The 125599-nt window shown below is 35.7% G+C and overlaps 18 protein-coding genes and 1 pseudogene across 26 annotated transcripts in view; 6 read left to right on the top strand and 13 right to left on the bottom strand.

Annotated features, from left to right (window-relative positions):
• The first annotated feature begins 4130 nt into the window (after positions 1-4130).
• On the top strand, positions 4131-7740 carry LOC145204569 (adhesion G protein-coupled receptor E3-like). The gene is made up of 5 exons (XM_080077166.1): positions 4131-4629; positions 5078-5316; positions 5648-5879; positions 6031-6507; positions 6646-7740. Exons 1-5 carry the CDS (start codon positions 4203-4205, stop codon positions 6870-6872), a joined length of 1602 nt encoding a protein of 533 aa, XP_079933292.1. The 5' UTR covers positions 4131-4202; the 3' UTR covers positions 6873-7740.
• A 7024-nt stretch (positions 7741-14764) lies between these two features.
• On the top strand, positions 14765-16287 carry LOC145204578 (G-protein coupled receptor GRL101-like). The gene has a single exon (XM_080077174.1). It carries the CDS (start codon positions 14804-14806, stop codon positions 16166-16168), a length of 1365 nt encoding a protein of 454 aa, XP_079933300.1. The 5' UTR covers positions 14765-14803; the 3' UTR covers positions 16169-16287.
• Positions 16288-16869: 582 nt separating this feature from the next.
• LOC145204599 (uncharacterized) lies at positions 16870-19778 on the bottom strand. The gene is made up of 4 exons (XM_080077192.1): positions 19570-19778; positions 18594-19318; positions 17772-18526; positions 16870-17675 (listed from the first exon to the last, which is right to left on the bottom strand). Exons 2-3 carry the CDS (start codon positions 19170-19172, stop codon positions 18293-18295), a joined length of 813 nt encoding a protein of 270 aa, XP_079933318.1. The 5' UTR covers positions 19173-19318; positions 19570-19778; the 3' UTR covers positions 16870-17675; positions 17772-18292.
• A 187-nt stretch (positions 19779-19965) lies between these two features.
• Positions 19966-27968, bottom strand: LOC145204511 (kelch-like protein 12). Its single transcript, XM_080077104.1, has 14 exons — positions 27658-27968; positions 27198-27318; positions 26986-27139; positions 25296-25513; positions 24988-25134; positions 24227-24326; positions 24086-24165; positions 23228-23426; positions 22920-23060; positions 22775-22864; positions 22594-22716; positions 22100-22271; positions 21429-21493; positions 19966-21125 (listed from the first exon to the last, which is right to left on the bottom strand). Exons 1-14 carry the CDS (start codon positions 27720-27722, stop codon positions 21055-21057), a joined length of 1746 nt encoding a protein of 581 aa, XP_079933230.1. The 5' UTR covers positions 27723-27968; the 3' UTR covers positions 19966-21054.
• Positions 27969-29776: 1808 nt separating this feature from the next.
• On the bottom strand, positions 29777-34371 carry LOC145204609 (kelch-like protein 12; annotated as a pseudogene). The gene is made up of 13 exons (XR_013853513.1): positions 34040-34371; positions 33825-33945; positions 33615-33768; positions 32837-33054; positions 32417-32566; positions 32130-32241; positions 31932-32002; positions 31653-31845; positions 31191-31331; positions 31088-31135; positions 30901-31020; positions 30291-30355; positions 29777-30162 (listed from the first exon to the last, which is right to left on the bottom strand). The product of XR_013853513.1 is annotated as a kelch-like protein 12 (transcript).
• Positions 34372-36048: 1677 nt separating this feature from the next.
• Positions 36049-42516, bottom strand: LOC145204521 (kelch-like protein 12). Its single transcript, XM_080077115.1, has 14 exons — positions 42287-42516; positions 42086-42206; positions 41875-42028; positions 41233-41450; positions 40932-41078; positions 40708-40807; positions 40555-40634; positions 40160-40355; positions 39333-39473; positions 39200-39277; positions 39018-39137; positions 38182-38344; positions 38042-38106; positions 36049-37941 (listed from the first exon to the last, which is right to left on the bottom strand). The coding sequence occupies exons 1-14, from the start codon at positions 42349-42351 to the stop codon at positions 37865-37867; spliced, it is 1725 nt and encodes a 574-aa protein (XP_079933241.1). The 5' UTR covers positions 42352-42516; the 3' UTR covers positions 36049-37864.
• Positions 42517-42812: 296 nt separating this feature from the next.
• On the bottom strand, positions 42813-44029 carry LOC145204587 (adhesion G-protein coupled receptor D1-like). Its single transcript, XM_080077184.1, has one exon. The coding sequence runs from the start codon at positions 43855-43857 to the stop codon at positions 42832-42834; it is 1026 nt and encodes a 341-aa protein (XP_079933310.1). The 5' UTR covers positions 43858-44029; the 3' UTR covers positions 42813-42831.
• Positions 44030-44105: 76 nt separating this feature from the next.
• Positions 44106-51922, bottom strand: LOC145204496 (kelch-like protein 12). 3 transcript variants are annotated; one of them, XM_080077078.1, is made up of 15 exons: positions 51827-51919; positions 51329-51444; positions 50963-51083; positions 50752-50905; positions 50320-50537; positions 50035-50181; positions 49384-49483; positions 49161-49246; positions 48877-49072; positions 48406-48552; positions 48315-48350; positions 48121-48240; positions 45341-45518; positions 45189-45253; positions 44106-44996 (listed from the first exon to the last, which is right to left on the bottom strand). In XM_080077078.1, exons 1-15 carry the CDS (start codon positions 51869-51871, stop codon positions 44920-44922), a joined length of 1806 nt encoding a protein of 601 aa, XP_079933204.1. In that variant the 5' UTR covers positions 51872-51919; the 3' UTR covers positions 44106-44919. The 3 variants fall into 3 exon arrangements, with proteins under 3 accessions (XP_079933204.1, XP_079933212.1, XP_079933221.1); XM_080077086.1 differs by lacking the exons at positions 51329-51444; positions 51827-51919 and adding an exon at positions 51187-51265; XM_080077095.1 differs by lacking the exons at positions 44106-44996; positions 45189-45253 and having other exon boundaries at positions 45451-45518; positions 48168-48240; positions 51827-51922.
• A 242-nt stretch (positions 51923-52164) lies between these two features.
• Positions 52165-57643, bottom strand: LOC145204552 (kelch-like protein 12). Of its 2 annotated transcripts, none has more exons than XM_080077147.1 (14): positions 57505-57643; positions 57295-57415; positions 57084-57237; positions 55676-55893; positions 55360-55506; positions 55133-55232; positions 54979-55058; positions 54568-54763; positions 54129-54257; positions 54028-54072; positions 53850-53969; positions 53472-53637; positions 53338-53402; positions 52165-53152 (listed from the first exon to the last, which is right to left on the bottom strand). In XM_080077147.1, exons 1-14 carry the CDS (start codon positions 57567-57569, stop codon positions 53088-53090), a joined length of 1671 nt encoding a protein of 556 aa, XP_079933273.1. In that variant the 5' UTR covers positions 57570-57643; the 3' UTR covers positions 52165-53087. The 2 variants fall into 2 exon arrangements, with proteins under 2 accessions (XP_079933273.1, XP_079933280.1); XM_080077154.1 differs by having other exon boundaries at positions 52253-53152; positions 54034-54072; positions 57505-57642.
• Positions 57644-59076: 1433 nt separating this feature from the next.
• Positions 59077-66739, bottom strand: LOC145204532 (kelch-like protein 12). 3 transcript variants are annotated; one of them, XM_080077125.1, is made up of 15 exons: positions 66301-66739; positions 65923-66027; positions 65714-65834; positions 65505-65658; positions 64854-65071; positions 64458-64604; positions 64177-64276; positions 63955-64040; positions 63673-63868; positions 63216-63356; positions 63111-63158; positions 62930-63052; positions 60667-60814; positions 60528-60592; positions 59077-60325 (listed from the first exon to the last, which is right to left on the bottom strand). In XM_080077125.1, exons 2-15 carry the CDS (start codon positions 65985-65987, stop codon positions 60261-60263), a joined length of 1677 nt encoding a protein of 558 aa, XP_079933251.1. In that variant the 5' UTR covers positions 65988-66027; positions 66301-66739; the 3' UTR covers positions 59077-60260. The 3 variants fall into 3 exon arrangements, with proteins under 3 accessions (XP_079933251.1, XP_079933259.1, XP_079933266.1); XM_080077133.1 differs by having other exon boundaries at positions 63117-63158; XM_080077140.1 differs by lacking the exons at positions 59077-60325; positions 60528-60592 and having other exon boundaries at positions 62900-63052.
• Positions 66740-66829: 90 nt separating this feature from the next.
• Positions 66830-69368, bottom strand: LOC145231081 (adhesion G-protein coupled receptor D1-like). Its single transcript, XM_080096320.1, has 3 exons — positions 69223-69368; positions 68193-68400; positions 66830-67991 (listed from the first exon to the last, which is right to left on the bottom strand). The coding sequence occupies exons 1-3, from the start codon at positions 69345-69347 to the stop codon at positions 67056-67058; spliced, it is 1269 nt and encodes a 422-aa protein (XP_079952446.1). The 5' UTR covers positions 69348-69368; the 3' UTR covers positions 66830-67055.
• Positions 69369-72121: 2753 nt separating this feature from the next.
• Positions 72122-75078, bottom strand: LOC145230491 (sentrin-specific protease 5-like). Its single transcript, XM_080095925.1, has 5 exons — positions 74319-75078; positions 74074-74182; positions 73602-73992; positions 72994-73071; positions 72122-72511 (listed from the first exon to the last, which is right to left on the bottom strand). Exons 1-5 carry the CDS (start codon positions 74950-74952, stop codon positions 72350-72352), a joined length of 1374 nt encoding a protein of 457 aa, XP_079952051.1. The 5' UTR covers positions 74953-75078; the 3' UTR covers positions 72122-72349.
• Positions 75079-77045: 1967 nt separating this feature from the next.
• LOC145230499 (speedy protein 1-A-like) lies at positions 77046-81130 on the bottom strand. 2 transcript variants are annotated; one of them, XM_080095946.1, is made up of 8 exons: positions 80907-81130; positions 80705-80847; positions 80387-80531; positions 79727-79898; positions 79056-79228; positions 78582-78675; positions 78185-78308; positions 77046-77673 (listed from the first exon to the last, which is right to left on the bottom strand). In XM_080095946.1, the coding sequence occupies exons 1-8, from the start codon at positions 80984-80986 to the stop codon at positions 77651-77653; spliced, it is 954 nt and encodes a 317-aa protein (XP_079952072.1). In that variant the 5' UTR covers positions 80987-81130; the 3' UTR covers positions 77046-77650. The 2 variants fall into 2 exon arrangements, with proteins under 2 accessions (XP_079952072.1, XP_079952063.1); XM_080095937.1 differs by lacking the exon at positions 77046-77673 and having other exon boundaries at positions 77701-78308.
• Positions 81131-81489: 359 nt separating this feature from the next.
• Positions 81490-84615, top strand: LOC145206817 (radial spoke head protein 9 homolog). Its single transcript, XM_080078550.1, has 5 exons — positions 81490-81836; positions 81938-82103; positions 82839-82968; positions 83777-83923; positions 84344-84615. Exons 1-5 carry the CDS (start codon positions 81610-81612, stop codon positions 84502-84504), a joined length of 831 nt encoding a protein of 276 aa, XP_079934676.1. The 5' UTR covers positions 81490-81609; the 3' UTR covers positions 84505-84615.
• Positions 83235-87183, bottom strand: LOC145206833 (serine/threonine/tyrosine-interacting protein B-like). The gene is made up of 8 exons (XM_080078551.1): positions 86897-87183; positions 86530-86616; positions 86255-86352; positions 85740-85877; positions 85544-85594; positions 85036-85108; positions 84616-84762; positions 83235-84541 (listed from the first exon to the last, which is right to left on the bottom strand). Exons 1-7 carry the CDS (start codon positions 87038-87040, stop codon positions 84646-84648), a joined length of 708 nt encoding a protein of 235 aa, XP_079934677.1. The 5' UTR covers positions 87041-87183; the 3' UTR covers positions 83235-84541; positions 84616-84645.
• Positions 87184-87553: 370 nt separating this feature from the next.
• Positions 87554-98471, bottom strand: LOC145236314 (sushi domain-containing protein 4-like). Its single transcript, XM_080099648.1, has 9 exons — positions 98262-98471; positions 97469-97681; positions 96619-96807; positions 95276-95353; positions 94324-94488; positions 93708-93892; positions 90591-91134; positions 90077-90208; positions 87554-89524 (listed from the first exon to the last, which is right to left on the bottom strand). Exons 1-8 carry the CDS (start codon positions 98341-98343, stop codon positions 90108-90110), a joined length of 1557 nt encoding a protein of 518 aa, XP_079955774.1. The 5' UTR covers positions 98344-98471; the 3' UTR covers positions 87554-89524; positions 90077-90107.
• Positions 98472-102791: 4320 nt separating this feature from the next.
• LOC145209092 (uncharacterized) lies at positions 102792-112739 on the top strand. Its single transcript, XM_080079336.1, has 11 exons — positions 102792-103135; positions 105686-105804; positions 106205-106392; positions 107300-107514; positions 107834-108296; positions 108440-109160; positions 109679-109944; positions 110312-110477; positions 110841-111034; positions 111450-111653; positions 111936-112739. The coding sequence occupies exons 1-11, from the start codon at positions 103014-103016 to the stop codon at positions 112176-112178; spliced, it is 2901 nt and encodes a 966-aa protein (XP_079935462.1). The 5' UTR covers positions 102792-103013; the 3' UTR covers positions 112179-112739.
• Positions 112740-115104: 2365 nt separating this feature from the next.
• On the top strand, positions 115105-123697 carry LOC145209251 (uncharacterized). The gene is made up of 11 exons (XM_080079518.1): positions 115105-115492; positions 115888-116006; positions 116340-116524; positions 117150-117367; positions 117688-118126; positions 118293-119010; positions 119534-119799; positions 120295-120460; positions 121205-121398; positions 121835-122038; positions 122917-123697. The coding sequence occupies exons 1-11, from the start codon at positions 115371-115373 to the stop codon at positions 123157-123159; spliced, it is 2874 nt and encodes a 957-aa protein (XP_079935644.1). The 5' UTR covers positions 115105-115370; the 3' UTR covers positions 123160-123697.
• Positions 123698-123912: 215 nt separating this feature from the next.
• The window catches only part of LOC145207411 (glucoside xylosyltransferase 1-like), a 4346-nt gene continuing 2659 nt past the window's right edge, over positions 123913-125599 (top strand). The window contains exons 1-5 of one of the 2 annotated variants that reach the window (XM_080078679.1): positions 123913-124057; positions 124196-124298; positions 124688-124778; positions 125061-125183; positions 125387-125530. In XM_080078679.1, coding sequence (XP_079934805.1) covers positions 124207-124298; positions 124688-124778; positions 125061-125183; positions 125387-125530 — 450 coding nt within the window. In that variant the 5' untranslated portion in view covers positions 123913-124057; positions 124196-124206. The remainder of the gene's footprint in view (positions 124058-124195; positions 124299-124687; positions 124779-125060; positions 125184-125386; positions 125531-125599) is intronic. The other variant, XM_080078680.1, reaches the window with a different exon arrangement.

The following is a 125599-nucleotide window of genomic DNA, read 5'->3' as shown; positions in this document are numbered from 1 at the left end:
TGGCGTGTAGAATGCTATGTTGCGCGTTATGTTTTCTAGTTGAACGCTATTTTCTAGAAGAACCAGTTATGCATACAACTTGTAAGAATGCGTGTTTATTAAACTCTTACTTTCGATGCGTAACCACAACACCCACATTGCAGTAGCTGCTTCATTGGCAAAATAAAAGCAATTTTGAAAACAAAGATGGCCACTGCTGCATTGTCACGATATAAGGTGCGGAAAAATTGGACGTTAAACAGAGTTGAAATTTTCCGCATATAAATAATAAGGTTTTAATTGTTTTTTCCATCATTTAATTATGCGAGAAGCTACTTTATTTGTGTCAATTTGTGTCTGACTAGGCTATATACTGACACGGTTACCAGTTGTTGTTGAATGGCATCAACTCTCAATATGTGAGACTTGATTTGAAGTCCAAAATGATGTTTAGTACGCTCACATGCATGAAAAGCAAGCACACTTCCTGTAGTAATTTGTCATTAGGACATCTACACTGACCCATCGATCTATATAGGCTTTACAATTGTTATTTCAATGTGTCGAAAGTTCTGGCCGCAATCTGACCAACGGCAGTTTAATTAAGATACATTAATTTAGGGCAATTGTTGTCGTAAAATAATAGGGAGAAAACATTACAAGCGACAATATTGTTTCAATTGACAGGAATATCCTATTTGTGTTAGCTGTAGGAGGTCGCTAAAGCATTGTTTTCCAGGTGTTTTTTGCTGTCAACAACGGGAAGTTGACCGTCAAGCGACATTGGAATAAGTTTACAGGTGAACCTATAACAAGATGCACTCTGTACCCTGACGATAACTGTGATCCGTAGGTACAAAATACCCGTAGTAAAAGAGAAATTTGAGTTAAGGTTGTAATGTATATCGCGCCACACGACATGTCGCATGGCCACATTAAAGCGGGAGTTTAACCTTTACGGGAATTCGAAGTGTCTTGTAGCTGTGGGCTTGTTGTGTCGCAGTTTCATTCAATACAAAGGTCAGCCAACATTTGTGCTTGACCAAATAACACAAAAACGTGTGAGCATTTTTCGTCCTCTCTTGACAGTTGTCATTTTGTAAACCACACAAAGCAGAAAAAACAAGGACAGATTAATGGCACAGATCGTTTTAAACCAAATTTGAATTTTGCTCTGTGAAAAAATGTTTCCATTTTTACCAACCTTTGCCTGCATCAACAATTAGGTTTTAAAAAGTGACTATGCTACCACATACATATGCTAATACGTATCTTACAAGGAATGGTCAGTTAGTGTTAATTCAAAACGCTACTTGTTGTTCGATACATCATATTTGCTCGTATGTCGTTGCGCAACTATATACCGACATGACGCCATTCAGTATGCAACTGAGATTCCGTGGATCAAACAGAAACCAATGTACGCGTACAGTATAAACATGGCTCACCTTTCAACGTGCACTGCATCCTGCCATAATGCACGAAATACGGAGCTTGTTCCGTTCAAATTGCTCCATGCTAGCGCAAGAATAGATTGAGCTGGATGAAATGACATTTGTCTTTGTGTTAATCTGTTTTAGGCAACGTTATTTGCTCTTTGCGCACTGAATATTTGCGTCATAGCTTGTTATGTGGCGCAACGTGATTGGTGGATTAAGATTTAGGACCACGCCTCTGTTATCTGGTTCTTAAAAAAATATTTTAGTGATTGTCTAGAGTTTGGAAGAGTGTAACCTTAGTATTGTTACTTGTATATGTCCAGTAGGAGTATTACAGGTCAAACGGTTGAAATAATTTACACATGTTTAATTGTTCTAGATGATTATTGGTTAGTCGTGATTTGTCTCAGCCCTAAAAATACCCTTTAGATTAATTGCTCTAAAATTGTACGCTACTGGTTTGTATTAGTTTTTGTTCTTCGAAAACACAACGATTAGTTTGGGTTCGAATTAAACAGGTTTTCTAACAAGGATGAATCGATGCCTTTGGGTTTTAGGACTTGTCTTGTGGCTCTCAGTCGTCCATGTTGCCCAGGGTTTGTAGTTTGTCTATTTGGTAATATTATTTAGTTTTCCAACTTTACAGCCCAGTGTTGTTGTTCAGTTTTAATAAGGATATACGCTATACTAAAATAAAGCAAATTTGTTTCGTATAATGCTTATCAAAACAAACCAACGCGTTCAGATACTTCAAAACTTCAAACTCTGAATTTTTTTAAAAATATTTTAGACAGATTTAGAGACTCCACAATAGTATGTTGCAGTCGCTTAAGCGAGTTCCAACCTCTTATCATTAGTTGTAACGTTTTTGAGGTCAAACAAACAATGTGTTTGAGTATTTGTACATTTACAGGAAAACGCAGATGCCTGAGGAAAAATCGAGCGTCCATTGAAGAACCTAGCGCAAACTCGTCCGGAAATTTAAATCTGCTTGGTATGTAGTCAGTAAAGTAATACTTGAAAACACGTTTCATATTATCAATATATGTGTATCCTATTTTATTACATAGAGTATTTAAGCTGATTAGCTCAATTTGTTTGATAATAATAATCTTCTGCTTTAGCTTCAAGAAATTCAAAAAACGCCATCAAAATAGAGAAAGGTAAGCATAAAGGTTACAAAAATTAGTTATACCAGACGCGTAGGACAATTGTATAATTTGCAAAATTAAGACAAATTTCTCTCAAGAAACTGTCATACTGCCACCGTATACAAAACAATGTATTTCTTTGAATTTAAGGTAATTTTCGCCCGTGTTGCTACTCGTACGATGAAGGAAAATGCTACAACTCAACGATATATGGCCTAGGTAAATTACGAACTTGCTATGGTTGCTATAATTTGTGTTTTGCGTTTGGTTTTTGCGTAAGTCCTGACATTTTTTTAGCAGCCTAACACTTTAAAGTCCTAAACCCTGTTTGAATGGATAGGCCAAAATATTTAGGTCTTTTTTAACTTGCCTAGCATGTTTAGCAATTGACTGTCCAAAACACGAGTTTCGCTCAAAACCAGGTCTGACCAGATGGGTCAGTTGAGCTGCAATTTTAGATCGGACTTAAATCACGTATCACAGGAAACATCTCTTGCACCACCTGAAAACTTTCGGCGTACCACTAGTGGTAGAGTACCACACTTTAAGAACCACAAAGTTAAATGCTTACCTCAAACAAAAATTAAATTACAATTAGCAATGCTGTTATGCAGATGACAAATAAATATTAATAAAACTTTATCTCCCTGAACTAATAATTAATTTAAAATCAGGAAACGCGATTCCAATCTAATAGAGGTTTTTGTTTTAAAACGATTTGTGCAACAAGAATGACATTTTGTTAATGCGCCATTCGTTTTGCTATATTTTAATTGATAAAAGAGCAGCTTTCTACTTGTCACCTATTTTCATGTTTTCAGTCAACAACTTAGATGATTGTAATATAAAAGACATCGATGAATGGGAAAGTGTTAGCAGCGACTATCAATTCTTTCAAGTGATTAGCAAGATAAATTGGATAAAACGGTTGTCTTTTGGTATGTAATGTGAATAAGTCCTTTTCCATGTTGTATATAATTACTTACACCCAACAAATGTTATATGTTATTGAACGCTATTTCTAAACCTGTGCTAATAGCAACTACAGAACAGAAAACCAGTTTGACTTTGTTTCAGAAATCAAGTTTACAATCCATCCCTGCGGCGGTTTATGTAAGTTATTCTTAATTGCAAACGTTTTGTTGCATTTATCCACGCCTCCAGGCAAAAATCATGTATTAGCAAGACCATAACGTGCATTTGCTGAAAATCATTCAGTTGAATACCAAATTGTTTTTTCAATTAGTTAAATAAGAGTAAACGCTGAAAACTTTTCTCAAAATTCCAACTATAGCATCTAAATCAATCCCTTTTTGCAGTGGCTCCTTTAAACAGTTCAACCGTCAATAACCCAGAAGACAACATTCGTGGTGCAGGTATTTCTGATTAGGGTTTACTCGTTTTGTAAAGCACAAGCTTTTTTGAGAATTTGAGAATCTGGTGAAGGTTATAGTTCCTTATGCAAGTGTTGGCAAAACTAATTTTAAAGTTTACATATTAAATGTACAGTATATAAGTTACTACACAAAATCGATTATCATTGATGTTTAAAAGTTGACCAACGAATGTTGCAGAGGAACTACTGCAAAGCGAGTTTGTCCAACACAACTTCACCCAATCTAAATCCGAAGTGATGGAAAGAGTCAATAGATTTAGAAACATCACCTCCCAACTAGCCCTACAGTTTGCAAGCAGCGACACAACCAAACTGTCGGTTCCTGAAATCGCCAATGTTGACTTTGGACAAATCCCCGACGTCAATCACATCTTCACCTCTGAAGCTGATGGATCAACTCAGCTACTGGAATTCGGCAGAAGCGAGGGTCGGAAAAAGAGATCTACTTCAATTATCGTATTCGTTTTCACGCAGCTCATATTGGAGCTTAGCGAAATGCGTCCGTTTTACCTTTTTCGCGACACAACCAGCTCTTTCTGGCAAATTGCAAACCACACATCGATTCATCCCAGCACCGTGGCCCCATACCTTGACATTCAAGCGTATGACACCCTTAATGGATCACAAATCAGTGTGAACCTGACGTTTGCCGTAAACATGACAGGTAAGTTTTAAAGTTTTTGCTACAAATCACGTGAAGATCATCGATTAGCTTCGTAGCACAATTAACTGCTGTGGTCGTTAACGTCATGTGGAGTCATGTTACAAAATATCAGGACGCCCAGAACGGAAGTATTTGTCACAGCCAGTCAGTGTTGGGTACCTGCTATGTAAGAGAACATTCCCAGTAAAAACCTGACTTCATATTTATCAGTCTAAACGCAAACACAAATCACAAGCATAAACGAAACATCTCAGCTTTAACATTTTCACGATTTTGCATATGTGCATTTAAAGTGTTTAAATAAATATAATAATATGTTTGAAAAAAGGATATGCAAACCACATCCTAGAAAACAAAAAAACATATATGAACGGCAAGTTTCGCGTAACTAAACTTGGTCAATGTATGGTATTTGCTAGTACACCGACATTTTTGCTTTGCATTGCAGCTGACATGACATTGGTGGAAGAAGCACCAGAGAAGCTTTTCGACGTTTACAGATCGTGGTACAAGATCTCGTCGCTTCAGTTCATCTGTCTGCGTCTGAATTTTACAGGCGGCCGTTTCACACGCGATGGTTGCATGGGAAAGTCAGTTAACGGAGTGGTGTCGTGTTCGTGTGATCAACCTGGTTTCTTCACTGTGGCTCCACAAATCACTGCACAAGTCAGGCCTGATGGAATTAATGTAAGTTGTTTTGGTACATTTACCTTATTGCTGCATGTGCAATGTAAATTAATTACTCATGATTTAGTCTGTGAATGTTTCCTTAGTGCACAGATTGTTATACAGGCTGTTGATTGATCGGCGTTTATCGTAGCAAAGGTCATCAGTTTTTCATGGTGTCCCCAAACGGACATGGCCTTAGCTCCACTTTACAGTTCCTTTACATGCTCCACTTACATAATACAAAACCCATTTTTCAGAATACAAAACCCATTGCCAATAAAATGGGCAGAAATACCTGGCAAGAAGCTATACATCTAAACATATTGTAACCAGCTGCCACACTTTGCAGGCAATCTTCTATGGCGGATTGGTAGTAGGTCTCATTCTACTATTCGTCACATCGATGGCGCTTCTCAAATTCAGCGATAATGTGGAGTGTGACCGAATCGCAGTGCAAATAAGTGTGGTCTGTTCTCTTTTCCTTCTTCACTTCGTTCTCTTGTTCGAGGGACTGGCAATCAAGGGGAAACCGCAGTGTGAAGCGGTCACATTTATCTGTCATTACTTTATGATGACAACTGGTGAGTTGTAAATATTAGTTTGTGGATGATTCGTGGGGTATGAATTGCCTCCCTTATAGCTTGTCTCAACATGTTTGTCGCTTCTGGTATAGTCTACAACACAAGTCTGCAGAACAACAGTATGAAATATTTTTGTGGCTTTTTGTGTCAGGACTTCTTGCTTTCGCCGATGGAGCGACGATCCTCGCCAACTTGTTCCCTCGATCTCTTCGATTCAAACGTCAAAACCCGGGTCACCTCCTTCAAATTCAGCTCGCTATATGTTTGGGAATTCCCCTCATTATTGCTGGCATCACAATTGGCGTCGCGCTTCCACAGGTCGATTACATCTCGATGAGCGAGTACGGTTACGAGCGTTGCTGGATCAATCACAATTCCTTTGCCCTAGTTGCCGGAGTAACCGTTCCCATAGCAATCATCTTCATCGCTTGTTTCTTGCTGGCGATTCTCATCTTCGCCTTTGCCTCCAGTGCAAAGCAAATGTCATTGGATGCAGCTCGACAGGCAAACGTCTATGACGTCATGACAACTGATGACGTGGATATCGATCACGTCTTCCGGATGTTGGTGGAATACGTGATGACGTGCATTGCTCTGCTGGTGCCGTGGATCAAGTACTTCATACCAGGTTTGTGTGCCATAGTTGTACTTGTATGATATTATTCGTACTACTAATGATAGAAGAATAGTTTCTTGCTATTCTGCCTGTTTCTTGCACCAGTTTGGTTTAATTAAATTGTTTGACAAAGTTGTTGTTTTTTATCAGGAATTCACAACTTTGACGTCACATTTGCTGATATGTACGTCACAATGACGTTGATCGGTTTACAAGGAATCTTTGTCTTCATTATCTACGTCATCGTGAGTCCAGATGTGAGACGCGCGTTCTGCGGAAGTGGCACAAATTATTCTGAGCGATACCAGCTCTACTGGTACGGACCAGAGAGAGCCCCAGATCCTATACCTCTTGACACTTTAAGCGAGAACATTTAAAAGCCCATTTAATGATCATGATCTATTATAGCTCTGCTGTGAGTTTCAAAAACATCATTTTTGCAATCTAAATTTCTGAGCAAATCGGTTTGACAAAGACGTGATTACGCGTGTGATGACGACATGACAGATATTTGTGTGAAATACAAATCACTCACTGTCAGAGGAACAATAATTGCTTTTGTGTGATTTTGTTGTTTATGATATAAATTGGATATATTGTATGATTGTCGTTTGCACCCAGCTGATAACTTTTACATGTACATCGAAACTTGACGTGTCTTTTCTTTAAAGTAAATACAGTTAAAAATTAACTAAGACACCAAAATATGATTTTGTCTCACAAACCGCAATTATGTGAATTGTTGTGATTAAATGCACTTTGGTCTGTAGTTCTACGTTCCAACTATAAACTCCCATGCATGTTTTCCATGTCATGCAACAGCAATTGTAAAAATTTAAACTGATATTCTTCAGTGATGTTTTATGCTCGTGTTTTTTAGGCAATTCCATGCTCGCTTTGTTTCAGAAATATTCCTCCAGTAGAGTGGTCTTTGACATGCTTAGCGCTCGTAATCTTATAAGCTTACGCGAAAGTTCTTTGTACCCCGTATCAACAATGAACAACACGAGTAAATCAAACTATGGCAATGGGAGGAAATTCATAACAAATCAAAAAAACACCATTTTTGATACATTCCGAAGAAAAAAGTTGCTCGATAAATAGTTCAAAGCATAGATGCCTTTTTTATAAAATATTTCTACACAACAACTAAACTTGACACCCTCGTGCCTCTCTGCTTTGGTGTTTCGAGCTTTTAAGGAGGTACACGTACCATTTCTGAACATTAGTTAATAGTCATTCCTTTCGTCTCACTTTTTCCTTCTTACGTTCCAAATGTATTTTAGTCATTCATGTAATTTGCAATGTTTTGTTTGGTCTAAGTCTGGAAAGTTATATCAGTTTTGTTTTCTGTTTGGTTTCGAGCAACGACTTTTCAAACGTGTCTCAAGCAACCAAACATGGCTCTCGGAATTTTTTGGTTTCGGTAAACTTCTATGACACATACTAGCCAAGTTTGGGTAATCATTGAAAGCCAGTGCATTTAAGACAAGTTTTATTAAATCGCTTTGCATCTCTTTAAAATTTCTTGTGTCTTTTATTGTTGTTTTTGTTTTGTACGAAATATGTAAATAAACATGCATGTACTCAAGAGATTGGACGACTGATTTTAGGCGAAAAACCCCATTTAGAACCCTAAACTTTGAAAAACCTTATTGTGCCTACATACCTACTAATACTATGCGCTCTACGCCTATATCACTGCAAACCATCAAGATTTTGTAAAACACAAACAAATACAAGCGTAACAAAACATCGACGTTAGTCAGTTTCCGTATTGTTTTCGTCCAGTGTCGTGCAATGAGTAAAATAGCAGCCTGAAATTGCAACAAGATGTTCCAATTTAACGTCAGCTGGTCGTGACTTGACTGTAGACACGCCACAGATAAATTAAAACTATAAATTGAAACTCTAAAATAAAGTTTGAAGAAAAGGCCAAACAGTGTAATATTTAGCTTGTTTGTTGGTGACAACCATAATAGACAAGAAATAGTATATTCAGTAAAGTGTAATAGGTATTCATAGAAAGATGAGACCACCTTAGGCGGGGGTAATACAGTAAATTATTTTACAACTTTGACAATCTATTACTAAACAGGCCTTTTGCGCCGGTCTACTCTTTGCTGCATTTAGTTTGGTATGTCAAGGTTTAGGCTGTTTTTAACTTTTATTTTAAAGTGACTAACTATTTATCGAAATGTTGTGTTGTTTCAGATTGTCCTATAGCTTATCTGCCTTTCGTTGTTTGAGTTTTAACCATCAAAACAAATGCAAAGATTTTGTCGGTAGCAGTATATTGTACTGCTTATTTAGTCTTTACTTTGTTTTTATTTAGGAGGTGATTTGTGTTATTTCTAAAGGCTGGTATTGAGCTTATGTTTTTTTTTAACGTGCAGTTGATTTAGGCAACTAATCTGATATCTTTTTGGTCAGATTAAGTAACTTGAAAATGGAATATGTTTCTGTTTTTTTACTGGTTTTGGTGACATTATCCGCACCAACAGGTATATGCATGTTACAGAAAAGACAAACTATTTTTTTCTCCATGACGTATACAGTGTAGCTGCAGCGCGTTTAGGCATGATCTACAAATTGTGCCCAGCTGCCCTTCACGTTTTGCGCTCCATAACGTTTCAACGTTGCGCAGCTATTTCCGACTTAATGTTTATTTTAGTGCAATTGTATCGCTATGTGCTCCTTCATAAATATAAAAGCGAAATAAACTTAAAACAATTGGCCCCTGACCAATGCTAAAATCCTATCTGTGACCCAAGTTTGTAACACTAGCCGTATATGATTTTATTTCAGCTGTTGAGAGCAAGTCGTGGAGGTTACTTGCTTCCGATGGTTGTAGAGCAGAAGATGGCTTCTTTAAATGCAAAACGCTCAAACAATGCATAAAAAGAGAAAGAGTAAGACAATCGATCTCAGATTGTACAGATGGAAGTGACGAAAAAATTGGTGAGCCAATTAGTTGAAATATTAACCGTTTAAAAAGAAATAATTTTGAAATTAGCAAAGACCCAATCTTTTGATTCTTAAAAGCCAGGATGTTCCTTGCTTTAATGTGATCAAAATTATTCAAGCAACATAGCAAAACAGGAAATTATTAGGTTTTGGGGGAAAATATTGCTTCCGAAATTAACTGACTTTAAAGGGAGAGAATAGGTCACTAGGTCATGGTGAGTGGTTTTATTTTTGACCTAACCCTCTTTTCCAAAAGCAAGAAAACTTTATACGGCCTTGCTCCAACTTAGTGGTACCTAAATGACTTACACAGTGAAAGTATTTATTCGATGTGTATCCTACACATTAATTGACCTTCCATATATACAGCTGGATTTATTTCAGAGCATTATGCTCTGTGCTGTTCACGTAAAATTACAAACCAGCTACCAAAACTTCTAAAGTGAAGCATCATATTTTTTTCCTTAAACTTAAGTCCGTCATTTACGGTAAAGTCCTTAAGTCCTTCATTTACGGTAAACTGTGCCTCAGAACCGCTCGCGTGCTCTGATGATGAAGTTCGATGTCGAGTGACAAAGCGTTGTGTGTTGAGGCAAGACATGAATACAATACTTGGCTGTGTGCTCCACGACACAATCACGCTTCCTTGTCGGTTCAATGGTAAGCTTAATTTACTTGGTTTGATAAGATGTTTTTTTTTTCTTTCCAGCCGATTTTAATACACGCATGTGCACAATTTGCTCGAAACACAAGTAGACGGGCAAGTATCTTTGCAAAAACGTTTTAGTTTTAATGATTTAAGGATTGTCAAAATGTTATAGTACTTACTTAAAATACAATATCCCTGTTTTCGTCAGGACGGAACCATCTTACTTACTAAAAGATTTACTGCTCTTTTTACTGGGCAATATCTTGAGAAGCGCACAAAAGAGTTGTTGTTTTTTATCAAATATCTAATTGACATTTATTGTTGAAAAGAGTTTTTCAAAATAAGAAAATCTGCTACACAATTTTACATTTTTTTGCTCTTTTTAGCATGTTAGAGAACGACTAGAGAACATTCTAGAAACGTTGTCCAATTTGCGAAATTTCGGCACTGTTTGAAGCACAATTAAGCTGTGGGAATCAGCTCAGAATTTGAGCAAAGTATTTTTAACCTACATCATCCGTCCACGTGGTTTGTTTTGCAACTCATGTTCTATACATGACATGAAAAATTTTCCAAAGCAAAGACTCTTGGGGCGTGTTTCGAAACACGTTTAATGTTCCAGCGAAACTGGGAGAGGTCGGGAAACTGCAAAACGTGACGTTCGTAAACTAAAAGCGCTGTTTAACATACACAGTGACGCAAAATGGTTGCAAAATAATTAAGTAATGTGTATGCAAATTGTTAATATTTGGACTCATCTAAAATTATGCATAGTATACGTATTTAGAGTTTATATCATGATGTGTGTAGCTTCATTTCTCGTTGTCACTATTAAATATACTTACAGCGCAGAGTTGTAAAGGTTGGAGTTTCAGTTTGAACAAAACGGGCTTGAAACGGGCCTGGCCACAGTTGTTTTGCACTTTTATTTGAGAAACATATCTTTCGGATCTGTTTCGGGATTTATAACACTTTCGGTTCTGTTTTGTCCTTTCGGTTTCGGGTCCTGCTTTGAGGTCCGCTTACAGCTCTGTTACTGTGAGTGGACATCCATTTGTCAAATTATTGTTGCCTATAGGTCAACCACTTGATTAATTCACAAACAGAAATATGTTTGAATACATAGGCTCACGTATTTTAATGTGCAGTAGGGCATTATGTCAACATCAAATTTACATCGTTACACAGAAACTAAAAGAATTTAAGCGAGATGTCTAACTTATTCGAAACAAGTTGCATTTATTCAAGTGTGACTTCTAAACTTTAAAGGTCCAATTTATATTTCCAGAATACGAATGCGTTAAAAGCAAGAAGTGCATTCCACGTTGGATGGTGTTGGACGGGAATGAAGACTGTGGCACGATGTTGATACCTGATAAGAGTGACGAGACAATAGGACTTTCTAACTGCTTGAGATCAGAGTTCACTTGCGGCCTGACAACCAATCACAGGGCGAGATGCATACCACGTGACTGGGTGATGGATGGACATCGAGATTGCAAGGACGGGAGTGACGAAGGACGAACTCTCGTGAGTTGTCACAATGACACTGAGTTTCGATGCGAGTCAAATGGGAGATGCTTGCCAAGATATCGAGTATTAGATGGATATAACGATTGCCCCAATGCTTCTGATGAAAAGCAAGCTCTTAAATGCATTCCAGGTAAAGAGTTCCAATGCCTCGACAATGGTCGTTGTATTCCTCGCTCGTGGCGAGGCAACACAATGGTAAACTGCAAAGACGGAAGTGACGAAGTTCCGTTGACAAAGAACGACACTTGTACGGAGGGAGAGTTCCGTTGCAACAACAGCAAGCGATGCATTCCCGACCCCTTGTTGTGCGACGGCATGGATCACTGCGGTGACTGTAGCGACGAGATTGAGAGCTGCAGAGAACCCAGGATGTTCCGTTGTCCCAGTCAACCAGAAAAATGTATCCATCGATCCCGTTCATGCGACACCTTCACAGATTGCATCAACAACACCGATGACATCAACAGTTTGACGGGTTTTAAATGCGCGCGAAATCACGTGACCGCGAAGCGTTATTGCGTCATACCGCAATGGATGCTGCGCGACAACTACGCGAATTGCGACGACGATTCAGATTTGTGTTTCATTGTTAACGGCACATCGACGTGCTCGACGTGCCTCGACGGGAAAACGGTAATCGCGAGTCGGCAGTTGTGCGACGGGGTTCTCGATTGCCCGAACTTTTCGGACGAATGTCTGTGCCTAGGTGGAAGGGCATCTAAGGCTATTAGTGAGTTCTGCAGTAACGTGTGCTACGCATACAACGAAGCTTGCAATCGCTGCAAACGCAAACAAGTGTGGTGTCCAATGGACAACAAGTGCATAAACTCTAGTCAAGTTTGCGATGGAAAATCGGATTGTCCTTTGTCAAACTTAGACGAGAAACTTTGCACGTTACCAACTGCAGTACAAGAAACCGCCAAGATACTGGATTTTAAGTGCGAACCATTGCATCCTTTACTCAAATCCTTTGTTCCTCTGTCAAGAATTGATTCGTTTGCTGGACATTTTGCGCCAGATAAAGCAAAGAGGTAATCCCAGTTTTCTGTTGTTTTTGTCCATATGACGCACACTACAACCATTTACACCTGCGCTTAGTAATATACAAATAGAAGGGTACTGATTAATCAATTTGAGTAATGACACATTGTTAAAGGGATCCCTACTATTTAAAGATGTAACCTACAGCGAATCTGTAGTATCAAGACCGTAGATGAGACCGTAACTCTACAAGCGATCAATACAGGTCTTGACGAAACAGCCCATCATATCTATAAACCAAACGTTATTTGAGACATAGAAACTGTCATGTGCAGTTAAAACACATTTTTCAGCTGCGATGGAATTACGGAATGTTTGAATATGGAGGACGAATGCAGCCCTCAAGCTGGATGTGAACATCGACCTTCTGTTTGTGACCGCATTCCTCTGAGAAATGTAGGTTGACGATCCTAGTCCTAACTTTTCAACGAAATTTTACTAGCAACCATTTTTGATTTGTTTGCTGTCTTTGTAACCAGTTTTTTTGATAAACCTGATTTGAGCCTCTGTTTCTAGAGTGAGTTGCAACCCAAAAGACCGAAATTGGGCCCCAAAACGAATAAAAAATATCCCTAAAAATTAGATTCACTACTAAAGTGAAATTACGACACAAATGTGACTGAACCGTTTCACTTAAACCGACGTGAAAACCCTGCTTTGAACCAAGCTGTTCTGCAAGCAAACTTGAAGGGCACTTGCTCGTGTTTTTATGAGCAGTTCAAGTCTACTGCGCGATCATCATACTCCAAAGTGCAAAACTAATGAGGATCATAAATAACTACGAGATGATTCATACAGATTGTTGTTTAACGAAAGTGGCTAAAAATATGTTCATAACTGTGGGTTAATTTGACATAATTTCGGGGGCAATAAAAGTCAGCGAAATGAGGGTACAGGTAATAACTTTAATTGAGGAAATCTTCAAAGTAATGAACTCGAGAGAAAAATTGAGTACATGAGCTGTAACGAATTCCTATATTGTGGTCACAGCCTTTGTAACACTGTGCGATATTCGAACTTTGTAGCATGACTTTCCCTCTGAGTTTTTCGGGAGGTCGGGGTCATTCAAGGTGAAAGCTCGGCGGTGCAAAGGTGTCATCAACTTTGCCTTCGGAAAGTCGATCTGCAACGGTGTTAAAGAATGTGATGACGGCGCCGATGAGCTCGATTGCGGAGACCGAAGGTTCGAATGCGATGCTGGAACGACAAATTGGCCAACGGGTACGTTCTATCCTAGTATTAGATTACCGTTTCTGAACTGAGATCGAAGGGGGTGCATTGCATGGGCCAAGACTTAAGAACCTAAACAGTGGCAGCCACCAATCGACAATAGCAAAAAAACATACAAACTTCAACACTTTAAGTAGTAAAAACGGCAACGTTGTTAATGTTAATTGGTAAGTGTTGTTGTTAAGTGTAGTTTTTGTAACTGCACTTTGTGATCCAATTCTTTTTTGTCCCTGTGTAATGCATAGAATTCTACATTTTATTGGTGAACATGGCTATGGATTTTGAAGGGTACTTTAAATCAGGGGTCGGCAACCTTTTTTGCACTGCTGACCGTTTTTGAAAGTGAAATTTTATCGCAGACCGGTCTTAAAAAGAACTACAAATATTTAGCAATAAAAACGCTCAAATTAGTTTATCATCCCCGGGATACATAGGCAAAATGCTTTATAGCCTTTAACCTGAAAAATTATACGGACCGGTAACGATCTCCTCGCGGACCATTACCGGGCCGAGGACTGGCGGTTGCCAACCACTGCAAGGTTTGAATCCACTGGGTTAGATGAGGCCATACAATATTTTATTAATAGTTCAGACATTTGTCAGCATGTTTCAATTTATTTTTCGTCTTTTCACAACCCTAATAGCTAATTACAGCAATCTCTTTAATGGTGGTAAGGCTATTTCCTAAACCAATTACCTTTGACCCGAGTCCATATACGGAACATTTTTCTTGTTGCCAAATTTGACTTCAGCAGTTCAAGGTAGCAATTTCATAGCGATAAAACGTCTTTCGAGTTATTGAAATTTAATGAATAAAAACTTTTAAATATTTTTCTAGGTATGAAACGAGTGGTAAACATCGCATTGACAAAACGTTGCGATGGCAACATGCCAACCGACTGCGTCGATCAATCAGATGAGAAGAACTGCAACGAATCGACGCATTTCTATTGCGAAAACGGTGATCCGCTGTTTGTAAACGCCAGTCAAGTTCTGGACGGAAAACAAGATTGTTCAGATTTCTCCGACGAATGTCCAAAGAATGTAACTTTTGAAGGCGGAATCTCGTCCCGCGAGGATTTGATCAAATCCCAGTTTCTTCAGGTTTTAATTTGGTTCATGATGCACTTTGCCATAATTGGAAACATCTCAGTTGCCGGTTTAACCCTTGCCAAGATCTTTAAGCGGCGAAATCCTACGAAACGTCGTTCAAAGGTGGCTGTGGTCAATGATCTTCTAATTCTTAACCTTTCTGCTGCCGATTTTCTCATGGGCATTGTGCTCTTAACGATAGCCTACAAGTCTGTCGAGTTCAAGGGCAAATACTGTTTGGTGGACAAGCCATGGCGTACTAGTGTCACCTGTGCAGCTGTTGGAGTGATGACCGTTCTTTCCAGTCAAGCATCAGTTCTTACTCTAGTAGTCATCACATCATATCGCCTCTTTGGTGTTCTGCGCCCCATCGACAGCCAGTACATTAGGTTGAGAGTGTTGGGTGCATGGATAGCAGCAGTTTGGACGGTTTCTTTAATAATAGCGTTGATTCCCTTGGCGCCAGCCCTCGCCAACTCTATGGTAAACAAGGCTTGGATTTCGGCAAGTGCATTCGTGCCAACTGACATCATTCACCTCTCCGATCTTCAGCAATACACTCCTCGTGTGGCGGGCTTAAGCAATGCAGCGAATGCGGTAAACTTGCCTGGCAACTGGTACAACATTGAGAATTACTTAAAATCGAATTTTCCTAATGTGAGTCTGGATGTAAAAGGATATTTTGGTTACTACTCAGAAAGCGGCGTCTGTATTCCGCGTTTATATCGGATCAGCGTAATGCACAACGACTTAAATTGGATGACCTCATTAGTAATCACGTTCAACTTTGTAGCGCTGCTTTACATCATAGCGGCCTACGTCACGATCTACAGACGTTCTACAGCGAACAAAGTTTCGGGGACGTCATCACAAGATCATCGAAAAGCACAAGCCATGTACAGGAAGATCACATTTCTTATTACATCCGACATGATATGTTGGTTTCCAATCTGCGTCATGACCTTCCTTAGCATGGCCAAGGTTATCTTGCCCCCAGAAGCCTACGCGGTGTCCGCAATCGTCCTTCTTCCGATCAACAGTTCACTCAATCCAATTATCTACACCAATCCATTCCCACTTTTGTGGCGAGCTATCAATAAAGGTTACCAGCGAATTAGAAAAACGTGGCAATCTACATCAAGCCCAGGTCCACCCTCCTAGTCTTCAAACGGAGCACATCAAACAACCAAGAAATGAAGCCTATAATCCGTACAAGAATACCACTATCGTTAAAGCCATCATGGTTCATCACTGAGCTTGAAAGCTTCTTATTCACAAAATAAAATCCAAAACAGTTTGGTTTAAGCAGTTTCGTTTTTGGACAGATGCAAAACAAAAAACTTGAGCCCCAATATGTTATTTTCAATAATACTTACGCGTGATCGGTAAACCAAAGAGTTTAGATTCAAATAACTCATAACCAACTTAATAAGTTATAACGCTATTAGATAAGTTTTCAGTATTTTGTTCTTCCTGTTTCTGTAGTGATTTGAGTATTGTTTATGAAGTCGTTACCCAATCAACTCTGCCTTGTGATTCGTACATTACGTAATATTACTTTACGAGGGTAGAAGTAGTAATGTTGGTAACATGATGTCATTCAGATCATATAAAAGTTGCAGTAACACATTTATTATTAACTGCCATACCTATTTTTAAAATGCTGTACCCACATTTTGATTTTGTTGTAAGTTTTTTCGGCATAGTTCACAAAGATTTCACGTTCATAGGAGGACATGGCAGTAAGCAAAACTTTGTTTGCAGAATGCAAGATAAATATAACAACCTTTAAGATAACTTATATATTACAATTTGAACGATGACACTTTGTCATAAATTTGTAACTAAAGTTTATTGTACGCGTGTCTGAAACCAAAAAAGTGAATTGTTTATCTAGGGGGAATACCCTCTTTCACGCCAGCAAGAACAAAAATATATTTCAGACAACAATGCAATAAGTTATATCAGGTGAAACGCATTCGTAAAGTCCGTATTTATTTTGTTCCTGTATTGTCATTTTGTGTACAAAAGTATGTATTTTGAACATAACTCGCCAGTATAGGCCCCTTTGTGATTGTAATTAAAGTTGTGTCTGTTTGAAATAAACAATCAAATCCGACAGGATCATATACGTAAACCGACCCGTTTTACTTGCGTATATATAATATATCGGTACAGTGGTTCTTGAAACAAATTGTCAAAAAACGTAAGATTTTAAAAATGTAATGTGGTAACATGAGAGGTGAAAAGGTTGATTACCTTTCTACCGTCGATTAAAGGAAGATCGGAAAGAGGAACTACCCATGTTTCGGAGTGACATGGGAAAATATTAAAGTAGAAATTATACATCAAAATACAGGTAACAGCTAATGACATTAGGTGAAGGCGGCTATAAGAGACAGATGCAATACCGCGCACAACTGATAATGAATGTAGATGACAACAGTAAGGAAATACAACAGCTTTAATAAATACAGTCTTTAAACCCATTTCAACCTTTTTTCCTGCGACTCAGTCTAGATATCAGCATAACATTTACACGGCAGAATTTCCTGTCTGATGTCGTCATCCATGACGCAGTACAACAGGAATAAGACGATTCCCTGCGATCCGTGTACCAAACTGTGGATGTACATGAGCACCTAGTTCGAAACCTCGTTCCCAAATCCTGAAAGAGAAATTTTGGTTGTTTAAATCTAACCTGAATTGCATGTATCGCGACGCAAGCAGTTTTGGTTATAAAGTTTACAAACAAGAATATCACCTGTTAAGAAAGCCAAAACCCAAGTTCCGCCGAGCATTAGAAAGAGTAAGATGAAAGACTTTGCTGCTGTAAACGCGTCTCTTGTCCCTGGATATTTTCTTCTGTTCCGCAACCTCTTCGAATTCAGCATCACATCTGTCGTTTTAAGGATGATCAAGAAGTTTGCTAAGAGGACGAGAGCAAGAGGAGAGACGACCGTGGAGTAGAAGATCCAGGCGCCAAACCAGCATCTGTTGTATTTTGGAACCTCTATAAATTCGTTACATTGTTCGTACAATGGTTGGGGCTTCATGTAGATACCGAGAGAAAACCCCACAGTCATGGATATTCCCACTATAGCAGCGGGAATCGTCCAACCAATAATCATGAAGATTCTAAGACGTTTTGACGGCCACTGGGCTCAGAACTCAACTGGAAACGAAGTTCCCATGAACAGGCGAATTCCATCCATTAGGAACCACATTCCTGAGACAAACAAAATTATGTCTCAACGTATTCATTATTTGCAAAACTCATGTAACTTATCTACCTGAACACAGCAAAACATATTGGTTGGCTGCAGTGTGAATCACGCATGGAATCTCATGCATCACGGCAAGGTCATGTGATATGTTGACAGCGTGGAAAAGCAGAAGAGCCATTGACAAGCTGATTTGAACCGGAACCCGATCTCCGCTGTGTTTTGACTTGTAGAGGATTATTATGGTGGCGACCAGAAATATGATAGACATTGATTCAGTGGTGTAAGATGTGACCTAAAACAATATAGGCCTATCGGTTAAGCGTATTAGGCGATTATAACTTTGTAATTAAACGCTCTACCTTGGCGCCCCTTGGTATTTTGGTGGATCGGACAGCAAGTAGAACGGTGAAAAGAGTGAGATGGTTGCACTTGCAAGTGACGTTGCCTGTTACGTCATCAGTTATTGTGACGCAACCGCCATCGGAGTACTTTCGTTCAACTCTATCGCAGTAGAGACAGATTGGCTCGAGTTGGTTAATAATCAAGTTTGCATTTTGTAATGTATCCGCTTTGATTAACATGCATACTTTTTCGGGTGATGTTGGTGGTATAAAGAAGCTTGCGTTTCCTGATAGCTGATCACCCTTTTTGTCGGCAGTTGATCGTTTGCGCGGTGCGCGCAGGAGGCTCTCTGAGTCCCAACCAGCAATGACGATATAAGTTGTGTTCAATGTAGCTACGTATTGAGTTTTGGCCAAAGACCAGGCTTCAACCGGTTGAGTCTGGGCGGTTACTGTTGTGTTTATCTTAAAGACAAAAAGTCCAATCACGAGTCGTCTAACCCCTTTTGTTTGTAGCGTGAAATCCATGTGAGTTGATCCAAGTTGTAGGTTTGAATTGTATTCACTTTTATGATGGTTGACCATTTCGACGTACATTTGAGCGGTCCCGTGATCTTCTTACACAATTTGCGGCCCTGCAATTTTCTTTGACACTTTCTCGAACAATCTTTCCACATTTTCTAAACTCGTTCCATTCGCAGGGTCCATTTGTGATGCTGCCATAACAGAAGAAGTCGCATGCCCTAAAACAACAAAAGCTTTCTGAGATTCTAACAAACAGATGTTTGCATTTGTAATATAGACATAATTATCACATGCATGCGAAATTTTTCATCGTTACTTCACATGTGATTATGATGAACAGCCAATGCGTTAGCCTAAACAGAGTGATTTTTATCGGTCGGAGAGGTAAACAAATCGTTTCGGTACATTAGTGTTAACATTATATTTTAATCACTTGTCTGGTAATTTAAACAGCAACAACGTTACTTACTGGTTTCGTTCTTGAGCGTTGCATTGATTTTAAAGTTACGATCGAATTTGTAACCGTGAACGAGTTTGACGATAAAGAAACACCAGATAGGTCGGAAACCCATCTTCCTCGGTTCATCGTCATTACAGCAATCACTTTTAAAAACAAGTCTCGCAACTATTTTCTGACACCAAAAAACCGGCATCATTTTAATAGCTTTAAATGATGCCTGTTTTCTGGTGTCAGAAAATAGTTGCGTTTTTAAACGCCTATTGTGCTTTTAATAACAAAATGCACAAAAGGCGTTGACAAACATATCACTGCTGCGTCTTTCTACAAGCTGTCCGACTTGAAGAACAATATCTGCATAAAAAAAACTTATGGCAAACTAAGTGCTGTTAAAAAGCACATAACCAGCAAAGGCGTGGTCAGTCTATTTGCAACCGACAAATAAAAATGAGTCACATATAGCACCTTATAAAACAACTAAACTGCGTGGAAACGGCAAGAAACGCTTTGTTGGTGCTAGCGAAAACCTCTATTTGTCATACCAGGAGGAAGAAATTAGTAACCATATTTCTTGCACTGTGACAGGATGCAGACGGCACTAAGAGTTTACACACGTAAATGCATCGTTAAAACCTTCTTATTCATCAGGTTTCGATTATTATAAAGTGCGACTATGTATATTACTTTAGGTCAGAAAACCGGTCATCGTTTAGTTATGGAATTCGCGGTTGGAAAAGAAACAAGAATTAGCACCAACAACAAAGCCAAAGTCAACCTTGTCTGCTACATAGTATTCTATTCAACCAAGTTCTGTAGAAGGCTGAAATCGTATAGATTAATATATTAATATCTTCTTGTTATATTAAAGATCAGGGTGCAATTGTATCTAAGTTAGATATTCACCATGTTTGACAATTCAACATATTATTTTACAAACAATATGGTTTTTGTCTTCTTCTTAGACACACCAACAGTTTTGGATTGTGATAATAACGCATTCAACCGTTTCCCGCCCATTAAGCAAACACATAAACAAATAATACACTTCCAGCTCTGGCTAAACGTAATCCAGAAGCTACAGACTAAGATTATTTTTGGGGATTGAGAAGAAAACTCATCTTTAGGTAAAATTTCGCTAAAGGATTTTATGTCTGTGCATGAAGTGCCGGGCCATTTCTGGCCCTGAAAAGTCGTTGTGGGTAAGCATAAATAGCAATGTAGCAGAGTGTAAGAATACGTTTTTTGACGGTGCAGGTAATAAGATTGCGATATAAAATAAAATCAGTAAAATCGTTGGCGACAGTGTGAAATTATAAAACAGCTGCAAACATAGCAAATTGGGCCAAAAAGCTGCAAAAATATGCAATGCACAAAGCGGTGGAAAAACAAGATTATGAACAACAAAAACCTGGAAATTATTCCAGTAAAACATTGCACCACTACGAATACATGACTTCGTTTTTTTACATTTAAGTGACTTTGAAAACTTCTTATGGCTTAAAACAACTTCAACAACTTTGACCCTCTGGTAGCTGTTTGAAGGTTGCAAGTGTGCTTTCTACGGTTTCCTGTTTGTGAAAAAAACATGTGAAAAGTTGTGAAAACAAATTAATAATTTATACAAAAAGCATCGTAAAAACTTTTATCATCTCACAAATATTCTAGACATTACACAAATGCACTTTAGATATTACAAAAGTTATCAGCTATCCAATCCTGAACCTAACCATAGCTGTGCAACATCAAACTTTTTTCTCTTCAAAATGCATGAATACCCAAGAGTGAATTGGTTAAAAAAGTTGGGCTTATATCTCAAAGTAGGACCAATAAGTTTTCAAAATATCTTTTGTAATAAACTTTACAGTTGTCACCTATTGTAATTTCCCTTTTCCATTTTGATGCAGTGCAATCAAAACAATGAAGATCATCAGTGCTTCTGTTAAAAGTAAAACTTGTAGTGTTTGATTTCAGAATAAAAACAAAACTGGATTTCCAGTTTTCAATACCACACATAGAATAAATTTTTAAATAATGTCAGAATTTTTAAAACAAATTAAACAGATTGTAGACGGTACCATTTTGGGGTGTCAATTAGTCCAAAAGCCCCACCAGTTACTAGTTAATATTCCTTAAAAAATAGGTCAATTTTTAAATACTGCCTAAATGGGATGAACTATTGTAGATATGGTAGAATATTGGTAGATTATACCATTGTCGAAAGTAAATTTTTATACCATTGTAGAAAGACAAACATGATGGGCTATTTGAAAAAAACATTTTGCAATAGCATGTTTTACAAATCACACTCGAATTAAACCAATTGTATGCAATTTACTTGCTGTCTCTACTTTAAGCGTTTATGCAAAAAAAACTTTTTTGTCGTATCCAGCATGATAAAGTGTTGAGAAACATTTTAGTTTTGGGGACTAGTTGGAAAAGCACAGGAACAAAAGCCAGACATGATCATGAAACATTTTACCTTACAGATCTACGTAGCCCAAACCAATCAAACATTAATCCCTTATATTAACATTGTACTTACCCTCCAAGAACAAGCATTTGATCAGCTCCAATCAACACACAGGATGTTTTTCCTAGATGTAATGGAATTTGTTGTTGTACAATTGTCCACGGAATATTGTTGTTGTTGATAATGTTTGTCGTGTCAAGAACCTCAATTGAGTTTATAGGCTGGTTGGTTTGGTTAATACCAGCTTAAAGCAAAATTAAATTCTTGGTTTGGTCAAAAATTCACAGAACCTTAAAGATCAATAACAGCAAATAACTTTGCAATTTGCATTTAACACAAAAACAGGATATCTGATCTACACACAGAATAAACTATGTTTGTAGGAGACAAGATCTGTGTTTTACCAGTAGCAGCGCAGGGTACACATGCAACCCATTTTTTTATTATGAAGGCTTATTTATTATGAATGTTTACTTCCAGTTGTCTTTGTTTTATAATATACATCTATCGTTTTTTTCGTTTTAGGACAATAAACAGCAGAAGACCAACAACAACTCACAACTGACCACAAACAAATATTTTGCTTCCAAGCACACAAGTTCCAAATGAGTGTCTTCCATGATTTAAATTGTTACCATCGAACCTTTGCCCATTTTTTATGTTTATTCGTGTTGTAATAACTTGAACAACTGTTAATAAAAAACAAGTAGAGGAAAGAGACACATAGGAATTTAGCTAGTGCACAACCTGCATTTTGGTTTACACCATGGCGTTGTTGATTGTAGTGTGAAACTTGAGTTGGCTGTGTAAATACTCCTCCAATTGTATAAATATTGTCTGACAAAATAAGGATTTTTGAGTTTTTGTAAAAAAGGTAAACAGTTATATTTACCTCCAACTGCAACTGAGGCAGCATGTGTCCGTTGATAATTTGAATGTTTTTGTTGATCTCCTACACATCTTCCACTATTAAACTTCTCAGTTTGATTCACATAAGCTCCATTTGACTCACCACAAAACACATAAATATCATCTGCAAAATTTTGTTCAAAAAAAAGTTTTCTAATTGCAACAAAACGCTAAAAACATCTCATAAACCAGAGCCACTACAAAACAACAGATTGAGTGAACTACAAACAGAAGAAAAAAAGAAATTAATCTGTTTTATTCAAATAAATAAATATGTATATCAAAGGTCACCTTGTATTGACACAGCACTTGCATTTGCTCTAGCAAAGTTCATGTTTCCCTCATTTTTCCAATTTTTACCATCAAATGAAATTATTGAAGTTGTAGCAACAATATTGTTTGGATTGGGATATCCACCAAAGAAAAACAGTTTGTCACCATGAAGCACCACAGCACTTGCATGACTGACATGCATTGATGGCTGAGTTATCTATGAAAGAACTAGAAGGGTGGCTTAGCACATTCTGTCGTTGTGTTTACACTATAACCTATTTTAAAACATTATTATATTTCCTATGCCTATTTTCTATTGGGTCCCATATTAGCCCTCATCTCTTATAACCTTAGTTGTTTCTGCAGGCAGAAACTCATGGGTCCCCACACATGCAAAGTTTAAAATAATGCATTTCAAGAGATAACCATGAGAAAGTCAGGTGTTGTAAGGTAAAACACAGTGATCAGCACTGGTCATAAATAATAACACATAGAGTACAAACTGTATAAATCGGATTAACCCTAGATATTGTTTGAAGTATATCCTATTTACCAGTCTTTTTTGATAGAGTAAGTAGTGGCATAATGGGATAAAAGACTTAAAATAGTATGTTCAATAAACTTTGCCAATTTCATATCATTAAGACTTTTTTTAATTCACTTATTTTAGAGGACTAGTAGGGTGAAATTGGGCTACAAGGTTAAACACAACAAGCAGCTCCTATGAATGGTCCAAATTGTCCAAACGTCTTCAGGGAAGGGGACCCATAAAAACAATGACTTAGTTAACCATCTTGCATTAATGTTTAGTAAAATTCATTTTTCTTAAATGCTAACATTTTTGAGCTACAAAACATTTCATGTGGTTTTGCTTACATTTTCCTTCGTTGTTGATTCTCCCATGGATATACTTTCAACTGAATTTCTTGGTGTCAACAAAAATGTAGTCTGTTTACCTTTATGCAAACAAAAACTTTAAAGTAAAAAAGGAATTTGTGTCAGAAACACATCTGTTACCTTGACGTTTGGGTTGTTTTTTAATTTCTTCTGGTTTTATGTGAAAATGCATCACATCATCAATAAGATCACGACAATCTTGGTTTCTCTTTACAAGGGGCTAAGCAAATGAAATTGTTTTTAATTTTGAGAAACTTGTGAGATGGATATTAGAATGTTAAGAATACTTTTGATAATTTTTTGTATAACACACTTTTTATCATCGGTTATTACTAGTGACGTACCGAATTGGCTAAATTTTGGTTTGGCCAAAACCTAATATTATGCAGGTTTTGCCAAATAAATTCAACCGATTTATTTATGATGTCATGCAAAGTTGTATGCTATGTATTTGACATGAAAATATAAGTTTATTTACCAGAGAATCAGTGCAGAATAGTTGTGTTTCTTCCATATTTTAGTTCCGTAGGGCTTAACATTGTCTTAAGCATGATTGTTAACCTGACAATGAATTACTGACTTTTTTGTCCACAGTGGTAAAAAAGATAATATATAATTGACGCTATTTTAGTCAAAGTGTAGTTTGAAAGATTGTGTGCTACCTTACTAAGAAGAAAACACGTTAATTTGTGTTCAGAAAAGATTCGGTTTCAGTAAAATCGCAGTAAATATTGGCCGAAACCTAATCTTTACAAAAATGGCTGATTCGCCCATATCATTTCGGCAAACCAAATATTCGGCACATCTCTAGCTATTACCCTACAAAGCATACTAATAAAACAGAAAACTAAACAAGCAAAAAGTTTTCAAAAGACACCCACATCATTTCTCAAAGTATTAAGCAGATATTCCACAGAAACATATTGAAGTCGAATCAACTTAAAAAGTGACCCAAACTTTTCTTGTCTACTTGACAAATCTGCTTTAATCCAATTTAACAAACAAGAAGCAAGTTCATCCTCGGATGCCTGAAACATGACCAGTATTTTTAGGTTATTTTACTGCTAACTACATTGGAGAAACAATTTATGTTTTTATGTATACATTAATATGAGCATTCATTTGTTGATAAACATTATGTAAAGTGGCACTTTCAGTACACAAAATATTTACATTAAAAAATATTTACATTAATTTCATCCATCAATAAATAGTTCCACAAATCTTTTAACGAAATCTCAACAAATTTTTCCTGAGATGAAACAACTCCAAAATTTTCCACAATACATTCCTCAACTTTTTCCTCAAATTCATGTAGCGAAAACAATTGACTTGTCTCTCTCAAGGGAAGAGCATTTATTGGATCCAATGTCTCAGCCAGAAAATCATTGATAATCTTAAGCAAACCTAAATATAAAATTGGAAAGTTCACATGTTTACACAATACAGGTGGGCTTATAGTTTTGAGTCAAAATGTTTTATTTTTATTTAATGTTTGCCATTACCATCCCGGAAACTATATATTTCTAATTATATATACTGCCTCCTATTAAGGTTGTCCATATTCAGCATTTCTCATCTTTAAAATAATTGTACAATTGTCACCAAATTATATAATGCAAGCCATTAAATTCGGTACTATTAGTTGACCATTATCATTTTTATGTTTTGGAATATGTCCCGTCACTACAAGTAACGCATTTTACAAAATTCAACCCAAACTGTGAAACTTCTTGTTTAGGTTTAAGTATTAAATATATATATATATAATGTAACATTACACAGGTGCATCAATGATTCTCAACTGTAATTTTTGTAGAAGATGACCTTGTGGCAATGTAGACAATATCAGGAAAACCCACATTTTACTTCATGCAACAAAGCATTTAGCATTACATACAAAAAGTAGATTTTTGCAAGTTTATTTTATTTATTTCTATAAGTTCGAAATTCTAATATATGTAACCTTAACTGAAAACTAAAAATGCTGGCTTAACATTGTTAACATACAACTGCACAGCATTGTAATACTACATACACTATCCAGTATTATGGTAACAATGTGAAAAGACAACCATTTAAAGCAGTGATCTTTTCTGTGATGGCATACCACTTTAAGTTTACAAAATGTCATTGTGAACCACCTGTTCTTGAGAAAGATTTTTTTTTAATTTTTTAATTTTACACTAATACGCAATCTGTAAGTGCGTGTTTTAAATGCGTATTTTGCACTTGCAGTACATTTTGCATCCTCTATACCAGGGTTCACCAAACTTTTTTCACTGCGGGCCAGATAAGTTTAATACTGATTCGTGCGGGCTGCATTATTTACATGCCCTAGCGCCGTCTTTCCAAACTTAGCACGCAATTTTTTAGGTGCGCCAAGATATGGTCTTTCTATAATCTCATTCAAAAACTGGTCATGTGAACATTGAACTGTATAATTAGTCTTATCTTACGAGCAATGCTTGTATATTACGGCACAAGTGACTATAGAGGGCAATTGTTTGCGCACAATTAACACTTGTAGTCTTACCTGTGACGTAACAAACTGGCTTTGGATAAATCCTGGACGTTATAATCCTATGAAACTTGGTAATATCAATTCTAAATATCCCCACAGAAAAACTTTTGTAAGGAGTAGATTAACTTTTAATGTTACAAAGTTATTGATACAACTTGGCAACCTAAAAAATGTGGTCGCGGGCCAGATGAAATGACCTCGTGGGCCGGATCCGGCCCGCGGGCCGTAGTTTGGTGACCCCTGCTCTATACGAAAGAGAACAGATCATAATGTAGTACAACAGTTTCCTAGTCAAAGTTTTTAAGAAGTTATTCAAGGTCTTTATGATCTAATAACAAACCATTAACAAACCCACTTTCCACAAGAAGTAGTGATGCTGTTTTCATAATGTCATTTACATCCTCAACAGTCAACCTGATTTGGCCAGTGTAGATGAAATCAAGCACTTGATCAACAGCTTCTGCACTTACTTCATGCAACTTTACAATTTTAGAATATTTCTCCTTCATCTGTCAAAGAAATCTAAATCATCTTTTCAAAGGAACTAAATGAAACTTTGCTACTAACATTAGTGGTGAACATGGTCTTAAAGTAATCACTGCTTGAAGCAAGAACAATTCTATGGGCTGGAAAAGTTCGTTTTCCAACTTGAATATCAACATCGCAAAGTAGTTTCTCTTCTCTTCCCCTTGAAAAGTTTTGTTGTTAAATAAGTAACACAACAATCGCATAAAGAGCTGACAATATTTTCCTCATTAGACACATGCCATTGTTGAAGTCAATTGTTCAACTTAGATTATAAGATATTGATTTAAAAGCTAAAGGAAATACTTTTCTATTTTAGGCTTTTTATGTTTTAGCAACATGTTGAAACGTTTTTCATAATTACTGTCATCAAGCATTTACTTGATATGTAATAATTTAAAAACAGTATTTTTTTACTCTAATCAAAACTTAATTATTACAAAAATATGTACATGCTACAGCATCACTTTACACACAAAAATAATCATAGCAAAACACTTACAGTTGAATTTTAGATCGAAAACTTTCACCATAATTTTCACAGGAAAATACATTTTCATCAGACATGGTTGCACTGCTGTGTGGAATGTGGAAATCAGAAACGGTAAATGTGCAAACAACACTCCATTCAAGGAATTAGTAACTGAACAACTAGTTTGCTGTGTAAACGAAGTCTCCACTCCGGGGTTTACCCTGTACAAACAATCCATCTATCGTTTTGTTCAAGAAATCGAACGGGAACTAGGTTCAAGCCCGCGAATTGGTTTGAGCTTTTTTTTTCTTAAACCCGAACCCTGCCAAACCGAACTGTAAATTGTATTTCCTTAAAAACTCAAACCGGAAACAAACCAGTAAATTATTTCAGAACAACGTAGGCTATTGAAGAATATACAAATTAAGTGTCGCGCAGGGCACGGTCAAAATTCTTTAGGAATTTGATAAGATCGTGTAGAATCTACACTGTAGATGATGGCTTGAATTTCAAATTACAATTAAACAAAAAAGGATTTAAACTAGTGATGCACCGAACCCGCCAAAAAAGGTTCGGGCCGAAACCGAATATTCGGCCATGAGGCCGAATAATTTCGGCCGAATCAGACCGAACCTAAAATCCCCGTTTTTTGGATGGTTTCAACTAAACCTTGTGTTGTTGATGCGAGTGAACTCAATTTTGACAAACTAAAATCACTTTCACACTGGGTAATCTTTGCTAAACATCTAATATTTTGCAGACAACGTGGCTGGTATTTCATAGATACAACAAATAGTTAATTAATGATGTTTCGTATGGGCGTAAATGAAATTTAAGGCCTTAATTCCATGCAATAAAAGGGTTCGGTTTCGGCCGAATTTTCAAAAAAGTTCGGGCCGAAACCGAAACATTGGAAAACAGCGAATTCGGCCGAAATGTTTCGGCCAACCGAAACTTCGGTGCATCACTAAATTTAAACCAATGGAAAAACGCAAATCCATTCTGACCGGGTAGTTCACTCAAACCGGAATAAAAACCTGGAGCAAAATATAGAACATTTAAAAACCTAAACCGAACCCATATGACAAGCGGTTTGAATGTCTGCTTTCATTTCAAAAACACCATGTCATTTATTTGATGTCGAAGTTGCTTCGTTTAAAAAGCAAGAGGAACAAAGGATAAAGTATTTAATCACACTCGCGACCTAATTCAGTGAGATCCGAAACATTTTACTCACACTGTTACGGCATTTAATATTGAGACCAAACAAAGCGAGGTAAGCTCCTTCGCGGTACCACATTTGCTCAACCCAACCCAGAGTTCCGACGACGCTGCAAACGAACGCAAAAAACGCTTGTACTGAGACATTTCACAGGATCTATGCTAGTAGGCCCTTTCGACAAAGATTGACACCCACCTTTTTTCGACAAAGATTGCCCTCAACTAGAATTTGTAGATATACAACTGATTAGTTCGATAAAAAATACAAAGACTTTTTTCAAAAAATCGTCCCAACAATGCCCGGCTTTTCATTAAAGCAAAGACAGAAAGACGTCGGGTGACCATATCGATGAAACAGAACGCTCACAGCCCTCTGTAACGATTTGGTGTCACTTAAAATTGTTTTTTTTATGTCCTGTGTTTGTGGATTTTTCCACTGTCCAAAATTTGCTCTGATTTAGAGTCATCAAAACAAAACTACAACTTCTTTCAGTCCAAGTCGTGAACACGCAAGGCGAAGGCTTACACAACACAATTACACCGGTGTTAGTAAACATCCAGCATCGGTCGTATTTCGCTGGTTTCCTTGTCAGCTTGCTCGCAAATTTCGTGTTCGTTTTTAAATAGGAGTCAGAGTAGGCGATACGAAGCACTCGGCAAGGTGCAGGCAATAGTCAAAGCGACGTAAAACGCAGGCAAAATCTAACCGAATATTTTTAGCACAAACAAGGCATATTGTGGTCGTTTCATAGAAACAGAAAACAACGTCAGATGTCACGTGTGAGGTTGCTTGTTTGACAAATATTGAAGTTTGGCTCGGGGGAATAATTTATAAAACGCACAAACCCAATTGGTTCAAAATTTCTCTGTATTCTACATCATGTCAGCATACACATCAAAATAAAATTGCATATGCTTAGTGAAAAATCATGATATAAACAACTAAGATGAAATATTACAATAGCATTTTAAAGAAACATAACAATAAACAAAACCAAATCACAATAACCACAAACACAGTTGGTAAGGTGAGAAGCAGGAAACGTTAACAATATGACTATGTATTAAAAATCATATTTGATAAGTTAAAAAAAAATTTGAAGAAAAACAACATTGCGACATGTGTATTTAAGACTGCAGTATTTAAATTTAAACAATGTGATGCACCTAAATAAACAAATAACGAAATGATACATATTGTGAAGAATAGAAACGTTGGGAACTTTGCCAGTTTAGTTCAAAGTTTGAGCAGCTTTGATTCTCTTGCAGCTGTTCCAAGTTTGCAAATGGTGTGTTGATTTCTCTTTTTATCTCCTGTGATTAACAAATAATGGTCACCAAATTAACCCATCTAGAACTAATTTAGTACATAACAAAAAATAATTTCATTAGAATATATAGCCTATTTAAATGAAAACTTTAAAAACTCTCAAAACAAGTACCAGTATTGATTTCCCTCTTCCATTGTGAAGTGGTGCAATCAAAACAATAAAGATCATCACTTTGTCTGTAAAACATTAATTGACTGGTTTAGTTTCATGTCATGAAGTTTCTTGGTCATATTTTCGCCATAAATTGACATTTTACTGTGGTGCCCGTGGTGCCAAACCCACCTTTAAACAAATTATATGTTTTCCATATAAACCTTACACATAGATACATGAACAATTACTAGTAAAAGAGTTTGAATAACTATCACAGTAATATTTATTATATTGCATTTTGATGTGCATTTTGAAAAAAACAAACATAACAACAACAGAATATAATTATCTGCCACAGAAACATAGCACACAGCTGCAAAAACCTAAAACAACTGTAAATGAAAGGAAACAAAATTTAAAAAAATCATAGGAGTTGTGCCATGTAAAGATAATAAGCAGTGGGTAAAAGGCTATGTTACTACAACAAATAAACTGAAGGCTTTAGTAAAAAACACAATATTTCAAAATGCTTACTTGATTGGATAGTTAAATAAAAGCTGATTTTCGTAATCTAAAGATATCTACATAATAATTTTATTGTAAATATGTCAGAATAAAAGTTACTCACCACAAACAAATATTTTGGTGCCGACCACACAAGCACTAAATGAATTTCTTCTATGGTTCAAATTGTGACCATTAAACTTTTCTCCATTCTTTACATTTATTCGTGTGGTAATTTGATGTGCTGCTAACAATGTAATTAGCAAAATTGCCTAAAATATTTACATTTTACAATATTTCAAATATGCAACCTGTATGAAATCCTGCTTGAGCGCAACCTCCAATAGTGAAAATATAATCTAAACAAAAATCAGATTATTTGATTAATTATAGGAAAACTAGTTTGTTGTTTACCTCCCACTGCAACTGTACAAGCTTTAGTTCTGCAATAATCTGATTGTTTTTGTTAATCTTCTACACATCGTCCACCACAAAATATTTCAGTTTGAAGCACACAACTTCTATTTCCAACACCCCAAAATACATACATGTCCTCTGGAAAAGTATCACAATGCTTTTGATTAAAGACAAAAACAATTAAACAAAATTTGTGAAAGAAATACCATGATCTATAAAACAAATGAAAAAGTCAACAGATACAATATTTGCTTATCAATTAAAATATGATCAGAGCCGAAAATTCTGCTGTAAATTTTGTGTACATATGATTTGTCACATGAAATAAAATGTTTTACTAGGGTTCGCCACAACAGATAAACTAGCTTGATATGTTATGTAGGCTGGCTTATTAATATACTACATGGTAACAATGTGTTTATTATAGTATAATACAAAATGAAACTGTCATCAGTTCACCTTGTATTGACACAGCACTTGCATGTGTCCGAGCATATTTCATGTTTCCTTCTTTTTTCCAATTACTGCCATCAAATGAAATGATTGAACTTGTTACACTTCCAGTTTGATTGTTTCCACCAAAGAAAAACAGCTTGTCATTATGAAGCACCACAGCACTTGCATGACTCACATGCATTGGTGGCTGGGTTATCTGTGTAACAATGTTATTCGATTCTTTCATCTCTTCCTTAGGTTTTCATCAAAAGCATTTTAAGTAAAATCCTGAATTCATCATACTTCTTCCATTTCTGTTGTTTCATCCATAGAAATTTTTTCAATAGAATTTTCTGGTGTCAACAAAATGTAGCCTGTTTTTCTTTTTCTGCAAATAACTATTTAGTTAAAAAACATTTAGTTTGAGTTGTTTCCAGTTTACTGTAATGCATTACAAATGCATAATATTTAAAAACAGTAATAGTTGGTTTACAAACATACCTTGTTTTTTACCAATGCGCTTTGCTTGTTTTTCTATTCCTTCAGGTTTCAAATGGAAATGCATTGCATCCTCAATAAGATCCCGACAATCATGATTTCTTTTCACTAATGGCTAAAACAAATCATTTATAATTTTTTATTTGCTGCAAACCTGGTCAAAGAGGCAACAATTAAATGATTGCAAGGTCCCTGAAAAACCTTCTCTGACTTTTGTGTTTATTTACACATAAAAATTTTTATAAAACATTACACTAAACAAGAACATTTCATTCAGAAATACAACTCACATCTTTTCTTAAAGTATCGACAAGATATTCGACTGAAACATGTCGAATTCGAATCAGTTTGAAAAGAGACAAAAGCTTTTCTTGCCTACTTGACAAATGGTCCAACTTGGTCCAATTCAACAAACAAAAAACCAGTTCATCTTCTGATGCCTGAAACAATTTGTACCTAATTTTTCCAGAAAGAACCAAATTAAGCTTAATTAACTAGATGAAATAAATCATAGCAACACAGCATTGGAATAATTTCAAAGACCAAAATGCCCAACCATGTTGTGGTATACTTATGTAATTTAAGACAATGCTAACAATGCATAAATGTAACTGTAAGTAAACATCTCATACAAAAAACATACTTATTTTTATAACCTATTTATCCTAGCTAAATTTAACTACCACAACGAATAGATACAAAACATTTACATTAATTTCATCCATTATCAAATATTTCTTCAAATCTTCTTCTGATATTTCCATGAACTTCTTTTGAGTTGAAACAACACCAAAATTTTTCACAATTCATTCTTCAACTTCTTCCTCAAGTTTGTGGAGTGAAAACAATCGACTTGTCTCTCTCAAGTGAAGTGCACTTAATGGATCCAATGTCTCAGCCAGATAATCATTAATAATATCAAGCAAACCTAAATATAACAACTTATATTTGAAGGACATGCAATACGAATTGACCACATCATCCAGACCTATACCCTATTCTGACTACGGTCAGTTTTAAAGCTGTATTCAAGTAGTAAAAGGAGAAAATAATTTTACAATTGGGTTTGTTTAAATCAAATTGATTAATTCAAATTTTCCAAGTTTACATTTAATTTTTTGTTAATAAAAATAGAAATACTAATATGTTACAACCAGTTTGTGTCATGACAAAGGTATGTTCTGAGATGCTGTTAGTTGTGACACATTACGCTAAACCCCATAAATCTTTCAAACACCAACAAGAACATCTATGACAAATATTGCAGTTACAAGAGATAGGCAATTATATTTCAACCAAAGCATACATAACAAAATTTTTTAGTTAAATGATCAAAAAATACTCAATTAAAATTGTGTTCATTTGGGTTGTTAAAAAATGTACATGGTCCACTCACCAGTTAAATTAAGTCAATATAAAGTGAGTTTTAAAAACATAACATTAGAAAATCAAACAGAGCAATGTAGTTGCAACCAATAACAAACCTACTTTCCACAAGAAGCAGTGATGCTGTTTTCATGATGTCATTCACATTATCAACTGTCAACCTGATTTTGCCAGTGTAGATGAAATCAAGCACTTGTTCAACAGCATCTGCACTTACTTCATTCAATCTCACAGTTTGAGAATATTTCTCCTTCATCTGCAGAAACAAGTAAAATTTTAGTTAATGAAATGCACAAGATATTGAGGACTAACATTAGTGGTGAACATGGTCTTGAAGTAATCACTGTGTGAAGCAAGAACAATCCTATGTGCCGGAAAAGATCGTTTCCCAACTTCAATATCGACATCACAAAGTAGTTTATCTTCTCTACCCCTTTATGCATATTGAAAGTTAAGTTTTGTGGTTGTTTAATACGTTTCATTAACATTTAAACACAAAACAAATGGAAATGAAATTAAACACTTACAACTGAATTTTGGTCCTGAACATTTTTGTCATAATTTTTACATGAAAACTCTTTTTCATGAGACATGTTGGTTAACCTTGGTAACTAAACTGTGGAAATTACACTTCTGCAAAAACAAGTTTTGTTGAATAGGATGAAGTTACAGTGATTGCCCAACAACAAATGCCTCCAAACTCTTCCGCATAAACTTACCACTAGACCAAATTTTGTACCCGGAACTTCCATATTTTATGTTGATTTTGGGTGCAAACTGCAAACAAACTCTGCACTTCGGGAATTACCCTTTCACAAACCAACAGAAATAATATTTTTAGTGCAGTGATCAGGACAAATTAACATATTTTTCAACAAAGAATTTAAGTGCTTAATCGAGCGTTTTTACAAAATCAAACCAAACAAAAGGAGCGAAGTTTCCGTCGTGAAAGTTTAAATTAAAAATCATCTGTGTTCTGAACTGGACCCACCCAGTGGGCACTGCGACGTCATTTTAACGTTATAAATTGGTTGCGACCATTGGTTGAAATTTCGGTTTCTGCTGGTTGATTTTGAAAGTTTTTTCGATGTGAGTATGTAACTGTTGTTTCAACGTCTTTACTATGACATTGCACTGACGTCGAACAACGACATTTAAGTGACGTCCTCACATGACGTTGGTCAAACGATATCTGCTGGCTGATTTTGAAAGTTTTTTCGATGTGATTATGTAACTGTCGGTTCAACGTCTTTACTATGACATTGCAATGACGTCGAACAATGACATTCAAGTGACGTCCTCACATGACGTTGGTCAAACGATATCTGCTGGTTGATTTTGAAAGTTTTTTCGATGTGATTATGTAACTGTCGGTTCAACGTCTTTACTATGACATTGCAATGACGTCGAACAATGACATTCAAGTGACGTCCTTACATGACGTTGGTCAAACGATATCTGCTGGTTGTTTTTGAAAGTTTTTTCGATGTGAATATGTAACTGTAGTTTCAACGTCTTTACTATGACATTGCAATGACGTCGTACAACGACATTTAATTGGCGTCCGTACATGACGTTGGTCAAACGATATCTGCTGGTTGTTTTTAAAAGTTGGGTTTCAATTTAGGATACAAAATCTACGTCTCAATTACGTAACAACAAAACCATAATAAACCAGCATGTAAATGCGATTTTAATAATAGGGAAAAATAAAAAAACGAAAGTAGCAGACAACAAGATGCTGATATGGCAAACTATATGCTTTTTCTTTCGCCCCCACCTCTTCTGTCTGGGGCATACTTAAGGCAGGTGCCAACAGCGTCATATATCTCCTTTTCAGTGGTTAATTGGGTGTTTAAAACAGCATCTGAAATTGTAAATATTACTCAATGCAAGATATCCCCACAAAACTGAACATATTTAAAGTGCGACTAGGCTACATTTAAAGACAAACATGCTTCTAAGCCAGTGCTCTTCAATCGGTGTGCATGGTGGACCAGTACAAAAAGGTATATCATAAACTTTTAATGAACCATTCATATTTGACTTGCAGGGTATTAGAAAAAAAAAGATGTAGGTACCAACTGATGTATAAATGAACCTCTGTATTTTTTTTAATGTTGATGTCTAACACTTTCAGTGCGGTTGATGATGACATGCATAATAAATTTTCATATCGCATTTTTTTAAAACTAAACAGGGTGCATGAGTTTGTCACAACAACTTTAAGGGTTTACCAAACCAAAACAGGTTGAACAGCACTGTTCTAGGCATTGATATTAACTTATGGTGGTACCTCTATTGTATGGAACTTTTTTAAAGGAAACGTTTTCGGCTGAAAAATTGTTTTTTTTTAAACAAAAATATGAAACGTTGCAACGAATCTGCCAACCCAAAGATTTCATATAATGTGCTCTGAGTTGAGTTGAGTTTGTTTCGTTCAGTGAAAGAAAACATAGCGACACAGGTGCACTGAACTATTAGGTTTGCATGCTTCAGGAGTTGTCACAAAAAAGTATTGAATTGTTGCCACACATTTTAGGACAAAAACTTTATTAGCACGTGAATCGTCGTCTCCATTCTCGCAGTATAACCGCTCTTGTCTCGGACTTGATAACGCAATACAAAACAAACACAGAAAGACCCTGGGTGTCGTTGAAACAAGCGTGGATGCGGCAAACATATACATTGTCGTCATAGAAGTTTACAAAAAAGCCGAACAGCCAAGGAATGCCCAGCATAAAAAGAAGAATCGCCAACGGTTTTGTAGAAGCTCTTAAGTTAGTTGCACTGCAGAAAAAGGAATCACTAGCAGTGCAAGACACATTTTGATGTGGTTGAAGTGCGTTCGAGTTGTTTGTGAGCCTCTACACATGTAGGACAGTGCGTGCAATTATGATCAAGTTGATTGTCAGCATAAATGACACAGGGACGATTGCAGCCCACACAACTACACCGTTGCTAGTTGAAATACAGAATGTTTTCTTTTCAGCTTGTCCGCAAAAGTCTTGTTCGTTTTTGAAAAGGATAAGCTGATTCAATGTTTGACATTATTGTTCTTATTACTACACGACTTTACTGCCGTTTTAGTGTATGTTGTCACATTTTGGCCTAATCAATTGGGATTTCATGATGTTGGGTATGGTTAATTTGCGGAGATCGTCGTTTACCTACCTCTATTATTTAGCCGACCGGAAGCAAACCGTGTTGTCAAACCAAGTCGCGTCTCCTTTAATGCCACTCATTTCTCCAGCGAGATTCCAACCCCGCAGGCCCCTTTCTCTCTACCAGATACGCCCGTTTTTTTACCATCGCTCTTGCTTTCGTAGTATTGTTTTAGCGTATTTTCAACTGCTAGGTTATTGCAGTTGTGTCTTGCATTGTTTGTGCCACACACCATAATGTGTTACTATGTCTGCTGCATCAAGGTACAACAAAATATAATAGCAAAAATACATAAAACTTGAATAGGAATAATAGTAGGGGACAGAAACGTCCATGAACGAAGTCTTTGGCCAGGTACGGGCAATAGTCAAAGCGACGTAAAACTCTGACAAAATCCAACCGCTTGGATTGAACACAATCGTGATTTTGTGCACATTGCCCTCAATGTCAAATACAAGTGAACCACTTCAACCGTCGCATTAAATTTCCACTCTATTTAAATAAGGTACTTTGACTGCATAGGAACATTTAAAAGCCATTTTGCTCAATTTAAAATCTGAATAAATTGTATCTGAATAATGAAATCATTATGGGAGGAACAACTACCACGACAAGCATGGAGAAGTTGACTATAGCAATTGAGGAGTTTTTATAAAAAAGATAAGTTGGAACATCAAATAAATCTTGCTACTGATGTTAAAGGCTCAAATTCTGTTTCCACAGCAGAAACCTCTTCTGTACAAATGATGAAAAAAGCTGGTGGCAGTGTGGGTTTATACGTTATAATCTGGCCCAACATACTTAATATGTAAAGGGTTATCAATAATGAAGGAAAACGTATAGGAGTCCATTTTTTGTGACATAGCGTTAGAAACTGAAATCATTACTCATGTAACTATATATAGATCACCAGGACAGGACTAAACACTGGCAATGAATTCTTAAAACTGCAAACTGATGTCCTAGTTACTACAGTGGTAAAATGGCACAACAACAAATGTCAAGGTGAAGATTGAAGGTTAGAATAGTATATGGGATTAGTTAAAAGTCTACATGAGTTATTTTAAAGAGCGTTAAAAAACATAATTTTCTGTAATTTTTTGCTAATTACCTAAAGTGCAATGTACAAACTATAACTTAAATGCTTTAAATCAAATGAGCTAAGTTTGTAAACTTAGTCATTTCGCTTAAAGTTTAAACAACTTTGATCTTCCTGTAGCTGTTCCAAGTTTGCAAATAGTATGCTGATTTTTCTTTTTGTCTCCTATAAACAGTCAACAAATTAACTAATAGCAAACTAATTTAATTTTTTTAAAACATGTATTGGAAAAGACAGTGTATTGAAACAACTAAAAAACTGCCACCTGTATGTATTTCCTTTTTCCACTGTGATGCAGTGCAATCAAAACAGTAGAGATCATCACTTTGTCTGTAACAAAATAAGTTGACTACATTCATGTCACAAAAGTTTGAGGTTGCATTTTAGCCATAATTGACTATTCACCCAAGCACAAGCATTTGATCATCTCCAAACAACAGAGCTGATGTCTGACCAAGTTGACATGGTGGATTTTGTTGTAGGATTGTCCATGGAGTATTGTTATTGATGTTCGTGGTGTCAAGAACTTCAATTGAGTTTACTGGTTGGCTTTTGGCATTAAGCCCACCTTTTAAACAAAATTAAATGATTTCTGAAAACTACATAGATATACACATAGATATGTAAAAAAAGCTAGTAAAATAGTTTGAGCAACTTCCACACATAATATTTTCTTATATTACATTTTTTCTTATACAGGCTGATTCTGGTTGTCAAGACCACCTTTGAACATATGTGGCAAAAAACATCAGTTAAACAGTTGAAATAACAACTTAAATTGCATTACGTAAGATGTACATCGACATTACCAAAATAATAAGCACATAACAATCTTGGCTCAAAAATAAAGGACACAAATTCAAGAACCTAGCAGTTGTAAATATGCTATAACAACAGTAAAAGATACGGTTAAAAACAACAACATAAGCTAAAATGAATAGAACCCAGGTGTGTTGGAATCTCACTAGTGCAGCAAGTGGCACTGAAAGATATGTGACTAGGTTGGACACTGTGGGTGTGAAGTAAAACACAGCTAAATGACACAGTTTTTTAAATGTTAAACTTTTTTTCAAATTTTATAAATTACTCTTTTTGGTGGCAAGTTTGGTGGCATACACAAGATAAAATAAAAGCATCATTCTAAATCATAAAGCATACCATAAAACTAGGTTATTGTTTCAGTGGTTCACTTGTTATAATATCAAAGTTTACAGAAAAGTGTGTCCAAAAACATTTTTTACCACAAACAAATATTTTGCTTCCAACCATAGAAGTACCAAACGAATGTCTTCCTTCATTTAAATTGTGACCATCAAACTTTTGTCTATTCCTTATATCAATTCGAGTAGTATTGTGTTGCACTGCAGTAAAAAAAAATACATAAAGTTACAATTCTCCATAACTATAATGCAACCAGTCGCACCTTTATCAATGTACGTGTAATTTCCATAAGTGGTATATGTCTGGTATCTGTACAAACCTCCAATAGTGAAAGCATTGTCTGAACAGAAGTAGATTTTAAATCTGTTTTAATACAAATACAACCATGTTTTTACCTCCAACTGCAACCGTGGCAGCACATTTTCTATCATAACCTGATTGTATTTGTTGATCTTCTACACATTGGCCACCACTGAATATTTCAGTTTTACGTATGTAACTTCCATTTGACTCCCCACAAAAAACATAAATTTCTTCTGCAAAAATAACGTTAAAACTGTTTTGTTACATTTTTGCAAAAAGAAACAACAAAATCTCTGTTCTGCAAGATTACAAACCATCACCAAACAGCAGACAAATATCTTATAATTTATGACAATAAACACATATTTTTTCCTATGAGAAACAACTGATATCAGTAACAGCAACAAAATGCATATAATTCATGTTTAAACAAAATGAATTTTTATCGCATTTTTTTGGTTTTGTTTGGGGTTGTGTTTTAAGTTCAAACATATTCGTTTTTTTTTATGACCTTTTAACATTGCCTTGTGCACTCACATCAATAAAAGACACATATTGTTTGTCCATTATAACAGATTAAGAAATAATGCCTCCCATGTTGCACCAAATAGGTGGTTGTGACAGTCTAATTTTAATAATCAGTGGCACACAAGCAGAGTTTTGGGATAAAATTGGAATGTAAAAACTTTGTTAAACCTCATGGCATACAAGTTAAACCGTTTTGGAATCTCTGCTGTAACCAACCAAATCAAGTGGCTTTGCTGCAAAACATTTTATAAAGTATGACAACAACCAAGCACACCTAATATCCCTGCCTGTGTAACTTATTGCACCACCTTGCATCTTTTTGAAAACTCTATATCTATACCTAAAATATAAACAGCTCTATATCTATACCTAAAACAGCAACTTAATTTACCTTGTAATGTCACAGCAGATGCATTTGCACGAGCATAATTCATGTTTCCTTCACTTTTCCAATTATTGCCATCAAATGAAATAATTGAAGTAGTGGCAGCATTTCCATCTTGGTTGTAACCACCAAAGAAAAACAGCTTGTCACCATGAAGCACCACAGCACTTGCATGACTCACATGCATTATTGGCTGAGTTATCTGGTGCAAAATGTATGCAGCAATTATTTTCAGTTGCACACAAAGCAATAAATTTTTGATGTTTTAGTATATTTGATAAACAATGCATTTACAAATATTCAATCCCTGCCTCAAATAGCAATGAAATGTTGCACTTAGTTTAAAAAGGGGGTATGTAAAAGTATGGTATCTGCATAAACACAGAAGTGAAAATGATTACCTCTTCAACTGACATTGATGTTGACATGGAAATCTCATGAATTGAGTTAGTTGGTGTCAACAGAAATGGATCACCCTGGCCTGAATTTATGTCACAAAAACAATACAGTACAAAAATGAAATTAAGTTTCACCCACAGATCTTGTTTCATTACCACGACGTTTTGCTTGTTTTTCTATTCCCTCAGGTTTCAAATGGAAATGCATTGCATCCTCAATAAGATCCCGACAATCATGATTTCTTTTTACTAATGGCTGAGAAATAGGTAACTAATTATTTCACTAAAAAAATCAATTAAACCATGTTTTTTTCCGGATAATTAACTGTTAAGTTGCCAAAACTTATCATTCTAAATATTCACCAGCTGAAACTACCCACCTCAATTCTCAAAGTATCCACCAGATATTCAACAGAAACACGTTGAAGTCGAATCAATTTAAAAAGTAACAAAAACTTTTCTTGTCTACTTGACAAGTCTGCCTTTGTCCAATTCAACAAACAAGAAACCAGTTCATCTTCAGATGCCTAAAACAGAATTTAAAAGGAATCATTTGTTTATGTTAAAATGTATACATCTAGATATTATCTTACTCATATGGTTTATTTCAAGGTGTTTATATCAATTACATAACAACTGATTGAGCAAAAACATGTAAATCTTAACAAAAAAAATGTTTACATTGATTTCATCCATTGACAAATATTTCTTCAAATCTTTTTCTGAAATTTCCATGAATTTCTTTTGAGTCGAAACAACTCCAAAATTTTTTACAATACATTCTTCAACTTCTTCCTCAAGTTTATGGAGTGAAAACAATTGACTTGTCTCTCTTAACTGAAGTGCACTTATTGGATCCAATGTCTCAGCCAGATAATCATTAATAATATCAAGCAAACCTAAATATAAATACATGATCTAAACAAATGTATTTACACAACAACAAATTGACCATTTCTAGCTCTATCTCAACCCTCAACAATTGGGTATATCAAATTTTGCAATTTTATTTATTTTTACTTATAAACCAGTTTGAAGTGTGCAATGTTCCCTGACAATCTATAAATAAAAAAAGAACATTGATCATACAATATTGTGGCAATTACATTCCAAACCTAACTATATTATCTCAAATGTAATATTTGTTTGTTGAAGTAAATAAGCAAAAAAAAACTAAGAATTCAATACACCTAAATGCGTTGTGAACAAATGTACATGGTCAGCTCAAAAGGTAAAATGAATCATGCAAATACAGATATTTAATCAAACATTAAATTTTAAAATTAAACACAACAAAATAGTTGCAACACTCAACTAACCCACTTTCAACAAGTAGAAGTGATGCTGTTTTCATGATGTCATTCACATTATCAACCGTCAACTTGATTTTGCCAGTGTAGATGAAATCAAGCACTTGTTCAACAGCATCCGCACTTAATTCATTCAATCTCACAGTTTGGGAATATTTCTCTTTCATCTGTAGAAACAGGTATAATTTTAGCTAAATAAATACCACAAGATATTACACACTAACATTAGTGGTGAACATGGTCTTGAAGTAATCACTGTGTGAAGCAAGAACAATCCTATGAGCTGGAAAAGTTCGTTTTCCAACTTCAATATCGACATCACAAAGTAGTTTGTCTTCTCTCCCACTTTCGTTTTTTATTTGTTAATACAATATTATTATGTTTTGTTTATATTTGAACAAGTTAAATTAAATGCAAACACTTACAACTGAATTTTTGTTCTGAACTTTTCGTCATAATTTTCACATGAAAACTCTTTCTCATGAGACATCTTCGTTAAGCTTGGTAACTAAAATATGGAAATTACACTTCTGTAAAAACAAATTCTCAACACTAATGCTATCGAATGTCTTCTGGCTGGTCCGACTCCGAGCAAACCAAAGTCTGTAAATACTAAATAAAATAAATAAACTTAACTCAACTCAACTCATTATGTTGATTGTTGACTTTGATTTGGTAAACAAAATCTCATCTTTGGGAATTACCCTTTATCAATCAATAGAAATCATATTTGTTTTAATGTGGTTATCATCACATAATGATGGAAATGCAAAAAAAAGTTTAAATGTTTCAATCAAGCAAATTAAACAAAACTAAAGAAGCAAGGTTCCTGCCGTTTCCATTAAAAAACGTTTGAGTTTCAAACCAGACCACACGAGTCAGCTTTACCGTTTGCTGCTGCATTTTTTAGTGCGCAAATGTTATAAGGTAGCAATAAATTGTTGCCACAAATTTCAAGACAAAAACTGTATTAGCACGTGAATCGTCGTCTCCATTCTCGCAGTATAACCGCTCTTGTCTCAGGCTTGATAACGCAATACAAAACGAACACAGAAAAACCTTGGGTGGCGTTGAAACAAGCGTGGATACACAAAACAGATACATTATCGTCGTAGAAGTTTACAAAAAAGCCAAACACCCACGGAATGCCCAGCATAAAAAGAAGAATCGCCAACGCTTTTACAGTAGCTCTTAAGTTAGTCGCGCTGCAGGTAAAGGAGTCATTCGTAATACAAGAAGCGTTTTGATGTGGTTTAAGTGCGTTTGAGTTGTTTGTAAGCCTACACACATGTAGGACAGTTAGTGCAATTATGATCAAGTTGATTGTCAGCATAAATGACACAGGGACGATCGCAGCCCACACAACTACACCATTGCTAGTTAAAATCCAACATCGGTCGTATTTCGCTTGTTTCCTTGTCAGCTTGCTCGCAAATGTCGTGTTCGTTTTTGAATAGGAATCGGAATAAGCGATAGAGACATCCATATAAGAAGCACTGGGCCAGGTACAGGCAATAGTCAAAGCGACGTAAAATGCTGGCAAAATCCAACCGCATATTTTTAACACAAACATTACTTTGCGCATATTCCGTTCGTTGTCACAGGAAAGGGACTTTGAAATCCATGGGTCGGTTTTAATGGAAAGCAGTAGACCCTGTCTGAGCATCCATGCTGCACTTGTGAGTAGTAAGTAGTGAACAAATATGGTGAGAATTTCACATGGAAAGATTCGGTTGTCGGCTGCTTGGGATGGAAATGTCGAGAGGAGAGATGCGGAAAAACTGATCGGAACCGGAGTCCGATCTCTGCATAAAACATTCCGGGATATCCAGAGGGACAGAATCGTGATACAAAGAAAAATAATAAAAAATATTGATAAATCAAAGTGGACGTAACTTACTCGTGACACGATAATGTAAGCCGTTGCAATGTAAACTCGTTTGTCGTTTACTATACAAACTGAACTAAAGCAGGGAAAATGGCTTTGAAACGTCATGTCGCACCGATTTAACTTAACAATGTAAGTGAAAATAACAATCAATGTTCTTAAACTCAAAATGTGCTTGAAAAATGTAACGCTTAATACCACTTACATACAAAAATAAAGACAAAAATACATAAGAAAACATTAACAAACAAACGTTATTTTCACAACATAAGATCACCAAACAGAAGATTGGCGAACATATGAAAATCTGTCTTCACGCCCCTTATATCAAGTAAAATAGGCAAAACTACAAAAGCTACCAATACACTAATCTTTATTGCTTTCTGAAACAAAACAGCACAATGTGAAAGTACATGCCAGTCAAATTACTTTGATGCGTGACAACTAAAATAAACCGATGTACCACAGGGAAATCATTTGCGTAAAACAGTTTGAGAATCGCTGGTACAGGCTTACATATAGAGCAAAGAAGTAAAAACTAAACTACTTTATTGCATATCAAAGCAATTACTGGAAAAACTTTAGTGGGATGAGCGCAACCGCAGAGACTGGGTGGCTCATCATTTCATATGCCAGCAGTAGCTAGACAACCATATTGCCAAGTATTTCTGTAGCATGTGTTGATACAGACATTGGAATTTCATTTACGTTACAGGTCTAAGATTGCATATTTATTTAGTAAAATCCAGGTGGTAACAGTTTAATGAAGGGCACAAACACATTCTATACAAGTTCAGGGGAAAAACACTACCAAACATTCATTGAATTTTAAAAAAGGAGCAAGTTAACAATATTTATTTATAAAATGCAGTAAATACAACATTATAATATGATACAACATTAAAACATAATAAAAAATGGAGAAAAAAATCATAAAGAGATATTTCAAAGATAAAAAACTCAACCACAAATAAAGTGTTGCGAAAATGACAGATGAAGCCTGGATGTTTATAATGTAAGTTTCAAAAATAATGTTGGTTAATTTGAAGCACATCACAAGAAAAATATAGTTAGCTATATTTTCATGTCACCAATCAATCTAAGGCACCACCAGATTACACCAATTCAATGCACGGTAATTGACAGCAAGTTTCGGGATAAAAATATTGTTTAAAATTTAAACAGCTTTGACCCGCGTGTAGCAGTTCCAAGTTTGCAAATGATTTGTTGGTTTGTCATTTCCTCTCCTAAAGTGGAAAAGCAAGTGAAAAAGTTAACATGAGTTAATACACCAAATCAAGAACTTTTTGCCATCAAGTTTAGATTTTAGGGCAATATTTAAGAAATAACTGGGCTTTATCAGACCCCTTTCATTCTAACCAAACAATTCATTATTTGGAAGTTTGGGATTTTCTAAAAATGAACAAAACAAATTGCACCTGTATCAATTTCCAGTTTCCACTGTGATGTGGTGCAATCAAAACAATAGAGATTATCATTGCTTCTGTCAAAAACAAAAACAAAAAAAAGTTAAAGTTTTAATGCAAAATAAAACTTTACAGAGCATCATAACATTGAAAATTTCACTCACTCTCCAAGCACAAGCATTTGATCATCTCCAAACAACAGAGCTGATGTCTGACCTAGTTGATATGGTGGATGTTGTTGTACAATTGTCCATGGAGTGTTGTTATTGATGTTTGTGGTATCAAGAAATTCAAATGTATTTACTGGTTTAGGGATATACCCAATCCGCTCATCAAGCCCACCTATGAGCAAAATGATATGATTTGTATCAAAACCTTACATACAGGTACATGTAAAAAAAACTAGTGAAATAGTTTGAACAACTAGAATAGTGGTTTTCCTATATATTGCCAGTTTATATATATATAACATCATATTTAACGATGTATCACATATTAATTTACTATATTTATAATGGATATATATTTGGCACCTACATTTCATTGGGTCCCTATCTTTTCCTGGCACTTTATACCATAATTGTATCTGCAAGCATAATCTAATGGGTCCCCACACATGTGTACATGCGATTTGGTAACAGTAAAAATATGGCACAATCTTTGTTAAACAGGAAAAGTGGTTTTCCTATATATTCCATTTTACAGAAACTGTTCCATACTTACGCACCATTCATTATAATTGTAAGGGATATATATTTGATGGATACATTCACTATGATACCAATACTTTTGTGGCCTGTTATAACATAATTGTTTTTGCTAGCAAAAACCAATGGGTCCCCACACACACACATATATTTTGAGTTTGTAACAGGATAAATGGCGCATGCATATGCTAGGTAAGAATTTGAATTGCACAGATGACATTTAACGTATTAAGAAAAAATATATATAAACTTTTATTTTGTAACAGTCACAGCCCTTTGTTTGTTGAATTATGATGTTTAATCCACACATAGCGTTCCCTGACGCCATTAAGTTTCTACATACCATCAATATCATTGCTTAGCTGGGCTTTTTATGTCCAAAACTTGTTCTGAAACAATTCTATTAACGCGTTTAGTTAGAGAAGTCACATTACACAGGTGTAACAAATAGTGAGGCGTTGTCGCTCTGCGTTTCGTAACACAAATAAGTTGACCTAGATTAAAGGTTACAGCGCAATACAACTAACATCGTAACATCTTAATACCAATGAGAAATGGTCAAGTGACGACCGCGTTCATGCGTGAAGCAGAGGCATTTTTTCCATGCGCGACTATCGTCAATCACTCCCATTGCATCAGCTGTGCACAGAGCGAGCACGAATTTGACAAAAGACACACAAGAAAAACATATTTTGACTATTACTGAGCTGATTGCACTGAAATTTTTAACAGCCAATAAGGAGTACCCTATCCACACCTGTTTCAAATTTCAGCAAGTTAAGTTTATATTTCTGACCTTATTAACATGTGAACAAACAAACAAATATTTGGGGGTAAGGGGGTAAAATGGATATATACAACGTCAAGTTACAAAATACTTTAAAATACGCTGCAATGTACCAATTAAAAAAGCATGAAACTCCAGAATCATCTGCTTTAGCAAGTACAGCCGTTTTAAACATTTCACGTTTTGGGGGCTGTGGGTGAACCGAGGGATCAAACGGGGTCAAAATTCACATGGACCATCTTTAGACCAATAACTATAATGTGTGTAAATTTGAAAAACTCTGAAGCATTCTTTCTTGTCCAAAATGTGGGAACAAATCCGCGTTAAAATGTTCACGTTTTGAGGGGCTGTGGGTGAACTTAGGGGTCAAATGGAGTCAAAATTCACATGGACCATCTTTAGACCAATATCTGTAATGTGTGTAAATTTGAAAAAGTTTCAACCATTCTTTCTTAACCAAAACGTGGGAACAAATTCGCGTTAGACAGAAAAAAAGAAAAAAAAATATGGACAAAAACAATATGTGTCCCTTACAGGGAAGGGAACCCATAACTAGAGAAAGTAATATTTTAATATATGGCATTTTGATGTGCATGTTGACACTGAAACACAGCAAACAGCTGACAAAACCTAAAGCAATAGTAAAACAAAAGGAAAGTGGGCCTGGGCCTGGGCCTGGTAAAAAAAAGGACCGGAACCTTTTGAAACAAGCAGGGGCTGAGAAAAGGAAAAGGCGCCTGAGAAATCTGGAAAATTTGTAAAGAAGCGTCATGGCCAAGGCAAAAGACCAGGCTACCACAATATGAAAAACAACAGCCCAAAGTAGCAATAAAAAAATTCTTGGAACTTTTAAACATGTTTAGTTAATTTAGGGGTGGGGAACCAACTTAGTACTGCGGGCTGCATGAATTGCACAACATTTGGGGAGGGGCATTTTTTTAAAATTTCATGCCAAATACCCAGAGCACGCTTTCTTTTTTTCCAAGATTAAATTTTAAATAACAATATAAGCATCCAACGCTTTCCACAGTAAGCTAATAGCTCTGCAACACCGCAAATGAATTGTTACTGCACAAGAAGAGGCAATCAAGTGGCTTTTACTTACAAATAATAGCAAGTGGTTGAATGTATGGCAATTTTATGAAAGTTTGACGTTATAATGTTGAAAGGGGGGATATTGAATATAAATCACTGATAATGTCAAATCATTCTAGGAAATATCTGTACATCAAAATTTTTCAGATCCTATTTTGTATACTTTAACAAAATTGTGATGCAGGTCACATTCAAAAGGAAAGCGAACCACATATGGCCCGCCCCTGATTTAGATAAATGATTAAAAGAAAGCTGTTTCTTTTTTAATCCAAAGCATTAACATGATTATTTCATTGTATTCACTTGCAGTAATATTAGAAACTACCCAAAGTATGCCAGAAAACAAGTTGCTCACCACAGACAAATATTTTGCTCCCAGCCACACAAACACCAAATGAATACCTTCTATAATTCAATTTGTGACCATCAAACTTTTCTCCATCCTTTATATTTATTCGTGTTGTAGTTTCATTTACTGATAACAAAAAAATAACAATTTGCTTAAATGTTAACGTTTTACAACAATTTTTGTTTAACGTGCAAATTCACCTGAATAATTGCGACCTCCAATAGTGAAAACAAAATCTGAACAAAAATCAGTTGACTTGATTTGTTGAAAAAAGACAAAAACGTTGTTTACCTCCCATTGCAACTGAAGTAGCATGAATTCTTTGATAATTTGATTGTTTTTGTGGATCTACTACACACCGTCCACCACTAAACTTTTCAGTTTGAAGCACATAACCTCCATTTCCATTTCCATCACCACAAAATATATAAATGTCCCCTGGAAAAATATCACAACACTTATTAATTGAAGACGAAAAACAATTAAATTTAAATTTTGTGATAATACAAGAGATCTATCAAACAAACAAAACAGGCCACAGATACAAAATTTGCCTATCAATGAAACAATATGGTGAGACACCAAATATTCTGCCAGTTTAGGGTTGTGTGCATTTTATATATTATAAAAAGTTTTATAAGGGTTTGACACAACAAATAAACTAGTTTTCCATGTTATTTACAATGGTGTATATTACTCCATGGTAACGATGTTAATCTATTGATTATGGTATATACAACATGAAACTGTTATCGTGTTCACCTTGTATTGACACAGCACTTGCATTGCTTCGAGAATATTTCATTTTTCCTTCTTTTTTCCAATTACTGCCATCAAATGAAACAATGGAATTACTGGCAACATTTTCATTTGGGTTGAATCCACCAAAGAAAAACAGCTTGTCACCATGAAGCACCACAGCACTTCCATGACTCACATCCATTGGTGGCTGAGTAATCTGATGCAAAATATATTAATAAAGTTCTTTATCTCTCACTTATGTTCCCATTACATTTCTCATCAACAAAAACTTTAATTTATCATACTTCTTCCATTTCTGTTGTTTCATTGATAGAAATTTTTTCAATTGAATTTCCTGGTGTCAACAAAAATATAGCTAGTTTTCCTTTACCTGCAAATAACATTTTTACAAAATAAATCAGTTTAATACAACCTTCCAAATGCATCACAAAGGCCTGGTTTCATGTTTAAAAAAAATTGTGGCATAAGTGCTGTACTAAGAATATTAAAGATAACTTGTTACATTACCTTGACGTTTTGCTTGTTTTTCTATTTCCTCTGGTTTTAAATGGAAATGCATTGCTTCCTCGATAAGATCACGACATTCATGATTTCTTTTTACTAAAGGCTAAACAAATAATTTGCAAATTTTTAGCTGCTGCAAACCTGGTCAAAAAGACCAGTATTACATGATTGCAAGGTCCCTGAAATCTACTCTGCCTTTAGTGTTTGTATATACATAAAATGTACCGTATTTTACGGACCATAAGGCACAATTTAAATTCTTTTTTTCCTCTTAAATTGATCGTGCGCCTTATAAGCCCGTGCGCCTAATGTATGGATCAAGTAGTGCTTAATTGCCTAGGCTACACTCAAAACCAGTACCGATACTATTATTATATAAATAAATCACCATCTTACACAATAAACTACCGTAAAGGCAACTAGCAACTGTGATATTCAGAGCTTTATGAGCTTTATACGGGACTTTAATGAGCTTTATACGGTAACCCTCCTTAAAATACGTTGCGTTCTATAGTCCGGTGCGCCTTATGTAAGAACAAAATACTAATCAAAGCAATTTATTGACAGTGCGCCTTATAATCGGGTGTGCTTTATGGTCCGTAAAATACGGTAAGAAACATGACCCTAAACAAAAAAATCATTTAGAAAACTCACATCATTTCTCAAAGTATTAACCAGATATTCCACAGAAACACGTTGAAGTCGAATCAGTTTAAAAAGTGACAAAAACTTTTCTTGTCTACTTGACAAATCTGCCTTGGTCCAATTTAACAAACAAGAAACCAGTTCATCTTCTGATGCCTGAAACATATCTAGAAAATTTGACCAAGAAATTACCTAACACACATGGTTTCATTTAAGATGTACATATTAGTTATATAAAAACTTTGTAGTTGACTGAACAACCAGATGTAGATTTTAACAAAAACACATGTTTACGTTGATTTCATCCATTAATAAATATTGGTTTAAATCTTCTTCTGAAGTTTCCGTGAATTTCTTTTGAGTCGAAACAACACCAAAATTTTCTGCAATGCATTGTTTAACTTTTTCCTCAAGTTTATGGAGTGAAAACAATCGACTTGTCTCCCTCAGCTGTAGGGCATTTATAGAATCCAATGTCTCAGCCAGATATTCACCAATGATATTAAGCAAGTCTAAATGTAAATACAACTACATCATCTACACAAATGTATTCACACAAAAACCATTTCAAATTTGTGCCACACATGGCGTGTGATGAGATGCCGTTAGGTGTGCAACATTACCCTCAATTCAGATATTAAAATAAATAAATAACAATGCAGTTTTCTTGCAAATGTTATGTACAATAAATCAAAACCATACAGATGCAACATTCAACAAACCCACTTTCCACAAGAAGTAGCGATGCTGTTTTCATGATGTCATTCACATTATTATCTGTCAACATGATTTTGCCAGTGTAGATGAAATCAAGCACTTGTTCAAAAACATCTGCACTTACTTCATTCAATCTGACAGTTTGAGAATATTTCTCTTTCATCTGTAGAAACAGGTATAATTTTAGCTAAACAAATACCACAAGATATTACAGACTAACATTAGTGGTGAACATGGTCTTGAAGTATTCACTGTGTGAAGCAAGAACAATCCTATGAGCTGGAAAAGTTTGTTCTCCAACTTTAATATTGACATCACAAAATAGTTTGTCCTCTCTCCCCCTACAAAAAATTTTTTAAGTAATTTATTGTGATGTACAGTTGACATTTACTTAGTTCATTGCAAAACAAAGTGATCAAAAAATATAACATTTCTCCTTTATACCTTGACATAGAGTTATATGCGTGAATGTCAAAACTCATAGGTATGTCATAACTACTGTATATACTAACTTGTTCTCATAAAAAAAAATTACGTTGTATTAAAATTCGTGCAAACAAAAAACAATACCAAATTAAAAACCTACTGAATTTGTGTCCGAAACTTTGGATCATATTTTTCACATGAAAACTTTCTTTTTCGAGACATGAGTGTACAGTTTGGTGGAAAAATGCAAACCAAAAACTCTGATAAAAAGTAAGGCTGAAAATCAAGTTCGCATTAGCAAAATCAAATTTAAGTAACTTATCAATTCTTATTTCTACGGCAGCTATCAAACAGCTATCATATTCTTTACAGCGCAAAGTTCGAAACGAAATGAAAGGGCCAGGGTGTGGCCGTTAAGATTCAAGTACAAATCGTTTGTGTTTCGAACTGCACCAAGCGAGTCAGCCAACCTTTGCTGAATTGAATTACTTCCTCCTGTTCGCTTTTGCATGCGCAGATGTTATAAGGAAGTACTAAATTGTTGCCACAAATTTTACGACAAAACTTTATTAGCACGTGAATCGTCGTATCCATTCTAGCAGTATAACCGCTTTTGTCTCAGGCTTGATAACGCAATACAAAACGAACACAGAAATACCTTGGGTGCCGTTGAAACAAGCGTGGATGCACAAAACAGATACATTGTCGTCGTAGAAGTTTCCAAACAAGCCAAACACCCACGGAATGCCTAGCATAAAAAGAAGAATCGCCAACGCTTTTACAGTAGCTCTTGAGTTAGTTGCACTGCAGGTAAAGGTGTCATTCGTAATACAAGTAGCGTTTTGATATGGTTTAAGTGCGTTTGAGTTGTCTGTGAGCCTCCACACATGTCGGACAATGCGTGCAATTATAATCAAGTTGATCGTCAGCATAAATGACACAGGGACGATCGTAGCCCACACAACTACACCGTTGCTAGTTGAAATCCAGCATCGGTCGTATTTCGCTTTTTTTATTGTCAGTTTACTCGTGTTAAATTTTGAAGCGATAAAAAAACAGAGTAACAGAGTAAGCGATAGAGACATCCATGTAGGATGCACTGGGCCAGATAAAGGCAATAGTCAAAGCGATGTAAAACGCCGGCAAAATCCAACAACATATTTTCAACAGAAACAAAACTTTGCGAATATTATGTTCGTTGTCACGGGAAAAGTGCTTTGAAATACAGGGGTCGGTTTTTATGCAAAGCAGCAGACCCTCTATGAGCATCGACACTGCACTCGTGAGTTGAAAGTAGTAAATGAAAATGGTGAGAATTTCACAAGCAACATCCGGTTGTCGGCTGCTTGGGATTGAAATGTTGAGAGTGTGCAAAAACGAGGAAAGATGCAGATACACTAATGTCAACTGGAATCCGATCTATGCATTAAACTTGTCCAAAGGGAAAAGGATCATGATGTTAAGAAAGATAAATTAATGAACAGCATAGTATGGTGAAAAACATAGTATAGTACGAGCAGATATTTGGTTTTAAATGTTTATTCTTATCCACTATAATTCATAAAAAAATGTAACCTCAGCTGAGAAGGCATTGCAATTCCAGTTGCAAGAGTGTAATAGGATTAGTTTTTTTTTCAACCTTTGTTTATAGGAACGCTACAGTATATACAAAACCAATTCTTGTAACGCTACACTGATGATACAACAATAAAAGGAAATTTGAAAACAGTAAAAAGGCAGTTGACAATAAAAAAGAACCACAAAAAACTGAAGGTTGAAGCCAGGAAACATTCATGATGTCGTTAAAAAACAAAATTCATTAATTTAAAAAACATCAGAAGAAAATTTGTTGCATTTGTATTTTACCAATTTGAGGAAACTAGTTGAACAGATTTTAAGATTGAAAATGAAATTTTCGTTTAAAGTTTAAACAACTTTGATCGACGTATAGCAGTTCCAAGTTGGCAAATCATTTGCTTTTCTCCTGAAGTGTAAAAGCAAGTAGAAAGGTTTACACTATTTATTAAAATCCGTTAAGGATTTTTTATTACCAAGTTTGAAATTGCTTTTATGCACATTTAGGCTAGATAAAACTACCTTACACATACAACACTTAAAACAAACAATTCATTATTTTGTTCAGGTTTTCTAAAAAATTAAAAAATGCACCTGTATTAATTTTCCTTTTCCACTGTGATGTGGTGCAATCAAAACAATAGAGATCATCATTGTTTCTGTCAAAACAAAGTTAGTTTTGTTACAAAACAGAACTTTATATGGCATCAAAAATACATTTCACTCACACCCCAAGCACAAGCATTTGATCATCTCCAAACAAAAGAGCTGATGTCTGACCAAGTTGACATGGTGGACTTTGTTGTACAATTGTCCATGGAGTGTTGTTGTTGATGTTTGTGGTGTCAAGAAATTCAATTGAGTTTAGAGGCTGACCCTTTTTGTCAAGCCCTCCTACAGTTTAAAAGAAAAGCGTTTGACAATGTTGGAAACATTAGTTTATAAGTTTATATTTTTAACAAAACTACTATTTATTTTTTTGGTTACCATGATTGTTTACATAACAAAAAAAACATCTTTAAATAGCAAAGTTTGAAATATGATTAGATCATTATAACAGTAATAATTAACAACATGCAAAATACGTCACAAAACAATACGCTCACCACATACAAATATTTTGGTGCCAACCACACAAGCACCAAATGTAAATCTTCCATGGTTTAAATTGTGACCATTAAACTTTTCTTCATTCTTTATATTTATCCGTGTAGTGACCTGCACAGCTTAATATGAAAAATAAGTTATTAAAGCATTAATATTTTACAATAACTTACATGTAACCTGTACCAGATGCTTGATGCTGGCCTCCAATAGTGAAAATGTAATCTGGAAAATAAAGCAATTTGTTTAAATTGTCACGAGAAGAGTAGAACGCTTTTTACCTCCCACTGCAACTGAAGTAGCACCATTTCTGCAATAATCTGATTGTTTTTGTGGATCTATTAAACATTGTTCACCACTAAACTTTTCAGTTGAAACCACATTTCCACCACAAAATACATAAATGTCATCTGAAATGTATCATAAAATTTATTGAATATACACAAAAATAAATAACACAAAATCATGTTCCAAAAAAGACCCATAAAACAGAATGTAGTATGTCACAGACACAGTATTTTTAATCAAAGATACATTTAGGTCAGATACCAAAAATATGCAATATATTTTGTGACAGGGCACATATTGGATTACAATAAAAAATAGATTCCATTGGCTTACCACAGCAGATTGGATTTATTATTATATTTTGGATACAATACTCAAGTAATTATTATACTACAGGATAGCAGATAACAAAATAACTGTCACCATGTTCACCTTGTACTGATACAGCACTTGCATTTGACCGAGCATAATTCATGTTTCCTTCAACTTTCCAATCTCTACCATCAAATGAAATGATTGAATTTGTGGCAACTTTTCCTTTGTGTTTGTATCCACCAAAGAAAAACAGCTTGTCACCATGAAGCACTACAGCACTAGCATAACTCACATGCATTGGTGGCTGGGTTATCTGATGCAAAAAGTGTGCTGCATTTATTTTATGTTGCATGCTAAGCACAAACTTTTAGATTTTTGGATAATTAACAAACATTTGCCTGTGTGGAAATTTGGATTCACTGCTTTAAAACATGAATAAAATAATTCAAACATTTTTTTTTTAAAAAGTAAAAGAACAGTGCATACAAAAACATGTAAGTTGGCAAATATTTGTTTTAATTTAATTACCTCTTCAACAGATGTAGATGTTGACATTGAAATTTCATGAATTGAGTTAGTTGGTGTCATCAGAAATGAACGAAAATGGCCTGAATTTATGTTTTAAAACATGTTTAAAAAAATTAATATTATTTAGTTTGCTAAAAATAATTTTGTTTCTTACGAGAACGTTTGGGTTGTTTCTCGATTCCTTCAGATTTCAAATGGAAATGCATTGCATTCTCAATAATATCCCGACAATCATGATTTCTTTTAATTAAAGGCTGAGAAAATGGTAAAGAGTTGTATTAGTTAAACAACAAACAATAAAACTGTGTTTTTTTCCAGAAATTTAACCATTACGCTGCCAAAACTTTTTATTCCTAAAAATAACCAATTGAAACTACCCACATCATTTCTTAAAGTATCAACCAAATATTCCACAGAAACATATTGAAGTCGAATCAGTTTGAAAAGGGGCAAAAACTTTTCTTGTCTACTTGACAAATCTGCCTTGGTCCAATTTAACAAGCAAGAAACCAGTTCATCTTCTGATGCCTAAAACAGAAGTTGAAAAAAAATAAATACTTATTCATTTAAAATTTGTACCTCTAGGAAATTACGTAACTCACAAGGTTTTTTTCAAGTTGTATAAATCAGTTACATAAAAACTGACTTAATTAACCGAGCAAATATATGTTAGTTTTAATAAAAAACACATGTTTACATGGATAACATCCAGAGACAAATATTTCTTCAAATCTTCTTCTGAAGTTTCCATGAATTTATTTTGCGCCGAAACAACACCAAAATTTTTCACAACACATTTTTCAACTTCATCCTCCAGTTTATGGAGTGAAAACAATTGACTTGTCTCTCTTAAGTGAAGTGCACTTATTGGATCCAATGTCTCATCCAGATAATCGTTTATGATATCAAGCAAATCTAAATGTAAGTATAGGTTTGATCTAAACAAATGCATTTACATCACAACAAATCGGTGTCTCCTATTAGGCATTTCGAATTGCATTTTATAGGCATTTCCCTATTTTTTAGCGTATGTTTAAAGAAACCCTACAAATCTCTTAAAACAAAAAGTAACATTTATCACACAATATTACTAATACAACAGACAGGCAATTACATTTCAAACCAAACTACATTATCTCAAACATAGGCGTAGAGTTTTAAAAAGTACCGGGGGTGCGACTTTTCACTGCTGGTGTAGACACCTATGGGCAGTATCTGTACCCGTATGGAACCAAACACTGATGGCCTAAATAGGGCTTTAGCCTGTAGTTCTATCACATCATTTTGGAAATAGTCACTTGACACAATTCCATTGTGTGGTTGGGACATTTGATGTACGTCTGAGAACTTATGTGCGTATAGATAAGGTGATTTGCCGAATCAGCAATTTTAACAATGATTTAGTTTTTATGTCGTTTGTTACGCCGTGAAATAAAAGTAAAAGTGATTTGCATTTCAAATATAGCCCAGTATGTATTGTTGGTGCATAAACTTAGGTCACCTTGAATCAAGTTTAGGCTTGCATATGATTATTAAACACATCTAAGGAATCGTTAATGCAGACCTGCAACAGCAACATCTAACAGTAGTTAAGCTCCTTGCCTTGTTTAATGTTGGGGCCAGAAATGTAATAACTAAAAAAATTTCAGTGCAGGATGTTTCTGTGGAAAGTAATACAAAAACGTTAGTCTAAATGCCATGTTTATGTTGCTGTGAAGTGCCTGTTTATTTCGAAACAATTGCAATCATTGCATTTTAACCAATGTTTGTTTTATCAACGAAGTAACTAAAAATGTGATAGTGTTTAAAGGGAAACATGCTTTAAACCCAACGTAAATTCAACAAATATGTGATTATGATGTTATACAAAATCAAGGCTGGGTGTGTGCAGCTGTACTCTATGCCAGTGATTTCAAAGGTAATCTTCGTTTTGTTTCAAGTAAATAAGCAAGAAATGACTGATGAATATACTTAAATGTGTTGTAAACAAATGTACATGGTCAGTTCAAAAGCAAAAATAAATCAATATAAATACTGATATATAAGCAAACATTAAATTTAAAAATTAAACAGAACAATATGGCAGCAACCATTAACAAACCCACTTTCCACAAGAAGTAGGGATGCTGCTTTCATAATGTCGTTCACATTATCAACTGTCAACCTGATTTTGCCAGTGTAGATGAAATCGAGCACTTGTTCAACAGCATCTGCACTTACTTCATTCAATCTCACAGTTTGAGAATATTTCTCCTTCATCTGTAGAAACAGGTATAATTTTAGCTAAATAAATACCACACGATATTACAGACTAACATTAGTAGTGAACATGGTCTTGAAGTAATCACTGTGTGAAGCAAGAACAATCCTATGAGCTGGAAAAGTTCGTTTTCCAACTTCAATATCGACATCACAAAGTAGTTTGTCTTCTCTCCCCCTTTAGGTTTTTTGTGTTAATATAATATTATTATGTTTTGTTAACATTTGAACAAGTTAAATTAAATGCAAATCAAATCAAACACTTACAACTGAATTTTTGTTCTGAACTTTTTGTCATAATTTTCACATGAAAACTCTTTCTCATCAGACATGTTCGTTAAGCTTGGTAACTAAAATATGGAAATTATTTCTGTAAAAACAAATTTCGTCAAAGTAATTGTCTCAACAGTACTGTTATCGAATGTCTTGTGTCTGGCCCTGTTTTGTTTTCGAAGAAACTTTGGTTAGGTCGGTCATTTTGCTGTAAACAAAATCTCATCTTTGGGGATTACCCTTTATTAATCAATAGAAATCATATTTTTTTAATGAGATTATCATGGCATAATCAAGCAAATTAAACAAAACTAAAGAAGCAAGGTTCCTGCCGTTTCCATTAAAAAAACATTTGAGTTTTAATGAAACCAGACCAAACAAGTCAGCTTGCTGCTGCATGTTTTAGTGGGCAGTTGTTATAAGGTAGCAATAAATTGTTGCCACACATTTCAGGACAAAAACTGTATAAGCAAGTAAATCGTCGTCTCCATTCTCGCAGTATAACCGCTCTTGTCTCAGGCTTGATAACGCAATACAAAACGAACACAGAAAAACCTTGGGTGCCGTTGAAAAAACCGTGGATGCACAAAACAGATACATTGTCGTCGTAGAAGTTTACAAAAAAGCCAAACACCCACGGAATGTCCAGCATAAAAACAAGAATCGCCAACGCTTTCACAGTAGCTCTTAAGTTAGTTTCACTACAGGTAAAGGAGTCATTCGTAATGCAAGATGCGTTTTGATGTGGTTTAAGTGCGTTTGAGTTGTTTGTGAGCCTCCACACATGTCGCACAGTGCGTGCTATCATAGTCAAGTTGATCGTCAGCATAAATGACACAGGGACGATCGAAGCCCACAAAACTACACCATTGCTAGTTGAAATCCAGCATCGGTCGTATTTCGCTTGTTTTCTTATCAGCTTGCTCGCAAATGTCGTGTTTGATTTTGAATAGGAATCGGAATAAGCATAACACACATCCATATATACGAAGCACTTGGCCAGGTACAGGCAATAGTCAAAGCGACGAATAATGCTGGCAAAATCCTACCGCATATTTTCAACACAACCAATACTTTGTGCATATTCCGTTCGTTGTCACAGAAAAGGCACTTTGAAATCCATGGGTCGGTTTTAATGAAAAGCAGCAGACCCTTCTATAAGCATCCACGCAGCACTCGTGTGTAGAAAGTAGTGAAGAATTATGGTGAGAATTTCACAAGCAACATCTGGTTGACGGCTGCTTGGGATTGAAATGTTGAGAGTGTGTAATAGGAAGAGAGATGCGGATAAACTGATCTGAACCGGAGTCCGATCTTGGCATAAGACTTTCCGGGATATTCAAAGGGACAGGAGAAAGAGAAAAAAAGAAATTGTTTTACAAATAGCTGTGATGTGGTAATGTAATCTGCTGACTTGTTTGTCGTGTAATATGCAACTGAACTAAGACAATGAAAACTGCTTCGGACCGTCAAACACAACTAATTTGTAGTAACCGAATAAGCTAACAATGGAAGTGAAAATAACAACAAAGTATAGTACGAACAGTAATGTTATCAAACCTGAAACGTGCTTGAAAAATATTTATTCTATATCTGTACGGTAGAATAACGATCAAAGTAGGTTAAATGCAAAAACAACACGAAAATACAAAAGAAAAGATTAGCACACATATATTCACAAGAAAAGATTACATTTGAAAATCTGTTCTCACACCACTTATATCAAGAAAATAAGCCAACTTCAAAAGCTGCCATCAATACAGTAAATTTTTATTGCTTTATAGAGCAACCATGCATAATGTAAAAGTTTAATGAATCCACTGCATCGAAATCATTTGCGAATAACAGTTTGAGACACACTGGTATAAAAGACTGTAAATGCACATCAACTTTATTGCATATCAAAGCAATTAATCTTATGCTAACTACTGCAGGGCAAATGATAAAATGATGGTTATAAAATGTTTGGTCTGTTTTCGCACCACATAAACATATGTGTTAAATAAATTCAAGAGGGTCTTTGGATGCAACAAGATTTTAAACCAGTTTATACTACCAACAAAATCTCTGAAAAAGATTTGAATATGTTTGCTTTAATAAAACTAACAACAACCTAAACAAACAACTGTTCCTGTGGGCAGCACCAAACAAACTCCATCATATTGATTGCAACCACAGAGACTGGTTGGCTCATTTTCATTGTTTTACAACCGCCTGATTTGCCGGCAGCAGCTAGACAACCAAATCTTACTGTGCGGTTATTCCTGCAGCACAAGTTGGTACAGACATTGGCATTTCTGTAATGCTACACATCAAAAATTGGATATGTATTAGGGAAAGCCCAATATCCGGGTTCACACAGTTTGTAAAAGTTTTAGGAAAAAAGACACTCTCAAATTATTCTTTGAACTCAATGTAGAAAAAAACACTCTTAAACTATTCGCTGAACTTAATGTAAAAATGTAGCAAAATAACAGAACTTTTTAAGAAAATTGTAGTTCATAGAGCAATACAAAACAGTGAGAAAAACACAAAAGACATGTTACAATGAAAAAACAAACATAAACCACAAAAACACAAATACAGTGTTGCTAAAATGAACGTTGAAGCCAGGAAACATTCATGATGTAAGGTTAAAACATAATATGTCCTAATTTTAAAAATACCAGACAAAAAACGTAAGTAATTCAACAGATTATGACAGTTTAATGCATATAAAGTGACAACAAGCTGGGAAACAATCATAGTGTTTAAAGTTTAAACAAATTTGATCCACGTGTAGCAGTTCCAAGTTTGCAAATGGATTGCTTTTTTCCTGAAGTGTAAAAGCAAATGAAGGTAAACATCAATTGATAAACAATGTCAAGAATTCTTGTCATCAAATTTAAACATGTTTTAGGGCAATATTTTTAAAATAATTAGGAATTGTATGACCTGTTTATATACCATATTGAAAACAAACAAATCAATATTTGGAAGTTTTAAATGTTCTAAAAACTGAACAATTAAAATTGCACCTGTATTAATTTCCCTTTTCCACTGTGATGTGGTGCAATCAAAACAATAAAGATCATCACTGTTTCTGTCAAAGAAATGTAAGTTTTATTGCAAAACTGGACTTTATATTGCACCCTAAAAATTTGACATTTCACTCACCCCCCAAGCACAAGCATTTGATCATCTCCAAACAACAGAGCTGATGTATTACCAAGTTGGCATGGTGGGTTTTGTTGTAAAATTGTCCATGGAGTATTGTTGTTGATGTTTGTGGTGTCAAGAAATTCAATTGAGTTTACAGACCCACCTGCAAACAATGATTTGTTATAATAAGTTGCAGAAGGCAAAAAAGGGCCAGACAAAGTTGAAAACAAAAGAAAAAGGTAAATGATATATTTACAACAATACAAAAGTTTTTTTTTCTTTTTTACTGGCAAGTTAACTTGATTGGACAGACAAGCTACAAAAGCTATGTCACTTTAAATTTCAGTGAACAAAATATAAATAATAATGAAAATAACAACTAGAAGGGTGGCTTAGCACATATTGCCCTTGCACATACACTATGATCTATTTTAAAACATAAATATATTTCCTATGCTTATTTTGTATTGGGTCCCATATTAGCCACTGTCTTTTATAACCTTAGTTGTTTCTGCAAGCAAAAACTCATGGGTTCCCACACATGCAAAGTTGTAGATAATGCATTTCAATAGATAACAATAAGTGAGTTTGGTATTGTGAAGACAAACACAGTGATTGGTACTGTGCATATTTAAATATGCTATATGGAGTAAAAACTATTTAAATTTAAAAAATCATTTTAGGGGCCTAGTAGGATAACTAATGGAGGTTCAACACACACAAACTTAAAAGTAGGAAACCACAGTGACTCAATCAATAGTACTGCAAAATTTCAGTCCAATCTGCCAACGTTTAAAATTTCAACCAGTAGAGGTGTTTTGAGCAACAACCGTTAATGTTTCTGACGTCAAAGGGCTGTTAACAACCCCGAACTGCAATGGCGCAATAACGATAATTGGCATACTTTACAAGCTATCCAAATTTTAGCCAATTCTGACATTGTTTACAAACTCACCCCTTTTAGGGGTCTAGCAGGGTAAATACTGGGGTTATCAACAAAAACAAAGTGGGATGCATATCTACATAACTATATCTACCATCTGTGTAAATTTCAGCTGAATCCATCAAACATTTGATAGAAAAACAAGTCGGACAAACTTCCAGGGGAAAATACCCATTTTAGGGGGCTAGCGGGATAAATACTGGGGTTATCAACAAAAACAAAGTGGGATGCACATCTACATAACTACATCTACCATCTGTATAAGTTTCAGCCAAATCCATCAAGCATTTGATGGCAAAACGAGTCACACAAACTTCAGAGAAAAAAAAAACATTTTAAGAGGCTAGCAGGGTAAATACTGGGGTTATCAACAAAAACAAAGCGGGATGCACATCTACATAACTACATCTACCATCTGTGTAAATTTCAGCCGAATCCATCAAACATTTGATAGAAAAACGAGTCGGATAAATTTCGGAGGAAAATACCCATTTTAGGGGGCTAGCGGGGTAAATACTGGGGTTATCAACAAAAACAAAGTGGGATGCACATCTACATAACTACATCTACCATCTGTGTAAATTTCAGCCAAATCCATCAAACATTTGATGGAAAAACGAGTCGGACAAACTTCGGGGAAAAAATACCCATTTTAGGGAGCTAGCGGGGTAAATACTGGGGTTATCAACAAAAACAAAGTGGGATGCACATCTACATAACTACATCTACCATCTGTGTCAATTTCAGCCACATCCATCATGCATTTGATAGAAAAACGAGTCAGACAAACTTCGGGGGAAAATACCCATTTTATGGGGCTAGCGGGGTAAATACTGGGGTTATCAACAAAAACAAAGTGGGATGCACATCTACCATCTGTGTAAATTTCAGCCAAATCCATCAAACATTTGATAGAAAAACGAGTCGGACAAACTTCGGGAAAAAAATACCCATTTTAGGGGGCTAGCGGGGTAAATACTGGGGTTATCAACAAAAACAAAGTGGGATGCACATCTACATAACTACATCTACCATCTGTGTAGATTTCATCCAAATCCATCAAGGATTTGATGGAAAAACGAGTCGGACAAACTTTGGGGAGAAGAAAAAAGAAGAAAAAAAAAACAAAACATTTTGAGTAAAATCAATATGTGTCCCCTTCAGGGAAGGGGACCCATAATAAAATAGATGTAAAAGCGACATGCTTTAACATTCAAACCTTTCAGCAAAAGCCATCATCAGTGATATGAAGGGCTACATAAAAAGTTTATACTAACAGTGTTTCGCAGTTATAATTAAACCTACACAAACTATGTCAAAATATAATCATTTCACCACAGACAAATATTTTGCTGCCAACCACACAAGAACCAAATAAATATCTTCCATGATTCAAATTGTGACCATTAAACTTTTGTCCATTTTTTGTATTTAGTCTTGTTGTAATTTGATGTGGTTCTAACAATAAAAAATAAAATTACCTAAGATATTAATTTTACAATAACTCATGTGTAACCTGTACCATATCCTGTACGATTGAGACCTCCAATAGTGAAAATATAATCTAAACAAAAATCTTAGATCAAGTGATTTGTTGAAGGGACACAAGTGTGTTGTTTACCTCCCACTGCAACTGAACAAGCATGAGTTCTGTAATAATCTGATTGTTTTTCTTGATCTACTACACATCGTCCACCACTAAACTTTTCAGTTTGAAGCACATAACCTCCATTTCCATAACCACAAAACACATAAATATCCCCTAGAAAATATTACAACACATATGATTAAAGTAAAAACAAAATTTTATTACAATACAATCACCTATCAAACAAATGAAAAAGGCCACAGATGCTTATCAATGAGATTATGACCAGACCCCGAAACTTAAGTTGTATATTTTAGAGTTGTGCACATATCATCTGTCAGATAAATAAACAGTTTTATTAGGGTTTGCCATAACAATTAAACTAGGTTTATATCTTATGTACCCCGGTGTATTAATATACTACATGGTATCCATGTCAATCTATATATTATAGGATAATTAATACAACATGAAACTGTCATTAGTTTACCGTGTATTGACACAGCACTTGCATCCCTTCGAGCATGTTTCATGTTTCCTTCTTGCTTCCAATCATTACCATCAAATGAAATGACTGAAGTTGTGACAACATTTCTATTTTGGCTAAATCCACCAAAGAAAAACAGCTTGTCACCATGAAGCACAACAGCACTATTATGACTCACATGCATTGGTGGCTGGGTTATCTGTGCAAAAATGTTAATTGATTCTTTCATCTCTTATTTAGGTTTGTATGACAATTCTTTTGAACAAAATCATTAATTTATCATACTTCTTCCATTTCTGTTGTTTCATCCATAGAAATTTTTTCAATTGAATTTCCTGATGTCAACAAAAAAGTAGCTTGTTTTCCTTTACCTGCAAATAACTATTTTGTGAAAAAGCAATTTGTATGAGTTGTTTTCAGTTTACCACAACATTTAAAATGCATCAAAAAGGCCTATTTGAAAAATAAAATAAAAAAATAGTTTACAAGAAAAATTGCTTTGATTACCTTGACGTTTTACTTGCTTTTCTATTCCTTCTGGTTTCAAATGGAAATGCATTGCTTCCTCGATAAGATCCCGACAATCATGATTTCTTTTTACCAAAGGCTAAAACAAATAATTTAAAAAAATTTAGCTGCTGCAAACCAGGTCAAAGAGGCAAAAATTGTATGATTTCCTGAAAGGGGTCCTTGAAAACTCTTCTCTGTCTTTTGTGTTTGTTGTACATGGCAATTTTTTATGAAACATTACACTAAAGAAGAAAATTTGATTTAGAAAAACAACTCACATCATTTCTCAAAGTATCGACCAGATATTCCACAGAAACATGTTGAAGTCGAATTAGTTTAAAAAGTGACAAAAACTTTTCTTGTCTTCTTGACAAATCTGCCTTGGACCAATTCAACAAACAAGAAACAAGTTCATCTTCTGATGCCTGAAACAGAATTCCATAAAACTTCCTAAATTTTTATGTCATTATGTCAAATATCTGAACTGTAGTTTATACACAAGGTTCGATTCAGGCCTACAGTTGACTTAACACCCTTGTTTTCATGTTGTCTAAAAACATTGTTCTAGAAATTACCCAACACACATGGCTTCATTGAAAATGTACATATACTAGTTATATAAAACCTTTATACTGAACAAACAGGTGTAGATTTTAACAAAAACACATGTTTACATTGATTTCATTCATTAACAAATATTTCCTTAAATCTTCTTCTGATATTTCCATGAATTTCTTTTGAGCCGAAACAACATCAAAATTTTGGACAATACATTCTTCAACTTCTTCCTCAAGTTTATGGAGTGAAAACAATCGACTTGCATCTCTCAAGTGAAGTGCACTTAATGGATCCAATGTCTCAGCCAGATAATCATTAATAATATCAAGCAAACCTAAATGTAACTACATGATCTAAACAAATGTATTTACACAAGAACAAAGTGGCCATATCTAGCCCTATCTAAACCCCAACAAATAAGTATTTCAAATTACATTAAGTTTTTTTTACCATGGTTTCAGATAAAATGGATTGAAGTATGCAATATTCACCGAAACTCTACAAATTTCTTTCAAATAAAGTAACATTTATCACACAATATTACGGCAGTTACATCACAAATCAAACTATATTATCCCAAATGTAACATTTGTTTGTTGGAGTAAAAAGCAAAAAAAGACTTATTCAATATACTTAAGTGTGTTGTGAACAAAAAGTACACGATCAATTCAAAAGTTAAAATAAATCAATGCAAATACCAATTTTCAAGCAAAAATTTCATTTTGAAATTAAACAGAAAAATATAGTTGCAACAAAAACAAACCTACTTTCCACAAGAAGTAGTGATGCTGTTTTCATGATGTCATTCACATTATCAACTGTCAACATGATTTTGCCAGTGTAGATGAAATCAAGCACTTGTCCAACAACATCTGCACTTACTTCATTCAATCTCACAGTTTGAGAATATTTCTCCTTCATCTGCAGAAACAGGTATAATTTTACTAATGGAACTCACAAGATATTACAAACCAACATTAGTGGTGAACATGGTCTTGAAGTAATCACTGTGTGAAGCAAGAACAATCCTATGAGCTGGAAAAGTTCGTTTTCCAACTTCAATATCGACATCACAAAGTAGTTTGTCTTCTCTCCCCCTTTAGGTTTTTTTTTTTTGTTAATATAATATTATTATGTTTTGTTAACATTTGAACAAGTTAAATTAAATGCAAATCAAACACTTACAACTGAATTGTTGTTCTGAACTTTTTGTCATAATTTTCACATGAAAACTCTTTCGCATGAGACATCTTCGTTACGTTTGGTAACTAAAATGTGCAAATTACATTTCTGTAAAAACAAATTTCGTCAAAGTAATTGTCTAAACACTAATGCTATCGAATGTCTTCTGTCTGGCCCGAGCAAACCAAAGTCTGTAAATACTAAATATTATGTTGACTTTGGTCTGGTGCAGGGATGGGAAACCTGCAGGCTAAAGGCCGCATGCTGCCTTTTAGTGCAATATGTGCGGCCTTCGATGTCAAAATACAATTTAGGATGTTGATAAATTATAATACACACTGCACCAGGCACAAAAAACTAGACAGAAACGTATTTTTTTACCTTTATTTCACATTACTATTTGATTGGTTCTAGGGCAGCTGTTTTCAAACTAGAGCCAAGTGGTTGTGTACTGATACACAAAGCGATTTCCGTAGGTCTGCCAAGAGACCCAGGTTCTACAATTTTACATGTATAGTAAAGAACAATTGTTTGCGTATAATCGAATGTCTTAAACTCGTCTGTGATGTCACAAGCTGCTCGTAGATTAATATTGGTAAACAAGCGAGTTTCTACATTAATAAAATCCCGAATGTTGTAGTGAAGGTGGAAACGTAGTGAGGAATTTTATTTAGCTTGGACCGCAAGTTCAATAGCACATCCACCAGTCTGTAAGTCAAAAAGTTTGAACACACTGTCCTTGGCCTGGCCAATAGTCTGTGCGGCCTAAACGAGTGTCGATAAACCGTTTGGCGGCCTTCACAAACAAAAAGGTTCCCACCCCTGGTCTGATCATCTGATGTAAACAAAATCTCATATTTGGGAATTACCCTTTATGAGTCAATAGAAATCATATTTGTTTTAATGAGGTTATCATGGCATAATGATGGAAATGTAAACAAATAGTTTAAACGTCCCAATCAAGCAAATCAAACAACACTAAAGAAGCAATGTTCCTGCCGTTTCCATCAAAAAACGTTTGAGTTTTAAACCAGACCAAACGAGTCAGCTTTACCGTTTGCTGCTCCATGGTTTAGTGGGCAGATGTTATAAGGTAGCAATAAATTGTTGCCACAAATTTCAGGACAAAAACTGTATTAGCACGTGAATCGTCGTCTCCATTCTCGCAGTATAACCGCTCTGGTCTCAGGCTTGATAACGCAATACAAAACAAACACAGAGAGACCTTGGGTGGCGTTGAAACAAGCGTGGATGCACAAAACAAACACATTGTCGTCGTAGAAGTTTACAAAAAAGCCGAACACCCACGGTATGCCCAGCATAAAAACAAGAATCACCAACGCTTTTGTAGTAGCTCTTAAGTTAGTTGCACTACAGGTAAAGGAGTCACTTGTAATGCAAGAAGCGTTTTGATGTGGTTTAAGTGCGTTTGAGTTGTCTGTGAGCCTCCACACATGTCGTACAGTGCGTGCAATTATAATGAAGTTGATTGTTAGCATAAATGACACAGGGACGATCGCAGCCCACACAACCACGCCGTTGCTAGTTGAAATCCAGCATCGGTCGTATTTCGCATGTTTTCTTGTCAGCTTGCTCGCAAATGTCGTGTTCGATTTTGAATTGGAGTCAGAGTAGGCGATAGAGACATCCATGTACGAAGCACTGGGCCAGGTGCAGGCAATAGTCAAAGCGACGTAAAACGCTGGCAAAATCCAACCGCATATTTTCAACACAAACATGGCTTTGTGCATATTCCGTTCGTTGTCACAGGAAAAGCACTTTGAAATCCATGGGTCGGTTTTAATGGAAAGCAGCAGACCCTCCATAAGCATCCACGCTGCACTCGCGAGTAGAAAGTAGTGAATGAAAACGGTGAGAATTTCACAAGCAACATCCGGTTGTCGGCTGCTTGGGATTGAAATGTTGAGAGTGTGTAATAGGAGGAGAGATGCGGATAAACTGATCTGAACCGGAGTCCGATCTTGGCAGAAGACTTTCCGGGATATCCAGAGAGACAGGATTGTGATGAGCAGAAAGAAAATGGAAATTGATTCGCAAATCAGGGTAAGTGTCTAAACAAAGTGTTTTTAAACAATAATAAAAAACGAGTTGATTTTTTCCATAAAATACATGGCCAATTAAAACCTTGTCCAAATAGTATTGAAATACCACTTGCCTTTTTATGTTTAAACTTCTATAAATTCTCATAACAGTTGCGTATAGTGATCAGCTCTTGCCACATGGAAAATATTTTTATTGATAATCTTTTTTACCTGAACGCTTTGGGGCACTTCAAAAAACTCGATGGACAACAACACAGTGAACACGGTTGAGTGATCACACGAACACGTGACCACCGAACCACGTTTCACCGTTCGACAACCGACGTCGGATAACTGTCCGATGTTTTCGTCCACAAACATACACCGATGTTGAACTGATCGGATTGTAATTGCGTTTTCAAATCCACTTGTGTATTGACTGTGAGCAAAAGTTGGACAAACGTTTTAGCACATCATATGCAAGGCACGCTAAACCTGGGAAATTGTAATTCGGGCCAGGTTCAGGCGGTAGAGCTACTAACGTAAGAACTCTCAGTGACCAGGTTTGCCAACTCTAATAGCCCTAACCGTGAGCATTTTGCATTTGAAATATTTGCGTGCGCCACCTACCGGAAGTTAGCAAACCTGGCTACTGTGAGTTCTTACGTTAGTAGCTCCACCGGTTCGGGTTTTAGGTTTACTGACACAAGCTTGATTCGAACCTGGCTTCACACTTGAGCACACCTTGTTTTGGGATTTTACGTTTTACGTTTTAAGTTTAAACTACATCAAGTCGCCACGTAGAAACGCGCCATTAAATAGATATAATTAAAACATACCACTCAGTTTATCAAAACAGAGCTTGAGGTACATTTTGCATGACAAACGTGAAAAACGAACTTCTGAAATTATTTCCGTACATTGGGCAAAGTGCGTATCGAAAGATATGAAAGAAAGGGGACCCCACTGCGTCGTCTTTAGCAAATGTATGCTCGCCACCGAATACTTTCGTTATAGCTCACATTAGACAAGTTTGGTGAAAACTGATAGGTAACTTAAAAACACGAGCAATTATAAAAGATTGTGAAAAGGTCCACAGTTAGGAGTTTAGGATTGTGGCGCTGTTTACGTCACCTATCGGTATTGTCGAAATAATGTGAATTTCTATGTTGTAACTAGGACAGCTGCTACGAATAATTTAAGAACTACCGTCGATGTGCACTCAAATTTACTTTCACTGTGTTTCGTTCGAGAAACTTACTTTTGTGGTGGTAACGTGAGACGTTGCAATGCGAACTCGTTTGACGTGTCATAAGCAAACTGGACTGAAGCAGGAAAAAAACCTGAACTGTCACGTGATGACAACGTCACGCCTAAATACCTCATAATCGGAATGTGAATAATTGATTCTGTAAAACGAAATTATTCTGATTAGACAGCAGCTTTTAATTTTAGTTTAATTGTAGCTTATGTTTATAAACGTTCGTTGTAACTGAAAAATTAAGTTTCCATACGAAACAAACAAACATTTTTGAATAAATCTTTAAATTTATACGAGCCATGACACATCAAATGCCATATATTTTGCCAGAAACAATCTGTTCCAACAACTTCTTATTCGTAGAAACTACCTATAGTGCATCTCACGACAGCTCAAGTCTAGGTTTACTTTGACTTGTGGCAGGAATTCGACATGTAATTGTTGAAAATAAGACAAAAGAAGGACGTAAGTCAAAAACAAGGACATTTCTTTGAAATAAGGACAATACATTTTTGTAAGACCTTTCCCTACAAAATTAGAACAAATGTTAGTAATAAGGACGGTATGGCAACCCTGCGTAAAAGCCAGTTATAATTTTAACAAACTAAAAACAAAACAAAAAATCCAATCTTGCCTGTCGAAGTCACAAAATGCCCTTCACATTCCGAGCTAGTGACGTTCCCCAACATACAAACTGGTGGAAGATTGAACTCACACAAGACAGCAGCAAGGTCATCTGAGGTCATGTCTACGTCCTTCGGAGACCAGAAAATACCGCGTACGTCATAAGTAAGTGGACTGTCGGGCAGCAAGGCACTAATGTCTATAATGGGCAACATATTTTTTACGCCATACTTTGTTTTAACTTTTACTAAGTCATACTTTGAGGATGGAACGTTAAGTATCAAAAAATATTTAGTGTTAGGGGTGGCTGCTAATTTAGTTGCATGGCCAGTCGCTATTGTAGACTGTGGCCAGTGTGTTACCAGTTCAAAATATCCAGTGCATACATTTCGATATACTTTCACAAGACAACCACCACATTAGCAAACATATTACAGTCTTTTTCTGCATAGGTGACTGGTGGTATAACCCTGTATCCTCAAATTTTAACAAATTACATTGACTGGTTAAAACAAAGAAGAGTGTCGTACTAAACTTACCCGTTATATTTCCATCACTTGTTTGAATAGGGATGGTAATTCCAACACATTGCTTGGCCCTATAAGCTGTTACTTCCTTCGCACCTCGAGTACAGTTTACAACATCCCATTCAATCCTGTTTATTTGAACAGCAAGGTTGCTCTGATTGTTTTCAGGTGAATAAATGTAGTCAAAATGAGGCTCAACTGCATCATCTGAATACACACTATAGGGCAAAATTCAAGCCTAAAAAATCTACGGCGTTAAATTTATCCTCATTACAGAAAGTCTGTGGGAATGTATGGTTTATCACAACCTTTAAGTCGAGTGCTTATAAGTTAAAATTATCATAGGTTACTTGTTGGCTTTAATGTATGACTTCCTTACCTATACAAGACACTGCATTTTTTTCCCGGCCAGCTTGTTACAGGAATTGGTCTAAGAACAAAAAAGTTTTTTTTTTCAATTTGACTGAATTTGTAGAGTAAGTTTGCATAACATTTTGACATCGAACAAAAACAAGTCAAGAATTGGTAAAGCAAATATCAAATAAATAAAAAGTGATTTGAAACATTGCAACTACAATATTATGTAAGTTATATAGGACTGCACTATAATAAAGGTTTCAGATTAAAACAAATTAGGGACATTAAATATTTTACATCGTTTTTTTATGTCTTACTCATTTCCAGCTTCGATAGAATCGTCCATGCCAACGACAATACAATCTGCAACCATAAATACATGGAAACTTTATCGAACAATAAATGATTTCTATCAAATAAAAGTCTTAGAAAACCATTTCTTCTGTGTGCGGTCAAAAGTCAAAACCTTACCACAGCACACCAAAATTTTAGAACACGACAGCACACCAAGAAACTACGTAAAACTATGAAATGTTACAATGAGCGGACTAACTGATGAACCAATTAACGATACCTACCCAAACAGTTGTTGTTGATAAGAAAAAACATGAAAGTAAAAAATAATCGACGTTTAAAATCCATTTTGCTGAAGACGATATTTGAAACTACTACACGTTACGTTAGTGTATAGCCTCTCATTGCTACAACTTTCGACTGACAGTAAATGAAATGTGCGTCTGATTTGCCGGAAGTTTATGAATAGAAAGAAGGCTTAAGAGATTGAAACTCGTACCACTGAAAGACGTATTTGTCCATCTACCAATGTAGTGCTCAAGCAGCGCATTCGCTGTGTCGTGACATTTTGACCATGTCGCAAAAAATTAGTTTTTGCTAAAACTATTTTCTGGTGTTCAAGGTTAAAGCTTCATGTCAAAACGCATGTGAATGTGAATATGGGCGTCGGTGGAAAATTTGGCAAGAGGACAATTTTTACGCAAAACATGATGGTTGAATTACAATATCAAATAGATTAATTATGTTCATAGGCATTAATTACATACAATAGAATTGCGTTGCCCAAAACATGAAGTACTTAATGTAACTTAGATTTCAAACATTTTTATTCAGGGATTTTGACAAAGTATGTTAATTTTGAGGTAAACTGGAAGAAGGTGCCCCCACTTGGCCATACGTGCCGTCGCCCATTAGGGTGACAACGTTAGTGCTTAATCTTGTCTTTATTTGTGACAAATCGCAGTGAAATTCTTCACATTTATGCTGCAAATTATTTCTTTGTGAACGATTAAAAAGAGGGACCAGTGCTGTATTAACATTTGATTTGCGTTGCACTTATTTCAAAAAAGAAATCTGAATAACATCTGATGTAAAACTGCAGTGAAAAACGCTTTGTTTATTTATTAAATGGTGTTAAACTTTAAGAAAACGAAGTCCGTGTTTTGTTTTTGCCCACAGCCATCAGTTTGGCCAATGAAATTTCTTCTGGACATAAAAATAGAAACAAAACAAAAAGCATAAATATAAGTAACAAAAGCAAATACTGAGGCAATGACCAAAAAAGAATTCGAAAAGGTAAGAACATGAAAAGATAAAATTTAAAGTTAAGAGTTCAATTTCTTTGTTGTTAATTCTTGTCGAATCCATTGGCGAAAAGCAGTGGCATGACTTGGTTGAAAGTTGGGAGATAGCCGAAACAGGATGAGACGAGCGTACATGCAAACATACACCCCACAATCAAAGGCGTTTATCTGTTGTGGTAGATTCTGCAAACAGTATATATATAGTTGAGATTGGGGTTAGGCGTCATGGTGTTTCAGAAATATTAGAATTTAAACTTTGGTTTACTAATATTTGACCTCCAATTAAATCAATGGTTCTCAACCCTTTTTATTGTCAGGGCCAAAGGTAGTTTTTTTCAAGTGTCAAAACTTGTAAGTATTTTTGCTCAGTTTTTAAGCAAGTAAATTAAGTTTAACCAAGCAAAATGTTTCTTTTTTACAACAAAATAAGACAAGTTGTCAGGAAACAACAAATTATATTATATTTCTACATTAAGTCTGATTTTATGCAATTGTGGTATGAAATAATTACAATCTCTCATGCCAACACGAAAAGCCCTAACCGTATTTTTTTGTAAAGTCATTATATTTGTAGATCATTTTTGCATAAAAAAGTATATTACTCCATAAAACTGCACTGGCAAGTGATGCTTAACCGGCAAAAACAAACACTGTTTTGTACTTACATTAGAAAGCATCAGATTCCATTCAGTATTTTGATTTGTCTGTTCGTTGTATCTCAATTGCAAGTAAGTCAGTATAATCTGTAAACAAGGAATTTTTTTTTACTGTTTCTATTAAACTAAATAAATCAAACATTATACAAATACAATACTGTCCACCTAATTTTTCTACAGTCCATCTAATTAGTGTTCCTTCAACTCTTTATACCAGCGCCCACTTACAATGAGTTAAACTTAAGGAAGCCTAATTGATAAGTATATAGAAAAGTTAGTCATGTATTACACAAAATTACTTTTCTTTTATCTTAGGCCCCATTGTACAATACCACTGCCCTAAAGGACACCCTTAGGGATCAGGCAGTGGTGGGATTCAGCCGGTTCACACCGATTCTGTACAACCGTCTCACAAAATTTATGAAATCAGTGCACCAGTAAGCATTACTGGTTCCATTTTCAATATTATTGAGGGTTGCATAACAATCCGGACTGTCGTCTGATTGTCGTAAAATAATAATAATAACAATACGATAGTGAGAGCTAGGGAAAAAGCTTGAGAAACCTTAGGATACATCTTCAAAAACAAACATGCAGTAAAAATTGTTCATACATACACTAGCACATTCTTGTTCCTTGTGACTTGACGCCATGGAGTTGTAAATATCCACAGTATGTTCATGAATCATTGCACACAGCAAACTCCAATGAGAATCAACACACAATGGAATTAGCAAATATTTTTTCTCATGCCAACTTTCCGGTAAACTAGGTTTTACATTTCGACGAAGTTCTTCAAGAAAAAAACTGCTCAGTAGACAAGCATCAGATGATGCATCTACTAAAAGTTCGAGGTATTTGTTGATAATAACGTCATTTAACCATTCTCCTGGGTTTAATGTTTCAAGATCACTTGATTTAAGTCCTGGATGAACTTCGTGGCATTGTGATTTTTCTGGAGTACAGCGTAGTTTTGCTTTTTCAAGACACAATTCGATTTCACATAACCTGCACATAAAAACTCAGTAAGGTGGTTGATACCGAGTATATATCTGTGTAGACAATTTTAAACTAAACAGAATTACCTACCTGTCCGTAAAGTCTTTGTGATAAAGATTTTTCATTCGATGTGCAACTTGCTGTGGTGTGATACTTTCCACTGATTGAGTTTTATTGAGAGATATATTCGCCACAATATCTAAAAATACAGTTTTAGTTACAAAATAAAATTTCAGGCAGTAAAGCTGTTGTGTTTTTCATTTATTTACAATGCCACCAATGGAAATAAATGCAAGGAAATAGAGTATATGACCATTAGTTAGAAACAAACTTACTTTTAACAACCTGTTTCAAATCCCGATATGTGACATGAACATCAGGGTGAACCTTGGTGACCACAATCAAATCGTCTTCTTCACTTTCTTTTAAACCATCACGCAACACTGCAAATGTTTTCATAAATTCTGATACAGTACTTTCTTCAGGTAAATTAGATGTTTTCTCTTTAGTTCTAGTCTTTATTTCACTGCAGCCTAAACCATCTTTTGAAGATGTACTTTGTTCATCATCATTTTTTAAAGACAAATTTTCCTCATCAGAAGTGCTAGATGGGATTGTATGGACTGTTAACTTGGAAAATGATTTAACCGAATCAGATTGTTTTGTTCTCTGAGGAAATTGTTTTTGACAATCGAAGTATTCATCTTCGTCACTGTCATCTAACACAGTTATAGACTGCAATCTTTTCGGACGATTATTTACAGATGAGTTGTTAAACGTCCGTAAACTGCAGACAGCCGAGGCAGTTGTTGATTTAGTGGGGGAAATAATATTCCGCCTTCTAAACTTTTTACATGTAATTTTCTTCAGGGATGGTATAAATTGCAAAGCATCATCACCAGAGGATGAATTGTTTACATCCAGTGAAACATGCAATGGCCTTCTTCCAGTTATCCTACGGCATGCCATGGTAATATTCAGTTGCCATGAGCTTTGTACATTTTACTTTTGTCGGCATAACAGTGTAGAACTTTAAACAATAATGATATGTATATCACAGGCATAAATGTCTGTAAATACAAATATTTATTTGTGAAATAATGCTATGGGAAACTGCCAGGTATTAAGCTTATGTTACCATAAGGATAAACAATCATTTTAGATAATGCAGCACCATAACACTTATTGCCTCAAAAATGACTGACATTTTCTAACAACAGAAGTAACAAACCAGTGCTTGCAATTAATCTGAGAAATCCAATTAGTAGACCATGTTACCAGTGACATGCAGTCTGCAGAATAGGGCAGTTCCCGATAAAATCTTGAGTGGGCAGGACCACAATATCCCACATGCAAAACCTTTAAGTCCAGGTGCAAGATCACCTATACTGGGTAGAACCGAAGCTAAAAACAGGCCTAGACAGTACCTGGTGTTTAATTTCCATGTGTCAAAAAAATGCCACGCAAAAACTAAAAAAAAAACTTGTGCATGCAGCTGCTACACTGAGTACACTCCACAGACTGAAGGGGAGGCGGAGCTATACAGAGTATTTTGCTGTCCATAGAATCTAGCTTCATTTGACGAACAAAACTTTACTTTTTTAAATATTTATGCAAATTTATTGTTATCTGAGAAACATGCAGCCACAAGCTCACTGCTCAGATAACAATAAATTTGCATAAATGTACTGTAGTGTAACTGTAAAAGCAAAACAAATGAGGTATCAGGCAAGCATGTTGAAGTTGATTATCCAAACTTAGTTCAGTCGACAACTTGACATAAATGACCATATCTTCTATATTTATTTATTGTGGTCAAAATCAGCCTTTACATCACCGATAACTTTGGGCCTAACAAAAACCTTCGACTTGTAGTTGTACCAGGCGTAAAACACTGTAAAGCTGTGGAGTGTCGTGTATTGAAGTTATACATATAAGCGTGTATAATATCGTGCGAGTGACTGTGATTGCATGAACGTTTTATTTCATCATCGTCACCCTTTCAGTACTCAATCTCAATTGTCAGTTGTCGCTGTTTAACACCTCAAGCACGATTGTACAGTTGAGATCGATAACACCTTTGCCACTATATATTCACATGTGTTGTAACTCTCACACTTAATATTTAACGTATAGCTCTCTTAACGCAATAAACTGACTTTAAGGTTAAACGCCGTCTTCCTAATCGGACTAAGCCTAGACAAGCAGTAGCTCAGAGCCTCAGACAGCCAGGGACTTAGAGTATAAACATCTACAGCGAAAGATACTTCTGTAGTAATAAGTACGACGTCATCAGGACCAATACCCCTACAAACCGACAACAACCCAAGCGGATAACTTGTCTTCAGCTTGCTACCGTTTTTGTAAGCTAAATCACGAAAACTTAAACTTTAAAATGGGAAACAAAACAATCGCAACAACACCACACATTTCCCACTGCGCACTTAATTACTAAATAAGCCCAACAAAAACGCAACGAACGTCTTTGTTACGTAACACATACGCGTACCCGTAATCAAAGTTGACGTGTGTCAAATTAAAAAAAAATCGCCACAAGGTAGGTTTATTACGAGGTTACAGCTACAAACAGTACAAAAACATAACGGAACGTATTCCGACATGTTGAAGAAATAACTTTTTGTTTTTTGTCGTGTCAAAAATAGAATGCTAACTTTTTTAAAAACCTAAATTTAAACTTTTTCGATGTTTTATCAAAGAAGTTTGTTGCAGTTAAATGGCTTTTAAACAGTGGTTTTGAAATGTATTATGTAATGTGAAGTACAAAATACCACAAATAGTAAACTTTATATGCCAGATTCTTCGTTCTTATGTAGTTGTGGTATGTTAAGTTAACCCATGGCGTCAAAATTATAAAAATCGTCATGGGCGTCGACACGTAGGGGGAAGAAGGGCGCACTTTGTTTGTATTTTCGAGTAAATTGCTTAGTTTTATGTATATCGCATAGTATACAGTAGTTAGTGGGAATAGATATGTTTACTTGAAGCCGGTGGACCCTAGGACTTCCGTCTGCCTTGCCTGTTAAACTTGACTTTTTTAGAGATGATTTTGTAGTACGGTAAAACTAATGATATAACCGTAGTCAGACACAAAAGAAAAAATCAGAACTGTTTATTGGATTGGTCAAGGTGGGAACAAACATTAACTTGCACAAAAAAAGAATAAAAAACCAAAAGGGAAAATAATGCTATTGATAACACCAGAAAGGGGTTGCATGAATGAAAGAAAAATAACCCAAAAATATAACAAAACGATAACACAAGCATAGTGCTGGCAGTGTAATAGACAAAAACACATAAAAATAATATTTTCACAGTGCACTGAAATTACGGCATACTTGAAAAATAGACAAAACATAACATTTCTTTCATATGCAAACACAAATTATGTTTTAAAAATCCTGTTGAAAATAAATTTCATAAGTTATGAATCCATAAGGGAGTATTTCTGTACCAGACAAATATCAAGAACAATTTGGAAGAACATTTATATTGGCTAAGATTGAACAACAAAAAAATACAACAACATAAATAAAACACACATAAACATTTATTTGTTTTTCTTCTGTAATCTCGCTTACAGCTACCATTGTAGATAACCCAGCTCTAACCACTTTGCTGATGTTATCCTGATTGCAGACATTTGGTTCTACAGCAATGTAACCCAAAGTTCTGTACAAAGTATAAAAAAAACATGAAGCAAATGTTTCGTAATATTTTTTTTTATTTGAACACACCCCTGTGGACAAATTGAAGTCTAAATTTGAGGTATCAGTTTCAGCAGCCGATCTTATGATAAATTTGACCAAATTAGGCATTGAGAACCATTATATTAGCTAGACAAGGTCCTTAATGCACCAGTTTATTTGAAAATGATTAATTGTCAAAAAGTCCTTTACTACTGTTTAAAACAAAACCAAGTCACAGTTCTTAATTATGTTATCATATAATCATCAGCAGAATCAACACTGAAGCCTATAATCATAGTATACCAGGCATAATAAAGGTCTTAAGCCTTGACACAAAGAAATACTTGGCTTGACCATGTCATTTTTGTTTCTCACTGTGATTTATAGTCATCAATACCATAGCCTTCCATTGAACATGAGCAAGTCATTAAGACTGAAACCAAACCAGTTTGTGCAGTCTGAAACTGGGATTTCCAATAAATAAACTAACTTACTGTCCATGTCAAATGAATCCTCAGTTGAAAATTCCATACTTTCAATGTTGTTTTTATTTTGACAATTGCACTTGCACAAATGATTGCTGACATTGGCGAGTGGTTTACGAGAAATCTTTTGTTTCTAAAAAAGTCGGTTTAGGTCAGGAATTGACAAACCCCTGTTGCAGCATCTCTGTGTGGATTTTGTTTAGAGACCCAGTACTAGACTACCCCAAGTTTTATGTCTGTTAAGTTTGCACTCAAAAAAATAACAAAAAAGCAAATATATATATGTGCATTGTATCTGGTTTAATAAAAGTTGTAGCCTGATATTTTTAAGATCTCTCTTCAATGGTAAATCAACACATTTTGCTCATGTTTGTTTGTGGAATCTTTAGACATAACACATGTATACCTTTGAGAAATATTCATCTGGTGACGAACTGTCAGATGAACCCACTTGGAAAATAACATGTTCATCCGCTGATAAACTGCTGTCAGAGAAGTATCTACAACGGAGTAACACTTTTATTTTAAGCAGGTATTGATTCGCCAAAACTTGGTTGGATGTTGGTGATGAAACTAGTAAAACGCCAAGTTTTAATGTTTGAACACATATGTTTTACAGGCTTTTCAGAATATGCACTGCATGACAATTACTAAACACTTGCAACTATTACCTTTTTCTATCCATTGCTTGATTTAATATCTAATTAAAATGCTACATACTGCATTTATTTACTGACACGTCCAGCTAGAAGTTGCCAAAATTTGTTTTTTACACTTGCCCAAAGACATTTCTCTTCACCAATGATAAGATATAGTTTGATACAGTGTGCAAAAAAGTGACATAACCTTTTATCATGTTGTTGTTTACCATTTCACATACCCACTGCTGTTGTTTGCTTTTACACAAAGTCTGCATGGAATAGGGGATCTCCCTGGTCCCCTTGGATACGGCTCCTTTTCCTCGGGTGATTTCTGATAGGAACGTTTTGCTCCTCCGTGTGAATCGTGTCTTACTCGCTTCCAAATGTAATGATCAGGTTTAATCTTCATCACCTGTGTGAGTCAAAATATAGATGAGCTATTTTTACTGAACTACATATCCGTTTAACTAAGTATAAGAAATCTGCATCAATATACAACCATAGAGCCAATAAGCTGCAGACAGGTTTGGTGTCATACAGGCAATCTCTCATCACAAGCTGCACTGATGAGACCTTACAGGTCGAAACAGTGTGCACAGTCTGAAGCCTATTGAGAATTATGTTTTTTTTACTATTGCCATTACCCATTAGCTATTTTAATCTACTCTAATACTAAGCATCTGTTCTGCACTATTTCACTGGTTATGACTTACATTTTGTGTAACTTCAATGACAATAATGTTTTTAGGCACTGCTTATGTAAGCTGTGTACAAATTTGCTAGTAAAGGAAAATCAGCCTGCAATCTATCTTTAAAACAGACATTTATGCAATACAAAAAAAAAAAACTTCTGAGCAACAAAACTTATAAAAATAAGTCTGTTCATCTTTAGCTACTAATATTATTGCACCTCCTCACAACACTTCTTGCTCACAGCTGCCCTGAACTTCATTTTGTACCACAACTCATCTCGTCTTTGCAAAAACTTTTGATAACAATCTCTCCAGTCTTTTCCCAGAGCCCAGGGAAATATTTCATACTTGTAATCTTCTTCGTCCTCTTCCATGTCATTGGCCAAGTAGCTAAACAATTAATATTTAAAATACACTATCAACTGAATAGGCTTTAAAAGCTTTGGGCAAAACTACTTCGTTTATGAGAGATCTTGCTAAAAACATAGCTGCATGAGTTCCCTTTTACAATCATTAAAAATACAGATAAACTTTTCCGAGAGGGATTATTTTGTAAAGATCACAATACTGTCAGTTACAGTGAACATAAATTCATAACTGGGATCAGCCCTGAAGTGTTTATGCAGACCAGCGATCACGACACACTCATATATAAATCACAGTACGCCAGGCCCATTGAAGGCGCCATACCAAATCATCCGGTCAACAAGCGTCCCGGAAAGACTCCTGTCATGGGTTCGAATCACACCGCAGGCTAGATTTTTCTAGCCACCGCCTTGTCATATGGTGGTGAATGTTCAATGGGCCTGGTATACTGTGCTTTATCTGCTGACGTACAAAACTTTGCACCCTAATCTTGTTTGTTAGTGGGAACTTACAGGGCAAGAAAAAAGTTTGTCCTGCTGTATTCAGATGGCAGTAAACCAGCTCGCTTGAAATAGGTTAAAACCATAGCAAGAAGATAATTGTCTGCCACTCTACAACAGGCATCAATCCACAGGAACTCTTGAACCACACTGTCCTCTACAAAACAATTCATATAGTTTACCCAGCATATTATTACACACAACACAAAATTATATTTCCTGGGCATTTATACATGCACAAAAAAATTAAAAATGTAGCATGTGCCTTCAAATTGGGAAGCAAAAGCTTTAGTAATATTTGTAACTAGCCATAACTATGAACATTCTCACCAAATATATCAAAAAATGCTTCAATTTCGTCTTGAGTGACACTGAAACGCGGACGGTAAGAATACTTTTTGGATCGTTTGATGGTCGGTTGCAGGCCATCGTTGGACTTCAAGGATATTTCATTACAATCAGATTGATCAAACCTACAAGATATATACATTATGTTGCGATGAATATGTAACTAGTGAATGCCAAATTTTACCTTTTCCGCTTGCTCATTGCGCTCGGCGTAATAAGTTTCAAAACATATTTTGACGAATGATTAAATTTCATTGACGACATAACTGATTTGATTTGATGCAAAAATGATTCTAAAAACGGTCAAGGAATTATTATGACAGATCTTGCAGTAATTAGCTCAACTACAACAACTTGTCAACCACAAACTATCCTTGTTTTTTACCCTGTAGTCTTACTTGAGTTCATTTTAAACCTGTTTCCCGCCATAAACATCCGCTCGAAATCTTCGAACAGCTGATGTAAATTACAGATATCATACAAAAAAAATGATTTTTTTTTGTAAATATGCTGATAAATACTGCAAAATATATTTTATTTCCTGTTGTCAAAATCTATACTTGTTATTAAGAAGAACAAACCAAAAAAATTTATTGCATTTGTTTGTGATACATTTTCGCAGTAATTTGATACGGATGTTTTCATGTTTAATCGATTTGATTGGAACATAAAAAGCTGTGTATGTACTGCAAAATTATAATATATTTTTTATTATTTGAGGTTTATGTTTTTCTGTGCTATTATTTTTTTCTATGTTCATACATAACTGCCAGTGGGTGGCGGTGTCATAGCAACCAGACAAATCAGTTCGGTTGTGCTTCGATTTCGGATTGCTGTGCAGTTATATTATAAATTCTGAATTTGTGTTCATATAATTACCAAAAAGAATGAATGCCGAAGGTCTTCACTTGTCTATCAATTACGCGTCGGGCAGTGGCGTGATACTTAGCCCAGAACAAAAGGCCGCATTGGAAACATCTTTGGTCATTTTGAAAACAAACTACAAATTCCAAAAAGTTTTGCTGTGGGGAAAAGTACAAGGAATCAAAGATGATTATTTTATTGCGCAAGGAACGGGAAAAGATGAACTTAATGATCAAAAGTCGCTTTACAGGTTGGGTGAAAAAGCATACAAATCACATAAAAGGCTTTTGTTGTTGAAATAATAGAAATTTAACTTTCTGATGAAAAATATAATACTTCATGTTATTTCAGCTTGAACTGTGTTGATTGGCATCTTCTTCCTCCTGCAAGTGAAGCAATGAAAGAGAAAGCAGCAGTGGTCCGTGGTCGCCTAATGGGTGATCCATCATATGAGTATGAACACACAGATGTTCGTCGAGTGAAAGATGGAGAGGAATACACAGAAGAAGAAGTCACTGTTAGTACAATCAGTTCAAAGTTTACCTTTTGTAGATAGGCCACATTTTAAACTGTCTGTTTGTTTTAATTTATTTTTGCATTGTATTGTTTAGATTTTTTTATGGCGTTTTTTCATATTTGTCTTCTCTATATTAAGTACATATTAAGTTGGACTAACATTACCAGAAATTAAATCATGTAAATAGCCAAGCTAAGGATTTTAACTTCATTCAAAGAAAGACATTTGTGGGTTGAAACTGCAGGTCATGAAAAAAATGTTCTGCAGGCCAAATGAAGGCTGCAATGTTAGCTATCTGACCCAGCAGTATTATAATAAATCATCATAGTTTAGCCTAAAACTTACTGTGTTTTTTCAAGGTCTAATTACAATAAGTCATAGTTACTTTCACTCCATAAATAGGTTTGAAAAGAAATTCTGCAAGATTGAACTTTTGCATCTTATACTCTATGCCTTGACTAAACATAAGATGCAGCTTTGAACATATTTCCGGAATAAATTGCTCCTAAATAATTAAATGCTATCTTAAATAGCTTTGAATCAGAGTTAGACAAGTACTTTTGTGCCCCTTGCTTGTCATTTTTACAGCTATCTGACTTGTCATGAAACAAGTTTGGTACCCCCTATTACTTAAAGATATATTTCAGTATATTGGTAATAAATCTCTTAACATCCAAACCACTAACACTGTTGAAATATGTGTTCGTGTTGATTTTTATCAAACATTTGTTCCAGATTCAAATTAAAGAGGAGGACAGAGTTGCTGCTATTGTGTCAACAATAAATGAAGAAGCCAGTATTGTGCCGAGGGGCGCATTTATCAAAACACCCCTTGGAGAAGTCCACACAAACCGAAGTTTTGAAGGTTAGATATCATTTTTTAAATTAAATTCTGCTTTTTATTTTTTTAAATGTCCAGCAAAGGCATGTCTGGTAAAAAAGTGTTGCAGGACATATATACCTTTTAAATATTTCTAGCAACAAAATGCCATTTGGAAAAGTTCTGATTTCATCATGCACATATTTAAGCATGAAATAATAAATTTGAGTAAACTTGAAATTCAACGCAGAGGCTGTTTTGTAAAAGTAAAATAACTAATTCTTTAACTTACATTTTATGTAACAAATATAGCTGTTCCAACGGATTTTAATTAAAAAAATAACAAATGTTTCGATGCCTTTTTTAGGATAACAGCCATGCAGGAAAAGCAATAATTTGTAATACAGTATACCTGGCAGCAACAGCTTTACCTTCTATTAGTTATAACCAGGGTTGCCATCGACTTGAAACCAAAAATAACGACAACCGAAAAATTAAATTTTAATACAAAACAAACGTTTTTTTTAACAAACCTTTACATTTATACGAGCAATTACATATAATATGTTATATTTGGCCAGAAACAATCTGTTCCAGCAACTCCTCGTTTAAAAGAAGGACTCAAGTCAAAAATAAGGACATTTCTTAGAAATAAGGACAATGAACTTTTCTAAGACACTACTGTTCAAAATAAGGACAAATCTTAGAAATAAGAACAGTATGGCAACCCTGGTTATAACAGTTGCTGAATTAACTGAACCCTCCGAATACAGTATTTTGAATTAACCGAACCCTCAATACAGTATTTTGAAAATCGAATGTATGCCAACGTCATGTTTATTTTGGTTTTTAGGTTTAACAGTGACAGAAAGCGGCAAACTTGCTTCCTACATGCATTTCCGTGAAGCACAAAACCTAAACTCAAAGTCAATAAAGGAAAAAGCCGATTTAGACCCATCGATAGATTTCCTTGACAACATTGAAGACGACATTCCCAAGGGTATCTTTCAATACAGAAATATTCACCCAATAACAGTCATTCCCATAAAACATGTACATACACAACTGGACACTATAGTTACATTTTCAAAACTTAAAAATTAAATGCTACGGTGTATATCATGCTAGCATATTGTCAGGCATTTAATTAACAAACTTTACTGTGTTAAATTGCTTGAAATAAACAATTTTTTTTACACTTTTACAGTACTGCATAGTCAACAATATTCTAATTTGTGATATACCAAATATTCAGTTTGCCGAATTTATTTGACCGAATTGGCCATTTTTACGAAGATTTGATTTTGGCCGAATAAATTATATTGTTATGTTAAAAAGCCACCAAGTTTTGTTGAATTCAGTTTTTGGTACACCAAGATATGTATCCAAATTCAGATGTTGGATATTAAAATGTATTTAGGATCATGGAGCCTTCAGTTTGAGCGAGGAAGCGGTTTAGTCTGCATCCGTTCACTGCAATGGGTTGGTCTCACATTTTACCATGTTCCAAACACAACAAAGTTCGGCTGTATCTATGTCGGAACCGGAGAGAAGAATTTCGACATCCCATTTATGTTGTAACTCCTCGAAAACCTGTTCTGTTTTCTTTTCACAAACCCTTTGCAGAAGATTTAAATGTATATGAATGTGTATGCTTCAAGTTTTGTGTCCAATAAAGTTTTATAGACCTACCATGGCCTGTTTCTATGGTGATCTGACATATCAGGTGTCCATGTAGTTTATTGAAAAGTTGGCTTCGCTTGCGTTTCTCTTCAGACCACCACATGTTGCAGAGTTTTCATCTGACCCAACCTTGGCTTTATAAATTGGTTCAAATTCCTGTATAAGAATTTTTAAGTTGTTTTTAATTCTCGTTAAATTCTAAAATCTCAGAATTCTTCATGTAAGAGGTTTAATCCTCAATAATCTCAACGAATATTTGGGGCATGTTTCTTAAATAGACTGGGTAAATTTTTTGACTAGTCCTTATTTTTTCCTACATTTACATGCAGTCATCCACCGATACGGACATATATGGCAGTATGTGCCTTTGTTATGTATATGGTTACAGCAAAGCTCTCTGTGCCTGAAAAGCCTCATCGACAAACTTACTTTTAGTTGATGGATGAATCCCAGATTGAGGTTGACACAGAATCGCTTGTTTTTCACATGAGCATAAGCATCACTGTAATGTTGAAATATTTTAACCCAACTATTTTTATTGTAACATACAAAACAAGTTGATAATGGTTATGGGCAAATTAAGCAATTGAAAAAGCACATTTATCAAACCAAATAAAACGACAAGGATATTAAAATTTAAAGGTTCTGACAAGAAACAGACGAGTCAATATGTTTGTGCAAAACAAGACATTTTAACAGCCTTATGTCATTCTTAGCATTCTTAGTTTGTTCACTTTTACACTTCATTCGAGAAAAAACAGTTCATTTTTACACTTTATTTGAGAATGACATAAGGATTGTCAAAATGTCATGTTTTTTCCAAATTTATTGGTTGGTTTGAATCTTTAAAACTATGAATTGTGTACGTATTGTTTACAGGTCTTGGAAAAAATGCATTTTTACAAATTTTTTTTTATTAAATTTCAAAGTTACTTACACAAAAGATGCTTCATACTGCTGCATGAGAAATGCAACAACAAATGCTGCACTGAAAAAAGTCAAAGGAAGAATTATTTTTTCACACACATATCACAGACAAAATTCAAATCATTCTAATTGATGCAATCTTAATTACAAAAAAAAGCACATTGAACCAAAGAAGGCCAATAAAAGTCAGAATCCACACAACTTACCTTCTTGACATGCCTGCATTTCCATGTACAAGGACACAACCTTTATTTTGAATACAAATTTGCATAAACTGAATGACTTGCTCAAAATGAATGAGAATGTTTTCAAATGGATTGTCAGCCACTTCAACAATAAGGTATCTGAAAAATTTCAAGCAATATACTTATGAGTCTTCATGTGAAAATTGTAGTTACGTTTGCCTGATTGATACAGGCTCATGAAAAGGTACAAAGCAGTGATTTGTTGATAAATTTAGCCACTGCTAAAAAAAATAATTTGTATTGACATAAACTTAACAATCACAATATCACATGTTATATCATTAAACATCCGGCCTCTTTAAGCATGTGCTAATTTGGGTACTTTTTTTCAACCATCAAAGCATTTTGGGCAACAAATCTAAGGCAAAAACAACCTAGCTTATGCCTAACTTTGAATACATTTTGGCTTAGTAGTGTTGTACACTTTGCATTAAATTTTAAACATATTGCTCTGTGCTGCACATGTATTGACCTACTTAAAATGGTCTGGAAAATTTGGGCGAATAATTCTAGATTCCATTTGATGCCTCACACATACAATATGTGTTATTCCGCAATCCAACAAATTCGATAGCTGTAAATATAGTGGCTGGACATTAAACTCATTATGAAACCAAAACAACACAATCTGTCAAAAATGGCATTACACACATGGCCACTTTCACAATCTTATTTGGAACTAAACAAACAACATTTTAATTAATTACTTGAGATTTGCTTGCAGCAGAATATGGTAATTAAATTATAATACTTGAGATTTGCTTGCAGCAGAATATGGTCCAAGATAAACTCCTTTGACTATTAGTTGTTTTTCCTGTCGCATTGAATAAGACCACTCCTGAAATCAAACGTTCAAAAGTTTTTATTATACATATCATAAATTTGACTTTAAGTGAGAATCACATTTACAAAAAATAGAATCAATCTTCTTAACATGCGTATAAAAATCATATGTTCTGTGTTTAGTTAGCAGATATTGTAAAACTTTTTCGTCTGGCTATTTCCTGATTACAATTGTTCTCGGTGGTTTCATTTTGTGACCAGCAGCCCTGCACTGTCTGGTTCAAATTATCAACTACAGCGTCAATTGTCAACCTAAAAACAGTTTCTACACTTACCGGCGGTTCTGCATTGACTTCTTGTCCATTTTCTTCACAAAACATTGTTTTAAAGTTTGAGTTTGAACGTTTGCAAAATATTTTGCTGAAAGAACACACCCACACAAAAACATGGGCGTGTACCACGGGGTCTTTCCCTGGCATAGAAATCCTGAAAACGTTTTGCCTTTTCTGCTTGTTGCGTGCGTTACAAGTTAAATTTGACTTTAAGTTTTAAAGCGTCAATCCAAATGCACATTAAGCTCTAACCAGAGTTGTAAGTATTACACTCGGCATCAGTTTGCCACATTTTTGTTTCAAAAGTTGCAAATTTTGTTTAAAAAAACTGTGTTAAAAATACAAAACTTTTGTGTGACTGAGAGTTTTGTATACTGCACCCAAATAGTATTGCTTGTTTGTTCAATGTAAAAAGCCTTCGTGAGACGTCGAAACGCCGGCCTGTTCGAAACGATTAAAACTCCTGGAAGAGCCACATATTTGTTAGTAAGACGCTTTTTTTTATTATTATTAAAAAACACTTTTTGTGTGTTTTTGAAAGTTAAAGGTCTTTTTGTTGAAATGCATTTAACGTAAACTACAGTCCTATTGGTAAAATCGTTTAAAGAGCTGAAAGCTTTGGCCCGCTGATCTGATTGTCACAACAACAAGAACAAACACTTTGATAGCGGTTTTGGTCTATTAGCTAGCAAAACGCCATAACATAAACATCGCTACAATCAGGAACATGAAAATGCGAATATGGGCAGCAATTTTTCATGCAAACTCAAAATAATACACAAAGTTAAAAGTTGTAAAAAATCAACGTAGTATGTATCGTATTATTGAAATAACAACATCGTTAACAGGTCGAGCTGTTTTCAATAACCAGAAAGAAAAACACATTTATGAAACATAATCATTTCATGTTGACAGAAAATAACACCCACTAAATATCAACCCCTAGAAAACAGGTCTTGTGAGAATAATCAATAAATGTTCGGGAATAAAGTCACATTAGGTTTGTGCAAACTCACAGTGTACAGAGATGAGAGGAAAATTTTGAGAAATACAAATCGAAGTTAGAACTTTTTTGTTTCCATCTTTGCAAACAAATGAGAGGAAAAATGAAATAGACAATCATATCTCAGGTCTGCTTAAAACCAAATCCACCAAAGAAGACATTGCCGACCAACTTCTTACATTGTTTATACGTTTTTGTTAAGCGTATGACTGATGCTTAAGACTAATTCAATGCAAACATGGGAACAAACAATCATTTATAGGGCTTGGTGCAGAGTTTCTTAATCCCAAGACTGTGTTTTTTTCGAGTCCATATACAGACATATGTTTTTACACTCCATAGTGTTTTCATAAAATACAGTCAGCGAATGGTTGTGTCGAAGCAAAAATAGCCAAAAAACAGTTCCCAGACAGTGCCATAACAAGACAAGAAATTGACAGTAGCTTTTTTGTCAACGACTTAAATGATATTGTGGCTAAAAGAATGCGTTCGAAACGAGCAAAGATGACCATGAACAGAATGTAAAAGATTGGGCATTTCGCGTTTTTAACGAATTCCGATATTTCAGTGCAACAGGTGCTACACTTTTTGCAAGTAAACTGAGAACGTATTAACATATAGGGAGTTGTAACGTAAAAAACTGTGCAGTAGGTTTGCGATCCAAGCGATTAAACAAGTTCCATACGTGCTGTGGGCCTTAATAGTTATAAGTTATAAGTTATAACTATTAGGGCACACAACTTATAAACCGAGTCATATAAGCAAATAGGAGGTGATGCAGTTTGGCAATGCTGCAAACGAGTTTAGATCTTAAATGGACAAAACGTTGAAACCGAATTTATTTAATCATGCGTTTTCGTGTAACATATTTCATGTCTGTTGAAACACGTGGTAACGATTTTAACATGACAGAATGCTGGTGCGAAGACGTATTTTGTAGGTGCATGTAAATTCGTAATTGTACTAAAAGAGAAAGACAGACAACAAAATAAGAAAAGTTGCAGACGTGCCTGTAAGTGCTCGTGTCCATAGAGAGAGCCATACGATGCACTAAATGTCAAACCAAAGCTGAATAAACTGAAATCTTGGGGTTTGGTTGATGGCCAATTACCAAATTTGTTTGTCGGCTGAATAAGTTTGTGGTTTAACATTAGCTTTATTTTAATTGTGCTTATACAAGGAACACCGATCAACTTCTAATATTTAAAGCAATTTGCAAAAAATGAGCAACGTTTTGAGTCATTTCATGGTGGAATACATAAAATTGTTGAAAAATGCATTACTGTTGAAAAATGCAAAGTAATAAAATCAGGACTGGGCGATTTAACTGACCTGTCATAAAAAAACAGACTGAAACACATTAGGATTTTAGGAACAAGAAATAATACTGGGAATAGAGAAAGACAAAGACACATGACTTTACATTCTACGTTGATGAGACAAAACAGAACAATACTAACGTGTACTGAGACGAGTTTAGAAGTACGTTAAGGTACGGTCTGTGGCGTTTGTTAGTTCCCATGTAAAATAGAGGAACAAATGCATAAATGAGAGATAGATGCTTCAAATGGAAATCGACTTCAAGTCAGCAAAGATATATTTTGATCTTTTACTGAATAGCGAAAAGTCTGAAAAATATAAGGGGTAAGTTGAGTATAAACAAAAGCCTATTCATTTTCAGTTTTTTTGTTTGTTTGTTCAACCTATTCGTTTCAGAGTTTTTCTAGTTCAAAGTGGGTAAGATTCTTCTACAAGGTGAAAAAATAACGAAAACTGGGATAACACTGTGAACACTGTGGTTCACAATTTACTTGCAACGACGACCATACCATTAAAATTTTTACATCTCAGCACACTTGGCAATATATTACCACTTGGCTAGCTAGAATTGACAATGCGATTATCATGTATTCATAAAATCATAAATTAAAAATCCGATATTTTATCGCCCATTTACTCCAATTGTTCAAATTCTTTTGTCAAATTGTTGTTATTTTCTTAATTCAGCGCTCGATGGAAGCGCTTTTAAGTTAGTCGCTGGGTGGCGCAAAAGCACTATTTCGACATTACCCCAAAATCGGGAAACGTCACTGATAAGATAACTTTACTAGTTTTTTTAAGTCAAATTTTCTAGCATAATTTTGCCACGTTACCCTTTACAATTTTTGCGTTAAACTTACCCATACTGGGAAAGGCCTTGCTCTCTTTAAGTCAAACGCTTGTTGAATCGGTGTGAAGATGATCTGGTGACGTCAAAACGACCGTTGTCGCCGACCTGTCATCTGAAACGGCCCCAGTAACAAGAAAAGGACCTAAAACAAAGTGGCGTTTTATGAAGACCAGAAGTTATTAAAAAAACCTTTCAGTTTCGGTGTGGCTCATAAAGTACACATTTTGATGTCTACAAGAAAGGTTGTGAACCCACTTCGACATAAATTGTCTCCGTGGTGTTCGTACGTTTGTCAGACTACGCCCACAAGTTTTAAGATCGTAATAATCGGTTTGTCGTTAAGCTGTCTGGCAGCTTGCTGCTTATCAAATAAATGATGCCTATTTCATGTCCAAAATCAACCAACGCAGGTCAGACATTAAAAACACAAACATTAAACCAACCAAAAACTACTTGGACAATTTTGAGTCAAACAAAAAGTAAGCTTAAAGGGAAATTAAATATATTTTGAAACTTAAACTCACTTAAAAAGTTTCCGTTGTCGCCTTCATCCCTTACAACAGGCAACTGTTCGTCACCTTCTGATTGTTGCGTCACAGAAGATGATTCAAAACTAACCACATCCTGTGGCGATGTGACAACGGGCACACTGTTATTTTCTTGAGGCACCGTAGGCTCGTTATGGTTGTTCAAAAGCGCACACGCGCTGTCGGGCGACTCGGCACCGACTCTGGCCGCCGATGGAACCGACGCCGCCGACGAAGGAAGCGACGGGCCGTCGAAAAACGACAAGAAACTGTCTTCAAATGCGAGCGGTGGCCTCCCTGGCGCGTCTTCCAATAAACTTACGTCCGTGACGTCACGATGTATTATGACGTCATTGCTGAGGTTGCTCTCGGGCGGCCGCGTGAGCTCAGAGTCGCGCTGCAGCGATGACGCAAACGAGTTGAGGGGAGGTGGAACAGAACCGACACGGTTATATGCGTCACACCATAGTTGGTCTGTACACGCTGTGGCTTCTTCATAGGAAGGCAAGATCACCCTTTGTCCGTTCACTATCAACCCGTTCTGTGACGAAAACAAAAGTTTGTAGTGTTGTAACAATGCGTTTGTACCTTGAAAGAAACTACTTATAATGTAGACTTGGGATGTCAATTTTAGACTGTCTATAGCAGTGGTTCTTAACCTTTTTGGTGCGGTTTCCCACTAAAGTCAAACACCAACTTCGAATTTCCCCATCTGTTATTTTTATAATGATGTTTTGTGCCCTACGTAAATTATTCTTTAAATGAAATAATTTTGTGAAGCGATTTGGTCTGGAACCGCAAAGGTATATACTGCAATCTTATTCAGTTTAAATAGTCCTTCCGTGAGAGATTAAAGTTTTTGGAATATTGAAGAGTTTCCTCTGCTTGCAATTGTCATTTATTGCATTACAATCAACAAAGGAAATGCCTTTATTCGTGCACAATAGCAAAGTCATTGATACTTTCAGACATGTCCGTGATGTAACAAACGGAAAATTAATCTAACATGTTGTTGCGGAAGAATACAAGTAAAGTTACTTTCAACGATTAATTCAAAGCCGAGTTCGACTCTCGGGCCCGAGTTTGGTTACCTGACTTACATAATTTCCCTCTGAAAACATTAAATTTCCCACCGGTTAAGAACCACTGGTCTATAGTAAACTGAAAAAATAACTTTCATAAAAGAATACTAATAGGTTGTATTGTTTTCATTAAATTAAATAACCCAAGTTGGAAATTAAGAACCTAACCCAGGGGTGTCCAACACATGGCACGAGTTGGAGGAAGTATGTACATTTCTACACATAATATAAACCAATAGCTTTTTAGGCAAGAGAACTTGTTATAGCCAATATAAAACATTGTGCAGTTGTTTGCAGGTCGCTTAAGAATTACAACCAAAATCGAGAACCGAAAATACTTGTTACAGTTTTAACAACAGACAGTAGCCATGATCCTTTGTCAACCATGAACATGATAATAAATCACCATAAATAGAAGTCCCCCTATTCATTATTTTTCAGGGGTCATTGCAGATCATTATGATTCAGTTTCATGTGTGACATCACAAAGAACTAAATAAGTTAGCTGTTGGTCAGACTGGAAAGTTTTTTTTTTTCGGTTTCCTTGGTATTTTTTTTCTTGCTCTTTTAAAAGGGTTATGTAATCATTTATTTAAAGAACTGAATTGTACCTCGACTGATAATTAAGTTATTGCTCATGAAATGTAAAAAACTAGAACAAAAATAGTTAAGCATAACTAGAAAACAAACTATAAACATAATTTAGAGTTAAAATCGGTTTGTTTTAGAAACTTTTTTGTGAAAATTTATTGACACAAAAAGCAATTTTAGAGTTTTGTCTTTAAACAGTATATGTCATGTGTTTTAAAATTAAAAAACAAACACTTTATTATTAAACAGTTCTCACATGGAGTTTACAACTCTACAGAACAGTGCATACAGTAGCAGTAAGCCTATTAAAGTAAACTTAATCACATGCTACTTGTCGTAAAAGCCATGTGATCAATAAAATTGTGGTGATGTAGGCGAACCTCAACATATGGTACAACATTGTGGCTTGCAAAGTACACAAAAGTGTAAAAGTCTGAAAGCAGATTGTTTTGTAAAGTGTTATAACACTACATTAGCCAATCTTTATATTCAAAGCTATAAATAATTTTGAAAGAAAAGTCAAAGGGTTTTAAAAATTCCAATTTTATTGTATTGAACCACTTTTTTTATACATATATATATATATATATACACATAAAAATAAAATGTATGTACATTATATCCATATATACTTATTTCATGACAGATTTAAGCTGTATTCTAGGTTAATTCAATGATATTTGCAATATTAGGCGTTGCATCCAATAAACAGGAAGTGCATTTTTGACAACTCTTCTCAGTAATACAAGGGAAGTCATGTCAAACTCACATTTATGCTACCAGCCAACGTCACATGCAGGAAGGTGAAAAATTAATTCCCTCGTTACAAAACATTTTAACGCATGCTGTATATACTGTATTACCTTGTTTTGCAAATGAGGAATAAATGTACACTTACTTTTAAAGGGTCTACTCTACATAGATTAGTATGTATATTTTTATTAAGACCAGTTTTTTTAAAACAAATTATTGCCTATATAATTATTTTACTTATAATTGTTATAATTACTTGGAAAATCCTACGCTTGACAATATTAATGGTTCTTAGTTAAAAATAGAATTATGCACTGCATTGCATGGTGGGCAATGCTGTCTTAAACTAAATATTTATCTTTAAATTCCGAGAACATGTGATTTTATATTTTTATCTGAAGTAAGATTGCTTCGGTACTTTAGTTTCCATTGATAAGTTTATATACATGCAAGAAAGAGCCAGTTACAGATTTAGACAGTGGTTGGATTCAGCTGGTTCGCACCAGTTCTATAGAATCCTCTTGAGAAATTTTTCAAGATCAGCGAACCAGTTAACATAACTAGTTACCGTCAATGGACATTTTTTTAACAGAGCCGGCTGAATAATATGACTTTTGTGATGGAACAGACTGACAAAAAATTTGAATCCCACCACTGGATTTAGAGTAAATATAAGATTTATTTTTACCTCATCCTCTCTCATGTCTCTCCACCTCCGCTTGATGTCTTTTAATTTAGGTTTACAGAAAGCAAGAGCGATAACGAGAAGAAGCAATGAAAGGACACCGGCAGCTACTCCGATCACTGTACGAATCATGTCGTCTGAAAGTTGGAAAGCATTCGCTCTTGTGACAACAACTGTCGTCGACTCAACTGTAAAATAAGTTCTTAGATTTAATAATAAAAAAAAATTTCAAAGAACAAAGCACATTAAAATACAGTCATCTTATGAAACATATATTTCAAAAAAAGCTCGGTTATAATATGATTATATATTTTCCCCTAGCAAATCTTTTTTCAAACTATTTGTTTTTTGAAAAAATGTTTTTCAAAGTCTGTTTTTACACTTTATAAACTTTGCATCAGTTATCAAAGTGAGAAAATTGTAAGTAGGTGCAGTCACCTTTGTACTTCATAAAACAAAACAGCGTGCTTTAAATCTGTTTTGAGATTAACTTGACATTCTGTGACATGCTCATAGAACGTGGCTGTGTAAATTATTTCAATATTTACCAGTCTACAAGCGTAAAAAAGCTGAAAACCAGTGCTTTAATACATAACTTTCAATGTATTGGAGCACCAACCTTGTACACATGTTGGATATTGTGCTGGGCCGGTATGTTCGATGGAAACCCATTCCCCATTCCAGCACTTAACGTCTGGCAAACCATGGTCCAACGCATATCCAGGTTCACATTCAAACTGTGCTTTTCCATTGTGTGGGCAACATGCATTACTGTGATCAACATCTGAAAGAGAAGTATTGTATCAAAAAAGATAAGGACATAATCACTAAATGGCATTTCAAGTGCATTGTTGTTTACTTATCATATTTAGGTTTCATATTTTGATGTTATGAAAACAAATTAGCTTGAACCAAAATTGCCGCAATACTATAGTTTTGACAAAAAAACAAGCTTCAAAATCTGGACAAACAGCAGGCATGACCAAAAATACTTTTACGAAATCATAGTTCTGTACAATTGGCATCAATATAGCCTACAGTATTGTACTAATAAAGGTATAATTTAGCTAACATTTAAGGTTAATGGACAAATTGTCATGAATGGTGCACCAATCATTGAAGGGAAATGAGGCACAGCTTATAGATTTAAAACAGTACGTATATTTATGATTGATATTTCAATTCGGTAGTGATGCAAATCAGTTTCGGTTAGCCAATGTTTCGTAAATGTTTCAGTTTCGGTCTAAACGTAATAAATCAATGTCTAAATTTTCACTCCACTATTTGAAATTCCATGTAAGGACATATTATGTACAGTTTCATGTACTACTAAGGATGCATGTCAGTGAAATATGAGAAAATTCCTAAATATTCCAATTTTTTATTGAGCATCATAAATAAGTTCATATTCATGTCATTTATACATTACTATTACTCTTTTTACTATTATATTTTTTCTTTTAAGAATCCTAGTTTTAAAATCATAATATCAAAAGTTTGAATAGTACTGTATAAATTTACCAGGAGAATCTAGAACACTTAAAGCACAGTTGCTGAAACTCTGAACTTACCTTCACAACACAAAATGTAGCCATTGTCAATGGGGTGAGGTTTAGGGCACGACATTTGGCTAACTATAGTGGTTGTATCTGAAACAACAAACATATTTTCAGACCAAATGACCGTAACTTTGTACCACTGCTAAATAATAAAACAAAATAAAAATACAATGTTTTAAATAAAGCAAACAAACATACACCATGTTTAAAATGAGGTAATTGTTTATTATAAGCTGGTTTAAAGGTTATCAATAGCCTTCTTAAACATTTTGTTCCTCCATTTGGAATGCTTCCCTAACAACTAGTCTAAGAACCCTTGCCTAACACTTCCTGGAACTTACAACAAACACTGTCAAAAACCAGTTTACAATCAGTTACCTACGAATGGCTGGAAGTCACTAGAAAAAGTTGTTTTCCTGAATATGTAAATCATATGCAATGCATTTTGTTGTTTTTTCAACAAATGTTAAAAGAATTAAAAATGTAAAAATCACATAAAGGGTTTTTTTCACAATATTTTTGAAAAACATGCTATGTATGGTTAGAAATACACCACTCAAAACAATTGTAAAGTGCCTGTCTGTCTCAACAAGTGTTATAAAACCATTAGTCACAAAGTTATACAAAGTTTGCACAGCGCTGGCATATGTTCTACAATGGAAAGCAGTTCTGCCTTCCTTGCTAAGCAGACAAAACTAACTACATACAAGTAGTGACACAGCAGTGATAAACACAGCTAGGCCTTTCTTTAATGTGTCACAGTAGCAGGGAAGGAGGGTCATAAAACAACTGAACAGATGTCCAACAAGCAAACGTTCTGTTATAAGCCTTGCTTAGTGATTTGGCTGTATAACTTGGTTCACATTTCTAACCTTTCATGCTGTGCTGGGCATCTGCACAAATGATTAATGCTAATCAGCCAATTTTGGCAGAAAACAAAATGCCGAGCACAAACATGACTGTGTTTTGTGATGTCATAAAGACTTGTTCATGTGGGGCAGACTACATACTGTAGTGTCATAATGCAACACATTATGAGTCATCAGATGCTGGTGTCTTCACTCGTATCAGACATGTTTTGGTGATATTAAAAAAGCAGTGAAAAATAATAAAAATAATTGCAAACGGCGAAGTAGGCTTAAACAACTTTCATTGTTTTTCACTGCTCAAAAACATTGTAAGATGTGTTGTACAAACTGTTTCAAATACAACATAGCAGTGAAGTCAAATAGTTTTACGGACCTTACAAGAAAAACCCTAAATTCTAAAAAAATTCAAGATTTCTCTCGGCCTTAAAAGGAGTTAACAAAATATTTTTACGTTTTTTTTTTTTTTAAAAGTCCATCACATTATACCTTTATTGCAATAGGGAGTTGTTCCAGACCAAAATCCTGTATTAAGACAAATCTGTGTTTTGTTTCCACCTAGGGGTAGTGTTCCGTCATTGCAGTGATAAGTTATTATAGCTCCTCTGGGATAAATCGTCAAGTCGGGGACGAATATTCCATTTGCAATCGGTTCCGGTGGGAAACAGGTGTGGTACACTAAAAAAACAAACTTCAGATTACCTAATTGCAAGTAACCACACAAAACCCGCAAAGAATTTTTGCGTGTAAATATTTACAAAATTTTAATGCAGGTGTACATTTAGGGTAATTCATTACAAAAAGTATATATATATATAGCTCAACTTAAAAGCAAAACTGCCCTAATCATTAAACTGAGCTGCTCTTTAGAGGATCAATACTGCTTCCTGTTTATACAATTAATTTAACTACCATGAGCTTATTCAGTTGACAATAGCCCCGGGGCATTTCAGAAGTGCAAAAGCAAGTTTGAAACACAACATTTAATTTAATACATGTTGAATAGTGGTTTAAATACAAATGAAACATGAAACATACTTTGCTATTTGGTGAACAGCAAAGAAACTCTATAGTACATTTTTTTCTTATTCATTGCCAAGTGTATAATACTGCAATACAACCAATAGAGATATATTTTTGGTGGCTATGTTGGAATAGTTGGTACTACCATTTTAAAGAAAACCTCTAATAGGAAATACTATGCTTTGAAATTAATGAACATAACTGGCCATATAAACAAATGCAATAAATATAATTTTTATAAACAAATGCAATAAATATAATAAGTGTTAGCTAAGCCTAGTTTGTCATATTAAAAAACACATAGAATATAACTTGCCTTCTACACACACTGGGAGATCCATTGGACTCCATGCCAAAGATCCACCACTATTATCGGTACAAGCTCGATATGTTGTTGATGTATTCAAAGCAAAACCCTCATCACAAAAGTAGTGCAACGTTGAACCATTGTAATATTTCAAATTATCTTCCACTTTTGGTGTTCTATAACCATTTTTCGGAACGTAACCATCATCAATACAGGTGTTTGCTGAAAAAAATATCCCATAGTATATATATAACTGATGATAGTTTAACTACTTGGAAATGCTATAAGGGTAAGTATTATAGCAGTAAAAACATTAACAAATGAAGCATAATTTTAAATGTATCATAATAGGCTTCCTCTTTTTCTCGACTTTTTCGTATCTCAAGAAATGAGAAATAAAAAAATCATTTCTCGAGAATCTTGAGAGTCTCGAAATTTTTATTTAGGCAGATTTAAAAAAACAAACAAGCAAGACTACTGCCTGGAAGAGATGAAAGTTTAGGAGCAACGCACTTCAAAAATGGCTGTTTTGGGAGAAAGGAAGAAAGTAATCTGCTCACTGCGCTTGAGGGACAAGTTGAAATGAAAAATACACATATTTAGAGCTGTCGCGTGTACTTTTGTTTATAATACGTCACATAATTTCTAGCGGATTTTATTCATTTCTCAAGAATCGAGACCCGATTTTTCGAGATTTCGAGTAGTTCTTAAAAAGGAACTCTAATCGTAATCTTTACACAAAAAGCTCTTTTCTGATAAGCCAGAAAACATTTGGCACAGAATAGTATAAAATGAAACTTACATTGGCTTGCTGTTGCCAAAGCAGTGAAGCTCCAAAATAGTATTGATGAAATCACCATAGTTTGAAGAAAATCCACTAGCATAAAACTCCCGAAAACAATCAATTCTTTTTCTTTTCAGAAACAGTGAAAAACACACCAACTTTTTGAAGATTTACATCAGTAATACATGGTACTATGAGTTCAGGTCGCTAATAATATATGAAATTGGTCGTAAAACAGGATCAAAATTAAAAGAACTTAGTTTTGTGGATTAAAACGTTTGTACAACAAAATACTGAAACAGTGACCTGGCTGTTTATGAGAAAAATGTGTTTGGTACAAAATAAACATGTAACTCAAAAAGATTCCAGTTTACTATTACAATGACAATTTAGAACAGAAACCTAACAAAAGGTAAATCATCAATTAGTTCCCTTGGCCACAAAAATCATACTGTGCACGATTTCTATGCGCAATATAAAATTTACCAACGACGGCACAGTTTAAAACAAACAAAAACTACTTTTTTCTTCATCAAAACTGATTAAAAATAAAATAAAAAATATTTCATTTAAGTTTGTTTTTGTGTTTTTCCACTGTCTTTCGAAAACATAGAACTTTTTATTTAAACGAGTTTCATAAATGTTTTACGATTTTTTTTATAGATCTACCCTTGATACCGTTTTCTTATTGCAACGTGATAGTTAGGTATGTTTAGCAATAATTAAGCGCATGCCAATCTTAATAAAATGAAATAAAACCTGTATTTTTATATTTTTCTCCGTCAACTTGACCGAATGGTACCGCGCGCCTGACCCACATACAGACAGAAAAAACCTGATCGGGATTCATCCCCTTGAGTCTCCTGGGTTCGACCCCTGTGAAGAAAAAAGATAAAAAATATAACATATTAAAAATAAAATAGAAATATATTTCATTTAAGTTTGTTTTTCCAATGCCTCACGAAAACGTAAAACTTTTACACACAAAAAATTCACAAACGTAAACGATTTTTATGTGGCCGTTTTCTTATTGCATCGTGATAGTTGGTAGAGCTACTAACACTGAGATTTGGCTTAGGCCCGGTCTGAAAACTTCTGGTAGATGGCGCAACAGAGCATAGGTGTTTATGGTGCTGTTACAGCAATTTTGGTTTATGGTAAGAATAATTGCTGAGTCACCCACTAGTGGGAAATTTTATGTTTTTAGAGGGAAATTATGTGAATCAGAAGTCACCAAACTCGGGCCCGTGGTTTGAAATTAACCGTTGAAAGTTATTTTAAAACAATATTTTCCGCAATAACATGTAAGTAAGATTAACTTCACCTACTTTTGCAAGGCGCATATAAATCCAAAAATCGTTTGTTACGTCACAGACATTACTAAAAGTATCAATGACTTTGTTATTGTTCGCGAATAAATGCATTTGATCTGTTGATTGTGATGCAATAAATGACTGATGCAAGCACATGAGATTTTTCAAAATTCCACACGATTTTACTTTCTCACGAAATCACTTTCCAAACTAGAAAAGTGGCTTTCTGATATACTTCAATTTTATATATTCTATACGATATTTACCAATTTACTATACTATACACGATTGTATCTACATGTATGATTGTTTTTGCAAGCAAAAACGAATGGGTCCCCACACACGTGTTTATGCAGATATACGGTAAACATATGTTGCAGTTATTTTTAGATTCTTAAGGACAATTTTTTACAAAGCATTAACTTAACTTTAAAAGTTTTGGTCCGTATTCTTTTTGCATCATTATTGTCATATAATTACAAAAAAAACCTTGGGACTTATATCTGACTGATAGCGTACACATATTATGGGTTGTAAAGGTAAATACTTTAAATACTAAACGAATACCCTGCTTAAACAATTGTTATTTTTTTTTAATATTTCTGCACCATAGGGCTTTGTATTTCTGCCCTAAAACTAAAACCGATTATTTCGGGGTTTAAAGGGTGAAAAATGGGTGAATCCGAAAAAAAGATATATACAAAATTCTTTAAAAAACCTTACATTGCACCAAACAACAAAGCATGAAACTCCAAGACGCTGTACTTTAGTCAGTACAACGGTTTAAAAAAAATACGTTTTGGGGGCCTGTGGGTTAACCGCTGGGCCAATCGGGGTCAAACATCAGGAGGATCAAATTTGGATTATTAACTAACATCTTTGTAAATTTTAATAAATTTACAGCACTCTTTCTTGACCAAACGTGTTTCACAAGCCAGCGTTACTAAAACCGATTATTTCAGGGTTTAAAGGGTGGAAAATGGGTGAATCCGGAAAAAAGATACAAAATTCTTTAAAAAACCTTACATTGCACCAAGCAACAAAACAAGAAATTCCAAGACGCTGTACTTTAGTCAGTACAGCCGTTATAAAAAATTTACGTTTTGGGGGCCTGTGGGTGAACCGCTGGGTCAATCGGGGTTAAACTTCAGGAGGATCAAATTTAGATTATTAACTAACATCTCTGTAAATTTGAATAAATTTAAAGCACTCTTTCTTGACCAAACGTGTCTCACAAACCAGCGTTAGACAGAAAAAAGAAAAAAAAAGGGGGGACCCATAACTAAAAAAGATTGCAGTATACCTTTAAGGTCCCGACCAAATCGCTTCACTAAAAACGATTAAAGAATAATTTTTGTGGCACAAAACATCATTATAAAAATAACAGAGGGGGAAATTCGAACTTGGTGATTTACTTCAGTGGGAAACCACACCAAAAAGGTTAAGAACCACTAATCTAGGAGTTCCATGCTTGTTGGTTGATGCAATGTAAGATATTCTAAAGAATTTGTAACTTTTCATTGGATTCACCCATTTTTCACCCCTAAATCTGGAAATAATCGGTTTTAGTTATAGGCCAGAAATACAGGTCCTAATGTGCTGAAAGTTTGTTTGGAGTGGGTTACTCATTGTTTGGAGTAGGTTACTCGTTGTTTGGAGTAGGTTACTCGTTGAGTGTTAATAATCGGCCAAATGGCTACCTTCACAGCCCATAATATGTGTACACTGTCAGTCAGATAGAAGTCCCGAGGGAGTAACTCACTGTTTTACGATTAAGGCGGTTTAATGCAGAACGGGAGAGCTCAGCTTGACGTAGGCTACGGACAGACGTTTTACGAGACAGTCGTTTCGGTGATTGGAAACCAGCTGTATTTTGTGTTTTATGTCGTATCGGCGCTAGATGCATTCTGTGGCAATCAACTTGTAAAATACATTAACACAATGCAACACACTGACAAAAATAAAAGCGTGAAATTGCGGATAGCATCGTTTTTCGCGCCATGTTTACAATGGAAGTAGTGATTGCGCTGACAGAAATGAAACTGCGAAATTGCGGACAACCTTTTTCTGTTTCTCGTTGTGTTTTCGCCCAGACGCGAAAAAAGAGTTTGTCGTTCATAACTTACGATGCGATACGGTGTTGTCGATTTATAAGTTACATTTTTCTACCCATCTTGCTTGCGTAGATTATTTGCAATGGCACAAAAATAGCAAAAAGCGCAGACTGAAACAAAAAGAAGAACATAACTGGAACATTTGTTTACCGTAAATCCGCACAAACACGCGTGTGGGGACCCATTCGTTTTTGCTTGCAAAAACAAGCATATGTGTAGATTGAATTATGTGTATAGTAAATTGGTAAAGAGGATATAAAATATATAATATGGAACTATACCAGAAAGCCACCTTTCTAGTTTTATAAAATATTATTACATTTTCTTAAATTCATCCCGGTACACCAGGCCCATTGAAGGCGCCAAACCGAATCAGCCGGTCACCAGCATTCACCACCATAAGGCAAGGCGTAGGCTAGAAAAATCTAGCCTGCGGTGGGATTGGAACCAATGACAGGAGTCTTTCCTGTCGTTGGCTACGCAGGCTCAGTGGAGAATCCGCCGAAAGTCGAATCACAAGCACCGTTGCCTGCCTCGTATGCTGCACATTTCAGCCTTTCTTAAATTCCTGACTTTTAAGTACATTTTAACATTTCTCCATAACGCAGATTTATACACTAAATTTCCTGATATGTCAGAGGAAATCCTGGTGTATGGCAACCCTAGTTTGGCACGAATTAAATGCATGCCAAGGTAATTAGTGTAAAAAGTCAATGGCGTAAATTTGCATCCGTTGTATTTTTCGGTTGGCTGATACCAATCATACCACGTGTAAGTAATTGCCATTAACTCGTTGTGTTTGATTATCTCACCAATGTACGTCACTTCGGCGTGACAGCATCATTAAAAACGTAAAACATGATGTCATTGTTACAAGTTTCGATTGCCAAGTTTCACATACAGCGAATTTTCTGGCTGTGGCGCAATCCCACGTTGCGCTGTGAGGTGTATAATAAAGAAACACTCGTACGCTCATTGCTCCCAGACAAAACCGCCGAAGGCCCTGCATTCGCTCAATGGCTTGTAATGTTGTAAACATCCGAAAAAAACATCAAAAGTTATTTTATTCGACTCAATCACTGCACTTGAGTGACTAAAGTTGTCACATGATATATTTGACCTTAAAATATTACATTGCTGTGCTTATGGTGGTTTATTTCAGTCGAAGTTTATGTACAACAATAAATCTTTTCTCTTTCTGCTCTTTCTGTGAACATAAATACAGCTGTGAAGGAAAGAAAGGATAGTATGCGCTGAAGTGACAGGTTGGAAGGACCTGTAAAAGAATATATTTGTTGATTTGTCAAGACAAGGTGATTGAGGTTGAGGACAAAACAAAAGTTATGGAAGGGACTGAAGAAGCTTATTTGTACGAAAAGCCAAGCAAAATTAATCGTAAAAAGGCTAAATACGGTAAATCTGGACGATGTGGGGCAACTCTACGAAAGGACATTGAAGCTGATCTGTAAGTCACTGACCAGCAACCTGTCCGTAATTTTCGTACGTAGAACCAGTGTTTTTTTTCTTTTTTTTTCTGTCTAACGCTGGTTTGTAACGCTGGTTTGGTAAAGAAAGAGTGCTTCAAATTTATTCAAATTTGGACATATGTTAGTTATCAAACCAAACCTGATCCTCCAGAAGTTTGACCCCGAATTACCCAGCGGTTCACCCACAGGCCCCCGAAACGTAAAAAATTTAACGCTGGTTCGTAACGCTAGTTTGGTAAAGAAAGAGTGCTTCAAATTTATTCAAACTTGGACATATGTTAGTTATTAAACCAAACTTGATCCTCCAGAAGTTTGACCCCGAATTACCAAGCGGTTTACCCACAGGCCCCCGAAACGTAAATGTGTCTAATGCTCGTTTGGTCAAGAAAGACACTGTAGACCAGGGATGTCAAACATGCGGCCGGCGGGCCGCATGCGGCCCTTTAAGAGTTTTTGTGCGGCCCCCGAAGTAACTTCTAGAAGTTATTTATGTATTTTACTCAGGCAAAATACCCTGTCATCCCAGCGAGTTCACACGATTCAATCCCTGTCTATTAGTGGTATATATTAGCGTTTTAATAGGTTAATTGATATAATCCATCTTTAGAATCAGCAACTGCGATTGTTGCGTTTTCACACAAAGCAATAAAGCACAATTGATTCTTTCACTTTGTTACACTGTATATCTGTTTGTTGTTTATTAAAATATAGTTTTTTAATGGAATAAATGATTCTTTTACTTTATAATCATGCAATTGTGTTGTTGTCATGTTGAACTGTAAAAAGGTTTCGACAGTGCGGCCCCTTGACTTACTTGGAAGCCTGTTTTTGGCCCTCAAAGTGGTTTGAGTTTGACACCCCTGCTGTAGACAGAAGTCCCAAGAGAGTATCTCATTGGTTTACGATAGCAGGAGGGCTCAGCTTGACGTCGGACAGACGTTTTACGAGACGTCGTTTCGGTGATTAGAAATCAGCTGTTTTTGCACAGCAATGCTATTTCGTTTTATTAAGTTATCACTCACATTTTCAGTTTTGGCAAAGGTTTTACACCTATGACGTGAATTAAACCTAATAAGCGTGCTTCGGTTTCGTATATGCCAAGCAAAACTTTGTTAATCAAAATAAAGATGAAAAATAACCTTGACTTTTTTGCAAGATAAATGTTTTTTAAATGCTCGTTGTCAGGTTGGCCGCCGCATGACCGCGGGTTACTTAAAGTCAACTTGTAGGTATTACAAACACAGTTCAGAACTTTCTTTTGTCATAACGTAGCGTTTTTTGACAATCAATTTAGGAATCAATACTCAAGGCATGTATAAATTAGGCTAAACGGTATTGTTGAACACTAAGGACGGCGTGTTATTGAAAACGATGTCAAAAGGTCAAAGAGTCGTTTGGCGTGTGCACCCTGAGAGAATACTAGAGGTCAATGTCAATGTTACTCGTTTTTGCGAAACAAAGTTAAAAAACAATTTGTTATGTATACACTTGTAGCAAATTGCTTTTTAATTTAATGTGTCTGTAACACAGCTGTTACAGCTTTCTAGAAAAAAAAATGGGTTTAAAACCTGACTTTTTATGTTTTTGTAATTATTTGACAAAAATAGTGCAAAAAATACGAACAATTGTGTTTTATTGTTGGGTTAATGCTTTCTAACAATTTGTCCTTAAGAATCTAAAAATCACCGCAACATTTGTTTACCGCAAATCCGCACAAACACGCGTGTGGGGACCCATTAGTTTTTGTTTACAAAAACAATCATATGTGTAGATCAAATGATGTGTATAGTAAAGTGATAAATATTGTATAGAATATATAAAATGGAAGTATGTCAGAAAGCCACTCTTCTAGTTTCATTTCGTTCCGGTCTGACCGAAATAAATTTATAACGGTATTTTTCGGTATTTCGGTCTAAACAAAAGAACATTTCTCTCTGGTCTTTAAGCGAAAAAGAAAGTTGCAACACACAAAAATTATTGTCGATAGTTGTTACGTCACAAATCATTTCTCAATGATGGTCAAACGAATGTAAATTGTAAGAGCTTAACGGCGCGAAATTTTCAGCAATTGTTTCATGTCAAATGTTCAGAACGAAATACCGGAATAAAAAATAACGGTATTTCGTTCCGTTCCGGTATTTTGAATATTTTTTATTTCGGTATTTCGTTCCGGTATTTGAGCCAAAAATTATTTATTTCGTTCCGGTATAATGTTCCGTTCCGTTCCGGTATGAAACACTGCGTAGAACACACAGTAGTGTGACTGTTCGACTGTTCGTGGTCCTCGCTTGGTGATTATTATTTGGCAATGTGTTGTTTTACTGAGCGAATTAAATCTAACATTACAGTCTTGAAATTATGAAACGTTGAATCACGTGTTTTAGAATTAGATCACTTTTGAATTTGGTGTTGAAACGTCTATGGAATTGTGTCGGTATGTGTTTCACCTAGCAAATTAAACTCTTCACAACTTATAAGTTATAAGTATATTGCAGTTGTTGGTTAATAGATTCTCCCGTTGTTTACAGATATTTGAAAAAGAACAAACGCAATGGTGAAGCTATAATTTTGAAACATTATTCGACAACTGATGACTGGGACAGTTCAAGGTTGAAATCTCATTGTGACAGCAAGTTACCGGATGGAGGCATGTTCAAATTTAACTTGTATATAAATTTCTTGTTTGATAGCATTTTGGTTTTCCTATAGTTTTGGCGAAACACGGCAATGTCGAGGTCCCATGTCCACACAGTGTATGACATGCAATGACGTGACAAACTGGCACCGGGTTCCGTGACCTACACCTGTTAACTGTCATCTCTTAAAAAAACGACATAAGCAGTTATATTTTAGTTATATTTTGTCTTATCGGTCAAGTCGGTGACAAGACATAAGCCTCGTTGGCTCTTGTTGCTTATTAACACGGCTTATGTTTCGTCACCAGCTGCACTGATGAGATCTTATATGCCACAGTGAGCACTGTCTGCAGCTTACTTACTATTTATTGGCTTAGTGCTTTCAGGTTCTATAAGTTTACCACTTTTCAGGCTTGACTCATGAAACACAACAAGATGCTCGTCGAAATCTCGAGCGAGGGTCGCACAGTCGTTGTATAATCGCTGACGCTTACTACTGGACGCGGAGAACTCCACCTGTTGCATATTCACTTAACAAGCGCAAAAGGTGGAATCTAACCAAAATGCTTAACGACGAAATCCAAGACCAAATGAATGAGGTAAACTTTATGATGTTTTTCTTTAGAGGCCCTGTACACAAAACTCTGTGGTGGTACTGGTATCTATATAGTACTATCTATATTGCTGTATCACATGACTGAACAGTGGGTGGTTATATGGAGTAGAGTATAAATGTAAAACCTAAAGATGTTGTTGGTGCAACATTTACATTAACTGAGCGCAATGCAGCTTTACCCAAAAAGGTCTGTTTTGTGGTACTGAGCGTAATCATACTGAACAGTATCAGACCATCCAACGGACAGCATAAACATTGGCGGTTACTGTTAATGAAAATATTTAACTGAGAACAAAAAATATTTTTCAAGAACCAGACAATACTTAATTTAGAAAGTTTGTCTATGAAAAGTTTTTGTGATGCCCAGCTTCCAGCACGTGTTTACCTGGCTTAGCGGTTTATTATTCAGTTCTATCTACAAAGTGCATACAAGGCGCTGTCAGCTCAATTTTAGAAGCAAAGTGCACAATTGCCTAGCCCAGTGGTTCTCAACCCTCCGTGGACCATGGCCCCCTAAAAGTAACTTTGGGGCATCATGCCCCCCATGTAGGTCAAGTGTAAATGACAATCTCGTGTTGGAATTCGGTACTAATTTCGACTTTAAACAGGTCGAATAGAGCAAACAAGAATCCGTAATCGTGAAAATCCTCAATACAGACAAAGAGTATGTGAAATATTTCATTAAATTAGGAAATAAAGTAAAAAAAGAGATGGCTTTTAGTGAGTGTTTCTGGTGAAACTACACCTGTGGCCCCCGGAACACAGGGAGCCATGAGCCCTGGTTGAGCCTTTGTCATTCTTATACTGACCTAGCCTTTGTCATTCCAAATACAAATTCAAATTTCGAACAAACAGGGCGTAAATTTATTTTCCGACATTTTAACCAACAGGATCCCGTGGTGGATGTTGTAATGATCGAACGTTCAGTTGCTCGCAATTCTGGAATGACTGCATTGTCATCAAAACCCGACGTAACCAACCTCGCATCCACCACTCTGGCGCCGCGTAAAGTGGATGAGGGGAAGAGAAAAAAACAAAAGAAGAAAAAAAGTGGAAAGAAAGCGTATTCCTACGCCTCTGACCTACTTGGAATGTCCCAAAAAGGGTAAATAAGATTTTCGCATTTGTACATTAGATATATAACACTAAAATACTGCAGCTTGGAAAAAAAACTTGACTTCGATTTTATGACAAAAGCGGCAAAAAAGACGTAAAATTGATGCAAGTAATTAATAGTTGTTGCGAAATCTGGCTGTTTCAGAAAAGGAAAACAACTATAAAATACATTTATTGATAAATCCGCTTCAATGCTATTGCAAAAGCGTTTTTTTTTCTAATAACTTTTAACACCAATTGTCACTGCTTAACCGCATATAAAACACAGATTGCATTTAATCCAGACATTTTAATGTTCATAATTTCAGACCGGAAAATGAAGAAAATGTCGAACCCGTGGCGCATGTGAAGCCACAAGTGACGTACGAGATCTGCACGCCACGCGCCACTCACAAATATCCAAACTTTTACCAGGACAAATATACAAATTGTTACCAGGACAAATATCCCTGGCACGCCTTCAGAGATGTGCAGAGGAAGGGAAGAAAGATGAAGCACCGGGAAAACTGGAACCCGAGCATCCACGAAGTCACGTGGTCTGATGAGGAAGATGTTGAAGTTTCAGAGGTTACTAGGGACAACCATAAGAAGCAGGAGAAGTTTGTGATCGACTCTTTGATGAAAAACATGGCAAACAAGCAGGTTAACAAGATGGCGAGAACTTGTCGTAGAATGGAGGAGCAAGAAGAGCGAAAGGAGAAGAAATATAAGGATCAGAAGACGGATGATCTTGAGCAGAGCTATACTGTTGCACCCTCGCCTGTAACAGATGTAAGTTTAGAATGATTTGCATTTATCCCGTTTCGTATTCTTATGTAGTGGTGTTGTTGCCTGCCGAAAAAATCACAAAAAGCGTTAATATCCAACGCCAATTAACATCTGTATGTTGTTTACGAAACTTTTTTAAATTTCAGAGTGAAAACGAAAATGCAACCGACGTTATCAGCCAACAAGGCGCTGCCGCCGAAACCTCCTTGCAAACTGTTCTTGAAGCCGATCAAGAGCGCTCGGCGCAGATCCAAATTAAATATGCCGTTTTCCGCAAGATGGAGCAAAAGTTCAACAACCTAACAACTTCTGTTAATTCACACGGTTGGACAGTTTACCGAAGTCAGTGTCACCCACCAAAGTACGCAATGAAAATGAATCGACCTGTTAGGGAGCTTTGGTTAAAACGCTGCCCTGAAGTTTTTATAACTTGCGAAAAACGCGTTGAAGATTACAAAAAATGCGAGGTGATTGTAAAGACTGCAATCGTTTCAGAAGAAGAAGAATTCAAAGAGTTGAGGGCTAGGTGGGCTACGAGCATTCAACAGGAAGTTAATTGCTCGGGTGAAAAAATATTCAAGGTAAAAGGACTTCTTAAGCTTGCCGAGCGCACGTTCTGCGCTCTAGCGAACGAAGTTGCCCCCGACCTGTTTAAAGCCTCAGATGCTGAAGATTCTTGCCAAGTCAGTGCGCAGTTATACAAGGAGAGAGTGGAAATAAAGGCTCTTGAACTGTCAGGTTACCAGTTTAAAACTATTCCGAAGAAGGGAATCACTTTTGACGAAAGGATGGAATACTTGGCTCAACCTGACATGGAAACTGGAGATTTCTGTGGGATCTGCTTCGTAGCGCTTAACGATGGCGACTGTAAGTTTAGAGCAATAGAGCATCCATATATGGTCAAAAATGAGCATCACCTAAATGCGGCAACAGCGATGGTTGAAGCGCCCGTATCACGATGTACTGACTATATCCAAGCTTGCAGATTCACTCCACTTTTAAAGAATGTCTTTGCTCCAAAATCAATTAGTGGAATTTAGAAACTTAGTTTTTGGTGTAAAAATGCAAACACGTACGAAGGAGTATTACCCTTCCAACAGTTTTTATTATAAATAATCTATTTATATCATGTATAGGACGTCAAAACGTCAATTATTTGTTATGAAAACTTTTGGAAGAACAATAGCCTACTCGTTTATACGTTATGCCTGGCAACAACAGCTTATTTAATACGCGTACATTTCGCCTTTAGAGTTTATTTCATTTGCAATAGTTAAGAGAAATCTGATAAGTTTATTAACACTAAATAACTAGTATCGTTAAGGTCTTCATGCAATAATAACTCAATCATTTTGATACAAGTTAGCAACAGAAGTGTTTTGCAGATGTTAAAGGGAGTGCTCTGAAAGCTTGCAAGCATTGGTTTTGTTTCGATTGCTGGCTTCAACATGCTTCATACTCAAACACTAGAGGCGCACTCTACCCCTTCCGGTGCCCGGCCGCCGACTGCTCCGAGAGTATTGATGACGTTACACTTATGACGCTTCTTCCCGGTGACGTCATTGCCAAGCATCGACGTTTGCAGAACGAGACGAGCATTGCGAAGTCGCGAGAATCTTATGTGTGTCCGAAATGCAAAATGGCCGTGAAGGTAAATAGTTGTCAAGTTGTTAGTTTTTCAATCGGGTTTGGGCATTAGTTTGGATAAAACAGGAGTGAGTGTTGGCTGACTTTACCCTGGTTATTATTTGTGTTGTAATTTTACGTCAATAATTCTAAATTTTGGGCCCAATTCTTTCATAGTTTTTTAAAAACTTTCACAAAAGACCCTTTATACTCTATAGTGATATGGGCGAAATTGTCCATTTCTTCTACTTTGAATGCGATTTGAACATCAAAGCTTTTGATTTGTAGTAGCACAGTTAATAATTTCACTACGTAACTATTGATCAAAACATTTGTTTTGTCATTTCAAACGGATTTTGAAGCCAAAGGTTTTAACTGTGAACTTTCTAAAGGTAAGCAGCATGAGGTCTGGAGGAAGCAGGCAAGGTCAAGAGGTCACACCCATTCCAGTTCAATGCAGTTGTAATGCAAAGTGGTGTTCGGGTTGCTTCAACGCACCACACTGGCCAGCGTCGTGCAAAGCAAACGAAGCCTACCTCGAGGAAAAACACAAATACTGTAAGTTGTAATTTTAACATGTGTATAATTCTAATGTCATATTTAAGTGGTCTAAATTACGACTTACATTTGACACTATTATATCCAGAACAAAGCAAAAATTAAAATCTTGAAAACAAGTTTTTTGAAAGCTCCATCTTCCTGTTTAGACTGACTTTTTGTCATTTGGATGATTGTAGTTTATTAGAAAACTCACTGTTGTGCTGTTGGGTGTAAATTAAGTTTTAAAAAGATTCGTTGTCAAATTATATGAAAACATTTATTCTTTGTGCATTTCGTAAGATAGATAATCCAATTTCGGAATTGTATGTAAATCTAAATCGTAGGCTTGTACATATAGAAACCAAGTATGTCATTTTCCAGATCTAGTTGGTGCCAATGTTCTTATCAAGACTGTGAATGGACAGAAATGTCCATCTTGTCGGATGCCAATTCAGAAAAACGGTGGTTGTAATATGATGACATGCTCTTGTGGTCATTTCTTCTGCTGGAAGTGCCTAAAACCAGCAGAACATTGTTCGTACCAATGTAGCCCATTCGGTTCTGTTGACCTTGAGGTAAGTTATAGTGAAGTTTTCAGTTCAGATCTTATTACAGTCACGCAAAAAAATAGTGAATCGATTTTTGTGTATTCGGAAAAAGCTTTCTGAAAATAAAGATTTGTAATCAGAACTTAAACTTCGACGTTTGTTTGTTAAACAGTTTTATTGTGGCTTTGAAAACAACAATAAATTTAATGACAAATATTACCGGCCCAAATAAACTTTGAAAGCTTTATTATAATTGTTATCATATTCTATTTATTATTTATTATTATATGTTCGTCATTAAACTTGAACAGATCCATGTGTATTGTTCCAACAGTAAATTTGCTGTGTTGTAAAATTTAATACAATTTGTGTTGCATATAAAATGTTTGATTTGTTTTTCCCTATTACTCGATGATAAGCGGCATTTTGTTTTGTATTTAAGGTATCGGATTTAGAGGAGACCAAATTGGGCTTCGTGTCTATGGCGGAGGCTGCCATAGAAACGTGCAAAACATTCGAACAAACCAAGGAACATCGCGAGAGAATTAGAGCAATCAGACAAACGCTGCAAAAGATGCAACATCAGGACGCAAAGACAATAAGCACGGGAATAGATATGGAACACGCGGTTACCTATTGTGACGCAGTAAGTCTTGCGTGTTAACATGACTACAAATTGAAATAAATGAAAAAATTAAGAAATCACAACCCAATTTAAATTGTAGCACTGTTTCGGTCACAGAATTGGTGTGTCCTAATTTTTTAGCCTGTTACTTCGAACAAATTTGATGAGACCAAGCTTGCACTGTCTGCACCTTACTTTTCATTTATTGATTTCATGCTCTTTTTCATCATTGAAAATAATATTATGCGCCGATAAATGGATAAAACAACAATTATATTTAACCTTGTCTTGATATTTTTTCAGGTGCGTCATATTCTTCAATACATGCAAGTGCAAATTGGTTACGGTCATCTGATGAAAGCGGTTCAGATCCGTAAACTTGCGAAGATCACGAAATCTGTGCAAAGCATTCTTGTTTGCGCGGAACGACATCTCTTCAACCAGCAATGTAAAATCGTTGATGCTGTTGGCTTTCAAACCAAGCTCAGTAAATTTCAGATGGCCATTGACACTGAACTTGGTAAAGTTTATCGTATTGTACATTAATGGGAATTTTTCGCTATCTGTTGTGTTATTTTTTGACCATCGACTGTTACAATGCAATTGGGCAGTGTTTGCGTTGGAAAATAATTTTTCATCATTATTTCTTGCTTTAATAACAAAATGTTGTTCCATTTTACGTGGTTGTTTTACTGCTGAGTGTGATATTTTATTTGTAAACCTGAAATTGTTTTTCTAAATTAAATTATTTTGTAGATTTTACCTGTGTTTTGTTATATTACACATTGTGACTTTGGATTCACTGTAATCAAACGTATTACTGATGCACTTTACCTTTGTTTGCACTGTTTCACGAAAGTTAAAAAAAATATTTTTTTTCCTACGATAAGCATTTAAAGCAATATGTTCCATTTATTTTGTTGTTGTCTTTGATTGTCGTTTTAACGCATGTTATGCTTTGTATTTTTTTGAAACATTGATTTTTTATAACTATAATGTATACTAACAAGTAATTTTAACATCTATTATACAAACATGGTATTTTTAACAATATATTCGGCCCTAATTTGACCATTTTTCTCGACAATAAATAACAGTAAAATAAAATAAAAATTATATCGGTCACAAAATGACTCAACGTTTTTAGTTAGCAGGTGTCAGCAGTGACCTGGCTGTTTATAAAAAAACTGTTTTGCTACAAAGAAACATGTAACTCTAAATAGATTCCAGTTTACTATTACAATGACAATCTAGAACATCAGAAACCTAACAAAAGGTAAATCATTAATTACGTTAAGACGAACATAAATTCATAACTGGGATCAGCCCTGAAGCGTCTATGCAGACCAGCGATCACGGCACACTCATGTATAAATCACAGTACGCCAGGCCCATTGAAGGCGCTATACCGAATCAAAAAATCTAGATTTTTCTAGCCTACGCCTTGCCATATGGTGGTGAATGCTTGGTGACCGGCTGATTCGGTATAGCGCCTTCAATGGGCCTGGCGTACTGTGATTCATTAATTACGTAGTTCCCTTGGCCACAAAAATCATACTGTGCACGATTTCTATGCCCAACATAAAATTTACCAAAGACGACACGGTTTAAAAAAATAAAAACTATTTCCTTTTCCATCAAAACTGATTAAAAATAGAATTGAAAGTATTTCATTTAATTTTGTTTTTTCACTGTCTTTCGAAAACATAGAAGCTTGATTTTAAACGAGTTTCATAAACGTTTTACAATTTTTTTGATAGATCTCCCCAGTGTTTTTTTAAGGTGTTTTGGGGGACCGAAACGGTCCCTCAAATTTCTCTAGCGGTTTCCCAAAATTTGGACTTGCAACTACAACTACAGTTTTTGGTATTTAAATGAAACACTTGCGGTCTCTTAAAATTACTTAGCGGTCACCCAAACCAAACCTTAAAAAAAACCTGGATCTCCCCATGTGGCCGTTTTCTTTTTGTATCGTGATAGTTAGGTATGTTTAGCAATAATTAAGCGCATGCCAAGCTAATTAGTATACAAAATAGAAAGCCAAGGACGTAAATTTGCATTCATCGTAATTTTCTGGTGGCTGATACCATATGTATATGTAGGGGAGACCGGGGATGGTTCGGACGTTTTTTTGAAAATTGCTAATAATTTTTTTAATATGCGTCACATGAATTTAAATGTTAGTTTGTTGTAAAGGGTGATCCTTTGCCGAAAAAGGGTAGGAGTGTCGCTAGCCAAAGCAAACTAGAAATGCATGTGACAGGTCAAATTCCTAAGGCTCTCAAGTGTCCGATGTTGCCCCGGTACCGGGGTAACATCGGACATGGCCGGGGTCACCTCGGACAGTATACGTTTTTTTGTTTTATTCGACACATTTGGTAAAAACGACAAACGAAATAATAACGAATCATCTAATATACACGTCGACTAGGCTAAGCTGGTACTTTAGCGCATATTAAAACAGGAAGGTTGATGGGAAATCTTAGGGCACCCATTTGCCTTTTGGATCCCCCGACTGATACGGGATTTGGCAGAACCATGGCAACCCGGTTACTTTCCACGGCGTGAATGTCTTCTACTAGCGGCTCAACGAATGAATTCATTGCTTTGGGGGTCTTTCTGTAAAATTTTACGTCGAGATCTTTTTCATTTTCCTCTTCATCAGAGTCTTCAAAGTCGACCACTTTGCCTACATAAACGAATGACACTCTGTCTGTGCGAGTATCCATCTTCAATAACTGCCAAAACAGTTTTTTCATTTGGTCGCTTGAAGGATACTCCCCTGTCGAGGCTCTTAACCCCGCGGTTTATATAAATTCACCCCAAGGGTCATTTCGATATATGTTACTGAAAGTAAGCACAATTTTGTCAGGTATGAAAAAAAGCTGTTAAAAATACACAATTGGCGATCGAAGTTTGCAAAAAGCGAACAAACCAGAGAGAAAAAGTTAATAACCCACCTGTTAGGGCAACATTTTACCAAGTAACCGAGCAGTTTTCACATTGAACCACAGGTATGTGAATTGTACAGGCAAAAAATGAGGGGTTGGGTAATGTTTAAATGCCATACTAACCAAGTCAAATGGTCGCAACTAAACATTGTGCCGCAAGCATTAGTTGTGTATACTTATTAGTAATAAACAAAAAACATCCTCAAACACTTTCATTACAACGCCATGAAAAATGCCAAACATTATGTCATTCTTACAAGTTTTGATTGCCGAGTTGCACAACCAGCTTACAGATTTTCCAGCTGTGGCGCAATCGCACTTTGCGCTGTGACGTGTATAATAAAGAAACACTCGTGCGCTCTTTGCTCCCAGACAACACGACTGAAGGCCTTTTGTTGGCAAATAGGCCTGTAAACATGCCGGTTCGCATGCGAAAAATTACTTTAAAAGCCATTTTATTAGGCTAAATTACTGTACTTGAGTGACTAAAGATGTCATTTTGTATATTTGAGCTAAAAATATTACATTGCTGTGCTTATTGTGGTTTATTTTAGTCAAGTTTATGTTTAAATGAAGCGAGCATTGTGACAGACAGAGCTACAGGTGAGGTCACAATACATAACAATGAATCCTTTCTCTTCATTATCTTTCTGCTCCTTTTACGAACATAAATAAAGCTTTCAAGGACAGAAAGAATAGTTTGCGCTTAAGTGACAGGTTGGAAGGACTGTGGAAAGGGAATATAACTGTTGATTTGTCAAGACAAGGTGAGGAGTACACAAAAGTTATGGAGGGGGCTGAAGAAGCTTATCTGTACGAAAAGCCAAGCAAAATTAATCGTAAAAAGGCTAAACACGGCAAATCTGGACGATGTGGGGCAACTCTACGAAAGGACATTGAAGCTGATGTGTAAGTCACTGACCAGTACTTGCTGGTAATTTTTGTACGTAGTACAAACAAATGGTATGGTTGTTCGTGCCCCTTCTACTTTGAGTACTTAACGTTTCAATTTTGCACAACCTTTTCCGGCTTAATGATTGTTGTTTTGCAATGTGTGTTTTTTTCGGGCAAATTGAATTTAACATAATTTAAGGTAACTTTCTAAACAACGCATTGTAGTCTTGATATTGTGTTACAACGTACAATCACGTGTTTTATATCACTTTCGTTTTTGGGGGTTTGAAAAGTCAGTGGAATTGTGTTGCTAAACTGCTGTTCCACCGAGCAAATGAGACTCTTATTGAATCAAGTGAAATTGCACTTGTTTGGGCAAAAGATATTCTCAAATCTTACATTGTTTACAGATACTTGAGAAAAAGCAAACGCAATGGCGAAGCTGTTATTTTGAAACATTATTCGACAACCGACGACTGGGACAGTTCAAGGCTGAAATCTCACTGTGACAGAAACTTACCTGATGGAGGCATGTTGAAATTTAACTTGTGTACAAATTTTTGGTTTGATATAATTTTGGTTTTTCTACTTTTGACGAAATAGGCAATGTCGAGACTCGAGATCTAATGCCTACACAATGCAAGACCAGGAAATTTGCATAATAAGTTGAATATAATGTCTCATCGGTGCAGCTGGTGACAAGACTTGAGCCGTGTTAGATGAGAATCCTAGCGAATGCGGCTTTTATCTTGTCACCAGCTGCACTGATGAGACGCTATAGGCCGCAATGTGCGCTGTCTGCAGCTTACTTATTATTTATTGGCTTAATGCTTTAAGGTTCTATAAGTTTACCACTTTTTAGGCTTGACTCACGATACACAACGTGATGCTCGTAGAAATCTCGAGCGAGGGTCGCGCAGTCGTTGCATTATCGCTGACCACTGGACGCAGAGAACTTCGACAGGTGTTGCTTATTCGCTCAACAAGCGCAACAGATGGAATTTAACCAAAATGCTTAATGACGAAATCCAGGAACAAACGAATGAGGTAAAAAAATCACGGAATTAAGTGGTTTAACGCGCAATCCTGATACGCTAAGTCGGTTCCAAAAGGCGAATTGAACACTGAATTATAAGTTGACCAGAGGTTTGATTTGATGATGTTTTTTCTTTGGAGGCCCTGTGCAGTAAAACTTTGAGGTGGTATTAATACTGTGGTATCTTATGTTTTGCTAGTAGGTGGTGAGCGAGAAGAGCAACCTTAATAGCTAAATTGTTGTTAGGTTTCAGCAACATTTACATTAATTTTGTGGTATTGAGTGTGATTATACTGAACAGTATCAGACCCTCCAACAGACAGTATGGTCTATAACGATCACTGTTTATGAGAATAAATAACTGATAATGGAAAATAAATAACAAAATCAGTCAATGAATTTACCAAATAATATATATTTCGATACAATTACAAGTTTGTCTATGAAGCGGTTTTGTGATGCCTATCTTCCAGCACGAACTCAACTGGCTTAGTGGTTGATTCAGTTCTGCCTACAAAGTGCATACAAGGCATTGTCAGCCTAATTTCAAAAACGACGTACAAGCCTTTGTCATTACAAATTTATAATAGCAACAAAACTGGACTTAAATTTATTTTCCGACATTTTAACTAACAGGATCCTGAGGTGGATGTTGTAATGATCGAACGTTCAGTCGCTCGCAATTCTGGAATGATTGCATTGTCATCAAAACCCGACGTAACCAACCTCGCATCCACCACTCTGGCGCCGCGTAAAGTGGATGAGGGGAAGAGAAAAAAACAAAAGAAGAGAAAAAGTGGAAAGAAAGCTCCGTATTCCTACGCCACTGACCTACTTGGAATGTCACAAAAAAGGTTAATAAGATTTTCGCAAATGTACATTAGATATAAAATTGAAATTCTGCTGATGAAAAAAAACTTGTATGGTATATTTCGATAACCACAGGAAAAAAACGACAAAAAGTCGGTGCAAGTGTAATAATATTTGTTGCGAAACCTGGTTGTTTTCGAAAAATGAGTACAAAAGTACATGTATCATGAAGACTACGCTGTACAATGCCATTACAAAAGCGTTTCCCTAATGATTTGTGACACCTGTTTTCACTGGTTAATCACTAATTAACTAACTATGCCGATTGCGTTTAACTCAGACATTTTATTTTCTATAATTTCAGACCGGAAAACGAAGAAAATGTCGAACCCGTGGCGCCTGTGAAGCCCCAAGTGACGTACGAGATCTGCACGCCACGCGCCACTCACAAATACCCCAACTTTTATCCGGACAAATATCCAGGGCACGCCTTCAGAGATGTGCGGAGTAAGGGAAGGAAAATGAAGCACCGGGAAACCGGAAACCCGACTATCCACGAAGTCACGTGGTCTGATGAGGAGGATGTGGAAGTTTCAGAGGTTGCTAGGGGCGACCATGAGAAGCAGGAGAAGTTCAAGATCGACTCTTTGATGAGGAAACCCGCTAAAAAGCAGGTTAACAAGATGGCGAGGGCTTGTCGCAAAGCGGAGGAGCAACGAGAGAAAAAGAAGAAGAACGATGAGGATCAGAAGACCGACGATCTTGAGCAGAGCTACATTGTTGTACCGTGGCCTGTAAAATATGTGAGTTTTGTGTGATTTGCCTTTTCCAATTTAATTTTGACATTTCCAATTTATCCCGTTCTTATTCACATGTACTGGTGTTGTTGCCTGCTTTGAAAATCACAAAAACGTTCTATGGCCAAATAACATCTCTATAGTGTTTACGAAACTTTTTTTTAAATTTCAGTGTGACAACGAACATGCAGCCGACGTTAGCCACCAACAAACCCTTGCCGCCGAAACCTCCTTGCATGCTGTTCTAACAGCTGACCAAGAGCGCTCCGTGCGGATTCAAATCAAATCTGCCAGTTTCCACAAGATGGAGCAAAAGTTCAACAATCTAACAACTTCTGTTTATTCACACGGTTGGACAATTTATCGTAGTCAATGTCACCCACCAAAGTACGCAATGAAAATGAATCGACCTGTTGGCGAGCTTTGGCTCAAACGCTTCCCAGAAGTTTTCATAACTTGCGAAAAACGCGTTGAAGATGAAGAAAAATGCGAAGTGATTGTAAAGATTGCAATCGTTTCTGAAGAAGAAGAGTTCAGGGAGTTGAGGGCTAGATGGGCTACGAGCATTCAACAGGAAGTTAACGACTCAAGTGAAGAAGTATTCAACTTAAAGAGACTTTTTGAGCTTGCCGATCGCACATTTTGCGCTTTGGCGAACGAAATTGCCCCCGACCTGTTCAAAACCTCTGATTCCGAAAACTCTTGCCAAGTCAGTACGCAATTCTACAAGGAGAGAGTGAAAAGCAAAGCTATTGAACTGTCCGGTTACCAGTTTGAAGCTGTTCCGAGCAGAGGAATCACCTTTGACGAAAGGATGGAAATTTTGGCTCAACCTGACATGGAAATAGGAGATTTCTGTGGGATCTGCTTCGTAGCGCTTAATGTCGACCGTAAGTTTTTTTTTATTACGAAAATAGAGCATATCAAAATGAGCTGCAACTAACTATGACAACAGCGATGGTTGAAGCGCCTGCACTACGATGCGTTATAACTGCATAGAAGCTTGCTGGCAGTTTCTTATTTTGATCAAACCACTTTTGAAGTATATGACTCTCCTCCAAAATTCATAACTGGAATTTAGAAATATAGCTTTTGTGTAAAAATGCTGAATTGAAAAAAATGCAAGCACGTACAAAAGATTAATACTCTTCCAGCAGTTTTTATTCCAAATAATCATTATGTATCATATGGGACGTCGAAACGTCTTTTATAAATAATAACTGTTGGAAGAACAATACTCCTCTCTACAGTATGCCTGGCAGCAATATCTTATTTAGCAAATTTAGTCTATACGTTTTATTTTATTTGCAATTGTTAAAAGAAGTCTGAGAAGTTTATTAACACTAACCAATACTGTCAGTGTCTTTGTGTAAAAGCTCCATCTTATTTATATAGTAACAAAGGTTTTTGTAGGTGTTACAGGAAGTGCTCTGAAAACTTGCAAACATTGGTTTTGTTCCGATTGCTGGCTTCAACATGCTTCATACTCAAACACTAGAGGCGCACTCTACCCCTTCCGGTGCCCGGCCGCCGACTGCTCCGAGACTATCGATGACGTCACGCTGATGACGCTTCTCCCCGGTGACGTCATTGCCAAGCATCGACGTTTGCAGAACGAGAGGAACATTGCGAAGTCGCGAGATTCTTATGTGTGTCCGAACTGCAAAATAACCGTAAAGGTAAATAAATAATTGCTAAGTTGTTAGTTTGGCCAGTTTTTTTCGATTCGGGTTCGGGCAGAAATTTAAATGAAACGGGGAAAGATTAACGCCTGACTTTGTTGTAAAGTTCACGTCAATAAATATAAATTTCGTCCCTAAGTTTTTTCAAAAACTTCCGTAAAAAGACTCTTAGAACTCTCGTATATTGATATGGACAAAATTGCCCTTTTCTTCTACTTTAAAAGCGATTAAAACACCAAACCTGTTGTTTGGAAAGCCTTTGTTTTGTGCAGGTAAACATCTCACTATGTACGTTTTCACTCGTAGTACTCTCTAAAAGTTATATTAGCGAATTTTTCTTCTTTACACGGGGTTTGAACATTATTGTTTGCGAAGCTTTTGTTTTGTAGCAGCGCAGGTAAAAATGTCACTACGTAAGTGTTTATCAAAACATTTTTTCGTCATTTCAAACGGATTTTGAAGCAAAAACTTTAAACTGTGAACTTTCTAAAGGTAAGCTGCATGAGATCTGGAGGAAACAGACAAGGTTATGAGGTCACACCCATTCCAGTTCACTGTAGTTGTAATGCAAAGTGGTGTTCGGGTTGCTTCAATGCACCACACTGGCCAGCGTCGTGCAAAGCAAACGAAGCCTACCTCGAGGAAAAACACAAATACTGTAAGTTGTAATGTTTCTCATGTTTACTTATATGTATATTTGATATTCATGTTTCAGTGGTCTAAATTACGACCACATATTTAACATTATTATATACGAAACAAATCTAAAATCGAAATGCTGGTTATTTAGGTTTTCTTTAAAGCTTGACATTCCTGTTTAGACATGTTTCAAAAAAGCTTAATTAGATAACTCACTAAATGCAGAGTTGTAATCGGGCCTGAAACTGGAGCCCGAAACCCGAAACCTAATCGTTTTTGAGAAGCCCTTTTAGGCCCGACAGTTTGATTGACAGACCCATGCAGAGAAGCCTCAGGAAAGACCAAGACAACAAACACAATAGACAATAACAGACAATTGGTGTTGAACAAGATGTTTTAGGGCTGTTTGACATTAGGTCAGGTCTAGCAACTGGCTGCTTAGCTAGTTGAATCCATTCAAAATACTGACACAGAGAGTGTAGAGTCGGCTCGAACCAAGCCTATTTTAGGAAGAAATTCAAATCCGAACCCAACCCGAATTACAACTCTGCACTGTTGAATTGTTCGGAGTAAACGTACAGTTTTAGAATGAATCATTGTCAAATTTAAATATGTTTTATAGAAGAGTGCTAAAACGACAAAAAATTCTTTTTTTGCATTTTTTGGATATAGATTGTGGAATACCCAATTTCGGAGTTGTAATAAAATTATATCTGACTTGTACAGACTTGTACATATAAAAACCGAATATGTCATTTTTCAGATCTAGTTCGTTCCAAAATTTTCATTAAGACAGTGGACGGACAGAGGTGTCCATCTTGTCGGATGCCAATTCAGAAAAACGGTGGTTGTAACATTATGACGTGCACTTGTGGTTACAACTTCTGCTGGAAGTGCCTTAAATCTTCCGAAAATTGTTCGTACCGATGCAGCCCATCCGGTCCTGTTAATCTAGAGGTGGGTAACCTTGAAATTATAAGGTCAAACCTTTTACAGTCACGCAAAAATTAGTCAACTCATTTTGTACCCCCCCCCCTCCCCCAAAAAAAGCTTCCTGAAAAAAGGATCAGAGCTTCAACTTCGGCATTAGTTCGTCCCAACAGTCAACTTGTTAAGTTGTCATAATACAATTTGCGTCGCATATAGAATGTTTAAATTGTTTTTCCGTATTTCTCGATGAGCAATACTGTATACTTTAGAACTAGAATCTCCAAGCTCGTGCGTGGTGAATGAATGAAGACTCTAATGAACCATATGCATATAGATCCAAATGTATTAAAAGATCAAATCATTCATCCTTATGAATTCACGATAAATATATTTTGCCTATGTGGCATCATGGGTGTCTTATTCAAATAGAATCTGATACGCAGTATTTTGTTTTGTATTCTAGGTGTGGGATTTGGAGGAGACGAAAATGGGCTTCGCGTCTATGGCGGAGGTTGCCATAGAAACGTGCAAGACATTCGAACAAACCAAGGAACATCGCGAAAGAATTAAAGCCAGTAGACAAACGCTGCAGAAGATCCAATATCAGGACGCAAGGACAATAAGCACGGGAATAGTTATGGAACACGCGATCCTTCAGTGTGACGCAGTAAGTCTTGCGTGTTAACATGGCATATTGAAATAAATGTAAAACTAAGAGGAACATATTCATACTGGGATCAGCCCTGAAGCGTCGACGCAGATTCTTGGGAGACCAGCTGATTCGGTACAACCCCTTTAATAGGCCTGGCGTACCAAAATGTAAAACTATTAAGGAACCACGAATTATTAAAATTGTAACACTGTTTCGGTCACACAATTGGTGTGTCTTATTTTTTTTGCCTGGCACTTCGAACAAACTGGAGTTCTGCACGGTGGCTACTCCTGCCAATACGGCCTATCTCGTGCACCAGCTGCACTGATTCATGGACCTTATAGGTCTAAACCAGCGGTTCCCAAACTGGGGTCCGCGGTCCTTTAGGGGTCCGTGAGGCAATATTTGGGGGACCGCGAAGCGATTGAAGTAATGCTATAATCTTATTTGGCGTCAGTTTGTGCCACTAAATAAGTTTAAATCAAAGTAGAATTAAGAATCGACTGTCTCCATTGCTAAACAATGGCCTTTATTGAATGACAACTAAAAAAAATGCAATTGTTCGCGCACAATCGTAATGTTTTTGTCCTGTTTGTGATGTCACATGCTGTCTTTGGATGATTATTATGCGCAATTTTGCACAACTAGTTAAAATCCTGCAATAAACTTTCGTTTTTATGAAATACACATTTAGGCTTAAGGACCGCGAGCCCTTGAAATAATGGCAAGGGGACCGTTTAGAAAAAAATATGAAAAAGTTTGGGAACCACTGGTCTAAACAAAGTGTGCACTGTCTGCAGCTTACTTATAATGTATTAACTCAATACTGTTTTGGACTTCATATATCTAAAACAACAATTGTATTTAACCTTAATTGTCTTGATATTTTTTAGGTGCGTCATATTCTTCAATACATGCAAGTGCAAATTGGTTACGGTCGTCCGATGAAAGCGGTACAGATCCGTAAACTTGCGAAGATCACGAAATCTGTGCAAAGCATTCTTGTTTGCGCGGAACGACATCTCTTCAACCAGCAAAGTAAAATCGTTGATGCTGTTGGCTTTCAAACCAAGCTCAGTAAATTTCAGATGGCAATTGACACTGAACTAGGTAAAGTTTATCGTATTGTACATTAATTGGATTTTCACTATACACTGTGTTATTTTTGGATGAGTGAATTTTGCGATGCAATTGGGCTAAAACACAATGCTTGGGTTAGAAAATTAATTTTCGCCGTGTTTTTTTTCTTGTTTTATTTTTCGGGGTTGTTTTACTGCCGATATTTTATTTGTAAACCTGGAATTTTTTGTTCGTCATTAAATTCTTTTTTCAGATTTTATCTGTGTTTTGTTATATTACACATTGTGGATTCACTGTAATCATATGTATTACTAATGTACTTTGCCTTTCTTTCCACTGTTTCACGAAAGTTAAAACAAGAAAAAAATATCTTTTCCTACTAAGTTACAAGCTTTTAAAGTAAAATGTTCCAGTTTTTTGTTGTTGTCGTTTTAACGCATGCTCTGTTATGTATTTCTTGAAAAAAAACATTGAATTTTTATAACTATAATGTATACTAACAAGTAATTTTAACATCTATTATATAAACATGGTATTTTTAACAATATATTCGACCCTAATTTGACCATTTTTCTCGACATTAAATAACAGTAAATAAAAACAAAATTATATCGGTCACAAAATGACTCAACGTTTTTAGTCAGCAGGTGTCAAACAGTTGGCAGGCATATAATGTTATCATAATTGAAATGGCGAAGACCTCAGAGCGCAGATGCCTAACGTCTGTCGGCAAAGGGGCCTCATTGGCGAAATTACTGGCTATAGATCGCAAATTGCCATGGGCTATTTTCGTTGAAGACAGACAGCAAAAGTACTGGTCGGTGCGCATTCAAGCGTGACATTATGTAGCTTGTTGAGTTGTGATTTCCAGTGAGGGTTTCAATTGTAGATTTTCAATAAAAATGAAGAGTTTTAGATGAAATGCTTATATAATGAACAGTACAACATAAAAAGGTAAGTGTTGTTCTTGTTTTGGTATTAACTTTGTGAAATAAGTTGTAGTTTATAGACAGAAAATTGTTTAGCCTACAGTAGGCATAATATGTTCAACAAGCCAAAAGCAATACTTAGTATATTCCTGTTTCATTATAGACTTCATCAGAATGAAACGTTGTCGATTGACAAGATTCAACATCTTCTTTGTGTGGGTGACTTTGCTGATTGGAACCTACACTTTATGTGGAAAATGGATTCAGTAAGTTTTTAAATTTATAAAACATTTATCTTGTATACTGTGCATATAAAAAGACCATAAAGTTTGTCGAAACCTTTGCCAAATATACGAGTTAGTTTCTACTGTTTCGCAATGTTTTTGGGTGGCAAACTTTCTCGCATTGACATTATTACAACTATTCACCAATGACAACACAAAAAAACTGTTTACTGTGATGTTAAGAACATTTCAGTAAGTCATGAGGCAATGACTTACGAAAACCTTTTTTACGTGCCAATAAACCGCAGTGACACTACAGTATGACAATTGAACGTAATGATCACCAAACATTTGAAAATATATTGTATGAAATAGGCTAAATGCGTTTTCTTAATGGCGTATCATTATGAGCAAACACCTTTTGCTTGCAGAAATTTAATTGGGAATTCCAACAAGAATGTAAAAGATACGATTCATCTTGTCGCTGTGTCATGCGGCAGACCAAACTATCAAGGAGTGAGGGTAAGTTGGATAAAAAAACCTATGAAGCTTCAATGCAGCCAGACCAGCAATCACGACACGCTCATATATGAACCATATAATGCGCCACCCTCTATAAAAGACGTCATACCGAATCAAGTGGACCTTTCAAATAGCTAGTAAAATCTAGCCTAGGATTCGAACCCACGACAGGAGCCCTTCGGGGGCCGGCGCGTTGGAAAATTTTGCTTGCTTTGTATATTTTAATACATTAGTCGTAGTATGTTTTAGTCGACAAATGACATGAATACGTTTGTATTGTAGGATATACGAAAACCTCTCGACTTGACTTTAACTATGGTGAAATCCGCAGTCCTTTTTGCACAATCTCCGCTACATGTCCACATATTTACTGAAGACGACATGATGCCCTTGTTTGAAGCCGAGGTAATCAAATTTTATTTTGAAATTGAAAACCTTTATTCTCGAAGCGTAGAGGTTTTTAATCAGGGGTGAATCGCCAGGGCAGGGAATAAAATTTATTGTTATTTCAAAAAATACAAAAAGTGTTGTAAAAACCTTTAATTTTGAAGGTGTATAGATAAGAAATGGTCATAAATCACTTCCCTGTATGCAGTATTGTCTTTCAGCTTTCATCATGGTCCAAAACTAAACGAGAAAGATTCAAGTACAAGTTATACCAGGCTAATTACGATGAATATCTGCCACCTTCGTTGGTAAAAGATTGGAAGAAGTGGTACAAGCCTTGTGGGTCGTTCCGTCTGTTTCTTCCCGTAAGTGTCTATTGTTTGCTCTGAATCCAGACCTATAGGTGTTGGTCAATGCTTGTATGCATGACGTCA

Source organism: Phallusia mammillata, chromosome 1 (assembly GCF_965637545.1).
Source record: "Phallusia mammillata chromosome 1, kaPhaMamm4.hap1.1, whole genome shotgun sequence".
Classification (NCBI taxonomy): Eukaryota; Metazoa; Chordata; class Ascidiacea; order Phlebobranchia; family Ascidiidae; genus Phallusia; species Phallusia mammillata.
The sequence above is the reverse complement of the archived record's forward strand: the minus strand, read 5'-3'. Positions and strand labels throughout refer to the sequence as shown.

Coding starts and splice junctions, on each gene's coding strand:
- LOC145230491 (XM_080095925.1), bottom strand. CDS start 74,952: ATGGCATGCCGTAGGATAACTGGAAGAAGGCCATTGCATGTTTCACTG. Junction 73,993..74,073: donor CACAAAGACTTTACGGACAG/GTAGGTAATTCT, acceptor TTTTATGTGCAG/GTTATGTGAAATCGAATTGT. Junction 73,072..73,601: donor AGGAACAAGAATGTGCTAGT/GTATGTATGAAC, acceptor CCTTGTTTACAG/ATTATACTGACTTACTTGCA.
- LOC145209092 (XM_080079336.1), top strand. CDS start 103,014: ATGGAAGGGACTGAAGAAGCTTATTTGTACGAAAAGCCAAGCAAAATT. Junction 105,805..106,204: donor CAGCAAGTTACCGGATGGAG/GCATGTTCAAAT, acceptor ACCACTTTTCAG/GCTTGACTCATGAAACACAA. Junction 111,035..111,449: donor TCGGTTCTGTTGACCTTGAG/GTAAGTTATAGT, acceptor TTTGTATTTAAG/GTATCGGATTTAGAGGAGAC.
- LOC145204569 (XM_080077166.1), top strand. CDS start 4,203: ATGGAAAGAGTCAATAGATTTAGAAACATCACCTCCCAACTAGCCCTA. Junction 4,630..5,077: donor GTTTGCCGTAAACATGACAG/GTAAGTTTTAAA, acceptor TTTGCATTGCAG/CTGACATGACATTGGTGGAA. Junction 5,880..6,030: donor TTACTTTATGATGACAACTG/GTGAGTTGTAAA, acceptor TTTTTGTGTCAG/GACTTCTTGCTTTCGCCGAT.
- LOC145204578 (XM_080077174.1), top strand. CDS start 14,804: ATGCCAACCGACTGCGTCGATCAATCAGATGAGAAGAACTGCAACGAA.
- LOC145204552 (XM_080077147.1), bottom strand. CDS start 57,569: ATGTCTGATGAGAAAGAGTTTTCATGTGAAAATTATGACAAAAAGTTC. Junction 57,416..57,504: donor TTCAGAACAAAAATTCAGTT/GTAAGTGTTTGA, acceptor AAAAACCTAAAG/GGGGAGAGAAGACAAACTAC. Junction 54,764..54,978: donor CATCTACATCTGTTGAAGAG/GTAATTAAATTA, acceptor TTTTTGCATCAG/ATAACCCAGCCACCAATGCA.
- LOC145204521 (XM_080077115.1), bottom strand. CDS start 42,351: ATGTCTCATGAGAAAGAGTTTTCATGTGAAAATTATGACGAAAAGTTC. Junction 42,029..42,085: donor AGACCATGTTCACCACTAAT/GTTAGTGTGTAA, acceptor CTGTTTCTACAG/ATGAAAGAGAAATATTCCCA. Junction 38,107..38,181: donor GATCAAATGCTTGTGCTTGG/GTGAATAGTCAA, acceptor ATTTTGTTACAG/ACAAAGTGATGATCTCTACT.
- LOC145206833 (XM_080078551.1), bottom strand. CDS start 87,040: ATGCCAGGGAAAGACCCCGTGGTACACGCCCATGTTTTTGTGTGGGTG. Junction 86,617..86,896: donor AAGTCAATGCAGAACCGCCG/GTAAGTGTAGAA, acceptor GTTTGATTTCAG/GAGTGGTCTTATTCAATGCG. Junction 85,878..86,254: donor AATTTTCCAGACCATTTTAA/GTAGGTCAATAC, acceptor GAAATTTTTCAG/ATACCTTATTGTTGAAGTGG.
- LOC145204511 (XM_080077104.1), bottom strand. CDS start 27,722: ATGTCTGATGAAAATGTATTTTCCTGTGAAAATTATGGTGAAAGTTTT. Junction 27,319..27,657: donor TTTCGATCTAAAATTCAACT/GTAAGTGTTTTG, acceptor AAACTTTTCAAG/GGGAAGAGAAGAGAAACTAC. Junction 21,494..22,099: donor CAAATGCTTGTTCTTGGAGG/GTAAGTACAATG, acceptor TACTTTTAACAG/AAGCACTGATGATCTTCATT.
- LOC145206817 (XM_080078550.1), top strand. CDS start 81,610: ATGAATGCCGAAGGTCTTCACTTGTCTATCAATTACGCGTCGGGCAGT. Junction 82,969..83,776: donor CACAAACCGAAGTTTTGAAG/GTTAGATATCAT, acceptor TTTGGTTTTTAG/GTTTAACAGTGACAGAAAGC. Junction 83,924..84,343: donor TGAAGACGACATTCCCAAGG/GTATCTTTCAAT, acceptor AAATGTATTTAG/GATCATGGAGCCTTCAGTTT.
- LOC145204587 (XM_080077184.1), bottom strand. CDS start 43,857: ATGACGTTTCAAAGCCATTTTCCCTGCTTTAGTTCAGTTTGTATAGTA.
- LOC145209251 (XM_080079518.1), top strand. CDS start 115,371: ATGGAGGGGGCTGAAGAAGCTTATCTGTACGAAAAGCCAAGCAAAATT. Junction 119,800..120,294: donor ACTGCAAAATAACCGTAAAG/GTAAATAAATAA, acceptor AACTTTCTAAAG/GTAAGCTGCATGAGATCTGG. Junction 121,399..121,834: donor CCGGTCCTGTTAATCTAGAG/GTGGGTAACCTT, acceptor TTTGTATTCTAG/GTGTGGGATTTGGAGGAGAC.
- LOC145204599 (XM_080077192.1), bottom strand. CDS start 19,172: ATGTACGTCGAAATGGTCAACCATCATAAAAGTGAATACAATTCAAAC. Junction 18,527..18,593: donor AAATACCAAGGGGCGCCAAG/GTAGAGCGTTTA, acceptor ATATTGTTTTAG/GTCACATCTTACACCACTGA.
- LOC145204496 (XM_080077078.1), bottom strand. CDS start 51,871: ATGTATCTGTTTTGTGCATCCACGCTTGTTTCAACGGCACCCAAG. Junction 48,553..48,876: donor AAGTGCTGTGTCAATACAAG/GTGAACACGATA, acceptor ATATTTTTCCAG/GGGACATTTATATATTTTGT. Junction 45,519..48,120: donor GAGCAAAATATTTGTCTGTG/GTGAGCAACTTG, acceptor TTTTGCTCATAG/GTGGGCTTGATGAGCGGATT.
- LOC145204532 (XM_080077125.1), bottom strand. CDS start 65,987: ATGTCTCATGCGAAAGAGTTTTCATGTGAAAATTATGACAAAAAGTTC. Junction 63,869..63,954: donor AAACAACAGAAATGGAAGAA/GTATGATAAATT, acceptor ATTTTTGCACAG/ATAACCCAGCCACCAATGCA. Junction 63,357..63,672: donor AAGTGCTGTGTCAATACACG/GTAAACTAATGA, acceptor AATATTTTCTAG/GGGATATTTATGTGTTTTGT.
- LOC145230499 (XM_080095937.1), bottom strand. CDS start 80,986: ATGTCGTCAATGAAATTTAATCATTCGTCAAAATATGTTTTGAAACTT. Junction 80,848..80,906: donor GCAATGAGCAAGCGGAAAAG/GTAAAATTTGGC, acceptor TATATCTTGTAG/GTTTGATCAATCTGATTGTA. Junction 78,676..79,055: donor AAAGCAAACAACAGCAGTGG/GTATGTGAAATG, acceptor ACTCCGTTGTAG/ATACTTCTCTGACAGCAGTT.
- LOC145231081 (XM_080096320.1), bottom strand. CDS start 69,347: ATGAGGTATTTAGGCGTGACGTTGTCATCACGTGACAGTTCAGGTTTT. Junction 68,401..69,222: donor CTCACGTTACCACCACAAAA/GTAAGTTTCTCG, acceptor TTTTGCTCACAG/TCAATACACAAGTGGATTTG. Junction 67,992..68,192: donor AAGTGCCCCAAAGCGTTCAG/GTAAAAAAGATT, acceptor CACTTTGTTTAG/ACACTTACCCTGATTTGCGA.
- LOC145236314 (XM_080099648.1), bottom strand. CDS start 98,343: ATGCTAGTGGATTTTCTTCAAACTATGGTGATTTCATCAATACTATTT. Junction 94,489..95,275: donor CTACATTTTGTGTTGTGAAG/GTAAGTTCAGAG, acceptor CTTCTCTTTCAG/ATGTTGATCACAGTAATGCA. Junction 91,135..93,707: donor GAGACATGAGAGAGGATGAG/GTAAAAATAAAT, acceptor TTTTCGTCACAG/AACGGGTTGATAGTGAACGG.